The sequence below is a fragment of the Panthera leo genome, chromosome C1, assembly GCF_018350215.1.
Source record: "Panthera leo isolate Ple1 chromosome C1, P.leo_Ple1_pat1.1, whole genome shotgun sequence".
Taxonomy (NCBI): Eukaryota; Metazoa; Chordata; class Mammalia; order Carnivora; family Felidae; genus Panthera; species Panthera leo.
The window spans coordinates 18,288,082-18,423,913 of NC_056686.1; the positions used below are offsets into that span (position 1 = coordinate 18,288,082).

Sequence of the window (135,832 nt, forward strand, 5' to 3'; positions counted from 1 at the left end):
GGCCCAGAGACCGTCCAGGTGAGAGAAAGGAAGGTGTCAGCGGTGACTCGGAAGTTTCTGTCCTGGGCAACTGTCCTCGGTGACAGCTGGAGCTGAAATTGGGGGGAGGGAGAGGGTGGGTGAACAGGTTCGGAGGAAGGTGATAAGACCACTTGGGGACGAACGGCGTTGCCTTTGCAATGTGCCTTCCGTAAATACCAGAACCTGCTGACAGAGTAATAAAAAGAGAGAGAGAGAGAGAGAGAGGAGCTTCAGCTCACGTTCCCAAAGCAAAGCTTCGAGAAGTCTGAACCCCTGAGCTCATTCGTAAATACCCACAGTCGTTAATTCATGTATTTACTCTGTGAGTCAGCCATTCAGGCAGGTGTAGTTAGGCGTAAGATCACAGACCCTAGAGCCAGACCGCCCGGGGTTCAGAGCCCCACTCCCCCTCTTACAAGGGCCCGGCCGTAGGCAGGTGACTCAGTCTCTGTGCCTCAGTGTCTTCACCTCTAAATGGAAGATGGCAGCAACTGAACCCGTGTGGTCGTCAAGATTAAAGGAGTACATCCGTGGAAAATTCTTAGAACAGTGTTTAGAACATAAGTCCATACGACGTGTTAGCTGGTAATATTTGACAAATGATTTGGGGGCACCTGCTGTATGCTGGACGCAAAGCTGCACTGAGGATACAGCAGGGAACGAGGCGGATACAGGCCTTGGCCCATGAAGCTCACGTTCGAGTCCTTATTCAGCAGCTGGGCGCCCTATGTTTCTTCAGGCTTCCTTCCTTCCTTCCTTCCTTCCTTCCTTCCTTCCTTCCTTCCTTTCTTTTTCTTTCTTTCTTTCTTTCTTTCTTTCTTTCTTTCTTTCTATTTCTTTCTTTCTTATTTATTTTTTGAGAAAGAGCGAGTATACGAGTGGGGGAGGGGCAGAGAGAGAGAAGACAGAGAATCCCACGCAGGCTCCGTGCTGTCAGTGCAGAGCCCGATGCGGGGCTCGAACTCACAAACCACCGGATCATGACCGGAGCCAAAATCAAGAGTCAGGCACAGTAACCAACTGAGCCACCCAGGCACCACCCCCACCTCAGGTTTCCTTTCATACGTATTTTCCTATTTGACCCTCAGAGAGGCCCCAGGAGGTTGGTACAACAGTGACCTCATCCCCTTTTGACAGAGGTAGAAACTGAGGCCCAGAGAGAACTGATGCCCTCTTCGCACAGCGCCTCCGTCCACTGTCCCAAATCCGTGTGTCCCTTCAACAAAGGCTCTGTGACACGAGCGGCCCAGAGGCCCCCTGTCTCCTGTCGGCCGGCTTGTATTTCCTCTGCCTGGAAACTTCCAGTGGCTGAAATCTCAAAAGTGACCCGCCCCTTGCCCCTGAGCGAGAAGCCCTGGAGCCCCTTCATGGCAAAGTCCTGGAGGCAGGAGGTTGGGGCACCGTGCCTGTGCTACCCCTCTCCCCGCTCAGCCTCCCAGGGGACGAGAGGGTGTCTCCACTTGGTGTGACAAACAGAACCCCGCCCAATGCCATCTTCACGGATGCCTGAAATTCCACTGTTCCTCATTCATTCTTTCGGGTTGAGGAATCGCTCCCAGGAATATCTTTCCGCATCCCAAATTCCTCTGGGATGGGCTACTAAAGGCCTTAAAGATAATCACTTTCTTTCTATGGATGAGGAAAGTTCTGCTCCTGAAGGAAAAGTGACTTGCCCAAGGACGTATGACCAGTCGGGGGCAAAGTCAGAAATGACTGGATAAGAAGGGCAGGGATCCATGATGCTTCCGTATGTCTTATGCTACTCTGCCGCCTTCGAGGGGCTTCTCCCCAGCCAGAGTTCACTTGATTCAGGTTGTCCCTACCAACAGGCCGTCCTCCTCCCTGAGGTGGGCATGAGTTTTCTGGGGCTGCTACAACCATTCCCCTTCCGATAACGGAGCCTGGTTGATTACTTCCAGAACTAATCTAAAGGTACTCGTCCCTATCCCCACTGCTGGATCCCTGAGTGGCTAAGATTTCTGGCCTTTCCTAGGCCTGGTTTACCTCCTCCCTCCATTCTACAGGCAGCCTCAGATCCTTCCAGCACATTCCTTTGCCGCCGTCGCTGCTGAAGCAAGCCAAGGTTGGTTTCTTTCTTGTTTTTTGTTTTAAGTTTATTTATCTACTTTGAGAGCGAGCGAGCCCAAGGCGGAGAGGAGCAGAGAGAAGGGGAGACAGAATCCCAAGCGGGGCTCCAACTCACGGACCACGAGATCACAACCTGAGCCGAGATCAAGAGTCGGACACCCAACCCACTGTGCCACCCAAGTGCCGCCCCCCCCCCCCCGCCCAAGTTGGTTTCTGTTGCTTACTCTTAAAGAGCTCTAAAAAAAAAAAAAAAAAAAAAAAAAAGAGCTCTAATTGACATACCCACTTTACAGATGAGGAGAATGAGGTGTGGAGAGGAAACGTGGATAAGAGGTAGAGCTGGGAGTGTGACCCAGGTGTCCTGCCTCCCACCATACTTCAGACTGGGAGCAGTTGGGTCCTAAGGAAAGAGGAAGGTAGAGAGGAGTATAAGTGAACAGGCCTGGACACAGAGAGTGTTGTGGTTAATTAAGTGAGAGGTTTCGGAGTCAGACAGACCTTGAGTCTGAATCCTCTATCTGTGTTTTATTAGTTTTTTTCTTTAATTTTTTTAACATTTATTTATTTTTGAGAGATAGAGAGAGACAGAGTGTGAGTGAGGGAGGGGCAGAGAGAGAGGGAGACACAGAATCCGAAGCAGGCTCCAGGCTCCGAGCTGTCAGCACAGAGCCCGACGCGGGGCTCGAACTCACGAACCGTGAGATCATGACCGGAGCCGAAGTCGGATGCCCAACCGACTGAGCCACCCAGGCGCCCCTCTCTGTGTTTTATTAGTTATGGGACCCTCGGACAAGTCATTTCGTCTTCTCAGAGCCTGCCTTCCCTCAGCTGTAACGTAAGGGGAATGGGACCTTTGTACAGACACAGGTCTGCAGGGATACAGCTGGTGAATACAGCACTGGGTGCGTTTGGGCCTTCACCCGTCCCTTGCCTGGGTCCCCTGTGCAGTGAACAACCTGTACAATTGTACAAGAAAGCTCGACGGATAACATCGGCCTTATGTGGTTGTTAGGAGGACTAAATGAGATAATGCGCCCAACACTTAGTAAAGTACTCAAGAAATAGCAGTGAGCTGTTATGACACATCACCACAGCCCCAGTCTGGAAGGTCTCTGGCAGTCTGGGCTGACACCGTAAGAAACTCTTTCCTTTCTCACCGCCCACCCCCAAACCTCATAACCTTTCCTGGACGGCCTCGCTGCCCTGCCTTTCCCTCCACAGCTCTCCAAGTTTGGCCGGGCTGCTGGGGACCAGGCTTCTGGCCTGGTCTAGCACACCACGGCTTTCAGTTTGGCGAAGGCCCCAGATCTGCTGGGGGCCAGCTGGCAAGTCCTGCCTGTTCCAAGTTTCTGAAGGTTCCAGCAGCCAGCCTGCCCTCCAGGCTCCTCCCTCGGACTCAAGGCAGATGGAAACCAGAATGTTTAGCGTATACTTGGGGTCTAGCTAAGGCAGGCCCAGAAGCTCCCTGTGGTAGCCCAAGCCCCCTTAGGCCTCCTCCCTGCTCTCTGGAAAGGCCCAAGCGGTCAGAACAGGAATGGCTGCACCCAGGGCCTCTGGGAGAGCCACGTGAACCAGCCCAGCGCCTGCCAGCTCTCAGGCTGATCTCACAATGGCTCCTTTCACCACAAAGAGGAGCTGGCTTGCCTATAGCCCTCGAGGTGGTGTCCCAGGCCCCAGGGGCATGGAGTGGGAAGTCAGAAACTAAGGAAGGGGTTGCTAAGGCTGGGAGAAGTGAAGGTGCTGAGTCACCCCCTCACGGCCACCTGATGTCAAGGTGACCACCCCGCACTGGGGCCACAGGAGTTCAGATTCTCTGGGGCCCGGGGCTGGAGTAGGGGTGTGTGTGTGTGTGGGGGGGGGGTGGTTGAGTAAGTGTGGGAGCAGATGTAGGGAGAGAGTTAGTCATGGAGTTCTGGGGGGAAGGGAGGCTGGGCCCTCAGCCCATACTCTTGCTGGCATCTGCAGGCCCATAGCAAGAGGGTAACGTGGTCTTGGTCCTTGAAAAGCCCTTCCAGTGACAACTGGGGCATCCCAGCCAAGTGTCTTCTGCACTTCGCCCTCTTCTCCACGCCTTCTGCCCCAGGCTTCCAGGATCTCTTAAAGGGACTTACGTCTTCCCACAAGCATGTCTGCCCCCTTCGCTCCCCCTTCTTCACTCCCAAGGCACAAATCTAATTTAAGCCGCTCAGTGAATTAAAGCCCTCGCCGGCTGCCACTGCCCAAAGGACCATGGCCTCAGGGTCTTTGCCCTGCCTTCTTTGCCCACTCGGTACCTGTTCCTCTTCCTTCTGATTTCTAAATCCTGGGAAGCCACCTTTTCCCCACCCCCAGTTTCTGCCGCTTGGGTGGGGCTCACACCTAACCACAGGCCCCCTTCCGGCCAATGAGAATATTCTACCCCACCCCCACACAGTGCCGGTTCCGGGGTAGTCATGTGACCCAAACCGCTCCAGGGAGATCCAGTTTCAGAATCTGTGTTTGAACTTTGGGAGAAATGAATCTTTCCTTCCACTGGGCTTGGAACCGCGAGGGTGTCAGCCTGGGGCTGCCTCCATCTGGAAAGAACCTGCTCCAGAATGAAGCCAAGGCAGGGAGAAGCAGGAAGATGGGAGACCAGGTGCTGGCGGCATCATTTGAGCCCACTAAGTCCAGCTGTACCTGAAGCAGATAAGCTGCCTTTTTTTTGTTTGTTTCTTGAGGTCAATACGTTTCCTTTTCCTTTAAGCCTCTTGGAATTGGGCTTTCTGTCTCTGGCAACCCAGGACTTCTGACCAACACAGAGGCCCTGCCTACTGTGGCCTCAAACCACTTTTGAGCTCCCATCTGCCTTTTTGTTCTGGACTTGCCTTCCCCCCCCAGACACCCCATGTACTCTGTGACTTCTGCTGGGCTCTCTACTTGGGGCTGATTCGCTTTTCCCCTTTCATTGACTTGGTCAGCTGGACCTGAGCCGAAGTCGGATGCTCAACCGACTGAGCCACCCAGGTGTCCCTCTTTTTTTTTTTTTTTTTTTTTTTTTTTTAATTTATTCATTTCAAGAGAGACAGAGCGAGCGGGGGAGGGGCAGAGAGAAAGAAAGAGAGAGAGGGAATCCCAAGCAGGCCCCACACTGCCAGCGCTGAGCCCCACGCGGGGCTCAAACTCACGACACGCGGGATCATGAGCTGAGGCGAAACCAAGAGTCAGACGTTTAACCGACTGAGCCACCCAGGCGCAAATAAAAGAGAATTTGCTCTTTGTTCCTGTCCACTAAGGAACCATTATTTGGCTGCTTGATAGTGATTTGTGTGTTTGTATACTCCTCTCCTGCACTAGATTATTGGGTTTCTGGAGGACGAGACCTGTGTATGATATCTTTTTCTTTTCTCAGCGCCCAGTGCCTGGCGTGGCACACGGTAGGTGCCCAAGGAATTCTTCTGGACTGATCTGACTTGCCTTCAGGCGGGGTGGGCGCGGCTGAGCGTTGGCGCTGTGGGGACGGGGCCCTTTCTCTGGCTCTACTACGAGGCAGCTGTGCGGCCCATTCCCACGTCAACCTAACATGTCTGTCTCCCTTCAACCCCAAACCCTGCTCATCCATCGGGGGACTCTGCCCCCACTGTGTGACAAAGGGCTGCTTCGGGAGTCAAATGGATTTGAGTTCAAGTCCTGGCTCTTTTATGTGGCACCTGAGTGAGGTGAGCCGAGTCACGGGACTTCCTGGAGCCTCGGTTTCCTTAAAATAGCAAACACATAGTGCTTATTGGTGTGCTGGGCACTCTTCGAAGTGCTTCCCGTGTCCTCACGCTGTTTTCTTACCCACCCTGGGAGGCGTAGGTGCTCTCATCGTCCTCTTGTAGTGATGGGAAAACTGAGGCCCAGAGAGGGTAAGAGTTGCCTGAGGCCACGGCCAGGGGGTGGCAGGGCTGGGGTTGGAACTCAGGCTGTCTGGCTCCAGAGTCAATGCTCCTCACGCTCAACTGTCCTGCCCCGTGCAAGATGGCACTACTCCCAGAACCTTCTTCGTTAGGTCGTCGTGAAGCCCGGTCTTGGCACGATGTGTGTGGGAGATCCAGCCGAGCTGAGCACCGCTGTTACCAGTGGGTGTTCCGAGCCTGGCGGAGTCCAGTCGTCCCAGAGCATCTTTGATCTTGGGGTCCGGCTGCAGGGAGTGGGGCTGCGGCTGGTCCCGAACAGCAGCCGCTTGGCTCTGGCTACATTCTAAGGCTCTCTCTCCGCTTGGCAGACGGACCGTACTCATAATGCTCATTTGTCCAGACTGTGGTTCAGCGGCTTCTGCATTCTCTGCACGCGCTGCCCGGGGCCCGGGAGGGACGGAGGGCAACAGGACAGGCTCCAGCCAGACGGGGGGGGGGGGGGGGGAAGCTGCTGGAAATCAAGAGGGCCGGGGAGGCGGGAGAGCCTAGTTTTTAGAAACCCCAGCTCTGCCACGGCCTTGTTGTGAGAACTTGGGCAGACTGCATACTCTCCCCGGGCCTCAGTTCCTTCATCTGTGAAATGGGCACAGTAATGGTACCTACTTCGCCGGGTGGTACAAGGATGAGAGAAGATGACGTGTTTTGCAGTACCCCTGGGGGCTCTCCGTAGACGACAGTTAATTATTAGCTTTGTCCTGCTGTTTGCTCAGCCAGGCTGCCTGGGGGTCAGTCTTGCCTCTACCCCTTCCTAGCAATTTGACCTTGAGCATGTTACTCAACCTCTCTGTGCTCAGTTCCTCACTTCTACACTGGGGACAAGAACAGAACACCGATGAAACAACCCTCCGTCTGGGGCGTTGAAAGCGCTCCCTAAGCTTTAGTGCTTGCTGTTACTCTCCAGCTGTAACATCTTGGGCGACAGCCTGCCCCTCCCCGTGCCTCAGTTTTACCACTTGTTCAGCGAAGTTTATTTATTTATTTATTTATTTATTTATTTATTTATTTTAATGTTTTATTTGAGTTTTGAGACAGAGAGAGAGAGACAGAACATGAGCGGGAGAGGGGCAGAGAGAGAGAGAGAGAGAGAGAGGGAGACACAGAATCGGAAACAGGCTCCAGGCTCTGAGCCATCAGCACAGAGCCCGACGCGGGGCTCGAACCCACGGACCGCGAGATCGCGACCTGAGCCGGAGTCGGACGTTCAACCGACGGAGCCGCCCAGGCGCCCCGCAAAAATAAATCAACATTTTAAATGTTTGCTGAATTTATTTTTCTCATGAAACACGGGACCAAGCGCCTTTTTATGTGCCAGGCACTCTTCTGTGTGCTTGACACAGATTAAAGCGCTTACTCCTCACCGTCTTGGCGGGAGGGACTATTGTTACCCCCGTTTTGTTTTTGTTTTTTATAGATGAGGCAACTGAGGCAGAGAGTTGTGCCCGGGGAGTCAAACCCAGGTCATCTGGCTGCAGCTCCACCTTCTGACCTTCTCTGCCCCTGTCCCCTCTGTTCGGGAGTTGGGGTGCACAGTGGACCCCACTCATCCGTGGGCATCCATTACTCATCTCCTGGGACGGGGGTTCTCCCACCTTTGGGGTGACGGGTGGGGGCCGGCGGTGGGATGCGGGCAACTGAGCAAGGAGCCTTAGCCTCTGCGGACGGCCTGCCAACACCTGCCACTCGGTCAAGTCCAAAAAAGGCTCAGGCGCAGTTCACATCCTGTTGTTCTTCCGGAGCCTGGGAAGAGAACAGGAAAGGCCGAGAGGCCCGGCTTCGGGACTGCCTCTTGGGGAGGCGGGGCGAGCCGCCGAGTCGGGAAGGGCCAGGACTGCCTTAGCTGGGTCTTCCTTCCTCGGACACTCCCTGCAAGAAGACTGGGCCCCGGAGCCAGAGGCCTGAATGCCAACACGCTCACAGACTTGGCAGGGGGAGAAATGCTAGATTAAGACCTGGCCACGGCACTCCTCCGGGAAGATGAGGCTCTTTGCGTGGCCACATACACCGATGGCCACCTCGGGTGTGAGCGGCACTGCCCTCTCCCTGCCCACAGCCTCTCCCTGCCTGTGAGAAGAAGGTTTCTTGTGAGCAAAGGAGGGGAGACCTGTCACCGAAAATGGGAGCAGAGAAACGGGGCCTCAAGAAAAAGGCAGCCTGTGTCGAGTCCCAGGGTTCCCAGGGCGGAAATGTTTGCTGGGCTTTTAAGAAGAAGGCTATTTAACGATCAAATCTCAGCTGTTAAGTGGTGGCACCCTGCACTGTCACCGCTAACCCTCCAGACCGCCTGCCACACCCCAGCCTTCCCACCACTTTGTGGGCGGTGGTGTTCCACGACCGGAACTGGGGGTGTGGACAGCACCCCTGGGGCGCTAGACGTGTCTGGAGATGGCCAGTTCAGTGGATGCGGTCCTGGGAGGCCGATGAGACGGACTGTCTGTAACCTGCACGTCTCCTGGGTTTTTCTCCCCAGGCGGGCACTGAGGCTTTGAACCCTGAAGTTAAGACTGCAGACCGTAGAGATAGATGATGCGGGTTTGACACACTTACTGCAAGGGTAAACTTAAGTCCTGTCATAGACTCTCTGAGCCTTGGTTTCATCTGTAAAATGGGAACAATAACATAAAGACTAAGTTTTTCAGCATCTACTAGGTACTAGGCCCTGATAGAGGTGCTTTATGTGGATTGTCCTATTTTATTTTATTTAAAAATTTTTTTTTAACGTTTATTTATTTTTGAGACAGAGAGAGACAGAGCATGAACGGGGGAGGGTCAGAGAGAGAGGGAGACACAGAATCGGAAACAGGCTCCAGGCTCCGAGCTGTCAGCACAGAGGCGGACGCGGGGCTCGAACTCACGGAGCGCGAGATCATGACCTGAGCCGAAGTCGGACGCTCAACCGACTGAGCCACCCAGGCGCCCCTGGATTGTCCTCTTTTAAACCTTACTACAACCCTATGAGGTAGGTGCTATTTTCAGATGAGGAAACTGAGGACTAGGAAACGTAAGCAGCTGGTTAAGTTTATACAATCGGTAGCAGAGGTATGAAAACCCAGGAGGTCTCGGTCCAGAGACGGTGCCATTAGCTGTGACCTAGATCACATCTACTTATGAAGGTAGCTGTGAATGCTAAGTGAACTTCTGCATGCAGACCTCTCAGAACGGTGCCTGATGCGTCGTAAGTGCTCGAGAAGTTCAATCCGAGCTCTTGTGGTGTGAGAAGTGATGTGGACACCCGACTCAAGCTTAAACATTAAGGTAATTTATTATTTCACCAACGGGAAGTCCCGGAGCATTCCTGGCCTCAGGATGGATTGATTCAGTGGTTCGACGGTGGCCTAAGGACCCAGGAGATTTCTGTCTCTGACTCTACACATTGGATCCAGCCCAAGGTTAGCTACCTTCTTGATGACAAAATGGCTGCCCGCAGCCCCTAGACCAACATGCATCCTTACTCTTCCGGCAAGAGGAAGAGGCTGTGCCCCTAAACGGGACATCCGAGGGCTTCCCTTCAGTCTGACTGGGCAAGCTGTGTCATGTGGTCATCCCTGGACCAGTAATGGCACTGAAACAATGCCAGGAGCTGGTTAGCTTTGCCTTCTCTGCCTGCATGCTTGGAACTGGTATTGGGGCAAGCTTTCCCAGAATAAGGGGGCTGGCCAGAGGAGGGATCTGCTGGGAACTCATAAAGCGGTTGTGGACGCAACTTTAACTAGTGACCCCTGTCAACTGGAGGGTCTGGGGGGGATCCCTGGGTTACACAAATCATTTGAATACAATGTGTTCGTCCATTGTGCGGTGGTGCCGGATCCAGAGGAGGAAGAGGTTTATTTGGACTGAGGGTGGAGGTTTATTTGTGGGAAGATCCCTGGAGGCTTCGCCTCTGAATCCTGGAGCCTGAGGAAGATTTCCTCAGGCTGGAAAGCCTGAGAAGAGGGTCAGAGGGTACGGCATGAGCAAAGAGCTATACGCTTCTGGGAAGTTGGGGCTTAGGGGCAGAGTAGCCTGGGAGGGAGGGAGGGCGTGTGGAGACATGGCCCTCAGAAGACAGAACGGGCTCCTATCCACCTCACCTCCTGGCCGAGAGCACCGGAATGGTAAAAGTATTGAGTGCATGCCATGGGCAAGCTCTACTCGGGCATGAGAGAGAGGGAGATACAGAAAGCTTAAGTGATCTGCCTAAGGTCACACAGCTGGCCAAGGGCACTCTGACCCCAAAGCCGGGGCTCGTAACACTCCTTGTACCTCCCTCACCGGGTCCCCATCCCAGCAGCGGGAGGAGAGAAGGGCAGACCAAGGCGGGAAGCCAGGTTTTGTCTCTGGTGGGCAGGGAGGTGACCCCCCCCTCCTGAGGCCTGAGAGACAGGGAAAAGGTGGGGGCCCCGAAGTGTAAAGGGGGCCTAGAACCGGGAGATCTAGCGTCACAGGACTAGTTCTCCCAGTCCTCGTTTTCTCGTCTGAAGTAATAATAATCTGCATGATTCCAAATATCATGCCATTGGGAGGGGGCAGATGGGAGGGAATGCGGAGTTCTGTTTCCCATGCCTCAAAGGTTACTTGTTTTTCTTATTAGAGCAGAAATCCTGGGGTGATTGAAAACGTGAGCAGTGATTGCCTTTGCGGCTCAGCTTTTGTTCTGCTTTTCTCCTTTTTGTGTTTTTTCTCCCCCCATGTTCTTTACGACGAACATATTTTGCTTTTTAATGGACTCCCCGCCACCACCAAAGAAGAACATTAAAATTCATTATTAAAATTCCTCCCTGGGACGCATCTACATAAACCTATGCATATATGCATAGAATGTCTTTGGAAGGCAGTCCAGAAAAATGGTCAAGCGCAGGGCTGGGGGGAGGGGAAATGAGAGACCAAGGTGGAGGGAGGGGGGTGCCTCTGGGCTTAGGCTCCCTGGGACTGCTTGAATTATTATTTACTTATCTTACCATATGCTTGCATAACCTTTCCAAAAAAAGTGTTTTGTGGGTTTTTTTTTTTTTAGATTTTTTTTTTTTTTTTTTTAAGGTAATCTCTACACCCAACATGGGGCTCAAACTTAGAACCGAGATCAAGAGTCACATGCTTTACCAGCTGAGCCAGCCAGGGGCCCTCAGAAGGTTTTGCTTTGTTTCATTTTTAGTCAAGAATATCAACCAGACCCAAGCCCCAGATTTCCATTAGGTCCCACAGTTGCCATCTCAGGGACCCAGCTATGGGCTCCCCCTCTCATTCTCTATTCTGGTTCTTTTTTTTTTTTTTTTTTTTTAACGTTTATTTATTTATTTTTACAGAGAGAGAGCAGGGGAGGGGCAGAGAGAGAATCCCAAGCAGGCTCTGCACTGTCAGCACAGAGCCCGACGCAGGGCTCGAACCCACAAACCGTGGGGTCATGGCCTGAGCCAAAATCCAGAATCAGGCTCTTAACTGACTGAGCAACTGGCCCAGCTACCCCTGTTCTGGCTGTTTAGGTGACCCCCTTTTGGAGAGACCCCGGGTCCAACTAGGAGTCTCCCGGCCAGGTGGCTGTTTCTATCAAAGTGGGCACCTACCAGCTCAGGGAGCAGAACCGCGGGGGTGCCCCCCTGCCCACTCCACTCAACCTGGAGGACCCCCACCAGGACAGGCAGCCTCTTCACCGGCTCCTCACTGCACCTCCACACCAAAGAGAAAGGCCACATTTCTTCGGACGGTAGAAAGTCCTCCCTGACCGGCCCTGCCCTACTGTCCAGACTCATCCTCTCTGCTTCCTCATCTCAGACTAACAGCTGGGAAGCACAACAGCCTTCTCTCTCTCCCCTCGGGCCCACGCACAACCTGAACAGCCCTTCTCCCCAACTGCCCAGCTAATATCTACCCATGGTGCAAACCTGATCTTCGATGGGCCCTCCTCCAAGAAGCCTTCCCTGATCAGTCCTGTCAGGAGCCTCCTCGGGGCTCCCGTAACACACTGGGGTCCCCTAGTTCAGAATCCCAGCTCTGCCCCTTTTGCAATGCGTGTAGCTTTGGGCTAATTACCTAACCTCTCGGAACCTCAGTTTTCTCATGTGTGAAAGAGTGCTAAGCTCAGAGTTGTTGTAAAAGGTGATATGACTCAACACAGATAAAATGCTGAAAATAGTGCCTGGTACACGGTAAGCACTTGATAAGGCTTGGTTCTCATCATGTGATATTCGGAATTGCCTGTTTATCTGTCTCCCCCTCTAGACGGTTTTGAGCTTGAACGCCGCAGTTGGGCTATATCACCCTGATACCCACTCAGGGCCTAGTACACATTAAAAACTTCTCAAGAGATTCTTGTTAAAGAAACGAAATGATCCATTCAAACAAATACACACTTCTCGAGCATTTACAAAGCATGTAAAGTATTTAACACTCTGTGTTAAACACCCAGCACTTTCTGTTTTTTTTTTTGTTTTTTTTTTTTTTAATACTTATTTATTTTTGAGAGAGAGAGGTCATGAGCAGGAGAGGAACAGAGAAAGAAAGGGAGACACAGAATCCGAAGAGGACTCCAGGCCCTGAACTGTCAGCACACAGCCTGATGCGGGGCTCGAACTCACCGACCGTGAGATCATGACCTGAGCTGAAGTCAGATGCTTAACTGACTGAGCCACCCAGGAGCCCCTAAGCATTTTCTATACATGACTTCACTTAATCCTTGTGATGAGGGTGTGAGTGAGATACCTGTAGATACCCCATTTCACAGATGGGTAAACTTTCCATCCCCTTAACTTCTTTTACTTTTTCATCACAGCACGTGACCTCCTGACACGTTATGTATCTATTTGTCTCTTCCTAATAGAACCTGACTCCCCACTGGAATGGAAGTTCTGTGAGAGCTTGTGTTCTATTTTTATGGCATTCATGAGGCCTAGAGCAATGTCTGGCACATAGCAGGTGCTCAGTTTATATCTGTGTTAAACATCCTTGCATCTGGGGGTGCCTGGGTGGCTCAGTCGGTTAAACATCCGACTTCAGCTCAGGTCATGATCTCATAGTCCGTGAGTTCGAGCCCCGTGTCGGGCTCTGTGCTGGCAGCTCAGAGCCCGGAGCCTGCTTTGGATTCTGTGTCTCCCTCTCTCTCTGCCCCTCCCCTGCTCACGCTCTGTCTCTCTCTGTCTCAAAAAGAAGTAACTGCTCACGCTCTGTCTCTGTCTCAAAAAGAAGTAAAAAACATTAAAAAAAATTTTTTTTTTTAAAAGGTGGTTTCTCGTTCGGCTGATTCTCAGCCCCACTGGAGACAAAGGGAGGTGGGGTGTTAGGCTTCTGTCATCATGTGCAGCCTTTTCTTTCTCCTTACTTTCCACGTGGGTCCCAGAGGCTCAGAATCTCTGCCTTTTCACTTTGGAATGACAGGGGGGTGTGCCTGTGCTCCCCATGCTTCTCACCTGGCCCACTTGGGAAGCCCAGCCCTTATGGCCAGACTTGGTGGTCCCAGTGGTAATGATCTAAGAGGGCTAGGGGCATCTGGGTGACTCAGTTGGTTAAGCATCTGGTTCTTGGTTTCGGCTCAGGCTGTGATCTCATGGTTCGTGGGTTCAAGCTGTCAGGTTCTGAGCTGACCATGCGGAGCCTGCTTGGAATTCTTTCTCTCTCTCTCTCTCTCTCTCCTTCTGCCTCTCTCTATCTCTCTCAAAATAAGTAAATAAACTTAAAAAAAAAAAAAAGAAAGAAGTCTTTAAGAGGGCTAGAGCATTTTCCTGGTTCTTAGCAAAAGAGGAACCAACGAACCCACAAAAAGTCCTTCAAAGAGAGAAGTCATAGAATGTTCTGTTACTCACTCAAAGAGGAGGGGGAAGAACTCCCTGGATTTCAATTGGGGATCCAACTTTTCCCCCCTCTGGACTCCTATGATGTTTATTTTAATTTAAAATAATTTCAGGGGTGCCTGGGTGGCTCAGTCGGTTAAGCGTCCGACTTCAGCTCAGGTCATGATCTCACGGTCGTGAGTTCGAGCCCCGCGTTGGGTTCTGTGCTGACCGCTCAGAGCCTGGATCCTGTTTCGGATTCTGTGTCTCCCTCTTTCTCTCTGACCCTCCCCCGTTCATGCTCTGTCTCTCTCTGTCTCAAAAATAAATAAACGTTAAAAAAATAAAAATTAAAAAAAAATAAAATAATTTCAAACTAACAGAAAAGTTGCAAGAATAATACAAAGAGCTCTTAAATACCCTTTACCTAGATTCACCTTTCTTTTTTTTTTTTTTTTTTTACATTTTGCCATGTTTATTCTCTCTCCCTCTGTCTCTTTCTTTTGATGATAGGTAAATAGAGACAGATAGGTGGGTAGATATATAGACGTATAGATAGATACATATAATTATGGAATACACATTACGGTTTCTGAACCATTTGAGAGCAGATTGCAGACATTGATGCCCCTTTCCCCTTTAATGCTTCAGTATGCAATATTTTTTAGGTTTATTTATTTTGAGAGGGAGAGAGAGAGAGAGAGGGAACACGAATGGGGAAGGAGCAGAGAGAGAGAGAGAATTGCAAGCAGGCTTGGCACTGTCTGTGTGGAGCCTGACGTGGGGCTTGAACCCGCGAACCGCGAGATCAGGACCTGAGCCAAAACCAAGACCCAGAGAGTTAACCAACTGAGCCCCCCAGGTGCCCCACTATGTACTTCTAAAGAACAAAAATATCCTCTTACTCAACCACAGTACAGCTATGAAATCCAGAAAATGTAACATTGACATAATACTTTAATCTACCCTCCTGTATTCCGATGCTGTCAGTTGACTCAGGAATGTTCTTTACGGTCTTCTTTTCCCTCCAGTACAAGATCTGGCCAAGTTCACGCATTGCATTTAATTGCCTGACGTGTCTTTCTAATCTCCTTGAGTCAGGAACAGCAAGCCGCCTTTCCTTGCCTTTCACGACGCTGGTATTTGGAAGAATACAGACCAGTTATTTTATAGAATGTTGCTCGATTTGGGTATGTCTGATGTCTCCTCTTGACTCGATTCAGGTTGCGCATTCTCAGCTGGAATATTTGCAAAACTGATACCATATGCATCACTTCCCCTCCCCCCCCCACCCCTTCCGCCCATGTCTGTCTGCCTGGAGAGAGTGGTGCTCAATTTGAGCAACAGTTAAGAGGTGGTCTGGTTTTTCTCCACCGTAGAAGTTACAATTTTCCTCCTTGCAAGCAATAAGCAATCTGTAGGGACACTTTAAGGTCATGTAAATATCCTGTTCCTACTGATTCTTGTAGTGTTTATTTCTGATCAGCAGGAAGAGGTGCCCGGCCGGCCCCCTTTCACCTTCCTTGTTCTTGTCGCCCTCCCCTGTTGAGGGACTGGGATGGGGCCTATATCAGCATTCTGTGGGATTTGGACATGCCCACTCCTGTGGGAGCCCCGCTGGGTGAATCCAGGGGTTCTGGTCCTTGCCCTGGTGGGGTGTCTCCAGCAGCTGAAGAGAATGGCGGGGGAAGAAAGGATTCCTTCCAGAATCTCACCTGAAAACTAAGAGGTAAACCAAATGGGAGAAGAAAATAGTATTGGGCTCGTCCCTCAGGTCCCTGGCCATGTCTGTGATCCGCTCAGGCAAGGCTGTTGTCCTTCTGTTGGGGACCGTCCCAGGGTGTCCAGACGTGGACATTACATTAGCTCTGTGTGCCAGCAGGTATCACCAAGCCTCCAGCAAGTGAAGAAGGTGGCCCCCCAGGGTGTGGGATGCAGCTGCGAAAACATCAGCCTGCTGATTTTCCTTTTCCCCTTTTGCAGGGCTCCTCTGGCTGCTGGCACTGAGCACGAGCACGGCTCAGCACTGGGGAAGCGTGAAGGACACTTCTCAGCTTTGAAAAAAATACAGCTGACTGCTTGAATTTCAAATAGTTTAACGCCCCCTCTGCTACCTAGCTGTGATCTAAAGGACTGATTGTTCGGGCCTCAAAGTACCAAATAAATGAACTGTGAATGCCCAAGGATGGACAAGAGACGTCCTTATTCAAGTCCAAATGTATGGCTGGAGAGGACTGTCGACGTTTGCTCTTATGTAGCAAGGAAACAGCCGGGAAGTAGGCTACCCAGGCCTGGGATTCTCCCGGGGCAACCACTTGGCATCCTCTGCACCTTCAGACAGTAGGAAATGAGCTGCTCATCTGACTCAGGGCCACAAAGCTCTGGGTGGAGACCCTCTGTGGTCAGAGCTGTTTGTCTATGTTGAAGATCACAGCCATATTCTTGAGGCAAAGGGCAAAGGGCAGAGCAGGCGTTTAGGGGAAGACTGCTGAACACAGAGTACTGCCCGTAGGATGGCTGTGGGTGGTGGGAGAAGGATGGACGGTGCAGCAAAGCACCATCTAGAGTCAGAAGAACCTTGGGTTCAAATTGATTGAGTGGTTTGGGCAAGTGATTTAATCTCTCAAAGCCTCAGTTTGTCCTCAGCAAAATGGGGAGCACTAATAATACTCAAACTCAGGGGCACCGGGCTGGCTCAGTTGGCAGGGCACGTGACTCTTGGTCTCGGGGTGGTGAGTTCGAGCCCCACCGTGGGTGTAGAGATGACTTAAAAGTAACATCTTAAATAAAAAAGAATACTCCACTCGTGTCGTAGGTATGGCAGGTCTGAAATGAGGTTGTAGGTATTAAATGAGATTGTATTTGTAACCCACTCAATCAGGTGCATATTGAGTGTCCAGTAAACCCCTCCCCAAATAGTGTCCTATCTAATAATAATAGTGATGATGACGATGGTGATGATCACTATCATCATTTCTGAGCCTCCGGGCTGCTGTGTTAGGGTTGACTAGGAAATTGGAGCCAGGGTGAAGTAGGAGTGGGGTATGGGCTAAGAGAGTAGCCAGTGGCACTGAGTGGAGGCCAGAGGTATAGATAGAATGCCATCACCCTGGTGGCCAGACCCTGTCCGTGGATCTATTCTCAGCAGCCCTCAACATCATTTTAATGACTGTGTATTATTCCATTCTATGGATGAACTATGTCTTATTTAAACAAACAATCATTTTTTAAAGTTTATTTATTTTGAGAGAGAGAGAGTGTGTGAGCAGGAGAGGGACAGAGGGAGAGGGAGAGAGAGGATCCCAAGCAGGCTCCACGTTGCCAGCACGGAGCCTGACGTGGGGCTCGAACTCATGAACCACGAGATCGTGACCTTGAGCTGAAACCAAGCGTCCGGTGCTTAACTGACTGAGCCACCCAGCTGCCCTGAGCAAACGATCGTTTTAACAGCTGCAGAATAGTTCAATGATTAGATGGATCACATTTTAATGGGGAAGCCAAGTGGTATATTAGAATCAGAACAGGCTTTGAAGATAGAGATCATCAACCACATAATCAGCACTTTTGTCAGCATCGACTCCGGGCCAGGCCCTGTGCTTTGTGCCAGGGTAAAGAGGACAGACATGGATGGGCCCTCACAATGCTCACGGGCTACAGGGGAGACAGGCATATAACCTGACTCGCATTCAAACCCCTGGCTGTGTGGGCTTAAGCAAGTCACATGTCTTCTCTGAGTCACGGTTTCCTCCTATTGAAAGACCAATGTGCAGTGTTACAAGCATAGTACTCAGCTAAAAAATGCTACTTCTCTCTTCTAATGAGGAGTACTTTTACACACACACACACACACACACACACACACACACAAACCATCCATTTGGGTGGAATGTGTGTATATATACATATATATATATGTATATATATGTATGTATCGTGTGTGTGTGGGGGGGGTTATTTATCATCCTGGATGATTTCTGTTACCCAGCTAAAGAAATTTTTCTAAACCCTCGCCTAGTCTTTAGTGTTCACTAGGCAGAGGAGTGGGTAAAAGCCACTGAATTGGTCAGCAAACAAGTCACCAAACTGTCCAGACATGTGATTTCTTAGCTGCCTCTTTACCATTTCTCCAACACTCTGAGGAGACTCCTGCCTCAGTGCCTTTGTACTTGCTGTTCTGTCTGCCTAGAGCACTGTTTGCCCAGATATTGTCCTACCTCCTTCAGGTCTTTACTCAAACGCCATTTTATCAGAGAGGCTGTTCCTCCCTGCCCCCAGCACCCCTCCCCATCCCCTTACTCTGCTTTGTTCTTCATGGTAGCTCTTATTACCTCCTGACATAGGCAAATTGTCCTGGGTCTTGGCTTATTCTCTGTCTTCGCAAATAAAATGTAATCTTCGGGAAAGCCAAGATGCTGTCTGACCTGGGCCTGGGGCAGGTGCCTGACACATAGTAGGCCCTCAATAAAAATATATGGCATAACTGAATGAAGAGATCAAAGGAGACTCCTCCTAACACGGCGGTTGCTAGTGCCTGGAAACAGTAAAAAGCTGCTCGAATGGACAGGAGGATCGTAATAATTGGAAACTTAATACAGGACCTTATTTGGGTGGTAGGCCATTGAAGATCTTGGCTGGGGCGTGTGCAAGTGGGGACTGGGGTGAGGGAGGAAATATTTCCTCCCTGCCAAGCTGCAGCAAGAGGCTAATGGCCTCCACAGGGATCCAATCCAATTAAGGCCCTGGCTCCAAGTCAACTCGGGTTCCCTTCCTGGCTGCTGCGGCTTCCAAGTGACAAAATGAAACCTGTAACTTTCCCAAGACGAGACAGTCTCCAGGCCAGCAGGGCAGGAAGGGGCTGAGGGTAGGGTTTCTGTTCCCAGGGAAGCAGATGTGCATTGCACCCAAATGGTTTTAATACTGTGTGTGTGTGTGGAGAGAGAGAGAGAGAGAGAGAGAGAGAGAGAGAGAGAGAGAGTGCTGGGGCCAGGATCAGAGGCTGGATCACCACCCTCAAGATCAGTCCTTGCAGGGAGGGAGCTGGATGCAGACAGTGGAAAAGAGATGAGAAGCAAGGAGACGTGAGTTCTCCCACTGAACTGCGGCCGGGCTGGAAACCTAGACTGTGAAAGGGCACGCCCTGCTCGAGGTCCCTACTGCAGAAATGGAAAGGCAACGGTCCGCAAGTTTAGGCTTAATTGCACTCAGAATGCTCTTTCAACTATTTATTTCTTTCTAAAAGAAATTTTTGGGGCTCCTAGGTGGCTCTGTCGGTTGAGCTTCCGACTTCGGCTCAGGTCATGATCTCACGGTTTGTGGGTTTGTGGGTTCGGCCCCGCATCAGGCTCTGTGCTGACAGCTCAGAGCCTGGAGCCTGCTTCGGATACTGTGTCTCCCTCTCTCTCTGCCCCTCCCCCCACTTGTGCTCTTCTAGGCTGTTTTTCTCTAGAAGTAATGTTGAAGGCAGCCAACCCAGTAGATCCTGTGAGCATGTTAGTGAATTCTTTTCAATATGAATAATGGTCTCTCACATCTGTGTAAACTTTCCCTTCCTTCCCTGATTCAACATAAGCCTCTGACCCTTGGCAGAAGAAGAAACTGAGGCTCAATAAGGTGGAACTGTTTGCCTAAACTGGTAAGTGGCAGAGTTGGAATTTGAGCCAAGACCTGTTATGCAACATCTTTTGACCTCAGGACCATGAGGCAAAGGAGAAATTGAGTTGAGGAGGGGTTTGTGCAGAAGAAGCAGAAGATGATAGTTTTTGAATGTCTACACCATACTAAAAACTTTATGTACCGTCTTTTCTTCCCTTGGATTTGATTTACTTTTTTAAAGTGATCTCTACATCCAACACGGGGCTCAAACTCACAACCCCAAGATAAAGAGTCACATGCTCCACCGACCAAGCCAGCCAGGTGCCCCCTATGTACTATCTTTTTTAAACACCCTTAAGAACCTGAAGACCAACATTATGAGCAGATGGTTGGCCAGGGTATAGGCAACATGGATAGAGATCTGGGTCTGATTATTGGCTCTGCCACTCATTGACTGTGTGACCCTAGGCAAACTACTTAACTTCTCTGAACTTCAGGTTTCTCCACGGTACCCTGGTTTCAAATGGCACCTGGATGGTCCTTTTCCTAATGAAGGTCCATCTACTGGGGCTTGTGGCCAGGATGAACATGTCCGTCCTTGGACCCACACACTGGAACTCTATCCCTAGAGCCTGGAAAGGCCTGGAAAGGCTGTGTCCAGCTCCTGTGTTTGTGGAGTGACTTTGATGCCTCCAGGTGAACCCAGATCTATAGAGAGGCTGGACAGGTTGCTGCTCCTATGGACACAGCATTCAGGTTAAACTTTAGCCAGAATTATGGCTAAGTGGCAATTAGCAAGATTTTATAGGACCTAATTCACATTATGGGGACATAGCTGAAATTCAAAGCTGCCTTGGGATTTTCCATCGCTGGGTTGATTGACATCACCGAAGAATAACTGAACACCTATTATACGTGCAGTGAGAGAAAGAGCAATATGAACGTAGGAACATTTATGTGATTGATTCTTTCACTTAGTCTGATGATTATTATCCTACATCATATGCCAGGCGCTGAGGGAAGCAGAGCAGAGCATCCATAACCACTAGTGTTTACTGAGCACTTACTATTCGCCAGGCACTGTGTCAAGGGCTTTACATTTATTAACCTGTATAATCTCCGTAACAACCTTATGAGGTAGGTATTGTAATTATCCTCATTTTGCTTATTTATTTTTGAGAGAGAGAGAGACCGAGGAGAGAGAGAATCCCAAGGGACCTGGGGCTCGATCTCACGAACCAGAGATCATGAACTGAGCCGAAACCCAGAGTCGGATGTGGCTGAGCCGACTGAGCCACCCACGTACCCCAATCGCTAACATTTATTAAATGCTTCTTAACTAAATACTTTGCACCAATGTTGTCTCACCTAATCCTCACAGTGACTCTATGAGTTAGGTTCTCTTATATTGTCTGCTGTAGTGACGAGGGAACGTACTTGAGTAACTTACCCAAGTTGATTTTCAGGTCCATTTTACAGATGAGAAACTGAAGCGCAGAGAGATTAAATAAGTTATGCTGAGCTAGTCGACGACAGGGCAAGACTGGAAAGCGGACGGTCTGGCCCCAGAGTCCGCGTGCATAGCACCCCTGTCTACTGTCTAGAAAGTTATAGAAAGGGGGTTGAGCCCGTCAGTCAATAACGCCACATAATCAAGAGTGGGAGGAGGGAAGAGGAAGTCATTCAGGGAAGTTTTCTGGAGGCGCCATCTGGTCCTTTGGAAAACCTGACTCCTCGTCAAGTGGCAATCGTAACAAACACAGACCACCTGGCTTTTCAGGCTGGGCACACGCAGGACCCTGCAAAGGGCAAGCCAGGGGTACAGGAAACTGTAGATCAACAGGGCACACTCCCTCATTCCATAAGTTTTTATTGCGGACCATGAGCAGTTCTACGAGCCGGAAATATAGCCAGAAACAACATGGAACAAAAATCCCTGCTCTCATGGAGTTTACGGTCTAGTTGGGGGAGCCAGACAATATGCGAATAAGTGAGTAAAATATATGACCGAGGGTGGTAAGTGTTACGGAGAGAAATGGCAGGGGGTAGGGTGAGACAGAATGGAACGGCTTGCATTGGCAAACAGGATGGTACTTGGGGAGATCTCTGAGCCGGTGACAGGTGATCAAAGGCCTGAAGGAGGCAAGGGAGTGGGAGTCGCGGGAATCCTGGGGGAAGAATGTCCCACAGAGGTAGAATAACAAGTGCAAAGGACCTGAGGCAAGAGTGCGTTTGGCTTGTTCAAGGGATAGCAAGGAGGTGGGTGTGGCTGGGGTAGAGAGCAAAGGGGAGAGCAGTTAAGATGAGGTCAGAAGGGTGTGGGGGGAGGTGGGAAAGAGAGCACATCTCCACCCGTCTTTAAGGTTTGTGTGTGTGCTACCAAAACAAACGTGAGTACAGAATGCAAAATATGCATACATTTCACAGTTGGCAAACGAGACTTGAATACAATGTGCTCAGGGAGCCTCCCTGCAGAAACATCCCCACTCACCCCCTCTCTACCCATCTCTGTGAGCCTATGGGGTGGAAATGGGGCGGGGTGGGGGGCCGGGGTAGGAGTGACTATGACTGGGTTTCTAAGCACAGGCTCAGGGTCTGGGTCTTAGAGACTGTCGCTGCCTCAGCGTCCCAAGGAGGAGAATGGTTTCCTTTCAGGTAAGAGCTGAGTGTAGTCAAGGAAGTCTAAAGAGCCCTGGTCTTCTCCCCTGCTTCCCGGCCTTCCCCATCTCCTTGTATCCTGGTGCTAGGATGCCAGCACGTGACTTCCAACAGACACCGCAGGGAATGTTCGCTGATTCAAACTGAATTCGACAAACCCTCAGGCACGCCTTAGAAAATAGGATGTCTTGAACTGTTCCTTGGCCCCAGGGACAGTTTGGGGCCTTCTTTGAAGTGCCATTTGATCCTTTTAGACTTGGAACTGCTTTGAACTGGAGGTCCATTTTGGTTGCTGTTCCGGCAGGGTGGAGGGGGGCGGCGGGAAGGCAACTTTGGTTCAGTTCATAATTTTGTGAAAAACTAACACTGGGTTCAGTTCAGAGTCCACACAGGCACTCCAGTTTGTTTTAGGTTCAAGTCCCTATCTCGGGGGCAGCCTCCTAGCATTTAGTCCTTTCCAACAAACGAGCTGGTCACGGAGGGAGTTGGAGTTGAATATGACTCCATCCTTGCCCGCAGGGGGGAACAGGGACAGTATAAGGCCCAAGGCTCTGATAACAGCCACCGCTGACTGAGCAGCACACGTGGAAAGGCAAAGACTGGTAACAGGGCCCCACCGCGCCATAATGAAACTGAGGCTCTGACTCTAGAGCAGTGCTCCTAACCTCTGGGGTACACTGTCTCTTTAACAGAGTCCCTACAAGAACACTTGAGCAACTTGCTACGGGCTGGGGGAGGAAGAAGCTGCAGTTTCACTATATTTTCATGCATGCATTCAATTTGTTCCAACACCAATGTGTGTTGATACGCTAAGGGTGTAGAGAGACAAACCTCCCACGTCCGGCCTTCATCATTCAACTTAACCTGGTAAGTGAGGAGAAGTAGTTGTGAGTCAAGCATTACCTAAAGCCAGAAGAGGGAACAAGTAACTCTTTCCAGAGGGGGTGACATTTTCCCCAAGTGTTCAACAGAATGAAACCTGGACTGGGTGCATACCTTCTGCCTGGCTCAAAGTATCACTGGGGCGCCTGGGTGGCTCAGCTGGTTAAGCGTCTGACTTCAGCTCAGGTCGTGATCTCACGGTTTGTGATTTCGAGCCCTGTGTTGGGCTCTGTGCTGACAGCTCGGAGCCTGGAGTCTGTTTCGGATTCTGTGTCTCCCTCTCTCTCTACCCCTCCCCTGCTCGTGCTGTCTCGCTCTCCAAAAAAAAAAAAAAAAAAAAAAAAAAAAAAAGACGTTATCACAGTTTCTGTCTCCAGGGGCTTAAAACCCAGGACAGTGTTTCCAGTTTGAGGGCCACCTACATCAAAATTGTCCTGATGCTTGTTAAAATGTGAATTTCTCCCTTCCCCGGAGAAGGAGAATTGGATGGGTAAAGCAGGGCCAAGTGTAGCATCCAGGTGATTCTGATGCACTCCAGGCGAACGGGGGTGAGAAATCAGTCCAGGCAGGAGGAACACAGACAATGGCTTGGGAATCCTTACTAGCCTTCAGGCACTGGGGTTGCAGTTCCAGACTGTGGATTCTAGGAGAGGGATCCCGTCCGTACTGTTCACCACCCGGGGCCTGGAACACACGAGGGCCTCATAAATATTTGTCAATATGCTGGCTCCCGAGATAGAAGTGACAGGAGAGTCAAAGGAAAAAGGAAGAAGTCGGAGGAGGAAAAAAAAAAAAAGGTGTTTCTAAGGGGATGAAAACTTTCCGAAAAGTTGTCCCTCCGGAAGGCAGCTCCGCCTAACAGAAGGACTTGGGGAGGTGGCCGCTGCGGGAAAGGGGGAAAGGGCTGCGAGTCCAGTGGGCTGCAGCGCGGGACAGAGCGGGAGGCGCCTCCTCGCGTCCCCAGGCCAGCCGAAGGCATGAGGTCACCTGGCAGAGCGCCAGCGGCAGCTGCGAGGACGCGCCCGCGCTGCGGCGAGAGGCGGTGTCAGGCTCCGACCCCCGGGGGAATTTCCCCCCCCCCCGCCCCCTCGGGAGGCGGGGCTCGGAGTCCCGCCCACCTACCCGCCGAGCCTGAGCTGCTTTACCGCCCCAGCCCCAGGCCACGCCCCCCGGCTCCAGCCGCTCTTTTCCTCCCGAGTCCGGAGGCGCCGGGCCTTGGCCCCGCCCCCGGCCCCGCCCCGCGGCTTGAAGCGGCTCGGGCTGGGGCCGCCTCCGAGTCGCTCGCGGGGCGTGGGGCGGTGCTGGGCATCAGCGGCTGAGGCGAGCTCGACGCCGGGACTGTCCAGGGAGGCGCAGCGCAGCGCGGCGGGAGCCCTCAGTCGGAGTAACCCGGGAGCAGGAGCAGCCGCCGCCGCCGTCCGCTGAGCGCAGTCGAGCCGGCCATGGCGTTGTCGATGCCGCTGAACGGGCTGAAGGAGGAGGACAAAGAGCCCGTCATCGAGCTCTTCGTCAAGGTGAGCGCTCGCCCGCCGTCCCGCGGCGCCGAGCCCCCGGCGCCCGTCCGCCCGACCGCGGGGGGCGGCGTCCCTGCGCACCGGGCGCTCCCCGGCCGCGGAGCCCCCGCTGCGCCCCCGCGCGGCGCCCGCCTCCCGGGCCCACAGAGGCTGCTCCCGCGCCCCCAGCCCATTGTCTCGGGCCCACCCGCGCCTTCCCGCCGCCCAGGCCGGTCGGGGGAGCCGGGGCGGGACCGGGACCCTCGGCAGCCCGCACGCGGGGCGGCGGTCACCGCCTCCAGCTGCGCGGGCTCCGGCCGACGCCGGACCGTCGTCCCGCGTCCGGGTGGGAAGAGCGGCTGCGCTCCGGGCCCCGGGCGGGGGTGGGCCCCGTCGGCCCCCAGCCCCGCTCCCGCCCTGGCGCCGGCCCGACCCCACCCCACCCTCGCTTCCAGGTCCCCCCGACCCGGGCCGGGGCCGCAGCCTCTCAGTCGGGAGATGATGGACCCAACTTCTTGGAACGCTTTCTCAGAGCATTTCGCTTCCCGCTGGCTTGAAACTGTAACTTTAATTTTCGATGCGGTCTTAAAAAAAAAAAAAAAAAAAAGCAGACATTCCTGGGCTTCCGGGAAAGACCGAGATTCCCAACTTGGGTTTTCCTGTCTTAGGTGTTTTACCACCATCTGGGTTTCTTGTTGCTCAAACTCGGACTGGTTTGTATGATGCAACATTTTGGCTGCTCCGCTCGGTGCTGCTGCCTCGGGAAAGATTGTGCTCTTTTGTTTTGAAAGACAAACTGATGAGGGAGAGAGTTTATAACTTGCTTGGGCTTTAAAGGGTTGGTGTTCCCCTCTGGTCTTTTCAGTGTTTATATCCTACCACCACCTTACTTGCTTACAAATACTACCCCTGTCTCTTTCGTATTTTCTTTGACTATTTTTCATTTTAGCAAAGCAGAGAGAGTAGAAGTTAGGAACATCTGGCTCCAGCTGCCTCCCTCAAAACTTCAAAATCCTTGAGATTCTCTTAGTCACTTACTTAAGCAGACTTCTTCAGAGCCAGGCTGTGAATTGGAAAGTTAATAGGAATCTGGAAGAATCTTGTTCCTTTTTTTTTTTTTCCCCTCGAGTTTTTATTTTAAAGAAGGGGACACTTCGAAGGGTGGAGAGATAGGAAATGATCAGAACAGTGTGCGTTTTAGGATTTTCTTTCAGTGACAGGGTTAGAAGCATTTTGGTTTGGGGAACTGAAACAGCGGACCGGTATAGAACCCCCAGAATATCTTCAAAGATGCTGTTCGTTTGGGGGGCAGATCTAGAACTTTGAAGCACCGAGGATGTAGGAAGGAACCTGACATAAGGCAAAGTAAGAGGGTGGAAGACAGCATGGAGTGGGGAGAAGGGAGAAGGGTGGGTCGCAGATCAGTGTTCAAAAAGTTTTCCTGAGCTAGGAATAGGAAGGAATTCCCATCGACTCCAAAAACAGTGTATCTGTTAAGTTCTAAAAAACCCCATGATACTTAACCTTGAAACTTTAGAAGTAGCATTAAATTTAGAATCAGATAAGGATACTATCAGTGATGGTTTCTTTCTAGCTTTGTACTGTAGGTCCTAGCCAATACAACAAGACAAGAAAAAGAAATGAAGTGTATGAGTTAGAGTGGAAGAGATCAAGGCTTCGTGCTCTGCCTGCTATTAATTTAACCCTTCAGTTAGGAGAGGGGCATGTCACTTTGTTTCTGGAACTGGAGTTACTTCCTTACTGCTTCCCGGTTGTCCATGTCTGTGTTGGACGTGTATTCTTGTTCACTAAATAAAACTCGCAGTAACATCTGAAACGGTGGGTGAGGTGTGGTGATTATATTTCTTCTATGCATAACTATTAAAATAAAAAAGGGTTAGAGAGTCCACCACTCATTGTCAGCCTGTCTCCCAGGACTTGGTGGCAGAGACCCAGGGTGCAAGTCATGGTTCTGCACTCACTGGGCAGTTGTTTTCCCAACTGGAAGTTGTTTACTTCCTTCATTTGTGAAGCAAGAGGTGAGCTGTTTTCTGCTGCCCTGTGATTCCGCGTGGGTAAAGCGGTGTACTGATATCAACCAGGATAGTTGTTTCAAAGGGGAAAAAAAGGGCCAGGTAAATGGTGGTTAAGAGTCTTCTTTTTCTTCTTTTTTGGTAAACGGTTCTCTTGATTTCTTCTTGAAACCTATATATGGGAAATGCAAATGGGGGAAGATACCCTTGTAAGTATAGTTATTTTGAAAGCAGTGAGGGGGCAGAGGCCAGGGTTGTTCAGCACGGTATGTGAAACAGCGTTAATTATTCTGCCAAGAGGTATCCGAGGGTGTAGCCAAAAACTGTTATCTACACTTCAGGCACATGAGTGAAAAGGATATTGAGCTTACCCGTTTAGGTAGATTTAAATTTAAGAGAAATAGGCCAGGACCTTCCCAGCTAGTGTGACTGGACTCACAGCTACATTTTCTTTCTGTTTTTGGAGTTGTCTGCCCCTGAGCCTAGAGGCTCCTCATCACCTGTATAAAAGCAGTTCTCCCATTTGGGTTTGTTGACCCCAACACGCAGAGGATAGGACACCCTCCCAACTGTGGGAGGGCCTTCTTCCCCCACCAAGAGGGGCCTGGTGCATGTATATTTTCATGTACCGACACCAGTTGGGAACCACTAATCAACAGGAAGAAGTTCAGACCCTTTAGCAAAGGCATAAGGTCCCTTATAATTTGAATATAATGAAAATTTCTAATCCAATTTGTTCACTTACTAATTGTGTGTCTCAGGACACATTACTTAAAACTCTCTGTGCCTCATCTGTGCAGTTAGGATATTAATAGACCAAGCTCATAGGAATAAATTAGTTGATATATGGAGCATGTAATAAGCTTAGAACAGTATCTGATATGCAGAAAATAAATGCTAGTTGGGTGTCATTTTGTATGTGTGTATTTATATGCAGATCTCCCGTACTAGATAGAGCTTAAGTTTCTTTTTAAGATAAGGTCTGTATATTTATTTTTCTAAGTGCCTGGAACATAAGACGGTTTGAATGTTTGAAATGAGATTGTTTCCTTTTTTTCTTAGCACTTTGCTGTTTATATATGTGTTGACGTGCTTTGGAATTGGGAACTACTTACTTAGATCCTCATAGTCTGAGTCTCAAACCTTGGTCCTTTGCCTCCAAAACCCTATGTGGTTTTATTCACCTACTTTTCTCCCCCCTCCAGTTGGTAGTACTTCTAGTCTTTTCTTGTGTCTTCCGTGTTTTCCACCAGTATTTCTTCTTGGCCATGTTCAGAATTTGGGAACCAAGATTTCTGTATTAAGTAAAAATCTTAATTATTGAATCACGCAATGAGAGAAATTGAAAAGAGACTGGGTTTTTGTTTTTTTTCTTTGGCTTGTATAAGCCCAACTCCTATTGGCCCTCCTGCCTCCCCAGTCCCCACTGGTGGCTTTGGTTTGCTGTGATGGTAGTTCTGATCTCAGCGTAGAAGGAGTCCCTTTGTAGAGTTTAGTTTTGTGGGCTGGAATTTCAACTTGGTGTACGATTTTGAACTGGGACAGTCACTGTTGGCAATGGTCGCTAAACTGCTGGGATTGGGGTGGTGGTTGTAAAAAATTAATCTGGTGCAGGGTGGCATAACACACAGGAATAACTGTTTCTTTTGAGCTATTTGGCAGGGTCTCCAGTGTGTGTGGACCCTGGAGCCAGACTGCTTGGCTTGAATCTGGCTTCTCGTAATGTATCAGGCAAGTTTCTTAAGTTCTCAGTGCCTCAGTTTCCTGACCTCTAATATTAGGGTAATAATAACAACAATTTTATAGGGTTGCTGAGGGGATTAACTGCTAATCTCTGTGTATTAATTAGGGTAGTCTGAGCTGCCTTCCTAATAATGTTTACTTATTTATTTTGAGAGAGTACGAGTGGGAGAGAGGCAGACACAGAGGGAGAGAGAGAATCCCAAGCAGGCTCCGCACTGTCAGCGCGGTTGATCTCATGAGCCATGAGATCATGACCTGAGCCAAAATTAAGAGACACTTAATCGACTGAGCCGTGCCACCCAGGCACCCCAAGGATAGACTATTGAAACCTAATTTAGGTTTTTGCTCATAAAATTTCTCCAGCCTTGTTTATTTTTCCAACACTTCCCTATTTTTTGGATTGCTGTCTATTCACCAACTTCTCAGTGGCATTTGGGAGGGTGTAGTTGAGTATACAGACGGGCAGACTGTCAACTGTTTTGCCAATATAGAGTGAGCTCTTTATATTTTGTATCAAAGGCGGTCTTCAACCTCCTTTTTAAACGCACATCAAATGTGTTTTCTGTAAGAAGTGATGCGGAGAACTTTGTTCTGATAATTGAACAAAAACAAATTCAACATCAAGACGGTGTCACCTTGGATCTAACTGGTTTGCCATTCCTTTGAGGTTTCCAGAGGGGAAAATTCAGGAGATAGAAATGAATGAGAACTGTATTCTTTTTACATGTTGTGTGACCTGTTCCTGAAGACTGAACAGTGCTACTCTCGGCAAAGGCCAAGGTCACGATTCTGGTTAACTGTAAAATTCTGAGAGAATGGGGCCCCAAATGGGGAAGAGACAGGAGACTGCTGAGGCAGGGGACTGGACACGTGAGAAGCTGTACGTAGTATGAATCATGATGGGAAGGAGGCAGTGGGGAGGACCTGGGTGTCACTGAAAGTTGGTTGGTTTGAAAGGATGCTTACAGAGATGCCTGGAAGCCAGTAAAAGGATGGTGAGCAAGACTTTCCCACTTCCTGTTTCATTAGTGTTGTGGATCCTCATGTCAGGTGTCTCCTGGATAGGGAATTAGTGAGTCCATAAAAGGGAAATGTGCGAGGCAGGATGGGAAGTGTGATTAAAGCCTTAATTAAGATTTTGATCAAGTTAGGGGTAAGTTAAGATGAGTTTGCTCATTTTAGAGGCTCTGGTAGAGAATGGAAAGGGAGTTTCTCAAGGAAAATAACACCAAGGTCATGATTACAAACCATCCAAGTATGAATTAACAGGAATCTAAATTTAATTCAGGGCATCGGTTTGTGAATTCTCTTGGAACTTTTAATCCTCTTGTCTATTGAGACTTGGCTTTTATCCCTCAGTGCTCAGTACTGAGTATTGGTATAAGGAATATCAATTAGTAAAAGGCGAAAGATTTATGCGATCTGAAGAGAAACCAGAGTATAAGGAATATCAATTAGTCTTGTTTGGTTTGTGGTCCCTACCCACCCCCCCCACCTTTATTTAAAACCAGGAAACTGTATTCCTTTAAATTTATGAAAATAACAACTTAACATAGATAAGCAAGACAGTATTTGAAAGTTGTGCCAAAGGTGGACTAGGAGTATTTTAAACTTTAATGGTTAATGTTTTGAAGAAGTAACAATATTAGAACCACGGCCAGATACCGAACTGAGTTCATCGTGCATATATTTTGTCTCCTAGATTTTTTGTTTGTTTGTTTTTGCTTTTCTTGAAGTTGAAATACATTGTGGCCCTAAGTAAGGGGTATAACAAATTTCTCCCCCCCGCTTCTCTTTTTGTGATCAAATCATTCCAGCTTTACATGTGCAATAACTCATCCTTACGAAAAGGATTTAGCTCTCATGATAGAGTTATAAACATGTCAATCATCTGCAATAATTTGCACCATGCCACATAGCTATTTATTTGTATGTGTGAGAGAAGAAAGAGAATCTGAGCAAACGTTGGAGAATAGAACAGCAAGTAATTAGGTGAAAGCTGAAGTCATTAAGAACTTTTAAGGGTATGTGAGTTCTGCCACCTGTTTTCCTCTGCTAAGAACCGGTTCCTTTATTTTGGGGGTGGAGACCTGGTGGTAGGTGACAAGAGGGAAAGTTCTTTAAAAACTGAACACGAACTGAAGGAGGCTGTCGCGCTCCTAAGGAAGCCAGCAGCGTGGTGGGGTGTCCGTGACAGTGGACTAGCAGAGAAAAGGAAGGTGTTCAGACTTTAGGAATGAAATTTTAGCCTCAGACATACAGATGCCCAAGACAGAATTGAAAAGTGTTCAAAGACACAAGCTGAGGAAGAGTGTGCGGTTCTAATGCACAGCATGTTTTAGTTAACACGGGGATCCAGAATTTTGGCTTGAAAGTGTTGAGGGCTGTTGATCCTTCACTAAGTCGTGTAAAAACTGTGGCTAGCCATCAGTAACACAAGCTTTATTTACACTTTGTAGTTTTCGACAGTACCCTTGGTTGCAAATCCTGTTTTTTTAATCACTTAGCATAAGTAGTATCAAACTTTTGTCTGCTTCAGTTTAAATATTGACCCGAAATTTGGAAAGTAATGCCATTTCCTTTCTGCTTCCTAGTATATTCGTTTTATACGTAATGCGCTCTTTGAAAAATATGTGTTTTTTTGGGGGGCATCGAGGTGGCTTAGTCCATTTGAGCGCCCAACTCTTGATTTTGGTTCAGGTCATCATCCCTGGATCATGAGATCGAGCCCCATGTCGATCTTATGCTTAAGACTCTCTCTCCCTCTGTCCCTCTCCTGCTTGCAGCACTCTCTCAAATTAAAAAAAAAAAAAATGTGTTTTTTCCCCAGTTATTCAAACCATATGTGTTTACTGTAGACAACCTAGAAAACACAGGAAAGCACGCATAAAATAAAATTACTAAATAAATAAAATTACTAAAAAAATTACCAAATAAAACCTTCCTTCTGGAAATGGCTGCTGTTTCTATTTTGTTATATATCATAGTCTTTTCCATAAACTTGCAAGAATAATTGATGAGAGCATTTTAATGTTCTTCATGACAGCAGAATACTTGGATGAATGAAAAATGGTATGTAACATGTAGTGAGTTGTGAGTTGATTTAAAGGAAATATACTTTATTTAGTTTTTTTTTCCCAAAGAAACTCAGATTGTATCTGGATTTATCTTCCTAATGACCCTAAAAGAGCATTTACTCTGATTTCTGCTGCAAGTAAGCAAGCCCTTTTTGTTGTGAAATTTGCCAATACCTAGAATTGCTCATAGAAAAGATACTGATTAAATGGCTTGAAGGTAGCCTGCCCCTTTGTGCTCTTTAGGAGAAATCTGTTCTGAAAATCCAAATTATATTTTAGTATTAATTTTCCTCTTTAATCTTGTAGTAGGTACCCATTGTACAGCTAGAGGATGTAAGATAGAATCTTTGCCTGGAAATGGTCCAGCACAATATAGAGATATTAATAAAAGCAAACGTTAATTGAATACATTCTCTGTAGTCAGTGCTGGAGACATAAAGGCGTGAGAGCAGGTTTCTGGTCTTTAAGGAGCTCACAGTATCCCCTGATGGAGAGTTAGACGGTGAGTAAATGAGCCCTGGTTGATGATGGCATTTTCATATACAGTATAGCGACTTTTTGGCTTGTGCTTTTTAAAATGCAGTTGAATTAAGACCTTAAGAAATGATTTATTTGGTAACTAACTGACTTGGACACGAGTGACATATTTATGTTGTGTGCTGACAGATGAAAGGTACTTAGTACTCTGGAACCTACTACGTATGGTATATTATTAGCCGTTTAAAGAAACTTGAATCTTTTCCCTCAGTAACTTAGTTATGTGTTAATATTCTGTAATTTTTATCTATCTAAAATGAAACTGATACTTCTTGCCTCAAACGTTAAATGGAGCCTACTTGCTTTTGGTTGTTTATTGAATTAGATACAGCTCCTTGATCTGGCAGGCAGAGCCTTTCAGATCATGACCCAACTGGGTTTCCAGTCTTATCTCCCACAGCAGCTGTAAATTTACCTCAAATTCTAGCTAGACTCATCCTGAATATGCCCTGTACTTCTGTGTCTCCACGCAAGACTTTTGCTGGTACTTACTTCATTTGAAATATCTTTGACTTCTCCAGCCCCTTCCCCACCTCCAATTTCTGCCTGCCCAGAGGAATAAATTGTTACTTTTTCAGTCACTTTTTCATTCAGTCAACGTAACAGATAGTGAGGTGGTTGTTGTGGGGCCTTGGCTACATCAAGGAATTTCATGGCTTTCATATTCAGTTGGGGAGGCAGACCATAAATTATGTCCACTAGTGATAAGTGCTGGAAAGAAAACTCGAGTAGGGTACGGAGTATAGAATAGTAGGGGCTGCTGTTTTTGATTTAACAGGACCTTTGGCTAGCCTTGTGGAGAATAGCCTAGAAGGAGGCATGGTCAGAAGCAGAGAGTCCAATTAGCTATTTAGTAATTCAGGCAGGAGATTGGTGGCTTGGGCTAAGGTGAGAAGTAGTCTGATTAGAAGATTTTTGTTCTGAAGAAATTACAGGATGACGAAGTTGCCACTGATTGAGACGGGGAAGGCTGCGGAGAGCTAGTTCTGACTGGGCAAAGATCAGGAGTGTCGTTTTTGACACGATAAATTTTAAGACCTCCTGTAATCTTTTGTCTAGTGGGAGAAGCTTATGTTAAAGAAATACACAAACACAGACAGCATATAATTACATTAAAGACAAGAATAGGGCATTTCTTGAGAAGAAATGCCAGGAAATCTAATTTAGATGGAAGCTGAGTGGGGCCTTCTCTGAGAAATGACATGTAGGACGAATAGTAATTAAGAGAAGAAAGAGGGGAATAGGATTCCAGGCTGGAAGAATTGATGCATGTAAAGGCTGGAAATACTCAACAAATTGAGAGTGTGACTGGAATAGAGGGAACAGAATTGAGGTGCAGAGTGAGATGGAGATGGGCTACATCATGGAGGTCTTTGTAGGTCATGTGACTTTTATCCTTAGTAAAAAGAGTAGTTCTCAAAACATTTTAAGCAACGGAGTGCCGCGGTTTGATGTGCATTTTGATATGAGTAGTCTCCCCACTCTGGAAAATGAAATGCGGAGAGGCGAGAGTAGGAACAAGGCAACCTATTTGGAGGCCATTGTGGTCGAGACAGATGATGATGGCTTGGATTGGGGTGGTGATGGGGAGAAGAGAGTGGATTTGAGATACATTTTGGAGGTGGAGTCAATAGGAAGCTAGCAAAGGAGTTGTATGTGACTTTCTAATCAGATTCACTGGTTGAGAGCGGTGCTTTTTATTGGAGGAGGAGGAGCAGACAGTGTTCATGTTTTGCCTTCTGGAGTCTGGGATGACAGAGATGTCAAGTGGATATGTCTAGTAGAAAGTTGGATATACAGATCTCATGTTCTGTAAGAGGTCTAGGGGCGCCTGGGCAGCTCAGTTGGTTGAGCTTGTGACTTTGGCTCAGATCACGATCTCTTGGTTCGTGGGTTCGAGCCCCGTGTCAGGCTCTGTGCTGACAGCTCAGAGCCTGGAGCCTGCTTTGGACTCTGTGTCTCCCTCTGCCCCTCCTCCGCGCTCTCTCTCTCTCTCTCTCTCTCCCCCCCCCCCCCTTAAAAATAAATAAAATGTTAAAGCAAACAACCACAACCAGAAAGAGGTCTGGGGGTGGTAGTGCCTGGGTGGTTCAGTTGGTTCGGCATCCTACTGTTGATTTTGGCTCAGGTCATGATCTCACAGTTCATGGGTTCGAGCCCTGTGTTGGGTTCTGTGCTGACAGTGCAGAGCCTGCTTGAGATTCTCTTTCTCCCTCTCTCTGCCCCTCCCCTACTCAAGTGTGCCCTCTCTCTCAAACTTAAAAAAAAAAAAAAGGTCTAGGCAGGGTAGAGAAAGTTGGGACTTGTTACATATAGCTGCTTATATAGTATTTAAAGTGTGAGACCATTCACTGGGTGAATGAGGAGCAGTAGGGAAAAATGCCCAGGACCAAGTTCTAAGAAACTCTCAACACTTCGGGGTTGTGTAATAGAGAAGCTGAAAAAAGGAGAACAGGGAGGAGTTGCAATAAGGCAGTGTGGGGAGAGGAAAGCTGCAAGAGTGGGGTACCAAAGAAGCCAGGAGAGGCTTTTAAGAAGGAGGGAGTGACCATTTGTGTCAAGTAAGATGAATGTCTGTTTGATTTATTGCCTGGAAGTCGTTGGCAACACAGCAGCAGCCTTGGTGGAGTCCTGGTGGGAAAGCCATAGCAGAGTGGGTAGAAGAGAGAATAGAAAAGTGCCAGCAGAGCCCATGTGTAATGCCAGCTCTAACGCGAGACCTGGCTATGCGGAAGGAACAGGTTGGTAGTCAGAAGAGGAGACATTTTAAGGGGAGGCATTTCTAAAAATTATGAGCTGAAAGGGCTATAATGTTGGAAAGAACACTACATCATCATATTGGAGGGGAAAATAGTTCCCATGAGAGTCTCCTGATTCACTGACTGGGAGGCCTTTTTCAGTGAGGAAGGTCTGTTTTGTGTATATTTAGAATAGATGTGCTTATTACCACTGACTTATTTTTGGGTTGCATTTCCCAAATGCATGAGGTAGAATAAATATGTAGAAGATTATTTCATATTTAATTGAAATAATATAAACATGTATGGGTGCTTTCTATATGCCAGGCACTGGGCTAACTGCATTACTTGTGTTGACTCAATAAAATGTTTGCTGAAGGAGTATACAGAAGCTCCCCCCCCCCCCCCCCCAACCCCCGTGCTCAGGGTTGATTCCAGAGGAGGCTGGTGGGAAAAGAAGATATAAAATAGGTGATTGGGGAAAAGCAAATGCTTATGAAATTCACAGAAATTTTCAAACAAGAGAAATAGACTGTGATGCAAATCACTGGGCTCAGTGCATTATGGCTGTTTTGATTTAGTGCCTCAGAATGACTCTTATTTTAGGTTGAAGTGAGCAGATTTACTTTTTTCCCTCGTACAATAAAAAAGAGCGAGGGGAGAGTCCGTGACTGCGTCCTGGCCCTGAGTACGTGGCTTGACAGCCAGAGGGCTGAAGAGTCGCCATCGCTGTCTTGATGACTGAGCAGGGACCCCTGTGCTAGATTATAGTGCTGCCTTTGGTGTTGCTTGTAAATGTTCTTTCTATCCTTGGTAATATTTGAGATTGGAGAGCCCAGAGTCAGAGCCAGGGGATGATTATCGACTTGAAGTATCATTTGTATTTTCTATGTGGCACTAAATAGTCTATTTCAGAGTTGAAGATGGTTAGAATAAATATTGCAAGTAGGCAATTGAGTTGTCGATTGGAAGACTGGATCTTTATGTTGTCGTCGCAGAGTGGTGAAGAGCATCGTCTCTGGAACTCATGTGGACTGTGTCAATGTTGGTTCTGCCTTTCGCCAGCTGCCTTGGTGTCTCTACTAGGGTAATGGTATCTACTTCTTGGGCTTTTGTAAAGATTACAAGAATTAATACAAGGAAAACACTGAAGGTCTGGCATATCCTAAGCATTATTTGCTTATTATTATTACATGGGCCTTTGGCATGCTGAGTTAAGACTCTACTGGCTCATGGTTGGTTTATTTGTTCAACACATGTGGTTTCAATCTCCAGGATGTTGCTAAAAGAAGCATCTGCCAGGCTGCTACTACAAATAAATAGGTGGGGAACTTTCCATTCTTTATCAGAAGAGCAGATATAATTAGAAAAAAAATTCAAGATCAGTCTCAAATTTATTCCTGAATTAAGTGAACCATGATCCTGTTGACACTTTCTAGATAACTAAAGGACATTCAGATTGGACTCTGCCACAGCAGCTGTTTCTGGACTAGTAGCTAAAGTTTTAAGAGTTTATTATTAGTAGGAGTGTCTTCCTTCCTCCCTCCCTCCCTCCCTTCCTCCCTCCCTCCCTTCCTTACATTTTTTGTGAGAGCAGAAAAGAAGTGGAGGAATAATCTGTGGCTTATTGAATCTGTCTAGTGGTTCTGTGAATTATGGATTTGGTATAATAGTGCCTTGTGCTGCTACATTTTCACTTACAAAGTTGAACTGGTCATACATTAACTGACATTTATCTAATGCTTTCTTTCTTTTTTTTTTTTAATGTTTATTTATTTTTGAGAGAGAGAGGAAGAGAGAAAGAGCAAGCGTGAGGGAGGGAAGCGGAGGGAGAGTGAAGAATCTCAAGCAGGCTCTGCACTGTCAGCACAGAGCCTGACATGGGGCTCGATCCCACGAACCACGAGATCATGACCTGAGCCAAAGTCAGACGCTTAACTGACTGAGCCACCCAGGTGCCCCATTATCTAATGCTTTCTTTATGGGAGATACAGACATGTTTAGGAGAGATTAGGTTCTATTTAATTTGTAGCAGAAGAAATTGAGCTAGTGTAGATTGACAGGTTTTATGCTTAGTAATTTTTAAGGGGGTAAGAGTAGAGAGTTGAAGTCTCCTAATTCTTAGTTGATTTCTAGACCCTAAGATTGTTACTGTTGTTGTTTTTTAATTCCACTTTAGACCACAATGGGATGATGATAAAACTTTAGCATGGCTGTAATTAATAGGTGATGTAAGGATCGTAAACTGATTTTAAAACCCTTCATTTTATGATAGTGTTTTAAGCTCCTTGAAACCACTTAATTTATTCCTGTGTAAGAGTACACTGGTACATGAAAATGAGCAGTAAGTTTTTGTTTTTCTGTTAAAGTCAGAATAAGAGGCATAAGATATTAGAGAGCGTTGTATATTTACTCTGGTCCAGGCACGGTGTGCCACGCCCTTTTCATGTTAGCAAATTTAATCCTCCTATAAACTCTGAAATAGGTACTATCAATACTGTTTTACACACGAAGCTTAGAGAGGCCATTGCTTGTGTGTGGCTGCAGGGCTAGTAAGTATTTGTACGGAGGTCTTTGTTATCCAGAGCCTGACTCTTAACCACTAAGAGCTTTTGTGTTTATATTTTTTCTTTATTTGAAACTTGAATGTTTACCTAACGTAGTTTTGTTTTCACTCTTTGCTGTATTCAGTCACCCTGAAAAATAAAAAAATAAAAGAAAACATTCTGAGAATGTTTAAGGGTATTTCTAAAACATACTGACAACCAGCAAGTCTAGATGGTTCGTTAAATGAGTTTGGTTTCTTTCAGTTCTCTTGGTTAAATTTGAAAGGAAACTAAAATTTCCATTACCTCACCTCTGTGCATTTTGGGGGCCTGGTTAATTAGTATTGTAAAGTTCTGTAAAGGGTTTATTCATAAACTTGTTAAGGAACTTGACTGGAACATCACATATTTGATTTTAGGATTGCTTTACAATTTAGATGTGTCCAAGCAGTCTGAGTTTAACAGAAGTAACATACCAAGTTGTTAATATTTTTCTTTGTGTTCTTCTTTTTTTTTTAACCTCCTCTCCCTTTAGAGGAGCCTACAGTAATCTTTGCATTGTTAATAGAAAAAAAAGCAAGGAAGTTTCTTTTTGTGGAGAGAGGAAATGACTGTTAGTTCGGGACTTTATCCATATTAGGTATAAACTAAATATAGAAGTGTAATCCAGGAGTGAAGTCACATCTATAAAGTTTCTTAAGCAAAGCTAATGAGATCAGCCAGTGCTTTTGGATTTGGGGTTTTTTGTTTGTTTCATTTGGTTTCGTTTTTTCTTTTTTCTGGCTCACTTAAAAGGCTATGAAACTGATTAATCCTGTGGTCTGTCTTCTTTTGTCCCTTAAAGAAAAACCAGACCATTTATAAGGAATCTTTCTTTAAAACACACACACACACACACACACACACACACACACACACACACACACACACAAATTCTGCTTTCTGTAGAAAGAATAGTTGCTTATGTCTTTTTTGAGGGAGGTTGTAAATATGTTCGTTTCTTTAGTTTCTTGACCCTGTTGTCATTTTCCTATTCCCAATTCTCTTCTCTTCTCTTCTCTTCTCTTCTCTTCTCTTCTCTTCTCTTCTCTTCTCTCCTCTCCTCTCCTCTCCTCTCCTCTCCTCTCCTCTCCTCTCCTCTCCTCTCCTCTCCTCTTCTTTTCTCTCTTCGGTGATTTTAACCTTAAGTCTTTTTCACATGTATTTTTACTGTGAGGCTAGACTCTTTCGTCTTTTTGTAAGAAGTGTCTGTCTTACATAGTATTTTCTTGGGTATTCGGTTTTTAACCATGAAGTCAGACCCCTGTGTGGTCAAGTGGTATTAAGGCTCTTCTGATTGGTTGGTGGTAGATATTGTAGAGCAGAATGAAGGAATAAATCTGTTTCTGGCCAGAGCACATGTTGTTCACAAATAAAGACTCTTAAAAGCCCCCCAAAACATTCTTACTGACAATAACTGTTTTCAGCTTCTGTGCTCCTCCTCAGAGCTCTTGGCAAGCATGCGGACGCATTCAGGCCCTTAGGAATGTGCTGTGCTTCTGGAGAGAAGAACGATGCATGCACCTTTATGGTGTATTTCATTATAAATATTTTGGAGTACACCAAACTCTGTAAAAAGTGTAGCTTAACATATAATTTCAAGGGTTTTAGCTCCTGAAACCAAATGCCCTCCAAGGTTTAGCTCCTTCTCTGACCTTGTGCCTTCCTCAGCTGAGCTAATCCTTCCTCCTGTCTGTCTGGAGCATTTGGTGTTTGTATGTTTCTGACCCTCATCTCAGTCATTTCTCATCATATCTTTGTTGCGGGCCAGAATGTGAATTCTAGGAGGTCAAGGATCAGGGACTGTTTACTTCATCTTTCATATTTTCCACCCAACACAATCTTTATATAGGGGAAAACTCACTAATTCAGTAAATATCTATAAGAGTTTTTGGGCAGATTGGTTGTGTAGTCTGGGGATAGATGAATGCAAGAGAATTTTAAATCTGTTTTTGGTGTTGGGTTCTGTGTTACCTCATAGTAAAATGCCAGAGATAAAAATAGTATTCAATTATTGAGCTTGAGACCTGTAATTTGGGTTTTATGATTAGGGCTCACTAGATAGCCATTGATCTAAACTTAATAACAGATGGGTTTAAAGGCCTAGAGTCTTCAAATTACATAACTGGAAGACCAGGTTCAAATTGTTGTTCTCATCTGTAAAGTGGGTGTGTTTCTTACAACTGATGTCCAGTCTAGTCCAGATTTATTTTATATGCCAGAGTAGCCTTAGTCTTGGGTATTTAGGTCCAGACAGAAAGTTGAGACCTGAGATTTCAAAGTCTGATCCAGATAATTGAATTCTCATAATTAGATGCAGTTTATCAGAAAACAAATACAAATGGAGCTAATAAAAATTCTCTTTAAATAAAAAATTCTCAGTGATAATGAGGGCAGTTTGTCCAAGAAATGAAGAATATTTCATAAGTGAATTCTTTGACTAGAAGTATGTTCTATTTTCCAAATGAACTACCTGAAAATCAGCTACTTAAAAGATAAAGGGGGGGCGCCTGGGTGGCGCAGTCGGTTAAGCGTCCGACTTCAGCCAGGTCACGATCTCGCGGTCCGTGAGTTCGAGCCCCGCGTCAGGCTCTGGGCTGATGGCTCGGAGCCTGGAGCCTGTTTCCGATTCTGTGTCTCCCTCTCTCTCTGCCCCTCCCCCGTTCATGCTCTGTCTCTCTCTATCCCAAAAATAAATAAAAAACGTTGAAAAAAAATTTAAAAAAAAAAAAAGATAAAGGGAAGATTTTGTTTGTATGTCTAAAATAAGATACAGAACTCTTGTAAGTTAGGATTTGCCTTTATCATATTTAATGCACCTGTGTGTTGAAATAGCAAGTAAAAATTTCAGTAATAAACATGCTGTCTTGTACTATTCAGATATTTGATACTGATTTTAGGCTAGCCAGGAAGATAGACAAGAATCCCAAATGTTAACTTTTGCAGCTACGGTACATTGTTGAATGATAATTTTATTTTTTTATTTGTAATTTTTTAAAAAATGTTTTATTTATTTTGAGAGAAAGAGCCTGAGCAGGGGAGGGTCAGAGAGAGAGAGGGGGACATAGGATCCGCAATGGGTTCCATGCTGACAGCAGGGTGAGCCCGATGTGGAACTCAAACTCACACACCACAGGATCATGACCTGAGCCGGAGTCAGATTCTCAACTGACTGAGCCACCCAGGCACCCTGGGTATATATAATTTTAAAAATTTTATTTTGTAAGATATTTTAGTGAAAACTTTAAACACAGATAATCCCAAATAAAATACCAGAGAATGATTCATTCTTTCATATGTTTATTGACTGCTAATATTTTATGTTAAAATTCTGTAGCACTTTTATGAATGCACTTTTTCATTGTTTCATTGTTATCATTATTATTCCACTGTTCTTAGTCATTTACAGGTCCAAAATTTAGCTATTAAGCAGTACTGTGATGTATATCTTTATAGCCAATTTCCTGTGCATAACCGTATCATGTAAGTCTGTTGTTAAAGTCGCTCACATACCTTATTTATTCTCTGAATTCTTTATTTTTATTTTGTTTATCTAAAGTGTAATCTCTTAAAAAAAGAACTTCATGGAGAATTCATATTTTTTACAAAGGGAGAAGTTGGATTTTTGACCCTACTTCCGAACTCTTACTGGAATTTCTAGGTCTGGGAACTTGTTGATGAAGAGAAATACCTCTCATCCACTAAAATCAGGTAGCTGCCATACACAGATGGGGGAGGAAGTTTTCTTTTACTCTCAGGACTCTTTCTTTTTTTTTTTTTTTTTTTAACGTTTATTTTTGAGACAGAAAGAGACAGAGCATGAACGGGGGAGGGGCAGAGAGAGAGGGAGACACAGAATCGGAAACAGGCTCCAGGCTCTGAGCAGTCAGCACAGAGCCCGACGCGGGGCTCGAACTCACAAGCTGTGAGATCATGACCTGAGCCGAAGTCGGACGCTCAACTGACTGAGCCACCCAGGCGCCCCAGGACTCTTTCTGAATGTAGTTGATACTACAGCGTGTGTATTTTAAAGCCCTTAGTGAAAGTGGGCTGCTAGATTTTGACTAGCATAAGAATTTCACCCCTCCCTTCCCTGCTCCCCCCAACCCCAACATATTTGTCTTCAGCTGCTAGAGGAAGACTCTGGAAGTTAGTGAATGTATCTTTGTTGTTTTTTGTTTGTTTGTTTTAAGTAGGCTTCACGCCCAGCATGGAGCCCAGCGAGGGGCTTGAAGCCACAACCCTGAGATCAAGACCTGAGTTGAGATTAAAGAGTCGGACACCCAACTGACTGAGCCACCCAGGCGCCCCAGTGAATTTGTCTTTGTTTACAATATGTTAAAAGAATGAGTCTTACAATGAAAAAGGTGGAGATACCTTTTTTGTATGTGACCAGAGTACGAATGACTAATTGTAAAGGGCACGTGTTTCTTTTTATAGTAATATAATCATGACAATATTAAAAAGCACAAGTTAGTTTTCTATATTCCAGACATTCACTTATTGAAATGTCAAACGTGCAAAGTCTACATAGTTTTATCTGAAAATGCCTTGATTTTATTTCCATTCTTTAAATATATGTTTGGTGGATATAAGATTTTGGGGTGATTTTTGTTATTTTTATTTAAGCATTTAAAAAATGTTCCATATTTTCTGGCCTCTGTTATTTCTGATGAAAATTCCACTGTCATTCCAATCATTGTTTGTATGCAGTGTGTTTTTTTCCCCCAACTATTTTATTTTTTTTATTTTTTTATTTTTTTGCTTTTTAGCATTTTGTGATTAACCTCGCTGTCACTTTCTTTATATTAATCTTGATGTTCATGAAATTTCTTGCATCTGTAGATTTGTCATTATTTGGGAAAAGTTTGGCCATTTTTTCTTGAAAATTTTTATGCCTCATTCTTTTTCTTTCTCTCCTTCTGAGACTCTAATTAAAAATGTAGGCCTTTTGATATTTTCCCATGGGTCTTTGAGACTGTTGATATTTTCACCTTAAAAAAAATTCTTCTGATTAATTTCTTGGATCTGTCTTCCCATTCATAAACCTTTCTCTTTCTTTTCTCTGTTCTGCTGTTAAGCCCATGTAGTGGTTTAAAAATTTTTCAGATAGTATATTTGGTAGTTCTTGAATTTCCATTTTCTTTTCAGTCTTTACTGAAATTTTTTATCTTCCTTTATGATGAACATATATATTTTGTTAAGTTCTTGAGCATAGTGATAATAACCGCTTGAAAATCCTTGCCTGCAAATTATACCACTTGGGTCAACAAAGGGTGTGTCCGTGATTATGTGATTAGTTTTTTCTCTTGAGAATGGGTTGTGTTTTCCTGTTTTCTTCCTGGGAATAATTTTGGATTGCATTCTGGATATTGTGAATGACAAGTTGTAGAAGCTTTGGATTTGGTTATGTTCCTTTGAAGAGTATGGATTTTGCTTCTTCTTCTTTTTTTTAAAGCAGGAATGAACTGAACTCAAAGTACAAAACTCTTTCCCCCATGATGGATGGCAGCTTAAATTTCAGTTCAGTTCTGTTAGCTGCTCTGCTTGGATTCTGTACTGTGCCTGTGTGTGCTGGGCATTAGCTAGAGATTTAGGCAGAGTTTTATGCAGATTTTAGGGCTCTGGTTCTCCCGCTGTCTTTTGTATGGTGTTCTGCCTTATTTTCCAGTGGTGCTTTGAATGCTGTTCTTCAAGCCAGCAGAGGCTTTTGGAGTTTTAGCTGCCCTGCATGGCACAAGAATAAAAGATAAAAATTGGGGAAAATTGTGCAGCGTATTTCCTTTCTTCCAAGTGTCAGCTCCCCTCCGATGTCTGCTGCTTTTGTTTACTCTCCAGTGCCCACAAGTGGTTGCTTTTTTTTTTTATTTAAAAAAAAAATTTTTTTTTTTAACATTTACTTATTTTTTGAGAGACAGAGAGAGACAGAGCACAAGTGGGGGAGGGGCAGAGAGAGAAGGAGACACAGAATCCGAAGCAGCTCCAGGCTCCAAGCTGGTCAGCACAGAGCCTGACGTGGGGCTCAGACCCACGAACCGTGAGATCATGACCTGAACCGAGGTCGGCCGCTTAACCGACTGAGCCACCCAGGCGCCCCAACAAGTGGTTGCTTTTGTGTGGAAGTTATCATTGTTATCGGGGTAGAGGGTTGATTTGTGGGAACTATTTGACCATACCAGAAGCCTCAAACTGTTTTTTTTCTTTTTCTTCCCCCCCCCTTTTTTTTTAAAAGGTTTATTTATTTATTTTGAGAGAGAGAGGGAGAGAGAGAGAGAATCCCAAGCAGGGTCCATGCTGTCAGCGCAGAGCCCAATGTGAGATCAAGCACACACTGTGAGATCAAGACCCACAAACTGTGAGATCAAGACCTGAGCCAAAATCAAGAGTTGGACACTTAGCCAACTGAGCCACCCAGACACCCCTTCTTTTTATTTTTTAAAAGATTTTAAAGTAAACTCTATACCCAATGTGAGGCTTGAACTCATAGCCCCAAGATCAAGAGTCACATGCTCTACTGACTGAGCCAGCCAGGCACCCCTCAGAAATTTTTTTTATGTTTATTTATTTTTGAGAAAGAGAAGTGTGGGGGGGTGGTGAGAGATGGGGGAGGACAGAGGATCTGAAGCAGGCTCTGTGCTGAGAGCAGAGAGCCCAATGTTGGGATCGAACTCACGAACTGTGAGATCATGACTTGAGCCGAGGTTGGATACTTAACCAACTGAGCCACCCAGGCGCCCCTCAGATTGTTTTTTTCAAGGTAAGTTTATAATTTTAGGGTAGTTTTAGATTTATAGGAAAATCGCAAAGATGGTACAGAGAGTTTTCAAATTGATTTGTTTTTTTTAAAGTTTATTTATTTTGAGTGAATGAGAGAGAGAGAGAGAGAGAGAGAGAGAGAGAGAGAACGAATCCCAAGCAGGCTCTGCACAGGCAGCACAGAGCCCAGTTTGGGGCTCGAACTCATGAACTGTGAGACCGTGACCTGAGCCAAAGTTGGATGCTTAACCGACTGAGCCACTCAGGTGTCCCTTAAAATGCTGAATTTAACTGCCACTTAATGCCAGCATTCTGATGAATTCCATAATGCTGCCATGTCCTGGGGAACTGTTGAGGTATGGAAGACTGTTTTTGCCTTTTTGCTAAGTGTCCTCAACTGTTACGGTTTTTGAACCTAGATCTCCTTTTTATGTGTGCACGCCTGTGTGTATTTATGTTGTGTGTTTTCTGTTTCTTCCTTTGCCCGCTCAGCTGTGTTCATGCAGTCCATTCCCTTTACTTTTCTGTTGTCGTCTGTTGTAGTTTGGTAAGTCAGGTAGACAAACTTGTTAAAATTTGTTTGGAATAAGAATAAATCATTTCTGAGAGCTTGAGTGTTGATTTGATGAGTTCAGGTACATGACCTTTAGTATGTGGTCTTGGTGACCTTGGTGTTGGTTATTCAGAGGCTTTTTCTCTAGACGTCTGCTGACCAGTGTGAGAGCCACTAGCCATATGTGGCTTTTGAGTGCTTGAAATGTGTTTCGTTTGAATTGAGATGTACTATAAAATATATACCAGAATTCAAAGATTGAGTACAAAGAAAAGAATGTAGTATTTTTTGTGTCATTTACGTGTTGAAATAATGTTTTAGATACATAGAATTAAGTAAGATATTATTTAAAGTAGTTTCACGTGTTTCTTTTTTACTCTTTAAAACATGGCTCCTAGAAAATTTGAAATGAAATTTGTCGATTACATTGTATTGATTGTAGGTCAGGGGATTTATCTTGGTAGTAATGTGCATGTGAGTGAGGTGGTGGTTGTACCCCCAAATCATGAGGTTAAGCAGGCAGGAGTCCAGCGTCTCTTTCTAACCTTGGTGTAAGAAATTATGAGAATGGTTAATTGCATGGACCTCAGCCATCAAACTCGGTTCTGCTACTCCTCAGTTGTAGGACCTAAGACGGGTTGCTTAAGCTTCTCAAAATCTGTTTCCTTATCTGAAATATGAGGAAAATAATACCTAACTTCATATGGTTATTGTGAGAATTACTATATATAAAGCGTTTTCATAATAGTGCATCTCACGTGAGATAGAAGCTGCTAAATGAAACAGTAGCTGTTAGCTTGTTCGTAGGCCACTTGTGACGTTTCATTTGCTGTGTTTGATTCCTGTGGGGAGTAGAATCCAGTTTGATCCAGATGGGAAAAGGGGTTCTACTTTTGGTCGTCTTTTTTTTTTTTTTTTCTGACTTGGCATTTAGTATTTTTAATTACATGTGGCATATAATTTTCTCTGAAGAGATAATAGACTTTGTTCCTCCTATCTTAGGCTTTTGATGGGTGAATGTAAATGAAACATTGCAGCAGAACTTGTTTTTGTTATAGTTTTGCTGTGCTTCGATGTAAAGTCTGGTCACTGTATATCTGACACTTTGTTTTAGCAAACGATTCTAGCTGAGACATTTCAGATTTGATTTGAGTATAGATTAGAACTTTTGTTTTTGTTTTCAGCATATGTTTCCAATATGTAACAGAACAGATGTCCTCAATAGAATCTTTCTCAACTGTCATTAATTCCCGATTACTTTGCATTCAGCATTTTTTCAAGCAATATGAAGAATTCTAAAGAAGTTCTGTCATCTTTAAGCAGTTTAGTGTTTTGGCAGTGGTTAGGGACAGGAATAAAATGGGTAAACATTTTGAACATTTTCTTTTAGAATGTTCTTAAATCCAAAAAAAAAGGAGAAACCAAACAGTGCAGAGGTATATCAAGTCATAACCCTCCCCCCACCTCTCCTCAAGTGTGTCCTGAGGTCAACAGGGTCAGTTTTGGTTTGTAGCCTTTCACACTTGAGAAATATTTCCAAGCCATGGTGGTAGTTGTATGGTCATCTCTTGAGGGATTGCTCTGTCTTCCAGCAAAGTAAAGGCACACCCCCACCCCTATCTCGAGGCTTTCCTCTACCCAGTTCCTCAAACCAGAAATCTAGTTCTTTGATTTCTTTTTGAACTTCACTTCCCACATGCAAGTCATGCACAAGTCTTTAGGGTTGTATCCTCTTGGTTCAGTTTAATCCATGCATTTCTCTCCAGCTCCATTGCCTTGAATCCAGCCCACATTCTGATTTTTTTTTTTTAACGTTTATTCATTTTTTTGATAGAGCGTGAGTGGGGGAGGGGCAGAGAGAGAGGGAGACACAGAATCTGAAGCAGGCTCCAGGCTCCGAACCGACGGCACAGAGCCCGACGCGGGGCTCAAACCCACGGACCATGAGATCACGACCTGAGCTGAAGTTGGACGCTTAACCGACTGAGCCACTCAGGTGCCCCTAATCCAGGCCAAATTCTGAATCTCCCAGTGTACATTCTCCACCAGCTCCATGCCCCCAACCTGCTCTCCATATGGTAGCAAGTGTTACTTATTGTCTTAAAAAGGAAGTTGGATGTTGCCCTCATATGCCCCTACCTTCAGTGGTATCCCGTTACCCTGCTCTCTGGCATTTCCCCCAAGCTCAGTGAAGTCTGGAAATTGTTCTCTACTCAGCACATACTTTGTTACTGAGCACTAACCAGATGCTGGGCAGTGTTTTAAGAGACTGTCATATTAACTCATTTAATCTCCTAACTATGAGGTAGTATTATTCCCCATTTGACATATAAGGAAACTGAGTCCCAGAGAGGTTAAGTAGTGTACCAATATCACACAGCAGGTTAAGCAGAAGGACCCATATAGCAAACCAGACACTCTGCTTCCAGAGACCTTGCTGATTAACCATCGTGTGCAGTGGTTTCTTTCTGTGCGAGAGGCACTGGGCCAACATTTGTTACATGGGAGAATAAATTGTTCCCTTTGTAAACGTAAAATTCAGACTCCTTAATTTGGTCTAGAAACTCTCATGATCTGGCCCCTGCCAATACCACTTTCTGTCGTACTCATGCTGGCGCTTTGCATGGCGGACTCCTTGTCTTTCTTTAGCTCTAAGAGAGCTCTTACGACCATCTAAAGTAGGTGCTCTTTACCCTTACTCTTACTACTTTGCTTTCCTCTTGGCACTTACTGCAGTATACAGTTTTTCACTTGGTACATTAACTGTTTATTCCACACAAATCTGCATTTCTCAGTTCTGCTCTTTTTTGGGGTTGGTTGCAGCCTCTGGCTACCGTCAAGTTGGCCACAGCAGCCAGAGGTTTCACATTCAAGGTTTCCTCTTCTGGTGTCTTTGTTTTAAGAGCAGGAAACTTCTCACGAGACTCTTGTCCACCAGAACTGGGGCTAGTCACCAGGTCTGCCACTAATCACTGGCAAGAGGAATGGAGCTACCATGACTGGCTTAGGATTAGTCAGGATTTACTCCTAGTATTGGGGATTGGGTCATCCTCCCCTGTGTCCCTTGGGGGAAGGACAGAATGGATACCTGATCACAAATGGGAATTCTTTCTTTCTTTTTTTAATTTTTAATGTTTCTTTTATTTTTGAGAGAGATAGAGGGTGAGCAGGGGAGGGGCAGAGAGAGTGAGACACAGAATTTGAAGCAGGCTCCAGGCTCTGAATTGTGAGCACAGAGCCCAACGTGGGGCTTGAACTCAGAAACTTCGAGATCATGACCTGAGCTGAAGTCCAACACTTAACCAAATGAACGAACCACCCACGTGCCCCTCTTTTATTTTATTTGTATTTTATTTTATTTTTTAAATTAAAACTTTTTTAAAAAACGTTTATTCATTTTTGAGAGTCAGAGAGACAGAGCATGGGCAGGGGGAGGGGCAGAGAGAGAGAGAGGGGGACACAGAATCCGAAGCAGGCTCCAGGCTCTGAGTTGTCAGCACAGAACCCAACGCAGGGCTCGAACTCACAAACCGCAAGATCATGACCTGAGCTGAAGTCAGACGCTTAACCACCTGAGCCACCCAGGTGCCCCACTCCCGTTTTATAAATGGGACTTCTATCAGCAATAAGTAGGAGAATGGATACTGGGCAGGCAATTGTCAGAGTTTGCTATAGTGGCTTCTGTAATTTGCTAGCTGTGTTCCAAGTTCACTTAGAGAACTAATGTAAATTTTTGAGAAGCATTAATCAAGAAGATTTGACTTTAATAAATATATTTTTTTCTATGCTAATAACCTGGAGCACATTTTTTGTAACTCAGAGGCTTTCATTGTTAGCAATCAACGGAAAGCTAATAAATAGTAAAGCATCTGTAGCAGATGAGGTCCTATGGTAAGATGAAAAAAATGTATGCCATCTCAGTTGAAGTTACAGGCTAGCTCAGGAGATAACTGTGCAGGGATATGAATAGGAAACTGGTAATACATAGTAACAGTTTAAGAGATCACAAGGCAACTCAGTATTCATTGTTAAGTAAGTGGCACAGGCTTGCTATGCCCTTGGAGTTTGTAAGAGATGGAGAATCTTGAGCCCTACCCCAGATCTCCTGGAGCCAAAGCTGCATTTTGACATGATCTTCTGATGATTTGTGTTGACATCAGAGTCTGAGAAGCCAGAGTAGAAGGTGAGAGGACAGGTAACTGGTTTGGACTAGAGTGATCCAGAAAGATTTCTTAAAGGTGAGGCTTGAGCTTCACCTGAAGGACAGGTGTGGCAGTGGGCATTTTTGTGGAAGATGATGTGATTTGAGTCACCAAAGTGTCTGATTCACATGGCCTTGTTGTACAGGATGAACGGGAGGGGATAACGGAATCGTGGTGTAGGGTCCTCAGGGACACGGGTTGGTAAATCATCTTGAAGAAGTGAGAACTGTGGCAAAGACCTCATTTTTAAAGACAATTGTACATGTTTACAGGCTTTTTTTTTATCTTAAGTTAAACTATCAGCTACATTGGATAATTGAATCATAATGTGGTGATTTACTAAAGGAAATAAATAGCCTTAGAAACTACTGGAAAACGAATTGTTTGCCTTTCAACAGGTTTAACTCTCCATCGTTGTGGGTAGAAGAAGCAGCTTAAAAAAGGAAGATTTATCATTAAACCCTGACGTGTAGCTAAAACAGTGGGCTGAATTGTGTATTTCAGTGATTTCCCCCAACTGCCTTCAAGTAACTTTGTTGTTTTTTTTTTGTTTTTGTTTTTTTCAACGTTTTTTATTTATTTTTGGGACAGAGAGAGACATAGCATGAACGGGGGAGGGGCAGAGAGAGAGGGAGACACAGAATCGGAAACAGGCTCCAGGCTCCGAGCCATCAGCCCAGAGCCTGACGCGGGGCTCGAACTCACGGACCGCGAGATCGTGACCTGGCTGAAGTCGGACGCTTAACCGACTGCGCCACCCAGGCGCCCCATGTAACTTTGAATCTCGATGACTTTAGTCATAACTGTAAATTTTAGAAGGTTGTTTTAGATGGTAAAGTATGATAAACTTTGTTCTTTTACCTGCTCCCTCCTTTTTTTGTATTTGAGAATAAAGTGAAAAGACATGTTTTTGTGCAGTTTTGAATGCTTTCTCAGTTCAGTGATTTAGACTAAAGCAAAAGAACATCAAGTCTCCTGTTAAAAGCTGAATCACCAACGCAGAGGAGCAGCCGTGGCAAAAGCCCATAAAACTGAAACTCCCAGAACCGTGATTTATTGGGGGATGTTTATGACACTTTTGAGAAAATGTTGAAGTGCTATTTCAGTTGTGATAAGGTTGGGGAATGTATTTTGAGTTTCACTGTATCCTGTTTTGATTTTCATTTTTTAGTGTGTTCTAACATTCTTAAATTATTCAGATTCAGCTTTGTAGACCATAGGTATTACAAATGTAGGGACAGTCTTTTCTTATCCAGCACCGGATCTCCAGGATTTAGCGTCGGTCCTCGTACGGTTGATGAATGATTAAAAAGCAAAAAAATTTAATTTAAAAAGATTGATTTTTATCTACCCTTGGAGATAATATATAAATGGTACATCAAAAATGAGTTATAGTTAGAAACTATTAGGACAGAAGTGGAAACTAAATGAATGACTTAAAAACCACGAATTTGGAAATAATTTCAAACTTTCAAGTTGCAGGAATGAGAACAGTACAAAGACCATCCTTTACCTGGTTTACCTATTAATATGTTACCCCATTTGCTTTATTATTTGCTCCTTTTCTTGAAGTTCCATCCATTGTGCTCTAAGGGTGGGAATATATTCTTGTATCACAGCATTGTAGTTTCCAGCTTCTGTAACTCAGTCTCCACCCCCAAACCCCTATGCTGGGACTGCCCGTTACAAGAGAAGACTAAAGGCAAAGCCGCTAAGTGACTCGCCTAGTGTAAAGTTACATGGCTTCTAAGTGGAAAACCCAACCTGTTCTTCTTTTCTTTTAGTGTTTTTTGTTTATTTTTGAGAGAGCGAGAGCGCACGCGCGTGTGCGAGCACATGAGTGGGGGAGGGGCGGAGAGAGAGGGAGACACAGAATCCAAAGGAGGCTCCAGGCTCTGAGCTGTCAGCACAGAGCCCGACGCGGGGCTCGAACTCATGGGCTGTGAGAACATGACCTGAGCCGAGGTCGGACGCTTAGCTGACTGAGCCACCCAGGCGCACCCCCCCCCCCCCCCCCGCCCCCGCCCCAATTCTGTTTTTCAATTCAGGTATTGGTCCTTGTCTCTAACATTATAGTAGAATCTTTTTTTTTTTTTCCTCCCAAGAAGTCAAATCATTTAGTAATGTAATATAGTAATTACAATTATAGTTCTTTTAAACCAGATCTAACCATCCACAGCATAAAGGACTTGATCTATAGAGGACTCCTGACACCATTATTTCCTCGACATTGTTTTGCTGTAAGACAAACCCTTAGAAACATTGTTGTTACCTTGTTTTGCTTCTGCTTCTTAGTTTGTGTAAATAAGAATGTTTTTGGGGCACCTGGGTGGCTCAGTAGGTTAAGCATCTGACTCTTGGTTTTGCCTCAGGTCATGATCTCATGGTTTCATGAGTCTGAGCCCTGCATCAGCTCTGTGCTAGGGATTCTCTGTCTCCCTCTCTCTTTGTCCCTCTCTGTCTCTGTCTCTGTCTCTCTCAAAATAAATAAATAAACTTTTTTTTTTTTTTTAAGAATATTCTTGAATGTGAGTGTTTAGGTTTCTAAAGGGCTTTAGGTTGGCTTCGTTTAAGTCTTGGTATGCCCTGGTTTGAGGCCAGATAGCGTAGTATTCCTTTAAAATATGGGAGGCGGCTGTTATGTACCCAAACTGCCTCTAACAAACAGTGACCAGGTTGCTGGCCTACAAAGAGCAGAGTCCAAAAGGCATCACGAGGAATTCAAATTCAAAGTCTAACTGTGGAGTAAACTTCCTTCCAGTCTTTATTTCTTGGCACATTTTTCTTCTGGGTCAGTGTTTACCAAAATGTGGTCTGCCCACCAAATGCATCAGAATTTGAATTGCTTGACGCACTTGTTAAAAATTGCAGATTCCTGGACCTCACCAGAGACCTACTGAATCTGAATGTCTGGAGGTGAGGCCTGGAAATCTGCATTTTAAACGCACTTCTTGTGGACTTTTCTGTAGCCTGAGGTGTGAGAATGCTGCTCCTGTACATTCTGTCATACCTCTGTCATTCAGCTTCAGAACTTTTCCACGTTCATTCTGTAGCTTTTGTTTTACTTCATTTTCATATGTTTGGGGTGGAAGGCTTTTGTTTGCTTGCCTTTTTTTTTTTTAAACTTTCTTTATTAATTTTGAGAGCGTGAGTGGGGGATGCACAGAAAGGGAGAGAGAAAGACTCCTAAGCAGGCTCCGTGCTGCCAGCACAGAGCCCAGTGTGGGGATTGAACTCAGGAAACTGCGAGATCGTGATCTGAGCCGAAACCAAGAGTTGGATACTTAACCTACTGAGCCACCCTGGCACCCCCACCCTGGCACCCCGCCTTGCTTCTTTTTTTTTCTTTTTAAGACGAAAGACTCATGTGCATAGTACAAATACCAAAAAATGTGAGAGTGTAAAAGGTATGCAGTGAATAACTCCCTCCCAGTGTCTTGGCTTTAGAGCAGTTGTGCTGTTCTGAGCCCTTTGGTGTGTTATCTCATTCAGTTCCCCTCAACAATCCAATGGTAGGTCCTGTTATTGTTTCCATTTTATGCCCGAGGAAGACTGGCCCAGAGAGGTTGAGTCACTTTTTCAAAGTCACACAGGAAGTGGTGGCTTTGTGTGAGTCTGGCTCTTAATTAACCACCGTCCTCTGCTGAATTAGAGAATGCAAGGATCAACTAGGTTTAATACATGTAAAGAGCTTGTTCTGGGAGAGTAGAGAGTTCATTTTCAGTAGGGTAAATGTTTTATGTGAACTCAAACAGCCTAGCCTGGAGTTTCATCTAACCCTGGTAGTTGGGTATCCTCATGTAATTTCACACGAATCAGTTCTTCTCTAAATTGCACAGTGGACTTCAGGAGTTGGTGACACTGAACAAGAAAATGGTAGCAACTGAGGTCTTTCCCAGGCCCTGCCATTGGCTGCTTTATTTACATCGCCAGAGCTTGGGATACAGGAATTGTTCCACTCCGTATCCTTTGGCTTTATTTGTAGACTTAGTTCTGTGATTCTTTTCCCTCTCTCGTTTTCTGGAAGAATAAAGTGACTGGAGATTCTAATGACTAAGTGCTCCAACTTAAAAACCTGTTGTTAGGGCTTGAGTTCTGTGCATGAAGTGTCTTTAAAGTCAAGTAGCATTTACTAAACTCTCACCATGTGCCAAGAACTGTGTGTACCCTAACAGACTTGACCCCCTAATAACATGGCATGGGAAGTCCAGTTTCACAGATGTTAAGTAACTTACTAAAGATCACACATCTAATAAGTAGTGAAGTCAGGATTCAACATCCAGATGTCTGATTCTTTCTTTTAATTTATTTTATTAAAAAAAAATTTTAATGTTTATTTTTGCAGAGAGAGACACAGAGTGTGAGTGGGAGAGGGGCAGAGAGAGAGGGAGACACAGAATGGGAAGCAGGCTCCAGCCTCCCAGCTGTCAGCACAAAGCCAGACGTGGGGCTCGGACCTGTGAACCACGAGATCGTGACCTGAGCCTCAGTCAGACGCTTAACCTACTGAGCCTCCCAGGCGCCCCAGATGTCTGATTCTGAACCCTGTTTCTGACATGCTCTGCAGACCCTGTAGACGAGTGAAGGCTTGTTAAACCTCAGGACTCTAAACCTTGGTTCTAGCATGTGTTTAGGAAAGTCTCTGAAGAAATGAATAATAGAAACCAGGTGACTTTGCCCATTTATCATGTTGTTTTGAGACTTTTAAGTTAATCTAAATCAAAGCAAGCCATTTAGTGTATTCAGATAGCAAATTTAGGTAGAATCCACAGTAAAGGTACATGAAGCCTTAAGGTTTTTAAGTTTACTCTTTTAGCAGCATATTGTTATATACATTCCTTAGAAAGTATGTCAAGGAAAATAATTTAATGGTCAGGAGCACAGGTTTACCTTAGGTTCCTAGTTTGTCTTTCTTACCCTAATCACCCCCTGCGCCACCCCCCCCCCCCCCCCCCCCCAGTCCCTTAGTCACAAAGGAGGAATGGAGTTCAAACTTGCCTTCTTGGGTGTTTTAAAATGACTATTCTAACAACTGATTAAACTAGGTTTTCTAAGTGAGCCATTCCTTAACCTGGAATTAGTAAAACATTAAAATATTTATGGCATCTACCACTGACCCCTATTTAGCAATGTAGGAGTTAATATGGAAGTTTCTGATTAAATACTGGTATTAGGCAATTCAGGAATTACAACAGAGGCCTGGAGGGAGAAGGGTGAGCAATAGTGAGTGTGTAAGAGGAGCCCCAGATAGCAAGTTAAGCAGAACTGCTCCTTTTGTAAGAACATTTAAAATGAATGTTTAGACCCAGCCTTTACCTGGAAATTGGTGGTCATTTCTGGGTCAGTGGGATTATTGAAGTTTTTACCATATTTGGGTTTTCTAATTTTTGAGAAAACATGGACATGTTTGTTTTTTAATAAGAGATCATAATATTAGAACTATATATTCCAAGGTAACATTTATCTGGTATGTATATATTTATATTTGTAATTTGTGCCTGTGTATTTTTTTTTTTTAACGTTTATTTTTGAGAGAGCATGAGCGAGGGAGGGACAGAGAGGGGGCGGGGACGGGATCGGAAGCAGGCAGAGCCTGATGTAGGGTTTGAACTCATGAACTGTGAGATCATGACCTGAGCCAAAGTCTGACACTTAACTGAGCTGCCCAGGTGCCCTTTGTGCCTGTATATTTAAAACCGCTTTTTTGAGATATGATTCATATAGCATATAGTGCATCCATCTAAAGTATACAATTCAGTGATTTTTAGTATATTCGCAGAGTTGTGCAGCCATCACCCCAGTCTAATTTTAGAATATTTTCATCACTCCAGAAAAACATCCCTTTTTATCCAACCTTTCCTTCCTTCCTGCTCCACAGAAGCCCTAGGTAGGTAACCACTAATCTACTTCCTGTCTCTCTACATTTGCCTGTTTTTTACATTTCATATACATGGAATTATACGCTACCTGGTTTTTGGTGACTGGCTCCTTTCAGTTAGCATAATTTTTCAAAGTTCATCCAATTTAGAGTGTATGTCAGTACCTTATTGCTTCTTCCTGTTGAATAATATTCCATTGTATGGATATACCACATTTTCTACATTTTTAATTTTGCTTTCTAATTTTAATACTTCTGAGAGACTTCTGCTTCTGGAAAGATAGAGTAGATAAATTGCTTTTTGTCTGTTTGTTTTTTGTTTTCTATTTTTTGTTTTCCGTCTCGATATATCCCAGACCCGGAGCTGTAGGAGCCGGCAGCCTAGAAACACCAACAGGTGCAGACAAAAACCTTTCTAACAGAAGCCTGCTCTCCCTGGCCAAAGAACCAGGAACGGGCAGCCTAAGCTTAAGACGGAAAGTTTTTAGGGGCGCCTGGGTGGCTCAGTCCATTAAGCATCTGACTTCGGCTCCGGTCTTGATCTCATGATCTGTGAGTTCGAGCCCCGCGTTGGGCTTTGCGCTGACAGCTCGGAGCCTGGAGCCTGCTTCGGATTCTGTGTCTCCCTCTCTCTCTGCCCCTCCCCTGCTCATGCTCTGTGTCTCTCTGTCTCAAAAATAAATAAAAACATTTATAAAAAAGATTTTTTTTTTTGAAATAAAGTGTCTGTGTGTAGGTAAGAATCATAAAGTGAGACCATCCCATATGGGCCTTAAGAGAAGGAACTGTGTGGTGGGGCGGGGGGTTGGAGCTTGGGGGGCTCAGTCAGTTGAGCAGCTGACTTCGGCTCAGGTCATAATCTGGCAGTTCATGAGTTCGAGCCCCGCGTCGGGCTCTGTGCTGACAGCTCAGAGCCTGGAGCCTGCTTCGGATTCTGTGTCTCCCTCTCTCTGCCCTTCCCCGCTCGCAGTCTCTCTCTCTCTCTCTCTCTCTCTCTCTCTCTCTCTCTCTCTCTCTCAAAAAAAAAAAAAAAAAGCTGTGACCTTGCCCCTACCCATAGCAGCAAAGGCCAAGCGGTTAGCCCAGACATGCCCTCTGGTGGTGGCCTATAACTTAACAAGTCCTTTATCGATCTGCATTGGGTGGTCTCCGGTGGGTGGCTGTTACAAACGGTGCTTCATTGCTCCTCTGTCTCTGGGCATCTGTATACATGTTTCTACAGAATAAATTTATAGAAATGAAATGGTTGGATTAATAGCATAAATGAAGCCTTCAAACGTAACTGTTTGATGGATGGCATCAAAATATGGAAACATATAGGAAGTAGCACATTTTCAGTCTACGTTTTTCTCTGTTCAGAGGGAGTGATTTCTATCCAGCCTTTCTGTCCAGTGATTCTGTCCTCTGTGCCTTCCATTTGGCAGTTTAAGCTCATCCTTTGAGCTCTTTTCTTTTCTTTTCTTTTCTTTTTTGGTTGTGAAATTTCCATCTAGTTCTTCTTTGCACCTTCTACTTCTTGGCTGAGTCTATGTTTTCACTTGTTTCAGGCTGGTCTTCATTGCTCCTTGAAGCACTTTTATTACGGCTGCTTTAAAATCTTTGTCAGCAAATGTTAACATCTCCGTCATCCTGATGTCCGCATTGTTGTTGCCTTTTTCATTCAGTTCGATACAGTTCTTTGTATGACAAGCGATTCTTGATTGAAACCGGTACCTTTTCATATTACGTTAGGAGACTCTGGCTCTTGTTTAAACTTTGTTTAAACTCCGAACACTCAAATAAGACTTCTGTGACACTGCTGTGGAGGGGGCTGGGAGGGGAGAAGGGCAACAACACTGCCTGGTTACTGTCAGAGACGGAATGTCTACAGTGGCCTCCGCTGATACCCCAGTGGGGTGGCCTCATTACCTCTGGTTGATGGTGAATGTCTGACTGCTCTGTACTGGGCCTCCTCTGATGTGCACCCGAGCAGGGGGGAGTAGGGCTTCCTCTTCCTGGCAGGGTTGGAAGCCCTGGCGCCCCCCTTGACCCTCTTGGCCACCATCCTGGCGAGGGCATGACAGCCTTCACAGGGTTGATTACATTACATTGGGAATAAAAATGCAGATTATAAAAAAGTTATGTAGGGTGCGATCACATATTTTTAAAAAAATTTTTAACATTTATTTATTTTTGAGAGAGAGAGAGAGAGAGAGACAGCACAAGCGGGGGGGAGGCAGAGACAGAGAGAGACACAGAATCCGAAGCAGGCTCCAGGCTCCGAGCCATCAGCAGAGCCCGGCACGGGGCTCAAACTCCTAGACCGTGAGATCATGACCTGAGCCAAAGTCAGATACTTAACCGACTGAGTCACCCAGGCGCCCCAGCGATCACATATTGGAAAAAGAAAAGTAGTATGTACATAGAAAATAAAAATTCAGGAGAATAAGGAACAAACTAGTGAATGTTTCAAAGGTAGAGGAACTCTGACTTTCTGTAGTGTTTCAATTTTTATTTATCTTTAACATCATGAATGTACTGTTAGAAGCAGTAAAAAGCCAAGTTTTTTTTTTTTAAACATACTTTCTTAGATGCTATTGTTAGATATACCTATGTGTTAATTTTTATTATAATAAAGAACTGGGTATGGAATAAAGGTATCTTGATTTCCAGCATATAATGCATTCCACTATACCACAATGTCCTCCTCAGTCCATTGTACCGATAGGTTATGTTCAACGTAGTTCATATTGAAGAGTGTAATTTTGATCCTTTAACTTGAATGAATTTTATTGAAATGTTTAAATGGAATTTTATTACAACACGGATCAAAGGAGGAAGTCTTTGATCTGTGACTTCTAGAAATCCAAGTTTTTCCAGTTTCACTGTATGTGTACTTGATGAAAACATCCTTCTGGTAGCTCCCAATCTTATGCTGTTGAAAGTTCAGAAAAACTTGTAGTTGGCAATATTTCTCATTTGAAATGTCCTGAGTTTTGGCCTTAGTTAATGAAAAGCAGTTTTTCAGATCTGCTTTAAAGAGCACACATACTTTTATTTGTGTTTGTATAAAAGAACCGTACAAGGAGTGCGGGATGTGTAACGAGCGTCAGACATGCCTGAGAGGGAAGTAAGTGCACGAAAGCAGAGGCGGCATTCGTGTCCTGACTGGGTCTTCACGCAGCGTCCCTGTCCCAGGGTGCTTCTGTCTCTACTGTCGCATATGCTCTGCAGACTGTCATAGGGGTTATGGCGCGGTGTTTCTGATCTGTAGCCAATCGCTGTTTATGTCCGGCTGGCCTTTGGTTGAATGTCTTTCCAAGTGGCTCTGTGTAACATCTTTATTGCAACTTCTCTACCAATTTAATTATTTTACACTCCTATGATGGACTTTTTGGGAAATTATAGTTCATTTCATAGATTAAACAAATGGAATAGGACAAAGTGAGTCAGACTTGTTCTTTGGCTACCAAACTATACTGCTTTTTTAGGAAGTCTGGAGTTTGGTGTACTTTTTCTTGTAGTTATATATTGAAGTTTATTTATTTTGAGAGAGCGAGCGAGCAAGGGAGTGGCAGAGAGAGAGAGAGAGAGAGGGAGAGAGAGAATTCCAGGCAGGCTCTGCACTGTCAGCACAGAGCCCGATGCAGAGCTCAAACTCGCAAGCTGCAAGTTCATAAAATTTGAGTATCTAAAGTCACAGCCTCGTGTAAAAATATTAATCCTCAACATATACAGAAAGAGAATACCTTAACTTTTTATTATCTGCGATAAACTCACTTTTATGTTATCAGTGTTCTCTGTGTGTGGGGATAGCCGGCATCCTCAAAAAAGCAGCTTTGTGTACCATTTTGTTACATTGTATCATTGGATGACTTAGTTTTATGAACTGACTGGTGCTTTGTCCAAGGAACATCAATCACCCTGACCCTTCCCACACCAGTGTTTCTCAGTGTGACTAGCAGGTGCTTTGCTGTGCGATCTCCTTGGGTGCCTGTAACAAAATGAGGATTCCTGGGCTCCACCCAAGCATTCTTCTGAATCACAGCCCACAATCTCTGGGTATAAGGCCCAGAAATCTTCTACCCAAACTGTCTTATTTAGGTCATTATTATTGTTTTAAATTTCATTTTAGGGGCGCCTGAGTGGCTCGGTCAGTTAAGCGTCCGACTTCGGCTCAGGTCACGATCTCGCGGTCCGTGAGTTCGAGCCCCGCGTCGGGCTCTGTGCTGACAGCTCGGAGCCTGGAGCCTGTTTCGGATTCTGTGTCTCCTTCTCTCTCTGCCCCTCCCCTGTTCATGCTCTGTCTCTCTCTGTCTCAAAAATAAATAAACGTTAAAAAAAATTAAAAAATTCATTTTAGAGAGAGTGTGAGAGCAGGGGAGAGAGGCAGAGGAGAAAGAGAAAAAAAAATTTTTTTAAATTTATTTTGTGAGCGAGAGAAGGTACAAGTGGGGGAGGGGCAGAGAGAGAGGAAGAGAGAGAATGCCAAGCAGGCTCTGCACCATCAGGAGAGAGCCTGATGCCGGGCTCCAGCTCACAAACCGTGACATGATAACCTGAGCCCAAGTCGGACATGTAACCATCTGAGCTACCCAGGAGCCCCAAGAGAGAATCTTAAGTAGGCTGTGTGGAGCCTGACGCAGGGGTGCAATCCCACGACCCTGGGATCGTGACCTGATCTGAAATCAAGAGTTGGATGCTTAACTGAGCCACCGAGGTGCCCCTTATTTAGGTTATTCTTAATTACCTTAAAGTTTAAGAACTAGACCTTCTTCAGGAAGTCAAGATTTGTGCAAGTTGCAGTACTAGAAATTAACATGAGTCAGTCTGGTGACAATTCTGTGTATGTTTTGTTTCTGATAAAGAATGATTTTTAAAAAAATTTTTTTTTAACGTTTATTTATTTTGGAGACAGAGAGAGACAGAGCATGAACGGGGGAGGGTCAGAGAGAGGGGGAGACACAGAATCCGAAACAGGCTCCAGGCTCGGAGCTGTCAGCACAGAGCCCGATGCGGGGCTCGAACTCACGGACCGCGAGATCATGACCTGAGCCGAAGTCAGCCGCTTAACCGACTGAGCCACCTAGGCGCCCCAAGAATGATTTTTATTATTTTTTTTAACCAAGCTTAGTTGTAACTCTCCCATGCTGATGAGGGAAGGGTTCTGGGATCCTCCTTTTATACCCGTGTGTTTTGTTAGTTGTGTTGTGTTTAATCGGTTAACGACTTTATTATATTTTTTTACTCCACCCTATTTCCCCATTAGTTTAGGAATACTTTACTAATGCAGCGTTTTACTGAAATGGCTTCTGAATATTTTGAGAGTTACTTTAGGATAATAAATAGTACTTGAATCATTCATCTTTGAATGAGTTGTCGAAAGTTATTTCTGGCTTTTTCCACCCTTTGTGGTGAAGAGGACTGTTTCTCCCTAGCAAGTGTTGGAATGTTCTCTTCCAGTATGCTCTCTTTCCCCCCTCCTGTTTCCTGCTTCCCCTGTCCCTGCTTTGTAAACTTGGGGGCACATGTGATGGAATTAAAGATTTGTCCCACTGATTTTTAGGAAAATTCTACCTCATCATTGAGCTTGGGGAAGTCATAGTCATCAGCTGCTCCATTCACATTAAGTAGGATTACAAATAGCTTATTATAAAGATATCTTGTTATTCTCTTGCTCCTGAATGTGTAAAACAGGATATGGGATTTTTATAATGAGTGTTTTGTAAATGGGGAGGGGTTGGTGATGATTTAACTTTTTGGAGATAGACACACCTGTAAATTTCCCTCTTTATGTTGCCTTGTAAAGAATACTGTCTCATAGAACAAGAAATGACTTAAGTTTCATACAGTTAATTAAAAGCAAATAAAAAGCCTCAAACTAGCTACATTTTAAGCAGTCGTTTTAGCCATATGTCACAAACGACTGCTATGTCGAACAGTGGTGATGCAGATCATTTCTACCCTTGCAGAAAATTTTCTAGGGTGGTGCTATAGTAGACTGGCCATCTTTAAGAAGAGAGGAGGCAAATGAAAGAGCAAAATAACAGAAACCTGAGTTTCCACTGCTTCTTCTGTAATGCAACTTTTGCTCTCTTCTTGGACCCCTGATTATAAGTCAGAAGAAAGTCTTTTGTTTTGAATGTCACCCCTCTGACCCTGGTTTTCGATGTTGATTTCTGTTTCCTAGGCTGGGAGTGATGGTGAGAGCATAGGAAACTGCCCCTTTTCCCAGAGGCTCTTCATGATTCTGTGGCTCAAAGGAGTTGTATTTAGTGTCACAACCGTGGACCTGAAAAGGTAAGATTTTGTTGTGGTTGGAAATTAACCTGAGTGTATAGTGTTTTCAGTTTGAGCCTCTCTCCTCCCTATGTATGTATATGCTCTTTAAAGGAAATACATTTATTAAAGTTCAGCTGATTTGTGGACAACTTTAACTTGTGTAAGTATTATGGATAACTCACAGTATCAGTAAATTGCATTTACTGGCCACTCGGTCTTTTTAGGAACTTACTGTATGCTTACTCTTAACTTCAAGACCAGCACCAGGATCTTTGACTTTCCAGCGTAAACGTGGAACTATGAAGAACTTTCTAAGCAGACAGCTTCTTCATTTAAAAGGTGCTAAACTCATGGTGTATATTATCTGGATCCTTCAAGACAAGAGTGGGATTTTAGGAGGACGGATACGACTGTGGGCTATTTTATTTATTCTCCTTTACAGGGAACTGTCTGTAATATGATTTGAACCATATTTGGTTAAATATAATTGTGAAATAAGAGCCATTATCCATGGCACTGTGATTATTCTTGCTCGGTGAAGAGTTGTTTCTCACTCTGCCTCCACAGGCCCAAGTGGAGAGGACTGGGAAGGGCCCTGATAGGTAATAGGCTCCTTGTGTTCAGGAGCCCCTCTGTTCTTCCTCGGCAAATAGGCTCGACGTGAAGAACATTCATACTTAGGGGAAAAGAAGAGATTGGTTTATTTATTAAAAAGAATTTTTTTTTTTTAATGTTTACTTCTGAGAGAGAGAGCACAAGTGGGGGAGGGGCACAGAGAGAGGGAGATGCAGAATCCGAAGCAGGCTCCAGGCTCTGAGGTGTCAGCACAGAGCCCGATGCGGGACTCGAACCCACAGACTGCGAGATCATGACCTGAGCTGAAGTCGACGCTTAACTGACTGAGCCCCCCAGGCGTCCCGAAAAGACGAGATTTAAATCAAGGGGTAAGAGCAGTGATAACAAAAGGAAATCTAGGATTGGGCAGTGGAAATGTATGCCTCTTGCACACATGCAACAACATGGCTTGTTGCTCATTTTTTTAAGCATTATCAGTCACGAACAGCGTCCAGGAAAAAACATGGGTGGCAGAAGTCATGCATGTTATCCCTCTGGGCGTCACAAAGCGAGAGTTTTATCATCCCATTTCCAGTTCCAGGCTAGCATTCCCTGCATTTCTGTCGGTAGCTTAAACTTTATTCTTTACTTACTGCTAGTGCCCTTATTTGAGATTTTGGAGTCTTAAAATTTATTTACTGAAAATAATCCAGGAAGTCGTCCAGGAACCCGTTAATTATGTGTATGAAGGCAGAGGTAAGGTAAGCCTTTGGGGACAGTAAGAGTTAAAACTATAGTCTGTTTCAAAGGTGTGCCCACCTCACATTGGACAGAGCTGTTGGAAGAATGAAATAATTCAAGTAGTTCCCCTTCTGTGACTGTTCCCCCCCCCCCCCCCCCACCCATGCATTCAAAAAGCAAGTTTCCCAGTGTAACTTCTAAAAATAGACCATGCTACCAGGCACACACCCTTACTGTGTCTTAAAATACACGGATTTCTCCTATTCCATTTTTGGCTTGGAGCAAGTGAGTTGGCGGCCGTGCTTCGAAAAAGCCTTCTTTGAGCAGCTCAACACAGTGCGTGATTGTGGCACAGACCAGCAACAGTGCCATAAACGAAGGGAGTCCGGTTCAGGAAAGGAAGTGAGCTCATAATGGCTCTTTCACTCTTCCTGTACAAACCCTTGGCGGCATTATTTCTGCGCGTGGATTGATATTTGAGGATGTGTATGTGTCTCAGAGTAATACACCCTGCGTGTGAAAAGTGACACGTGGCAGGTAGGATTGAGGGATTCAAGGCTCCCTCCTCAGTGAGGATCACCCCCCAGAGAAGCTGTCTGTTTCTGTCCTGCTTTGCGTGAAACCAACAGCACTTGACACTGGAGCCTGTATTTCGTAGTTTCCTTCAGAAATCTTGGGTCTACAGTACATCCAAAACCTTCTCAAGGGCAGTTATACACGTATAAGGAGCACCTGGTAACGAATCCGTGCCACCTCCAGCCCCTGGTCGGCAGCTTCCGCTTCGCAGATACCGTCGCATCTAGGTTTGGTCTTTATCCTTCCAGACCTTTTCAGTGAGTTAAGACACTTAAAGTCTTGAGTCAGATTTAAAGAGAGTGAACGCTGGCTCAAAACATCGTGTGAAATGAAGTTGTCACAGAGGAATCGAGCATCCTGTAGTAAAAAAAAAAAAAAAAAAAAAAAAAAGTACCTCTCACAGTATGTTCTTAACTTTAAAAACTTTAGACAGGACCGTTTCTAAAAAGCTGCGGGGGAGAAAATGCCTACGGTGCTGATTTTCCTGCTTTTCCCGGTAATTGTCTAATTCCTCGGTGAGGACTGCCGACCGCCCCACAGACCGGTGGAGAGCAGTTGGACTCAACTGAGAGCTATTTCGGGGCCCACTCTGTGCTCTGAAAAAAGTATTGTTCCGTGACATTTCATCCATAAGAACAAGCCAGTTTCTCGTTCTGGCAGTGTATGACACGTTCTCTTTGAATCTCAATTGATGTTAATGACCGTGCTGGTGGTATTCATGAGCCCCTGTGAGGCTTAGAACAATCCCCCTCGGCTTGCCTGCCAGTGCTGCCTTAATGCTTTAGTGGGAGTCATTCCTAAACCTCATTTTCTGTTCATGCTGCAATTGTATTGCAGAATTGGAGATTAAAAAAAAAAAAAGTGCTCAGGCTTCAGAAGGAATTTGGGCTTTACATCAGCCACCATTTAAGCATGATCTTCAGATGAATAGAAACGAAAATATTAAAATTGGGAGTATATTTAAAGGTGTTACCACATGTCATCAAATGGGGAGCAATGGATTAGGGATAGAGACCTGGTTCCGTGTAGAGAGAGCCCTGTCACTTATTTCCGTGGGACCTCGGGCAAGATGCCTGTCTTCTCTGGAGGTCAGTTACCTTGTTTCTAAATTCAGGAAAAAGGAAGGAAAAAATAAGATTTCCCCAGTGTCTACTGTGTACTCAACGCTGTTCAGGGTACTTTTTACTACTCATCAAACCATTTTCAGACACTTCTGTTGAATAGAATTCATTGTCTCATATCATACTGGCTGGACGGGTTTGTGGCAGTGATGAAAATCTTTGAAGACTTCTGCTACCTTCATTATACTTAATTATAAAAATTTTAAATCAACGATTAGTATCTTTGGAGCACAGATAAGCCTGAGAGGCAGGCAAGGGGAGGAGAAAGAAGGAAGAATGACAACAGTAGACTCCCCATCCCCTGTCTCTCTGTCTCTGTGTCTCTCTCTCTCTCTGTCTCTCTCTCTCTCTCTCTCTCTCTCTCACACACACACACGCGCGCGCGCGCGCGCGCACCTGTTCACATGCTGAGACCCTGACTTGGATATATCTAAGTGTGGCCATATTTTGTCACATGTTTGTTAGGTAAGCTTTTCTAGTTTTGGGGAATGAGAGGAGAAATGAAAACGTTAAGAAATGAACCTTTTTTTTAGGTTTACTTATTTATTTTGAGAGAAGATGCATGTGCGGGAGGAGCACACAGGGAAGTGGGTGGGGGAGAGAATCCCAAGCAGCGGAGTCGGACGTGGGGCTCAAACTCATGAACCGTGAGATCATGACCTGAGCCCAAATCAGGAGTTAGACGCTTAACCAACTGAGCCACCCAGGCGCCCTAGAAATCAGCTTTTTGTTGTCAAAGTGGTGGTATATTACCAGTGAATAAAATCCCTCCTCTGTGATGTTCTCTGAGAAAATAAATAAATTGGAGAAGACTGCTTTTAAAAATTATGGGAGATATGGGGCGCCTGGGTGGTTCAGTCGGTTAAGCATCCATCTGACTTTGGCTCAGGTCATGATCTCACGGTTTGTGAGCTCTGTGAGCCCACATCGGGCTCTGTGCTGACAGCTCAGGGCCTGGAGCCTGCTTCACATTCTGTCTCTGTCTCTCTCTGCCCCTCCGCTGCTCATGCTCTGTCTCTGTCTCTCAAAAATAAATAAACATTTAAAAAAATTTATTAAAAAAAAGTCTGGGAAATACACGTTTCCATTTTCCCATTTCCACCGTAACCTCTGAAACTTGCCTATCATTTGCATTGTCATAAATGATTTCCTTCTGCTTCACATGCTGATACACCATTCGTAAGGGACTGTGTAAGACTCACTTGTAAGTTGCCATAATAATAGCATAAAGTTTTGGATGATTATTAGGACAGTTTAAACTTTAACAATTTTGTAATCATTTAACAAGTTACCACGGAGCTATAAAACTGATAGTTCTGCGTGTTCTTGAGAGGCATTTATAGACTCAGAACAAAATCTGATTTCTAGATTCTTCAGGTAGTTTGCTTTTGTTATCATGTCTCTGTGATTCTACCCTTCTGAAAACTGTCTTCAGCAAGTTGAGAGATCAGTTTGGTTTCCAGGTGGTGACAACAGTGTGAATGACACATGCAGAGAGACTAAATGGAATGGAACAGGCCAGCCTTTTAGAGAAATCATCCATTGCCTGCTACTGGCCAGTCAGGAAGGTACAGACTCCATTCTTTCCCTTTGTAAAGTTGACTTGAGCGACACGAAGCCCTTGTTACCACGACAAATCAAGATGTGTGTCTCATGAACGCATTATGAATCATATGTACACCCCGTGTGTAGTGTTTTGAGCGGGGGGAAGGGTCAGAAACACGGAGAGAGAGAGACAGACAGACAGCCACGGACAGTCATAGAGAGAGAGAGCTTCACTGCCACGTCTTTATGTTCTTTTTCAAAATGACTTCAAAGATGGTAAATCCTGTTGAGGTGGTTAAGAGCTGAATTAGAAAAATGGATTAATGGTGGAGGTACTCCTAAACTTAGTGTAAACTCTATAAACTGTGTTGAAGAACTCTCTTAAGAATTATTGAAGTTGTGTTTGAAACCAGGTCGTGGGTGCTGTTTTGTTTTAACATGATTGATCCACAGATTGACACTAAAGTAGACGAAGGTTTGGCAGAAGAAAATCCTTTAACTGGTTGAACTGGGTCACATAGGCAAATGCTTAGTAACTGGGACCTTGGCGCGTATGTTTTGGTGAATCCATGACTCATTCATTCAGTTGGTGACTTTAGTATTAGACTATAGCAAACCTAGAGAAGAATAATTAAAAGGAGCACAGTGTTCTGAAACCAAGGATTTTTGGTGTTAACTTTTTTCCCCCATACTTGCCATACAGTGTTCAATCTTCTCTTGATTTGTATGGATGAATTTTATGTCTTGAAAAGCAGTACCTTCAAAAGGAACTCAATGAAGAATATAAGGTCTACGTACTTAGTATTTTTGTTTTCTCCATTTAGTGGAGTCAGCTAGTTACAGATAGGTCATCTTTAAGAACCGGCTCCAGTGTCCTGGGACTATACTGTGCTCATCTTCTAAGAAGCAGCTGGACCTGAGTCACCTGCCCGGTGTTCTCCAATTGTTGCAAGTGTACTGAATTAACTTTCAATTGAAGTTAAGCCACTTAAGTTGCTTAAAGTATTAGGTCCTATGAGGTTCCTCCTCTGTCTCTTGTATTCGTTTGTTTCTCTTTATTTTTCCTTTTCTTCATCTAGAAGCAAAACGGGAGAGAATAGAATATGTTTGTCCATCTACTATGACAAAGAAAAAGACTACTCAGATAAGTAACATTAAGAAAAAAAGAAAAGACACCTCAAACATTGAAGAGTATTTGTGCTCTTATCTCAAAGCACGAATTATATGCACTTTGCTTTTTCTAGATGTCACTTAAGGAAAACATCTGAATGGGCTTGAATGAATCATTGAGTATTTATTAAAGGGCTTTTATGAAATAAGCCAAGGATGGCCTGACATGTTTAGCCGTTGCCTGTGTTTCAGTTTCATGTCTGTCACGCTGCACTTCTGAAATGTTAAGTTTCTATGAAGCATCTGTAAAGTGAACCTTGTGGGTCAAACAACACCTGAGGCCTTGGAGTGCCAGGGGAGATTCTGCCTGGTTGATGACCTGATAAAGCTTCTAAGTCACCTCAGTGTTTGCAACTTGAACATTTATTTGAAGTCCACTATTCCGTTGAGAGGCATTCAAGTTTCTTCTCAAATTTGCTTTCACTTGGGGTAAGGACCTAACATGGTTCTCCTTCACGTCAACACTTAATCCTGGAAAATAGTTTCGTCACCTTTGGTTTTTCAAAATCTAGATAGGCTTTTGGCAGAAACAAAACGGACTATCCACTAGTCCCTAATATGAACAGAACATTGGTAATCGCGTGCCTGGTTTCACTTCACTTATAAGCCTCTATTAATCAGATTTCTTATTACCAGTCAGCTAATGCTAGATAGCCGGTTCTGAACCATCAGACTCAAGTAGAGTTTAAAAACCGCCTGTCTCATCTCCTGCAGCATGCTGTGTTAGCGTGCTACTGAAAGCCGTCGTGGATTTCCTTTGCGTACTTTGGTTTAGTTCGGTTTCATAGGCCTTATTTGATTTGATCTTCACAGGCAGAGCAGGGCTTATGTCCACAGTGCAGAGGAGGAAATCCAGAGGCCGTGATTTCCTTAGTCACACAGCTGGTGGATGGATGGCAGAACTATTCAATTTGAGACTTGAACCACATCCTTTTGATTCAGTCTTTGGCTCTTTCTTCTCTGCCATGCCAACTTTATCCCTCCTCTAATAAATTTGTTCGGAGAGCTAAAAGCTGTTACAATTTATTATAGAAGTAATAGCTGTTACTTATTTTGCTGCCCTCCCTCCATGTTGTTTTAAAGCATCAGTCCCTTTCTTCCCCTTTGTCTAACTCTACCCTGTTCATGAAAAAATTATTTGTGAAACACACAGACGTATGTTGTTATTACCTTACATTTAGGCATTAATCGACTGCTAGTCATAAAAATGCGGATGGATAGGTTTTATAACGTGGGAACAAAACGAGTCTTTTTTTTTAACTTTAAAATGTTGAGATTTGAAAATAAATTGTTTAAACCCTGAACTGTTAGGGTTTCTGGACCGTTGGTAACGTACAGGGTCTTCCCGAGTTGAGCAGGAAATGGAGGGTAGCTGGGAACAGTCGTGAGCTGTGAGCTGGAACGTGAGGGGGCTTGAAGACCAAAGGTGACACGGCCGTGGACCTGCCGGGCCCGTTGGTGATCACAGATGAACAGATGGTCAGGGTGAGGCGTGAAAAGGAATAACTGAACAAACCAAAGAAATGACGCCTGGAAAAGGACCTGCTCCGACCTGGATTCTTACATGAGTTCGGGAGTCTCACAGGCTACACCACTGCTTAAGTATGTGTGCAGCCGGAAGACTGTTCAGCTCTCGTGATTCCAGTCATTTTGTGCTCAGCTTTACCTTTTCAGACCAAAGTATGCTCAGGAAAGGAATCAGAATTGCACATCAAATCAGATTTTGACTTTTAAAAGCCCTCTTTTAGAGCTTAGGTTCTTACACAAGTCATAGAAAATGCGTCTTCTTTTTCTTTGGCTTGAAAGGGAGATGGGCTCTAGAGCTTGGGTTGAGGGGGCTTGGAGTTAGAAAATTTGGACTAAGCAGACATTAATAAGTCTCTTTGTTTTTGGAATGTAGTCATAAGGAGATGAAGTGCTTTCTAAACCTAAATGGGGGTGTAGGGAGAAAAAAAAGGAGAGGGACAGAGAAGGAATATGAATAAGACCAAGGGAAATTGATAAGCTGGGATGAGACGTTGGGGCACACACTGTTTTAAACATTATTTTCAGTGACAAAGTATTTCACCTTCATGATGCATTAAAAGACATCCTTTAAGGGGCACCTGGGTGGCTCAGTTGGTTGAGTGTTCTACTCTTGATTTTGGCTCAGGTCATGATCTCACAGTTCATGGGTTTGGGCCCATGTCTCTCTGTCTCTCAAATAAACATAAAAAAAAAAAAGGGTGAGCTTTAAAAACAAAAGATATCCTTTTAAATTCTGTGCATTTGTGATAGGGAAGGGCTATAATAGTATGTGGGGGAAAAGTTGCTTGAAGCAATATATTGCTTTTTTAACATTTAAGTTTCTTAAGGTTTATCTTTTTAATTTTGAAACTTTTCAAACATACACAAGAATAGAATAAACTTCCCCACAACTTCAACTCAGTTATCAAGATTTTACCCATTTGCTGTGTCCCTATTTTTTCTAATAAGTTTCAAAGCAAATCCCACTGTCATTCCAACCCTGCACCCTTCACTGTATGTCTCCAAATAGTAGGGACATTTTCTTACCCAACCACACTGCCATTATCACGTCTAGTCCCCAGCATATGATCCGATCTCCCTGGTTGTCTCCATAGTATCTTTTTTCTTTGACTGCTTTCTTCAAATCAGGATCTAAACAAATTCTACTCATTACATTTGGTTGTTATGTCTCTTAAATTTTTCTTAATCTGCAACAGTCCTTTCCAACCCCCATTTGTGACTTTTTTCCCTCATGCCATTGACTGGTGGAAATCCATTCCGTTGAACTGCAGAACGTCCCAAATTCTGTATTTGGCTGATGGCTTCTTTGTGGTATCATTTAACTTTGTTCAGCAACTCCTCATGTTTCCTGCAAATGAACTTTTTGGTCTCAGAAGTCCTTTATACACTTAAATTATTTGAGGACCTCAAAGAGCTTTCAATTGTGTGGGTTGTATCTGTCAACTTTACTGTATTAGAAATTAAAGCTGAGAAATTAAAAAAACATTTACTAGGTAGAACAACCATGAACCTATTATTATCACAAAAAATATGTCTTAAAAAATGTATTTTCCAAAACAATGGCATTGCTTTCCATTTTTGTACATCTCTCATGTCTGCCTTCATAGAAGACAGATTCTCATATCTGTTTCCGTATACGTTACCTTGGGACATCACACACCAGGTAGTCTATGGATAACTCTGTAGGCATGAAAGAATGAGGGTGAAGAAAGTAAGTGACGTGTTAGTATTATGAGAATGGTTTTGACTTTATGGACCACCTGGTGAAAGGGTCGCCTAGACCACATTTTAAGAGACAGCTGCCTTAAGAGACTTGATTCTAGATTCAGGGGCCACTTTTTTGTAAGAATACCTCCCAGATGGTGATGTACGCTCCGTATTTTATCATTAGGATCACACTGTATTGGGTCATATTATTGATTCTAGGATTCACTGATGGGTTCAGGTGAGCCACTGTGATTTTTAATAGGGTGGTACCAGTGTTCTGTGGTATTAGTAGCTGTAAGTATCCAATTTTGCCGTCTTTATCAGTGTTCTATGTATTTTCAGTTTTCCCTAATTAATAGGAAGGAACTGTCGTCATAGTTTCCTCTTGAATTTCTTTGGTAATTGGTTTTTTGTTTTGTTCTTACATTTTTCCACGTGTCCACTTACTTTATCTATCGTGTATTAATTTCTTTTGACTCCTACCTGTTTGACTTGTTGATGGCTTTTTAACGAATTTAGACAAAATTCTCATCTAATACATATTTTAAGCCTTTCCTGTTCGCTATCCTGTTTTGCCCTTTCTGTGTTGCATCTTACTTTTGGTTATGCTATCTCTTACGTACTGAAGTCATTTTGACTGGTGATCTCTTTCCTCGCTGAGAGTGGACTTCTAGGAAAGTGGAAAATTGGTAGCACTGAATTAGAATCTTGTAGTTGGAAAAGGCTGTATGAATCAGCTGCTCTTGTTCCGTGTTTTACAAAAAGAAAAGGAAGACCCAGAAAAGTTATGGTTTATGCCATGTCTACACAATGAGTGGGTGCCACAGTTGAGACTAGAGACCGTTTTCTCTCATTCTACCACCGTTTCTTTCTTTTTTTGAAATTTTTTTGAAATGTTATTTATTTTTGAAGGAGAGAGAGAGAGAGAGAGAGCGCACGAGTGGGGGAGGAGCAGGGAGAGAGGGAGACACAGAATCCAAAGCAGGCTCTAGGCTCTAGGCTGTCAGAACAGAGCCAGACTTGGGCCTCGAACTCACAGACTGTGAGATCATGACCTGAGCCAAAGTCGGACGCTTCACCGACTGAGCCACCCAGGCGCCCCTCTTCCACTGTTTCTAATAAGCACTTCCGTTAAATTTGGAATGAGAATGGGGGACTTGTCTTTTGGTTAAAAATCAAAGATTTCTGATTTTCTTACCATGAATTTTGTGCTTTGTGAAGGTTCGCGTCTTATTAGAAGAGCAGTGCAGCTGTTGTACTTAGTGGAAAAAGTACTATTTCTTATTCATTTTTACATACTTTAACATTTAGAACCACTCTGAGTATTTAAAGTATTGTTGCCTTCCCAGAGTAGAAAATGATCCAGTTTTGACCACTGTTTTGCCCAACAGGAAGCCTGCTGACCTGCAGAACTTGGCTCCTGGGACCCACCCACCATTTATAACTTTCAACAATGAAGTCAAAACGGATGTAAATAAGATTGAAGAATTTCTCGAAGAAGTCTTATGCCCTCCCAAGTGAGTATCAAAAAAATGCGTACGGAAGTATTGCCATCTCTTTAAAGTTTGGTCTTTTCTGGCCCTTGGGGCCCTTTCTCCGGATGGTCCTGGGGTCAAAGTCTTACAGCAAGCATTAAGGTGCAGTGGCTGGGCTTCCCTTCATTCATTATAATTCATGCTCCACAGATGTCAGAACTGGCTTCTGTCAGAACTGGCTTCTGGCTCGGCCAATAAGCCTAGATAAGAGTACACACTGAAGGCGGGTTTGAGACGTGGGAGCTACGTTAGGTTAGCTCTGGTTATTTGAGGGGTAGTGGTCCCAAACTGAGAAGTTTGGGAAGGAGAAGAGATGGAGAGAGAGGTTCAGATGGAACCTAGCCAGAACGGCTGAGCAGGAGTGTGGAATACGTTGTTGGGGGATTCCTCATCAGGGCATTTTTTTTTTTTTTTTAACTTTTTTTTTTCAACGTTTTTTATTTATTTTTGGGACAGAGAGAGACAGAGCATGAACGGGGGAGGGGCAGAGAGAGAGGGAGACACAGAATCGGAAACAGGTTCCAGGCTCCGAGCCATCAGCCCAGAGCCTGACGCGGGGCTCGAACTCACGGACCGCGAGATCGTGACCTGGCCGAAGTCGGACGCTCAACCGACTGCGCCACCCAGGCGCCCCCCTCATCAGGGCATTTTAAAGGTAGCTGTCTAAAGCTGTCACCCAAGGGAATTGACTTCAGACTGTGTCCCTGGGATTCAGTTTTTATTTATGTATTTCTTTGAGCTGTTATAGATTCCCAGGCCCTGCACATTAGCCCACGTGGTTAATGATTTTGAAGTACTCAACTATATTTCCTACAATGTGAGGTACCCTTGAGGGACAGATGGACTGTGGTGACAGTTACCCGCATTGCACATGTGCAGTGTTGCATCCTGCTATAATCCTGGCATAGGTTCAATGCATTATGGATTTCTTTTAGACTTTTCTGGTGCCATCATCCTGAAAACAGAATTGTTTTTCTTCTGGCCTGGGGCTTTCTTGCTAGTTGATCTGACTTTTACTCTCCATATCCAGATAAATTTCCCAGGAATGGGATTATTGGGTCAGAGGGTTCTAAAACAATTGGTTCCTCAGAACTCACTCGCTCATTTATGCTACAACCAAAGCCCTCTGAATACAGTAGTGAGTAAGACACAGTTCCTACCCTCAGGAAGCGCGGTCCATTATGGATGGAGAGGGGGTGGTGGCATGGTGAAGGGAAGTGAGTGGAGGCAGGAAAGGCTTTAGAAAAGAGACAATACCTGGCTTAAGCTTTAATGAACAAAAAGTGGCATCCTGCAGGTGAACGAAGGAGAGAGATGGGCAGTCTAGGCTTTCCACAACTGTAGCGACGATTTTCATTATTCCTTCTTGTTGTTTTTCTCAGAGGGAACAGACATTAAGATAATAGATGATAGTAGAACTAATATCAAAAATACTCAAGTTTCTTAGCATTCAGTGCTCTGTGAGACATCACAGCTTCTTGAATCGGACCTGGAAAATACACATTTTCACTTTGCTTTTTATATACAGAAATTTCAGCTCCATTTTGTTTGGGCATGTTCACAGAGATACTCTAACCAGAGATGGTCTTTTTTTCACTTTAAATAATTTAAAACTTGGAAAACTTTCTAAAAAAAAATCAGTAAAGAAAAAAAAAAAGTATCTGGAGATCTTTCTGTCCTAAAAGGTTCACAATGTGCTGAATTCTCTCTAAGGGTATTTTTTAAAAATCATTTTATTTTTTTTTCATCATGCTGAATGTACTCTTTTTTTTTTTTGAAATGTTTATTTTGGGAAAGAGAGAGCGCGCATGTGCACAAGTGAGCGGAGGAGAGAAAGGGAGAGAGAGACGGAGAGAGAGGATCTCAAGTTGGCTCCACACGGCACGGAGCCCAACACAGTTGGTGTCGTTGTCACAAGTGTGAGATGTCACAAGTGTGAGATCATGACCTGAGCTGAAATCAAGCGTTGGACACTTAACCACCTGAGCCACCCAGGGGCCCCCTAAGTGTACTCTTTAATCCCCATGCCTTATTCCCATTATATTCCTTGTTTTTATGCTGTAGTTTATATTCTGAAGAGTTTCTTTTTTTAAATTTTTTAATTTTTTTCAATGTTTATTTAATTTTTGAGAGACAGAGAGAGGCAGAGTGCGAGCAGGGGAGGGGCAGAGAGAGGGGGAGACACAGGATCCAAAGCAGGCTCCAGGCTCTGAGCTGTCAGCATGGAGCCCGATGCGGGGCTCAAACTCACCAACCCTTGAGATCATAACCTGAGCCGAAGTCAGCACTGAACCGACCTAGCCACCCAGGTGCCCCTCTTCTGAAGGGTTTCTTTAAATTTCACTCTGTAGAAGGGAGTATTTTTTGATGTTGCTGATGGCTCTGCTGTTTAAATTAACCAACGTTCAAGTGCCAATTATGTGCCGTGCGCTGTGCATTATGGATTATGTTTGTGGACGATCTCTGTCCTCTCAAAGACTTTATGGAGAAACTGAGGGCGAGTAACCTACGTAGCCTGTCCATGGTCTTAACAGTCACTGGTGGCAGAGCTGGCTCCAAAGCCAGGCCTATATGACTTCCAAAACCTGTGTTTCCTCTATTTTCTTCCTTCTAGTTTTCTCCTCTTTATGTTGTTGAGCTTGACTTTTATAAAAGAGGTGAAATGTAAGTCTTTAGTTGGATTGTGCTTTAGCGAGTATAAAATTGTAGGCTAGTTCAAGTTGGGAGGAAGGGCAGGAAAAAAATCAAAGCTTCCTGTGATGAGCCCGTGGGACCGAAGGTGTTTGTCAAACTTAATTCGATGAATCCTGTTTAAGAAATAGGTGAGGCTTAACTTGTGATGAGTTTTTATGTATATGCATTGGAAAAGCACGTTTGGATGGGCAGGGGCTTCCCCTTACTGGGCCCTGCGGCCCCTACTGTGAGGTGCTGATGAACAGCAGAGTCTCTGTTGGGCACAATTGTTTCTGGAAGATGAGCAGGAGGAGGAAGGAAGTTCTTTCCCGGACCACCACGGGCATCCCTTTCCCTTCCTGTGGTGTTCTAGGGCGTTCAGGGACTGCCCTGGCTCATTGCCTTTCCTCTCAAGGACAAGAAGGTCTTTAGTCCTTAACTACTGCTGACGCTCCTCACTCCCTGATTGAGAGCCTTCGTGTTTCTAGACTGGATGAAGAGAAAAGGCAGAGGAGTTGCCCAAGCTGGCAGACCAGAAGCTAGCATTTCTAATAACATGTTTTTGGCATTTGATGGTACTGAGAACAGAGTGTTTTTATGTGAGCACTTCTGATTCGATCATGACAAATATAAATACAGGCAACTGTTTGTTCTAGAGTTGTTTAGAATTTAGTGAAAAGCTTAAATCCAGGAATTTTTTTTTTTTTTTTTTTTTTTTTTGCTGGTCTGTTAACCAGCATACATAGAAGAAACTTTCTCTTTCTTTTCCTCTGGGGAAAGTATTTATAAATATATAACTAATTCCCCTTGCTTGAATTAAGGAACTACTTTGCCAAAAAAGCTTTCAAAAAAGCTTTGAAACTTGGGAGTTTTAACTGAAGCAGACCGGTATACTTGGCTAACTTACTGATAAAAAAAAAAAAAGAAGGATAGAGGAAGTTAGATAATTTTGGAGATGAGCTCTGTAAAGGGTTATTCTTTTTTTTTTTTTTTTTTTTTTAATGTTTGTATATTTTTGAGAGAGAGCGAGAGAGAGCAGGGGAGGGACAGAGAGAGAGGGAGACATAGAATCCGAAGCAGGCTCCAGGCTCTGAGCTCTCAGCACAGAGACCGACCTGGGGCTCGAACTCACAACAGTCGAGGTCATGGCCTGAGCTGAGGTTGGCCGATCAACCAACTGAGCTGTCCGGGCTCTAATCTTAAACCCCTAATCCTGTTTTTGTTGTTTTTTTTTTAAAGTGAGAAATACAATGAAAGTTGAATTTACAGGGATAATTTAATGTGTTGTATACTCAGACTTTATTCTTATATTCACATGAGAAAGAAAATGCCTGAGATCTTTCCTAAAAGGATGGGAGTATTCATAGCTAGTCTTACCATTCACAGTCTGTGATGTAATACAGAATAAAGGACTGATCTGAAAGTCTTTGTACCCTGGATGCTCATCCCCGTGGTGTTGCTGACAGGTAGCCTTTTGTTAATTACTTGCCTTCCTTTTTGTTAAATGTTGAAATGAAAGTTCTCAGTCGAAGTTTTGCTTTATCAAGCTGTTTGGGAAAGTGAATAATGATGAATTGTTAAAATCCAGTATTTGAGGAAATGCAAAATGAACTGGCAACTGATTTTGGACCTCTTGGTTTAGAATTTGCTTTATCTTTCAGAGACCCCAATCTGTCCTAAAACAAAAGCAAAAACAATACTTGGAGACAGGAAACCTGGGTTTTAGTTTGCCAATACTTTTAACTAGTCTAGGGATTTGGGGACCAAGAATGTGAGCTTTCTGGAATAGAATTTCCTTTTAGGCAAAATGAGAATTTGAGGTGGTCTCTTGTAAGTATTCTATCGATTAAATAGTACAAATTTAATGGTTTGTCTTGGAGAAGAGTAGGGTATGCCTAACCTGCTTTAGAGGACAGTTTTTATTTTTTAAGAATCATAATAGCATCTGTTTTCATATGGTTAAGGATATGCTGATTGCAAATCCTTCTTCATTCTTCCCTGTTAATTAAAATAGGTCTTTAGTAAATTTGCCTCTGTGTGCTCATCATTATATCCCCTACACCTACAACAATGCCTGACAGTGCAGGCCCATAATAATTAGAATAAATGAATATATGTGAGTAATGAATATATAAATGATCTACAATTTAAGCCTACCTTCACGCCTCTTATTTTGAGAATTAGGAAGTGAACTTTATTAGAAAAAGTAGGTACAGCTAAATATTGGGTGGGGAAAAGAAGAATAATTATGGAAACTTGGCTAGAGGAAAACATAGATGTATTGAAGAGGCACGTAGGTTCCTTGCGCTATTTTTTGTTTGGAATGAATCAATGAAGTTACTGTATTACAGGCAGTAAAAACATTTAAACTGGAGGCTGTTGTTTTTATACTCGAGGGGACTTCAGGGAGGTGAACCTGGAATTAACTCTTTCAGCCCAAAGCCGGGGGCAAAAAAAGAGAGAGAGAAAGAGAGGGTAAGGTTTTCTATAGTTAAGAGGGAAAAAAAAATTATTATATATTATTAATGTAGTATACATTATACTGTATGAAATTCATCGTTCATTGAAGAATTTGTTCTGTAAATATTTCTGTTTATAAGAGAAATCTTTAAGCTTAACAGTTGAGAGTTACTAAAATGAAAGACAAATGGAGCCTATGAGTATTCAGTAGATACTTTATAATCTCCTTACCCATGTAGTCCTCTGTCCAGATTTTTAGATGTACCTGTCCTTGATTTCAGAATCGCAGATGTAAAAAAATATGAATATAAAAGCTAACCAGAAACTATAGCTTGCAAGTAAATTAAATTTCTACCTAAAAATACCTCACCTTCATTTTTAATTTTAAAGAAGTGGAAAGACCGCATCCTAAAATATCTGAGGAAATCAAAGTTCGTAGTTTCATGTCAGATTTTTCCCAAAGTCTTACTCCCCCAGGCCCACTTTCCAGGGAAATTTGGCAGGGCCTTTGAGGAGATGAATCTGTCTTCCTACTGGGGTGCTGCTGATGGTCTGAATTCCTGTGGCCGCCAACTCCCTGAGTGCGTGCGACTCCGCCCAAGGGAAGAGGGAGGAGCTGAGCCTTTTCACATGTATTTTCCAATTTGAGCAAGAAATAGACACTGAGTATGTGTGTTTGGGATTTAAATATGCAAAATACACATCTGTGTGTGTGTGTGTGTGTGTGTGTGTGTGTGTGTAAAGTTATGTCTCATGTCAAAGTAGACCAACTTTGTAACAACACAACAGAACACTTGTTAGCAAAATTACCGGGCAACTTCTCTTCCTGTTGCCCAGTGCCACCCTTACAATGTCTAATACAGGGAAGGTTTTGGAAAATCCCGAGCGTGGGATTGAAGTGAGTGGTCCGCTTCCTGCTGTTTTTGTCTTGACCAAAATGCCTGATCTTTCCCGCTGTCGGGATTCTCTGGCACTGCTGCATGGGGTGGTTCAGGGCAGGGCACACACCAAGAATCTGGTTGGCATCTCTGTTTCAAGAAAGCTCCGTAGTTAAAATGTGGCTGGTGCAAGCGGAGGAGGGGACTTTTTAACTTGACGTAACACTGGTTGATCGAAATTCCTGTCCAGATAGCCAGCCACACATCACTAGTGGCTACCCTACTGGGAAGTTCAGATATAGAATATTTCCTTCATTACAGAAAGTTCTTTTGGACAGTGCTGCTCTGGAGCTCTCTTTCTAAGACCCGCATTGGCTTGGCACCCACCTCCGAGCAAGCAGACTGTTTCCCCAGCGTTCTAATTTCTAAAATGGAAGTGAGCGCGGATGCCCTTTGCTTGCCAAGAATATTAATATGCGAACAAAAACACTGTGCAGAGCTTTGTTTCCTAAGGAAAAAACACATCTTAAAAATACCATAGAAAACAGATGATGGCATTTCTTAGAGTCATAACTGTTAGAAGATGTCTAGTAACTGCTAGCACGATGGTTTGTGGATTGAGAGAACTCAGCGCTAACAGATCTCTGGAGGATCTTTCTAATCCTTTATCACCTTTTCCCGCCAGGTACTTGAAGCTTTCACCAAAACACCCAGAATCAAATACTGCTGGAATGGACATCTTTGCCAAATTCTCTGCATATATCAAAAATTCAAGGCCAGAGGCTAATGAAGGTAAAAAAACAAAACAAAAAAACCCCCACAGACTACTGGATTACCACTGCAGATAAACAAACCAAAAACCCCCTCGAATAAATCCAAAAAATCCCGTTATACGGTGATTATAAATGGTTACTTTGGAGTCCAGATAGTCCCATTAAGTATTAAAAACTGGCTTTCCAAGTTGATTAGAGGTTGTCGTTTTCCTGTCTGTGGCTGCTGGTACAGTGCCTACCATATAGTGGATGTGTGATAAAATGTTTATTGAACAAATTGTTTCCACAGTCTTCTGAGAAGTTACCATGAAGGGGAACTACGCAAAGACTTAACGGTGCATCAGAAACCATGGATTCTGTGGTTGTGGTGGTTTGGAATAGACTGATTTAACTTCATTTAAATTATTACTAAATCTTTTGTTTATTCTTGGGTGCTGGCAGCCTAAAGTCAGCCTGGATGGATCTTTGTGATACTTGTCCTTTTTAAATTTTTTTTTTTATTTTTACTTTAAAAAATTTTTTTAAGTAGGCTCCATACCCAGCATGGGGCTTGAACTCATGACCCTGAGATCAAGAGTTATGTGTTCTTGCCACTGAGCCAGCCAGGCGCCTCTATGATAATTATCCTTAAAGAGCAATTTTGGGAGGGACTCTTTTTTTTTTTTTTTTTTTTTTAAATGTTTTCAACGTTTTTTATTTTTATTTTTGGGACAGAGAGAGACAGAGCATGAACGGGGGAGGGGCAGAGAGAGAGGGAGACACAGAATCCAAAGCAGGCTCCAGGCTCCGAGCCATCAGCCCAGAGCCTGACGCGGGGCTCGAACTCACGGACCGCGAGATCGTGACCTGGCTGAAGTCGGACGCTTAACCGACTGCGCCACCCAGGCGCCCCCGGGAGGGACTCTTAAGAGGGCATTTATACTGGGGAGTATAATTCCTAATTTCTTGCATCCTGAAATAGGATTTTAGTTTTAAGTCATATTTTCATGGTGAGTATTGTTTAGGGTAGTACAGATATAAATTCCTTCTTTTGTTATTTTTTATTTTTATTTTTATTTTTTTAACGTTTATTTATTTTTGAGACAGAGACAGAGCATGAACGGGGGAGGGTCAGAGAGAGAGGGAGACACAGAATCTGAAACAGGCTCCAGGCTCTGAGCTGTCAGCATAGAGCCCGACTCGGGGCTCAAACTCAACGGACCGTGAGATCATGACCTGAGCCAAAGTCAGACGCTTAACTGACTGAGTCACCCAGGTGCCCCCAAATTCCTTCTTTTATTTATTAAAGGACACTATCTTATTTCATTTACCGAAACTATATATGGTGAAGGGAGGTCTTTTTGAAAGAGGATCCATTTAACGAACCTTGTCTTAACTATACCATTCAGTAATTTTTCTTTTTCTTCTCTTTGAGAAGCATCAAAGCATCCAGCATCGTTCTCTCTGGATAAAACTCTGTGGAGAGAACGTTAGTGTTTATTAATTAAAAGTAATCACAATACCCAAAACGCCAGCTCCTAAAGACACTTGAATCCATCGTAGTTTTAGACAGTTTGGTAGCCTGGGTGAGGTTCTTTTGGGTAGAAGTTTATGGCTACAAATGAACAAGGACACCAAAGGGGGGAAATAACAGTGCTGGTTAAGCAAGAATAAACATCTTTTAAAAAGTTGAAACACTTGCTAATTTTCTGATGTTATTTCAGTAGGCAGAGTTCCAAGCTATTCAGGCTTTTTAAAAAATTATTATTATTAAATTTTAAAATTGCAGCAGTTTATAATTTAGTATTGAATTTCAATGGTTTCTGGGATAATATTCACTGCATGCGATGTTTTCCTACAAAGGGAGGGAGGGAACAGTCTTAGTGTCCAGCCCTGGCTTGTAGCTATTAAATGTGTTCCAGTAATTGCCTTGGGTTTGGGAGCACTTTTCCTAAGTAATTGGCTTTTTTCCTGGTGGATGTTTCAGTCTAAGCCTTTTAGATACTAAGTAAACAGTTACATTGGAGCCCCTCCTGTCCACACACAGTATCTTCTGTTGTCCCCTTCCTTTATCCAGGTGACTCTTCTTTCCGTGAAACTGCCCTTTGATATCCAGATGCTCTTGCCCGCATTTCTTTGAACTCTCAGAGTTAAATTCATAATGTTTTTATTTCTCCACGTAGCCTTTGGAAACTGGAGGGTGGTTGAATTTCTTTTGACACTTGGTGGGGAGGAAAGGGGAAAAAATATATTTGCTTAAACACACGCACGCACACGCACACGCACGTGCATGCCAAACAATTGCTTTGGGGGATGGGATGGAGGGGAGAGAACAGGGGAGAAAGTGACTCACTTAAGTATAACTTTGTATTCTATTTTTTCCTATCAATTTGTTACTGTCTTAAGTAGCCACCTACACTTACTGTCCTTAGAATTGTAACCACTAAGAACAAACAACATAATGGATCAGACAGTGCATAACTTAGAAGGCTTTATATTAAATTACCTATTGGTAAATAAGAATTCCAGTTGCCAAGCAACCTTCCCCCATAGGGCCTGTCACTGCCCTGGGACTTTAGAAAACAGTATTCCAAATTACTGTGGAGCTTACTGAGTATATGTATATATGTGTGTGTGTGTGTGTGTGTGTGTATATATATACATGTTTCAGATGTCTTATCTGTCTGTTTAGTGCAATAAAATGCCTTAAATAAGCCTAAGAAATTAGTGCTTCTCCTTCTTCCCCCAAACTATAAACTGCTTATGTGGAGATGAATTTGTCATTTTTACACAGTAGATCGGGTAGGCAAGGTTTTGATTAGTTTTACCAGCCTATTAAGTATTTTACAAAACTCAGTATGTTTGAACAGTTTTAAGACCTTTTAAGACCTAATTCTAAGTGAGGGATTAGATGTCTAGATACTGCAGTATTGGGCCAGTGAACGAGAAGGGTCAGCACTTAGATTGGGTAGAAAATAAACAAATAGGGTTTAAAGAATACAATAAAGGGAAATATGGTAGGTCTGGAGAGAGGGAGGAAGGGAGCAAGGAAGAAGGAAGGAAGGAAGGGAGAGAAAGGTTCATTCTTTTGGTAACATGTCCAAGTTGATTGGGAGAAGATTTGTGTAATCTTTTGAAGCATTAAAAGAAGTTAATAGTCATTCCTCTCATGGGAATGAATTAGGTAGGACTTGTCCAGATCTACTTTTTTTTCCTTCAGTTCTGGGATTTCATTAATTTGTATAAATTATTAAGTTCCCAAATGTAACTGTTTAATAGGTAATTTATTAGGGTGTTGGTACTTTAGATAATGGTCTTTTTTAAAAAAATGTTTGTTTATTTTGAGAGAGGGAGAGAGAGAATCCCAAGCAGGCTTGGAACTGTCAGCGCAGAGCCTGACGCAGGGCTTGATCTCACTAACTGTGAGATCGTGACCCGAGTCGAAATCAAGAGCCGCTTAACTGACTGAGCCACCCAGGCACCCTGATATTTATAATATTCTTAAGAGCTCAATGAATTGGCAGTGATGAAACCCGCCATTATATGTTCTGAGGCATATTTCATAGTGTCCAAATTCCTATTTTTAAATGGAGGCAAGGGATCTCTGTAAGTTCTAATTAGTTCCTTTTTATTCAAAATTCATCTTTCCTCCCCTCTTCCTTGGCTGTCGAACCCCCCCCCCCCCCCCCCCCGGAAGTGTTTGGAATCAGAGGGTGGTTGTTCACCATTGTAACTATGTAACCGAATTGTAGATTTAATCATCTTCAAATACTCATTACCACTCCCTATTTTCTACTTGGCCTTTAAAAATTGTTTGTGTAAGATTACCCTTTATTGAAATTAGCATGATCGTGTTACATTTCATGCTTCCTGCCTTGCATTTACTCATTCAAATTATACAGTGATTGAGTAATGTATGCTTACTAAAAAAGTTACAATAGTTTAGAAATAAATTTAATGGGGGGCGCCTGGGTGGCACAGTCGGTTAAGCGTCCGACTTCAGCCAGGTCACGATCTCGCGGTCCGTGGGTTCGAGCCCCGCGTCAGGCTCTGGGCTGATGGCTCGGAGCCTGGAGCCTGTTTCCGATTCTGTGTCTCCCTCTCTCTCTGCCCCTCCCCCGTTCATGCTCTGTCTCTCTCTGTCCCAAAAATAAATAAAAAACGTTGAAAAAAAAAAAAAAAAAAAAAAAAAAAGAAATAAATTTAATGGAATTTCAGTGTCCTTCTTAATATTACCTTATATAAATTCTTCCCCAACAGTTAGTATTCATCCTTTTTTCTATGTAATTTTGCGAACATTGTATATGAGTGTGTATTTATGTGTGTTTTACATTCTGCTATTGTCTTTTTCACATATTATGTTGTAGAAGTCTTCCCATATCAAAAAACATAACAAGCGTTATGTTTCAAATGTTGTAAATTTAGGATATTTTATTTTTCTGTTGGATACATTTGAAAACCAGTTCAAGAAAAGGATGAATCTAGAGTAGCTTGGAGATCATAGATCTACCTCAGTTTTTAGAAATGTTGCTTAATGTGTTCCACAATAAGGATTTTTATTTAATTATTTCCCTGTTGATAGTCATATAGATTGTCTCAAGTTTTTTGTTTTGTTTTTTATTATCACAAACAGTGATGCCAGTCACCGTGTCCTTGTGCTACATTCTAAATAGGTCAGAAGGTTTTGTTCTTCAAAAGTCCACACCAGTTTATATTCTCACTAATGTGAGAGTATTCATTTCCCCACACTTCTGACCCTGGCATGTGTGTGCGTGTGCGTGCGTGTGTGTGTGTGTGTGTGTGAAAATTTTTGCTATATTTTCATAGGCAAGAAAGGGTGTTTTGATTTTCAGAATTAATTTAAAACTAATTGTATGGCCTCTATTGTAATTAAGTACTAATTTTTTTTGGAGAGCTTTTGAAGTACCTTCATAGAGATATCAGCATTACCACAGGAGGGGTATTAGAGTAACAGTGCTAAGACAAGAGCTACTTTCTCATGGCTTGCTATTGCCTTCTAGTGGTTAATGTTGACGTTTTCTTTCTCTTAGCTTTAGATTCCTTCGTGGTTTGTCTTCAAAATTTCATTATATTTATTGAATGATGCTCTGTTAGTACCTCTCGGCACCTCTGTTTTTCTTTGTTTTGTTGGGCTTCCTTGTGTTGTTTCATAAAAAATGGAATCAAAGTAATTCAGCGTTCTTTGTTTTCATTACTATACCCTTTTTTCTGAGATTCTTAATGAATAATCACGTTCTAATGAGGTCCAGCAGTTCAGCTTCATTGTGGATGCTTTACTAAGTCCAAAAGGATGGAAAGAATAGTAATTGTAATGTTTGGCTAGGTTCTTAAGTTTAGTCTGTGCCTTATTATATCTGGGACGATAAGCATTATGTTTCAAATATTGTAGATTTAGGATATTTTATTTTTCTGTTGGATACATTTGAAAACCAGTTCAGGAAAAGGATGAATTTAGAGTAGCTTGGAGATCATAGACTTGCCCAGACTTGTCATTCCCCTCAAGTGCCATTGGAGACATTGTTTCAGTGTTTGAATTCAGGCAGTATTCTCCTCCATAGAGGCTGTGACTCTGTTCACTATAAACCCATCAAAGAACAAGTCATTGTATCTAATGTGTATTTATTCTGTGTTCATTGATTTTGATAGGAAGCATATTGAATCTTTGTTTTTTATTTATTTATTTTTTTTTACCATCCTGAGATTCTGCTGGCCCGTCCCCAGCCCTTTTAAGTATAACCGTGAAAACTTTTCCATCAAGCCCTGGACTCCTCACTAACCCGCCTATTTCTCACATTTCATTCTCTTGTTAATTTATAAATTTGACATTTCAGATGACTGTGTGCATGGTGATAACTTGGATGTAATCAAAAAGTTATATTAATTGCCTTTGTATTTTTGATCTATTTTTAAATGGCTAAATTCCTTGTCACTTCCATGGTTGCAATTGAGTTCTGCTAACTCCTCAACTTTATTTTACTGGGTTCTAGCGCCCTCCTGCTTAACTGTTTGCTCTAAGAAATAAACTAACTTGATTCCGGCTATGGCTGGAGTGACCTTTTATTAATAAAATAGGTAGTTCTTTGTTCTGGAGCTTGTCCCCTATCATTTGACATACATACATTCCAGTTTGATATTTACCTAAGTAAAAAATTTTTACCGTTTCTTCTTTACATTTTAAAATGGCTTTAATGTTCCTAGCAATACGCAGTTCCTGCCTCTGTTTTCAGCTTCCCGCAAAGATGTAATAGATACAAATATCTCCCCTTGTCTGACTTTAAAAGTATCTATTCTACATTTTCACATGATTTCCTTTTGAACCCTCTCCAGACATTTAAGAAACTCTAAACTTTTATGCTTCGTTGTTAGCCTTTCTCAGTCTGGCACAGATGTTGAACAGGCATTTAATTTGTGCTTGACTAGAGTGCCATAAATTTTAGACGATATACAGAAGCATAAGACACGGACTTCACCTTCAAAGAAAAAATTGGTCGGGGAAACAAGAATAATGTATTAATTGAATAACAAGAATTAGAAGGAAGGAGTTCAGGATTTAGTAGACTATTAGTTTAATATAAACCAGCCCTGAATTAAAAAATTTAACAGTTCTAAAGAAACCTAACAATGCTCATATTAAAATACTGAGCATAACTAATACATATTTTTAAAAAGCATATTAAAAAATGGGTGATGGGCACTGAAGAAGGCACTTGTTGGGATGAACACTGAGTGTGTATGTAAGTGATGAATCCTGGGAATCTACTCCCGAAGCCAAGAGCATACTGTATCTATACCCTGTATGTTAGCTAACTTGGTGATAAATTATATATTAAAAAAGAAAACGTTTCAGGTAGAGTGGAAAAAAAAACCATATTAAAAACTACAAGGTATGCAGTTGTCAGATACTGACTTTAAAGTAACTTTGGGGCACCTGGGTGGCTCAGTCAATTGAGCGTCCAACTTCGGCTCAGGTCATGATCTCGTGGTCCGTGAGTTCGAGCCCCGCGTCGGGCTCTGTGCTGACAGCTCAGAGCCTGGAGCCTGTTTCAGATTCTGTGTCTCCCTTTCTCTGACCCTCCCCTGTCCATGCTCTGTCTCTCCCTGTCTCAAAAATAAATAAAACGTTAAAAAATAAAATAAAATAAAGTAACTTTAAAAAAATGTTTATTTATTTATTAAAAGTTTTTTTAAGTGTTGGGCGCCTGGGTGGCTCAGTTGGTTAAGTGTCCGATTTTGGCTCAGCTCATGATGTCACGGTCCGTGAGTTCAGCTCAGGGCATGATGTCATGGTCCCTGAGTTTGAGCCCCGCATCTGGCTGACAGAACATGAAGCAGGCTCCAGGCTCCGAACTCTCTGCACAGAGCCCGACATGGGGTCCGAACCCACTGACTGCGAAATCATGACCTGAGCCGAAGTTGGATGCTTAACCGACTGAGCCTCTCAGGCACCCGTCTGTCCTTTCTCGATGTACAGTTTTGTTTCCAAGCTCTGTTGGTTTTTATCTCCTAAGTACCTCTAAAATCCATTTATTCCTTTTTATGTCTACAGCCCCTTTTATCCAGCTAAGACTGCCATCTTTTATCTGGACTGCTAGGAAGGGACCAAGGGATGAGTGGGTGGGACTAATGTGGAAGAAGACGTTTTGGGTTAGGACATATTTATGTTGCTGGTGAAATACCTAATATGTAGCATATGAAAACTTTGTCTTTTTCTCTAATGGAACCAAGTTTATTCAAACTTATACAACCGTATTGATTGTCACCTCAGGGTATTTAACTTTCTTTTATGGCCAAGCACTGTAGTCATCAGTGTGAGCTCGTCCATTCAGGGTGTGGGGGGGGCGGGGGGGTGAAGGTAGATTGGGAAGGCTGAGGATAAGAAGGGATAATAGGAGACCTGTCTGTGTTATTCCACAGTCCTCTCCAATGACATTCCCACCCCCTCTGCTGAAGGTCCTTAACCTTGATCAGGTATACAGGGGTGGCTCTGTCTCACTTAATTTCTGAATTATAACAATCATAGCATCTTAATCTACTTGGCTGAAGAGCCCCCTGATTCAGTATTATAAATTGAACTCACTAATCTGACCTCTGTGTTTTCCATGTTATTATAAAATGTGCTATTCTTGGCTTCTTGTATGTTACATGACAGTGCAGAAACTTCGGGTTTTCTGCTTGGATTGTCTGTATTGGAGTTTCTTAACACGTTTCTTGGTGATAAATCCAAATATTCCTGGGGAAGCAGGCGTTAAAATTCAGGGCAAGAATCTCCGTCGTAGCAAGATTTTATTCCCTAGATTTGAATTAATAGGTTTTGCCTTTTCTCACTCACTTTTCTGGTTTAAACCTCAACTGTGTTGGGCCACAGTGTGTTTGTAAGTGGGGCGCTTAGTTATTAAGTTTTACGGATTCCGGTTTCTGAAACTGTCCCGCTTGTTTCTGTATTTATCTGAACAAATGTATTTGTTTGTCTCATACTGGCCCCATGTAAATAAGCTCCAGGAGAGCAGGAACCTTGTCTGTCTAGTTCGACAGTGCTTCGTGTCGGCGTAAGCATTTGATAAAGTAGTTACGGGCTGGAAGAGGAACGCTTCTATTTTGGGGCTCGGGTGGTTTTCCTTCTTACAGTATCCCCATCTTTCTTTCAGCATTGGAGAGGGGTCTCTTGAAAACCCTGCAGAAACTGGATGAATATCTGAATTCTCCCCTCCCTGATGAAATTGATGAGAACAGTATGGAGGACATTAAGTTTTCTACACGTAAATTTCTGGATGGCAATGAAATGACATTAGCTGACTGCAACCTGCTTCCCAAACTGCACATTGTCAAGGTAGGTCTATGGGATGTGGTGTCACTTTGCAATTAGGGGGCTCCTTCTCTGTTTATTGAGATAGCGCTTTCTTTGTGTGTGAAATTTCCTCGATCTTCTGTATATGACCAGGAACCCCCGAACAGTAGAAATTAATGCTATTTAGGCAACGGCTGAAATGCCTTTAGAGTTAATTAAATGGAAAATTATGTCTTAAAATTGAGGCATATGAGAAAGAAGAATAGTTTTTCCTATGACTACATAAAAATTTAAAAAGGTAGCAGGTAACTTGGAATTGGAGTTTGCTACACAAACTTACATTGTCAAATTCTGTTCTGTGATCATCTGGTACGAGGCAAAAAATATTTACTGAGCGTTTCTTGTGTAAGACATTGTGCTACCTAGAATAGGAGTAGGCACTACTTGTGCAGTAAAGGTCAAGACCAAGGAGAACAGACGTCTCAAACAGCATGTGCGCTTTAAGGTATCTATCGAGCAATGGCACTTGGCTGTCTCCTCCCTGGATCCCCAGAGCAGGTGTTTACGGTCACGGTGACACTACTGAAGTTCTGATGTCGTGTGCAGTCCTGTCATTATTTAAAACTCCAGTTAGGACGAAGGTGACTTCTCCAATAGAAGCAGTTCTCAGAGATGGTTGGAATTCGTTTGTCCCCAAACTGGAGATATGTCTGGTGTACAAGTCATGGAAAATAAATGTTCACTTTCGATCTCTTTGTGTTTTCAGGTGGTGGCCAAAAAATATCGCAACTTTGACATTCCGAAAGGGATGGCTGGCATCTGGAGATACCTAACTAACGCTTATAGCAGGGATGAGTTTACCAACACCTGTCCCAGTGACAAGGAGGTTGAAATAGCATATAGCGACGTAGCCAAAAGACTCACCAAGTAAACTATCACTTATGAGAGAGATGACTTCACGTCTTCCCCTAAGAACATGCTTTTCCTAACAGACTGCTCCTGTTCCTATAAAGTAGAAATCTTATTTTGCATGAACATGCAGTTATTCAGGATTAGGATCAAGGATAGACCAGGTATAGTAGCTGTCTTTAAGTACACACTCCTAAGCAGTATTATGTTAAAATTCTGCACCCTGCCTCCCCTTCTGCCCCTGCCCCTTCCCCTGCCCCCCATCTGGGGACACTCCATCACGCTCTTTTCACTTTAGAGGTCGTTTGCCATCCTTCCGGAACCCTCACTGTTGTGTCTGTTCACTTTGTGTAGACGGCGGAACTTTGAGTGTTGATGTGTGAACATAGTAACCGTGACCTCCTGAGTCAGCCCCCAGCTGGTGCACAATGCGTGGTACAAGGAATATTTATGTATGTTTGGAATTTTAGAGTGTTTCGTATATGAAGGGATCGCCACCATATCAGAATACCGCCGTATCCGTCAGTTTCGGGATGATCTGTCCTGGGTGTGCTCCCACCAGTGAAGAGAGCCTTCCACAGAAAGTCACTACAAACTTTGCCGTTCCACTTTTGTACGTGGGTTTTTACTTTTGCCCGAAAGCATTTATCCCTCAAACCAGTTGTAACATCTGACACTATGTAGAAGCTAAAAGTTTAGAGAGAGAGAGATGATAATTCTCAAGGTCTTCCTCAAGTCCATATGAGAAAAACCAGTGGGCACCTGCTCTTCTGTCTAAATGTGTGGTGGATTTTTTTTGTGTGGTTTTTTTTTTTTTGTTGTTTTGGGTTTTTTGTTTGTTTTTTTTTTTTTTTTTGGTATGTATTTTGCCCAGTGCCATTCATTTAGAACCATATTGCTTTCCTCCTTTATTTAAAAAGCTCCTTTTTAGGTAAGCATAGACCTTGCTGTCTGTAGATCTTTTGAGCAACACTACATAAACTGATCTTTAGTTGATTTTGCTGTCGCAGTACAACGATTTGTAAAGATTAACCCTCACAGATATTAACCGAAGGAATGTCGGGTGGGTTTGTCAAAATGGCAAGTAGAATTTTGTTTCTAAAACATATTTAATTAATGTGGATCATCTAAACAATGCACTTTCCACTCTATATTAAAAACAAGATAAAACACACGTTACGAGCTTTCCCATTCCACTCCCGTTTACTGTTAAACTTTGGGTTAGAGGATGGTTCGCTCCTTTGGGACTAAATTGTAGTTGTGATGGTGAGAACGCATTTACCGAGTTTTGCCTAATCTCAGTCATTGTACGTCTTTCAATTAAATTTTTCTAAAGCCGCACTGAGGGATAGCACTCTGCATGCTTGTTTTTTAGATTGAAGTCCTAAACCAGGGATGGTCCATGCTGTGACAGGGGAGGATGAACTTGGCAAAAATAAAACAAAAAGTCTGCTATGTATTTATTCATTTTTTAAAAACGTACTTTATAAATACTGCTCCAAAGACCATGGCTGTGACTCGAATACACTTTTGGTAATTTTTTATACATAACTTGTTTAAGAAGTGCTATTTCTCAGAGGCTGTTTTTGGAAATTCAAGTATATTATTGCTTTAAAGTGGCGGTGTTTCCCCCCACTTTGATGTGGTAACATTCAGTAAGCACTGGTGTTATGGAAGCAGCCTGATTTCTATAAATGTACTGCATTTTTATCCGTAATTGCTTGGTGTAGAAGGATGAGCTCCGTATTGTCTCCGTTCGGCTCAGGGAAGTTTCTTTGCCTTACCTTTCTTAGAACTCCTTATTGGTGATCGAAAGTTTGGGCACCCACCTTTTTATAATTAAATATCGGATGACGACTTACCTGGTTCCAAGAAGAGCACTCAGGTTATCATTGAGAGGTTCTATAGCCTCAGTGGGTGAAAATGTCACATCTGCACCGGGACGCACATTGCCACTTCTCACCTACTTTCTAAGTGGTAAGTTGGCATTCAGGTGATACTGAGCCGGGCCTCGTAGCCTGAAGTATGAAAAAGATTCAAGAGAAGGGGGTCTGTTCTTCCAAGTGAATGGTGGCCTCGGTGCAGAGGAGAGGGTAATGAGGACAGCGGCACATTCCTCAAAGTAGAGCGATGGAAAACACATTCTGAAATTCAGTTGTGAAGTATTTCCACTTTCGATATTTATTCTCTTCAGTGTCTCTTAAAAATTTATCCCATGATTATACTTGGCTATCCCTCTGGATACCTAAGGAAGGCAGGTTTCTCTCTTCTGATTTTGATGTAGAAAGACCTTACTACTTTATCAGGGAAGATAGATAAAATTGAGATTGGCAAATGGACAAAAAGCTAGTAAAGAGAATAATCCTAGAACATTGTTTTTAATCCCATTTTGTACTTGTGGAAAGGTCATAGCTTAAGATATTGGGAGCTATTAGGACATAAAAGTTTTCATGGCAATTAGTGTATGATTTGACATAATGTGGATCATCTGATATTTATTTCTACAACTACTGAATCATTTCCCCCTTCATTTAAACCCCTTACCTTCCCCTTCAACAACATTAGATTCTGAATGGAAACTCTCACTGTTTTCCAAGGAATTCTGAGACATTTTTGTGTTTAACAGTTGGAAAGCTCTTTATTTCAGCAGATATAACTTCCTTTTTTTTTTTTTTTTTTTAATGTAGATGCAGATATTCTCTAGCCTTCTTTTATTAGGATTGTTGGCTTTTGTGATGAAAATCATATAAGATTTGATTTCTTGGTAACTCAGCTTACACAATTTATGTTTAAATTCTTGAGCAATCTGTATGCAATTAAGAGACTTCTGACATTCTTACACTAAGTTGATCAACTCTAGAGTTTAGGCATTTTAACTTCTGTTGAGTTTTGAATCTCTCCAGAGTTACGTAGATAGCTTTTATTTCTGTACATTTAAAATCTCCATTTAGAAAATATCTGCAAGGTAAAAAAAATGGGAAGAAATAGCAATGTATTTTTTCATGAACATTTTGATACACATTTCATCAAGTTTATTGATTAACCATTTTCTTATACTGGTTATAGTCAGTATTTGATTCTGAGAGGGAAGTATTCATTATTGATACACTGTATGGGCTTTTTAAATTCCATCCTTTACAAATGATCAAGATTGGAACCGTCAAAATTATATTTTTATCATGGAAAAAATTTCAACTCCCCAAGTCATAATGTTGAACAGAATTGGAATATTTTCTTTAGAATTACTTGAAAAGGCAAATGAAAGCTTATTATAGAATGCTTGTATTTTCTTTTCTCTCTAGAACCAGTATATTGCTGGCAGCTATTGTATTAAAAAAATAAAGTATATTTTCACTATCATAAAAGGTTCTTTTTTCCCCCCCTCATGAAAATAAATAGTAACCTGGGGTAAAAGTGTTTTACTTGAGACTACTTTTTTCCATGAGTGGGTGATTCGGCACATTTAATAGATTAAAGGGGGAAAAATATAGTCATCTCAGTAGGTGGATAAAATAATTTGATAAGAACTTTCATAATTCTCATTCTTAGCAAAATAGGACCAGCGGCAAAAAAAAAAAAAAAAAACGTTTAACCTGGTGAAGCCATCTAAGAACCTATAGCAAATTTCATACATAGGTTGCCTTTTATCATGGCTATTATCCAGCTACTTTCTACAGCTATTTTATTAGAAACATTCTAGCCAGTGCAGTAAAATCAGTAGAAAGAACAGGGGATGGAAAAGAAGTGACCAAATGGCTACTCTTTGCAGATGATACATACACATAAAGGAAATCCATAATAACCTGTTAGAAATAAGAAAATTAAGCCAGCTTACTAGATACAATAATGAAGAAATATAATTACTATATACTAATATTAACCATATTAAAATTAATAAACTAGTGACACTGAGTGACAATTCTGGAAAAACCTGGGTGACAGGAAAATTGGTAGGAGATTGTCAGTGTATACTTTTTTGAGCTTTGAGAAATTTGTAGCAAATATATTACCTATTCCAAAAAATAAAACTGTTTTAAAAGATAAACTATAAGCTATTTAGGGTCAAAATGTGCAATTCTTTATGAAGAAAAGTGCAAAATATTATCAAAGGACCTAATAGAAACCTGCTCAATGGATAGGTATACCATGTTCATGGATAGGGAGCTTAAGAGTCTTTGAGTTTCAATTCAGTCTCAAGTAATTTATAAATTCAGTATATTTTCCCCCCAAATCCCAAGTGTGTGTGTGTGTGTGTGTGTGTGTGTGTGTAAACTAGATAAATGGATTTTAAAAAATTCATGTGGAAGAATTAATGCCCCTCAAATAGCCAATATATGGAAAAGGGAAGGTAGGCTAGCAGACTTGCCTGATAAGACATAAAGACTTAAAAGCTTACAGTAATTGATGGGTAGGTTATAGAAGGTCACGACAACACAACATTCATACTACAACTAGTAAAAACACCAAAATAATATTTTTAAACATCAGAAAACTGTGGAAGCAAGAAGAACTAAATGAATTGGAATTTCAGAGGAGGAAGCCCTTCTGAGGTGAACTGATGGTCTGGTAATTTTCTTCCCTGGGGGCATTTGCTGATTCTGGGCCTGGGACTGAGGACTGGGTTTGGCCCATGCAGAGGGGTTCTTCTGGGGAAATGAAAATCACAGGGCTCTTGTTTACAGGGCACACTGGAAACCTGAGGTACCCCAAATACATGACTGGATTTCTCACAGGACACTTGCTGAACTCCAGAGCTGTCCAGGGCATGCTAGAAGCTAGGCCCAGGGCTTCCAAAAGGCAGAATGAGATCTCCCACAATCTCACCGTATTTAGGAGACAAAATTTCATTAGCTGGAGGGGTTTACTCAAAACCCAGGAACGTAATGGTTGCCTGGCACTGGGGGTGGGAATGGGAATTGCAAACAAACATAAGGGATCTTTAAGATGATGCAACTATTCCAAATATGGATTATAGGTAAGGGTCTAATGGCCACAATATATAAAGAATTCTTATAATAATAAAAGAGCAAGGATTTGAATAGACATCTCTTTAAAGAAGATACAAAGATGGCCAATAAACACATAAAAGAAGCTTAATATTAGTCATTATGGAAGTGTAAATTAGAACCACAAAAAATACCCCCTAGTGTGGCTATAATCAAGAAGACAATTATTAAGTGTTGGCGATGAGGTGGAGGAATTACAACTCTCATACATTGCTGGTGGGAACATAAAATGGTGTAGCTGCATTGGAAAACAGCCTGGTGGTTCTTCAAAGAGTTAAACATAGAGCAACCATACGACCCAGCAATTTCACTCCTAGGTTTCCTAGCCAGGAAAATTAAAACTGTCACCACATCTTGTACATGGATGCTCGTGTCAGTTACAATAGCCCCCAAATGGAAACAACCCAGATATCATCAGATGAATGGTTAAAAAACAACAAACCCAAACCTGTAGCTATCTATATATATGTATGTGTTCATGTACTGGAATACTATGCAGCCATCAAAAAATACAGATACAAGGCACAACATGAATGAAGCTTGAAAACATTATGCTCAGTGAAAGAGCCCAATCACAAAAGGCCTCGTATTTATGCAAAATGTCCAGAAGAGGGAAATCTTTTTTTTTTTTAAAGTTTATTTTTATTTTTGACAGAGACAGAGCATGAGCGGGGGAGGGGCAGAGAGAGAGGGAGACACAGAATCGGAAGCAGGCTCCAGGCTCCGAGCTGTCAGCACAGAGCCCGATGTGGGGTTCGAACTCACAAGCTGTGAGATCATGAGCCGAGCTGAAGTCGGACGCCCAACCGACGGAGCCACCCAGGCACCCCCAGAAGAGGGAAATCTTACCGAGACCGACAAGTTACTGGGTTGCCGGGAGTTGGGGGAGGAGACGATGGGGAGGGACTGCTGGTAGTTCTGGTGTTCCTTTCTTGAGTGATAAAAGTGTTCCAAAACTAAATGATGGCGATGGTTGTTCAGCTTTGTGAATACTAAAATATAAAAAAAACCACACCGAATTGTGTACTTTAAAAGGGTGGACTTTGTGGGATGTAAGTTATATCTCAATTTTTTAAAAGTGCGTGGAGGCAGCTCTGCCATGCTGAAGTTTTGGATAATCAGCGTTTTGGCAGCTTAGTTGCCAGAGTTAGTCACTTGGCTTTCTTTTGTGTTTGAATTAAAGTTAACAATTTAAGGGGCGCCTGGGTGGCTCAGTCTGTTAAGCCGCGGACTTCGGCTCAGGTCATGATCTCGTGGTCCGTGAGTTCGAGCCCCGCGTCGGGCTCTGTGCTGACAGCTCAGAGCCTGGAGCCTGCTTCAGATTCTGTGCTTCCCTCTCTCTGACCCTCCCCTGTTCATGCTCTGTCTCTCCCTGTCTCAAAAATAAATAAAACGTTAAAAAAATTAAAAAAGTACAATTTAAATGTCATCCAAAATGTATTCTTAAAAGGGAAAAAGGAAAAAAAATGAAAATCAGTTTTGTTTGTTTATTGTGAGAGGGAAAGAGAGAGTGAGCAGGGAGGGGCAGAGAGAGGGAGAGTGAGAATCCCAAGCAGGCCCTGTGGTGCCAGCGCAGAGCCCGATGATGGGCTTGAACCCATCCATGAAACAAGGAGATCATGAGCTGAAATCGAGAGTTGGACACTTAACCGACTGAGCCACCCGGGCGCCCTGAAAAAAAGAATTTTTGTATAAACCATTTAGTTTTGTTCACCTAAAATGGGTGAATTCTTATAAATTATGCTTCAATAACATGTTTTTTTTTTTAAGCTAAAAAACACAAATCTGAAATTAAGAATTTATTTTATGGGTTTAAACAATAGGATAAACACAGCAGAAGACACGATTAGTGCTCAAAGGTAGGTCAACAGAAAAAAAAAAAAAACTGAAGCAAGGCAGTAAAAAGAATGCAAAAACAAATCTACAAGGAAAGAACATGAGAGAACATCATCTAAAGATAGGTGTAATTGAAGTCACAGGGAATGGGGTAGAAGCAATATTGGGTGAAATAATGGCTGAGAACTCTCCAGACTTGTTGACATCAACCCACAGATTCATTAGCCTCAGCAAACCCCATAAGGAATCAAAACAAAGAGACCACAACATAGAATATCCTAGTCAAACTGCTGAAAACCAAAGGCAGAAAAGCCTGAAGACAGCCAGAGAGAAATGACCCATAACCTTTGAAGGAGTCACCATGAGACTAATAGCTGACTTCTCAGCAGAGATGTTGGAAGCCAGAAGAAAGGGGAATCTTCAAACTGCTGAAAAGGAAAGGAAAGGAAACCCTACCAACGGAGAATTCCATACTTTCATGAAAGTATTCTCAAAAGCTAAGTCAAAAGGCATTTTCACAGAGACAGAGAATTTGGCAATAGCGGACCAATGCTACCAAAGACACTGAAAGAAGTACTTCAGCCCAAAGGCAAATGACCCCCAGACTGAGGCACAGAACCAGAAGGAGGAATAAGCAATGGAAATGGTAAAATCTGTAGGCAAATGTAAAAGAATATTGACTACTTAAACAACGACGACGTCTTGCAGATATGCACTGTCGTATATTTTACTTCTGTGGAAGGAGACATTTACATATCTATATTCTGCAGAAGTATATTTTATGGAACATATAACTGGCTTACAGAAGTAAAATGTAATGAAGTAAAATAGATAACGTGCAGTATATAGCTGGTTATATATTATAAATATATAACATTGATGGAGGTGTAGTAGGAAAGTAAGTGGAGTTAAGTACTTGTAGGATCCTTACATTAAATACTGATTTAAGAAAACTACAAAACCATAGATAAGTTTTGTAATGCCTAGGGTAGCTATTACGATAATTATAAGAATAAACATCTAAGATTCAAGGGGAAAGGAATTTTTTAAAAAGCCAATGAATCCCAACAAAAGGACAAGAGGATTAAAGGAATAAAGGATCGGACAAATTGAAAAAATAGAAAAAGGTTAGCTATAAACCATATACCATGAGTAATTATATTAAATATAAGTGCACTAAACAATCATTAAAAATCAGAAAGTGGGAAGTGTTCCTCTGTCTCCATCTCTCTCTGCCTCTCCCCTGCTAATGCTCTCTCTCTCTCAAAATTAAACATTAAAAAAAAAGTCAGAGAGTGTTGAATGATTAAAAACAAAGTCAAAACCGAATATTTGACACATACAAGAAACCCACTATAAGGATACAGAAAGGTTGAAAATAAAGGGTGGAACAGTCAATCTGTCGACACATTAATCAAAAGAAAGCAGACATAACCATTTATCATACAAAGCAGGCTTTGAGGCAGAAAGTATTACTAGAGCCGAAGAAGGACATTTTATAATACAGGACATTTAGGGTATCCTTTTATAATGAAAGGCTTATTTACTCGGAAGATACAAAGTCCTAAACTTGTATGCATCTAACAACACAGTCTTAAATACATACAGCAAAAGTTAACTAAGCTAAAAGGAAGAAATAGACAAATGCACCATCACAATGAAAGATTTTCATCATAGCTCTCTCATAACTGATAGAAGAACAGAACCTCCCACCCCACTCAGTGAGGAATTTGAATAACTCAGTTAACCAACTTGACTTGACTGACATTGGAACCCTATATCCAACAACTGCAGAACGCGCATTCTTTTCAAGTACTTGCTTTTCGAGTACTTTGCTTTCAGCAAAGTAGACCATATGCTGGCCTATAAAGCAAGTCTCAACGAATTTCAAAGAAATCCTCCAAAGTATGTGCTCTGACCACAGCAGAATTAAAATAGACATGACTGAAAGACAGCAGGAGAATCCCAGTGATAGCAAGTGCAAAGTAAGACCAAAACCTGCACTGAAATGTAAAAAAAATTAACAAACATATGTGCCTATTATGTGCCAGGAACTATTCTAACCACTTTACATACACTCACTTAGTCTCCCTAACAATCCTATGACATGGAGACTATGATTCCCATTTTGTGGATGAAGAAATTGATGCACAGGGAAGTTAAGAGAGTTGCTCAAGGTCACGCAACTATTAAGTCACAGAGCCAGAATTAGAGCCCAAGGAACGTAGCAATAGGCGGATTGTGAGCTGCAATCTGTGCAAGTGTTCCTGCTTTTACTAGCGTAGACTTGGCTCCGCGAGTCCCGCCAGCCAAGGTCATTGGGTTGCCAGGTCAGCAGAGCTCCAGCAGGAGCAAATCTATTCTTGTCTGTTCTCTGGGGCAGGTCTCCGGCGAGGAGCAGAGGGTCGAGGGCCCCGGCCCGACAGGCCCTGCCTCTCCCGGGAAGGCTTACTGCCTCGTGCTGGAGGCAACCTTAGCCTTGCCCTTGCTGGCTTTCGGGGCGCCCGTTGGGTGCTGATCTAGAAGGACCAGCAGGGGGCGCAGGCCCCCCTTGCCGTCGCTCCCCGGGCTGCAAACCGCCCGGCAGCTGCAGACCCGCGTCAGTTTGGGGAGCTGGCAGCTCGGCTCCGCCGCGTCGCTGGCTTCCTTCCTCTTTATCAGATCTGTCCCGGCTGCTGCGCGCCGTGAAGGCACCTCCGGCCTCCGCCCCTCCTTCCTGTGCCGAACGGCCGCTCTAACCTGCAGCGCCGCCCCCCCACCCCCCGCCCCGCTCGCACCCCGGGGAGGGGGACACCCCGCTTGCAAGTCAGGCGGCCCGAGGGCTTCCGCTCCCCGCGGGGGCAGAGCCTGCGAGCGCGCGATCTCCGCGCACCCCCAGCCCTTCGCGCGCCCTCGGCGGTCGGCCGGCAGGCGGGAGGCTGCAGGGAGCGCCTCGGCCGCGATCGCAGCAGGTGCGGGTGCAGGCGGGTGCGGCGAGGGGACCCAGCGATGCTGCCACGGCCGGTCCTGGGGGGCCCCCTCCCCCCTCCCCGCCGCGCCGGGACGCGGCTCCGCGAGCCGCCAGGTGGCGGCGCAGGGGACCGTGCGGCCGCCGGGCAGGCTCCCCGGAGGAGGGGCCGCGCTGAGAGCCCCAGGGCGTCGTCGTCCCCGGGACGGGGTGCAAGGTTCCAGGCCCGCCCGGAGAAATTCCGTCCCCGGCCGGAGGAGTGGCCTCCAGTGAGGAGAGCCGCGGGGGTCGTCCTTCGGGAAAACGAGGGACAGCCGGCGACGTTTCTGATTCTGTGTCTTATACAGGAAGAATGGGCGTGCTTCGGTTTTTTCAAGTGATTCTTCTTCCTCGGACGTCCTCAAATGAGAGTAAATAATTTTCCTTCAACACTAGGTGCCCGTTGCTGTGTTAAAGCTTATCCCGAATGTACGTATAAATATATATATTTATTCATAAATAAACGTTTCAAATCTTTGAATCTTGTCAACAATCTATTGAGGTAGGGGTGATTAATAACCCTCCCCCCACTTTTTTTTTTTTTTTTGTAAGATAACTTCAGCATAGAAAGGTTCAATTATTTGCTCAAGGCCACATGTCCAGGAATGTGATAGAGGCCATCTGGTTCCGAGATTTATCTACAGCGCTCAGTTCGATGCTGTCACTTCCCCTGCGTTGGGAGGGGCTCAGGTGGGGCCTCGGGAAGGCTGATTTCTTGGCCCGGCGATGGAGCCGCCCAGAGTTCCCCTAGGTGGACTTCTCCAGTGGGATCCAGAAGGTTCGCGGCTGTACCACGCCCGGCTCCGGCCCCCGGAGGACAGTCGGGTGGGCGCCGTGCACGCGGAGCTGAGAGGTTCCAACTCTTAAGTGCCAAGTGCACTGGCGCTTTGTTGTCTGTGAAAAAGACAGAGGGTGAGACCGGACTCTGGGGGCCTCCCCGGAGAGCAAAAGGGGCCTGGCCTCTCCACCTCCTCGGCTCAGAAATAGGCGTGCAACTGCCCGCTGCCTGCAGAGGTCACTGTAAGCCAGCAAAATCGTCCTGCTGAGGAAGAACGGGAGTTTCCCCATCAAGGGAGCGGCAGGAGGCGAAAAGCCTGGGTACCTCCGCCTTCCCTTCCCTGGAAACACCGTCAGGTCTACGAGGTCATGTCACTCTCTTAAACAGTTGACCGCAGAGAAGTCGGTCCTCGTCTCTACAGATGCTCCAAGACCCTATGGTCCTTAGCAGACTCCTAAGGTTGCCTATGGTAACTATTTTCCAAATTGGACCGAAAGATAAAAATGTAAATAAACTGGAGGGAAGCCCCACTCACTGATTATCAAAAGAGCCTTTTGAAAAAAAGTTTATTTATTTGGGGGCGGGGAGGGGCAGAGAGAGGGAGAGAGAGAACCCCAAGCAGGCTTTGTGCTGACAGTGCTCAAAGATTTTGAGCCAAAGTCAAGGATTGGATGCTCAACCCCTGAGCTCCCCCCCCACCCCCAGCACCCTGATTAAAAAAAAAAAAAAAAACCTCTTGCCGTGTTCTAAAGATACCTTTCAACTTGATATTCTGACTCAACTTTCATTATCAGATGCTTTTCAGAAGATGATGGTGAGGGCAACCTGGACATACTCCAGCACCCTTGGCTCATCAATGAAGGAACCAAGGATGAGGGTTGTGCCCCGCCCCTTAGTTAATTAGTTGCAGGGTGGGGACCTCTAGGACAGTGTTCTCAGGTCTAGACAAGGTGGTGACTACCAAGCAGACACAGAGTTGCCTCTAGAAACACATCTTGTTTTTTGGTAAGTTTTCTAAAACATTTTTTCTTAACGTTTATTCATTTTTTTTTTTTTTGAGAGACACAGAGAGAGCGTGGATGGGGGCAGGGCAGAGACAGAGGGAGACACAGAATCGGAAGCAGGTTCCAGGCTCTGAGCTGTCAGCACAGGGCCTAACGCGGGGCTCGAACTCACAAACGGTGAGACCATGACCTGAGCCGAAGTCAGACGCTTAGCCGACTAAGCCACCCAGGCGCCCCTGGAAACACATCTTGATCCCCTCTGCTTGGTTCTCAGGGAGTTCCCTGACTTCACAAGAAATGGGTTTTAACAAATAAATTATCTGGATCCAGAATCTTTATCTTCTGTTAAAACACGCTTAAGTGTATGAGATGCCCCATTCATTAAAAAAAATAACTGAAGTGCCTCCTGGGCACAAGGCACTGGCTGATGGTGAATAAATGGAGACACGTGATTTCTGCCTTCCAGGAGCTTCCAGGACCACAGGGGAGAAAAGACATAAACACAAATAACCAGGCAATAAAAGCAGAAGGTGAGAAGCTATTCACAAGAGACTTAAAAGCACTATTCATTCATTCACTCCTGCGTATTTATTGAGCTTACCTTGTTGATTTGTAAAGGGAAAATTGATTTTCACTAGGAAAATCAATAGTATAGCAAATACGTTTATAAAAGGTTTTTAACTGTTCAAATGATTATCAAAGTAATTCTGCTCGCTGTAGAAATTTTGGAAAGTACAGAGAAAAGTAGAGAAGCACAATACACAAATTTCCCCCAAATTCACCACCAGAGGCAACCCATTCATGGTGTGTTTTCCCACCAATTGGTCAGGATTTTTTTTTTTCTTTAAGAATTTTACAGCTTACTTTCCATCACAAATCTATCATATCAGAAGCATTTCCCGCATCATCTGGAACTCTCGATCATTATAAGGCTATTTGCCCAATGCTTTCCGTCACACGGATGCATCATAATTGACTCACTTACTCCCCGACTGGTAGGGTGTCGAGGTTGTTTCCAGCTTTCCGTTATTACACATTTACATCGCCGTGGGTATCTCTGTACGTACATCTCTGACTGTATTTCAGCTTCTACGTTTTGGGGGAAATAATCAGAGATGTGAACCAAAAGTATGACCATCTCCAGAGGATCGATGCATATGAGCAAGTTATTTGCTGGGAAGTTTCTGAGGACGTGGTTTAAAAACATACATATGGACAAAGAGGAGGACCATTTTTTCAGGCTTTTTAAAAAAATTCCTTTTTAACATTTATTTATTATTGAGAGACAGAGAGACACAGAGCGTGAGCAGGGGAGGGGCAGAGAGAGGGGGAGACACAGAATCCGAAGCAGGCTCCAGGCTCTGAGCTATCAGCACAGAGCCCGACGCGGGGCTCGAACCCACAAACTGTGAGATCATGACCTGAGCCGAAGTCGGTCGCTCAACTGACTGAGCCACCCAGGCGCCTCTCAGGCTTTTGATAAATATCACCCAGTGGCTTGCAGGGAATATCTCAGTGGTTTACACCCCCCGACCCCCAACACCGGGGCTAATGCCATCTCTGTGCTCCAGCTAGGAGGGGACAGTGTCTTTGCTAACTTAATGGTATCTTACTGCTAATTGCATTTCTTCGGCCTTTAGATAGATTGAGCATCCTTTTATCCCCCCTCCCAGTGCTTATGGGCCACTTACATTTGCTTCTTATTATGTCCTTTGCCTTTTTATCCATGAGTGTCTTTGTGTTTGTTTTTATTGATTTATGTGGGTTCTTCATAAATTAAGGGTTCTAACCATCTGTCTGTGGTATTCGCTGCAAATATTCCCTCCAGTCGCTTGTCTTTTAATTGTGCTTGTATTTTTTAATCACACCAGAATTTGTTGTTGTTGTTGTTGTTGTTGTTGTTGTTGTGTTTTGTAGCACGGATCTGTCAGACATTTCCTCTGTGGTTTCTTCCACAGCTTTGAAGCTCAGAAAGCCCTTCCCATGTACAGGGCAGTTGGGGAAGGGAGTTCCCAGGTGAGGGATACAAGGGGGCTTGGCCTGGAGGCCAGAGGTGACCCATTTGTGGGTGCCTGGACCGGACTTGTGGTTTGGGGCCGGACCAAGGACCCGTGTTAGGGCTGTGCTGTAGGGTCACAGGCAGGGGAGCCACTGACAGTTCTGAGCTGGGAGATGACCCGTCCTGGAAAGCTATTACGCCAAGCCCGGAGTTCACAGCTCAGTGAAACTTGAGGACTCTCGCCTCTTTCTTGTGAGTCTGCAGCCATTTTGGGATTTGAGGGTGATGTTTCTGTTCTGATTCTGCTGCTATCAGCCCTGGGGAGGATCCCCCGGGGCCCCCGGGGGCAGTTATTTCCTTACTTCACGGCAAAGTGATACTTCCTGTTCTGTTTGCCCAGCGTGTCGTCGACTCCTTCCCGCTCCTTCTCTCTCCTTCTCTCTCCTCTTGGCGAGACTCCCCGCCAATCCCCGCTGGGCCATGAACCTTGCGAGTAGGCCTCCGCTTTTCTGCCTTTCATTAAAACGGTAGTTGTAATAACCGATTCTGCTTAGAGAGACCGCGCTCGAACGATTTGTAAAATCTCTGGGAAGGAGCTCTTCTGGGTGGCCGGATTTTTGGTGACTGGAAAGCTTACTCCTTAGAGGATTGTATTTTAGTGTCTGCTTAGACACCCTGCGGAAACGTTTTACCACTTGGCCTTGTAGTTCATTCCTTTGACACCACAGTATAATGCATTCTTAAATGAAATAGTTGAACATTTAACGATGGCCCAGGGTCCCTGCTTCCCAACACAAACGTTTCCTTTCCTTTCCACCCTGCCTTCCGAGGCATGTGCGTGCTGCGGGATGAAGATAACTGGCTCTCCTAGGGTTCTGCCCTTTTCTCAGATTATAAGTGTGGTTAGTTTGCAAAATTTCATCAGGCTGTCCATTCGTGATTTGTGTGCTAGTCTGTATGTACCCTATATTTCAATACAAAAATTTTTTTTAATTTTTTTTAATGTTTATTTTTGAGAGAGAGACAGAGTGCGAGTCCGGGAGGGGCAGAGAGAGAGGGAAACCCAGAATCTGAAGCAGGCTCCAGGCTCTGAGCTGTCAGCACAGAGCCTGACACGGGGCTCGAACCCACGAACCGTGAATAGAGCCTGCTCATAGGTGTCTAGATTTTATACAGTGCATTTCAGGTTTATGTATTTATTTTGAGAGAGACAGAAACTGAGCGAGTGGGGGAGGGGCAGAGAGAGAGAGGGAGAGAGAAAGGGAACCCCAAGCAAGCTCCATGCTGCCAGCACATTGTCCGACGCGGGGCTCGAACTCACGAACTGTGAGATCATAACCTGAGCTGAAGTAGGACGCTCAGCGGACTGAGCCACCCAGGTGGCCCTCTCCATTGCATGTAAAATGATCATTTTATTTTATTTTTTACTTTTTAATTTTTACATTTATTTATTTTTGAGAGACACAGAGAGAGCACAAGTGGAGGAGGGGCAGAGAGAGAGGGAGACACAGAATCGAAAGCAGGTTCCAGGCCCTGAGCTGTCAGCACAGAGCCCGACGCAAGGCTTGAACTCATGGACTGCGAGATCATGACCTGAGCCGAAGTCGGATGCTCAACCGACTGAGCCACCCAGCACCCCTAAAATGATCACTTTAAAACATTTTTGTATTGAGGCACCTGGGTGGCTCAATAAGTTAAGTGGTGTTTTCTTTTGTTTTTTTAAATTTTTTTTAATGTTTCTTTATTTTTGAGAGAGAGAGAGAGAGTGAGCGAGCATGAGCAGGGGAGGGGCAGAGAGACAGGGAGACCCAGAATCGGAAGCAGGCTCCAGGCTCCGAGCTGTCAGCACACAGCCTGACGTGGGGCTCGAACCCACGAACTGTGAGATCATGACCTGAGCCGAAGTCGGTCGCTCAACCAACTGAGCCACCCAGGCGCCCCAATAAGTTAAGTGTTTGACTTCAGCTCAGGTCATGGCCTCACGGTTCATGGGTTCGAGCCCCGTGTCAGGCTCTGTGCTGACAGCTCAGAGCCTGGAGCCTGCTTCAGATTCTGGGTTTCCCTCTCTCTCTGCCCCTCCCGGACTCGCACTCTGTCTCTCTCTCAAAAATAAACATTAAAAAAAATTTAAAAAAAATTTTTTGTATTGAAATATAGGGTACATACAGACTAGTACACAAATCACAAATGGACAGCCTGATGAAATTTTGCAAACTAACCACACTTACAATCTGAACTAAAAAGCCACCCCAGATGGAGAAGTAGACTGCTTTCAGCACCTGGGGACCCCCTCCTGACTGGCCCCAGTCACTAACCTCCCTCCCTCTCTCAAAGAGAACCACTACTCTGATAGCATAGATTAATTTTGACTGGTTTTTTTTTTTAAGTTTTATTTATTTATTTTTAAGTAATCTCTATACCCGACTTGGGGAATCAAACTCACGACCCCGAGATCGAGTCGCATACTCCACTGACTGAGCCAGCCAGGTGCCCCGTTTTTGAATGTTTTTGACCTTCGTATCAATGAAATCACAAAGAATGTCCTCTGCTATCTGGCTTCTTTTGCTCAACATTGTGAAATTCACCCATATTGTTGTTTGCAGCCGACTGGTTCACGTTCATTGCTGCCTGGTATTCCACTGCATGGGGCATTGTTGCTTTAAAAAATTTTTTAAATGTTTATTTATTTTTGAGAGAGAGAGAGAGAGCACAAGCTGGGGAGGGGCAGAGAGAGAGGGAGACAGAGGATCCAAAGTGGCCTCCACGCTGTCAGCGCAGAGCCCAATGCGGACTCAAACTCATGAACCGTGAGATCATGACCTGAGCCGAAGTCGGACGCTTAACCGACCAAGCCCCTCTGGCTCCCTGCATGGGGTATTGTTTTTTCACTGTTGTGGGACAAGTTATCTCAAAACCTAGTGACGTCAAGTGACAACCTATACTTACTAATTTTTATTTTTATTTTTATTTTTATTTTTATTTTTATTTTTCCGTGATCAAACCATTCCATGGAAGGGTTTTGGGGAAAGGTCAAGGGCTGAGAAGACAATGAGATCTGATATCCTTTGCCTGGCCAGGATCTCTCGAGCTTCACGGACACCCAGCAGCAACACTTCCTCTCTCGTCGTTTCTGCGGGCTAAGAATTTTGGGACCGCTTAGCTGGGCGGTCCTGAGGTATCTGGCGGGCAGCTGTGTCGTCTGAGGGCTCGACCGGGGCTTGGGTTTCTTCATGACGCGATGCCCGGCTTCCCCCCAGAGTGAGTGATCGATCACGAGACTGAGGTTGAAACTGCAACGTGTTTCACGGCCTCTCCCTGAAAGCCACCTGTGGTCACTCCCACAATATCCTGTCCATTACCACGTCAGCCCTGCTCGGTGGGAGAGGGGACTTCGCAAGTGATGACGAGGAGGCACTTGTGGGGCCTTTTGGGGGGTTTGCTGCCACCTCTATTTGGCCCCTGCAGAAGGTCAGGTCCTATGGCGTCTTCTGTCACATCGTTGTGCTGTAAGTGGTTTGCTTATTGCCATTAATATGGACACAAAGCTCTTTATGCGCCCAGGTTCCTCTTCCTGCTGAAGCCCTTTTAGAAACCCGTCCCTGGGAAAGGAACTCCCGAGTCAGAGGACCTTAACGTGCTTAGAGCTCTTTACCCATCGTCATCTATTGCTTCCGAAAGGGTGGCTCCAGTTTTCAGGGCTGCTGGCAGCCAAAGGGGAGCCTGAGTCCGCTGTAGCTTTATCTACATTAGGTGTGCGTGCCGCCAGACAAAACAGCGCATGTGGAACACAAAATGTTCTTCCGTCATCAAGGGAATGGCAAATGCTAGCCATCGGTCACCGTTGTGCGTTACGGTACAACGATGCCCGGAGAGGCACCTGGGTTGTGAAATGCGTCGTGGACCATCATGGGCCTCGGTATATCCACCTGTCAAATGGGGGTCCTGAAAGCCGACTCCCAGGGTGGTTGTGGACATTAAAGGGACGTAGCAGTCCCGGCACCCTGCAGAATGGGCCATCCCAGAAATGCTGGTTTTCTAGCAAGGGTCACACATGGAAGTACGTGCTGTGATTTGTCCTTGGTTTCTCCTGGAGAGAGAGAGAGAGAGAGAGAGAGAGAGAGAGGAAATACAGCATTCTTTTTCGAATGATAACAGTGATACACGGTCACCAAATAAAAATTTGGAAACCGTGGGAAAGTACAAAGAAGGAAATAAACATTACCCGCAATTTCACGCCCCAGATCTGCCCCTGCTAACATCTGGGCGTGTCTCCTCCGGGGTGTTGGGTCACTTCTTATTCTCAGAATTCTAAGGTGTGGCTCTGGGGCACTGTGACACCTCTGTCCAGGCCCCGACGACTCTGAGGATGGGGGGGCGGGGGGCGGGAGCCATCGGGTTCCACCTGCCTTCCTGGAGGCGGCTCACCTTTTGCCGCCCAGGTGAGGCCCACGGGACTCAAGACTCGGTCCTCACCATCCACGGAGAGCAAGACCAGGAGCCCCTGGAGGACGGGATTGGTCTTTATTCTCCCCCCTTCCCCTAAAAGGCCCTGGCCAAAACTCATCCCGACTTTGGGCTCTTCCTGGCTCTGAGCCTCAGTTTCCTCATCTGTCAAAGGAGCAGCAGGGCCTTGGTTTTCAAGACGAATATTGTGTGGCACCAGAGACGGCTTCGGAGATCGCAGGGTTTTACACCGAGTGCATCCTCTTTACTCCTCTGGTGCCCTCACTGCCTCCCTCTTAGAAGAGGACGAACCTCCGACCACCCTCAGATGGTGTTAGTGCCGGGGCCCTCGTGGGTCAGCCTCCTCGGCTACTCTTGGACTACCGGAGTCGGGCAAGGAGGACCCCTGAGAGCTTTGCGAGGGTTACAAACAAGGCATGAAGATATGCTTCCGAGGGGGATATAGACAGCTTGTGGCACCGCTCGTAGAAAGCGACTGCTCAGGTTCAAGTCCCAGCTCCCCCACTTACTGGCTGTGTGACCTTGGGCAGGTTGCTTAACTGCTCTGTGCCTCCCTAGTCTCTAAATTGGAAAGATGGTAAGAATAATGTGTGCGGGTTAAGTGGGTTAATAGGCATGAAGCCCTTAGAACAGTGCATGAGGCGTAGTAGGTGCCCGTGAGTGCTGGACATTGTTGTTATGCTTCTCGAAATGCTCTAAGTGCCCCAAGACGTGCTCTTTAGAATTGTGAACAGATCCCAAAAATGCAGATGTGTTTGACCCGAAAGTGAAAGTTTCTCTTCCTTTACCTACTCTCACTCTCCAGAAGTAACCACCGCGAACAGTTCAGTGGACCACCCTCCAGATCATTCTCTAGACGTACACAGTGATCATATATATCTAGAGTTTTTTTTTTTAATTTTTTTTTTAACGTTTATTTATTTTTTGAGACAGAGAGAGACAGAGCATGAACAGGGGAGGGTCAGAGAGAGGGAGACACAGAATCTGAAACAGGCTCCAGGCTCTGAGCTGTCAGCACAGAGCCCGACGTGGGGCTTGAACTCACGGACCGCGAGATCATGACCTGAGCCGAAGTTGGACGCTCAACCGACTGAGCCACCCAGGCGCCCCTAGAGTTTTCTTTTAAAAGCAACAGATCATACGTGTTGCTCGTCAACTTGCTTTTTCACCCGAATGTCATAGACGTACGATCGTGTCCGTGACCCCAGGTACGCAGCTGTTCAGTTTATATGCCTCTGATCCGCTACTCGTGGACGGTTACGCGATTTCCTTTTTTTTTTTTTTGACTATGCAAAATGCAGCAGGGAACATCCTTCTCTAGAGTCTCTTACTCCAAGAGGAGGATCCTGAGGGTGCGGGGGTGCGGGTGTCCCGAGCTGCGCATCTGAGCTCCTCTGGGGGTCAGAGACGGTGATGGTCCGCCCTTCTCGGCACTGGCTTCTGAGTGGCTCCAACGCGTCGCCCTGGGAGGGTGCCTCCCACACGCCCAAAGGAGGCAAGGGCCTGTCCAGGAGGTTCTCTCCCGGAAAGGAAGACCACCGTGTGGGTGGGGGCGGGGGACGCCAGACAGAAGTCGGCTGACCCTGGGGCCCCTTTCTCACCATTTCCTTTACAGGAGTTATTAGTGAAATGTGTTTATTATGAGAACTGTCAAAGGTACAGAGAACGTACAAGGACGGTCCCACAGACATCTCTATACCCCCCATCGGGATGTAATCGCTGTTGACATTGGCCATACTTGGTTTGCTGATCTGTATCATTTCTCCATATCTATATTTCTCTATAGTTATAGGCACATCTGGATCTATGTTTTGGGGCCCAGGCGTTTCTTTCTTCTTCTTTTTTTTTTTTTTTCCTAATTTTTTTTAAAGTTTATTTCTTTTTCAGAGAGAGACAGAAAGAGTGAGCAGGGGAGGGGCAGAGAGAGAGAGAGGGAAAGAGAGAATCCCAAGCAGGCTCCTCGCTATCAGCACAGAACCCGACGGAGGGCTCGAACTCACAGACTGGGAGATCATGACCTGAGCTGAAACCAAGAGTCGGACGCTTAACTGACTGAGCCACCCGGGCGCCCCTGGACTGAGTTGTCAACGTCATGGCACATCGCCCCTAAATAATCCAGCCCTCATCTCCTAAGAATACGGACGTTCTCCTACACAGCGCGATGCCTAAAATTAACTACCATGTTCTAATCTCATATAATAATAAATTGATTTTCAAATTTCCCAAGTTGTCCTCCAAATATATATACATCTGTACATACACTTTTACAAAACAGTGGATCACTGTTCTCCTCCTGCTTGGGCCTGTCAGCTAGAGACATCAAAGTTCCTGCAGCCCGCAGGGTGGGGCTGGGGACAGGCAGACAGACATCGGCCACCACCCTCTCCCGGTGGCTGAGGTGGGGCTGGAGTGGCAGTACTTGGTAGACACTGATCAGGGTCCGGTGCCCAGCAGTGGCTGGGGCAAGCTAAGTCAGGGGTCTACAACACCTGCTGCTGCCTGTGTGGGGCTTTTGGGCAGATCGGAAAATGCGTCCCTTGTGGCCACAGCTCATATGCCGCTGCGCCTGGCTTAGCAGCAGAGTCAGGTTGGATTTCAGCCCCGGTTCCGGCGACAGCACTTTGTGCAGTGCACAACCTATGCAACCGCATGTGGCAACCCTGACCGGCAGAGGTATAATTTGGCTAGTGAGGCAGGGCAGAGAGATACTGTAGCCTGAGAGCAGGCAGGGCGGTGGTTAATAGCGGGCCACACGTCAGAGCGGTAAGGATAGCTGGCGTTTATGGGGCATTTACTCTGTGCCGAGCCCTGCACCGAGTGTTGTACAGAATTCTCTCATCGTTTCTTCATGTCCCCTGTGGAGGAGGTGCCAGTTTTATCCTCATTCTAGGGATGAGAAGACAGGCTCAGAGAGGTGCGGTTATTCGCTCAAGTTTATAAAGCTCGTAAGTGGCAGAGTCAGGGGTCCGCCGAGGGTCTTCTGGCTCTTGGGATGGACCCTTAAGAATTGTGCCCCACGCTGCAGTTGTTAGGGGCCCAAGAGCCTAATTCTGGGGCTGCCAGGGCAGTGGGGATTCCGTGTAGCAGGTCTGAGGTGGGAGACGGGCAGTCAGATTTGCAATGAACAGGTCCCTCCACCCTAGCCTGGGGTGACCCTGCTGTGCCCCCAGCCTGCCCCGTTGAGACCCCCTGGATGGCGGGAGTACGTGGAAATCCAGGACCCCGGTCCTCTTTCAGCCACTGTCACTGTCGGGGGCTGCTTGCCAGCCTAAGTCCCCGAGCAGAAGTCGAGTCAGCTAGAGGCTAATTGGCGGGGGGGGGGGGTCAGGAAGGCATCAGGAATCTGTGACTCGGGCCACACAGGCCTTGTCAATCCCTGGCCCTGCAGCATCAGATGCAGGTGCGGCTGGGCTCCCAGCCAGCGGAGTGGCCCTACCCCGGCCGTGACCGTCAGCTCAGGCCTGGAGGGGCTGCAGGGCGGGATCCTGAAGCCTGTGGCTCCAGTTCCCTAAAGAAGTAAGGGGAGCGAGGTCCGGTCCGGGAGCAGATTCTGAGCACCCCCCGCTCCCCGAGGCCGTCCTTCAGACCACGGGCAGTTTACCACACCCCTGCGCGGACGTTGGCTCACGTTCTGCGTTCCGCGGGCTCAGCCCGGCCCTCCCTTCTGGCAGAGCCGACGGTTAGCTTTGACGAAGTCACCAAGAGGCTCCGCAGCTTGGACAGGTGCTCAGAAGGGCTGGGGGACTTGCCAGACTACCTTCGTCCGGGGCAAACGTCTCGCCGCGGCCCAGGTCAGAACTCAGGGCCGTCTCTCAGTTGCTAGAGAGGGTCATGTTTTGCATAACCGGGCCTGAAAGAAATCAGGCAGGGCTTCAGGGACATCAGGCAGCGGACCGAAAAGACACTTAGGCTGTGACTCCTTCTGGTTTGTTTGTTTGTTTGGAGGGAGAGGCACTTGGCAGACATTCTTGACTGTTGGCCCCGGCTGTGGGGGCTCCGAGGTGAGGAGGGGGTGGCCGTGGGCGAAGGGAGCGCCCGCTGCTGGAGGGCACAGTGGGTGGCGTCAGATCGAGCCGTGGGTCCGTGGGGAGATGGGGCCCCAGACTCCCAGGGAGGACGCTGAGGCTTGGAGTAGTCAGGGGTGGGTCACAGTCACACAGTCGGAGGCGAGGCACAACCGAGGACACCTGGCGTCTTTCCAGGCCACCCTCCGTCCCTCTTCTTGGTGCCAGAACCCGTATCTTCCCTCCCCCGTGCTCGGCAGCAGACTCCTTGCCCCCGTGCACCTCCAGGCTCCTTTTCTGACGGCCAGTGACCTCAGGCCTCACACCGGCTCCCTCAACTGCGTGAGGCCTCACCGGCTAGCAGACCCTCACCCTCGGCTGCCTCCTGACCACTGCTGCCCCGGCTCGCTCATTCCCTTCCCCCTCCCACCCCTTGTCCCCGGGCCCTCCCAAGGTCACTGTTAATGATAAAAAGAAAAATAATGCCTCCCACGTACCGGGACTGTATCAGACAGAGCGCCAAGTGCTTACAAGCATCACTGGGCCCTCCCACAGCTCTACGTGGGGGAAAAACGGTCTCGTTCTGCAGCCTGGGGGTGGGGGGGGGGGAGCTGGCAGGTTTGGAGAACACAGAGGGCCTTCTGATGGTGTAGCTGGTTGGTCAAGAAGCTCCCTCCACCCACCCAGAGAAAAAGAAATTAAAGTCGTGTGTGTGTGTGTAATGGGTGTGAGTGGGTGCAGGTGTGTGTGAGAGAGACGGAGAGAGGCTATGTCTTGTACCAGGCCCAGCCCCCATGCCTGTGGAGGGAGCAGGGGGCGGGGGGACAGGAAGAGAGACCCGGGCCCCCCTGCAGGGGACCATGACTCTGGGTGGTCTGCGGGACCCCAGCCGAGCATCCACCAGGCAATGGCAGGCTCTCCTTCGCTGCCCGGGCAAGGCCGTGGAAGGTTCTGAGTGAAGGGACTCTTCTTGGGATGGTTCCAGAGCTCTACCTTGTCGGGTTTGCTTTCTTCCCTCGAGACCTTCGTCCCCCAGTGCAGCTCTCTTTCTGTGTGCGTGCCGGGCGCCCGTGCAGTTCCACCCACCTTTCTCCGACTGCCTGCCTCTCCCCTGACTCGGTCCCCTAGACTTTCCGGAGTCGCCCTCGTTAGCGGCCCGTGTGATTCATCGTGTGAGGGGACTTAGTGCCTCTCGTAAAACTCCACTTCGCGTTGTTTTCTTTTCTCCCCTCTCTCTCCCGGCCCCTTTGCTACGCAGCCTGGGTTTCTCCCCTGCGTTTGGCCAGATATGGAAAATAAATACATCCACTGTGCGGGAGGAAATGACCTTGGGGTTTGGGGGCCGTTTTAATGGGGCCTGAGCGCTGCTGACAGCTCCACGCTCGCCCTGGTTTCCCCTTTCCCGACGTGAGAGCCTGGGAGCCGGTGCTGGGAGTCTCGCAAAGCCCCCCGATTCCTCATCTGGCTTCGTCCTGCCTTTCCTCTGCCTGTGGGCTCCCTCCGGCGGTGGGATTTTTCTTTACGGTCGCAAAGGAAATGTGCGCTCGCCTCTAACTAGAACTATCGACAGTATAGACGTGAAGACTTTCTCCTCTTCGTCCGAATCTCCCTCAGGGCAGGAACCAGGCGACCGGCACCGTCCTAAAGCGCTGCACGGCTCTCGTCCCCCCCTTTCTGGCATATAAATGGCTGGAGGCCACTGTTGGAAGGTCTGTTCATCCTTGGCAAAGCTTGAATGAATGCATGAGGCAATGAATGAATGAAGAAGCTGTGTGTAGCAGTCTGTTCCCAAGGGGGCAGTTGGTCTCAGAAGACGTGGCTTCAGCCACCCCAAAGTTGGCAGACCCCGCTTTGGGAGGCGGTCCCTCTCCTTCCTCCTGCATGAGCTTGGGAGGCTGTCTCTACTCTTTGGGGCTTCGGTTTATCCCTCTGCAAAATGGGGACATCGCCTGCCGGGCTCGAGTCACCCACCTGTGAAGGTCGAGCGGCAGGTGGGAGGGAACACGGTCCGTGGACGAGAAAGCATGGGACCTCTCTGGGACAGGGCGCTAAGTGGCCCTCACGTGAGGACCGAGGGACACAGGGTGACGATGCTAATCAGTTTAGCCCTGATTAGCTCCTTTATTTCCCCCACTCCTTTATTTCTCCAGAGGAGGAGAAAGAACAGGGAGGTTCCCCAACCAACAGTGGTTCCAGGAGCTTCTTCAGCTTCATCTGCAGTGTTTCAAATTTTTGGTAACAGAAGTGTTCCGAGGATCTGCTTTTGTATCGAAAGTACACGTGTCTAAGTAAAATAACATTAACAATAGTCTCCATGTATCGAACGCTGGCTCCATAGCAGGCCGTGAGGATTATTATGGTGCCCATTTCGCAGATGAGGAAGCCAGAGTCTGAGAAGTGAATGGCCCAGGAGGGGCTAAGCCCTATTTGCTCCTCTTTGAAAAAGTCAAGAAACTACCTACCGTACAGGTTTGGGTGGATTGAGCATGTTGTGGACACAAAAACACCGGGTAAACTGTAAAGTGCTGCTTATTCGTTCCTGAAATGAGCATTTTATAACGTACATACCCTTCTCTGGGGTCTGGGGAAATAGCAGCACGCAGACAAGGTCCTGGTCCCTGGAGGTGACCTTCTAGGGGTCACAGCCGGACGATCAACCAGGAAACCAGGGGGACGGTTTGGAGGGCGAGGCAGTGGGGGACCCATGAGGGCCAGCGCCACGGCGCCACCTCGGAGGAGTCCTTTCTGGAAAGGTGACATCCGGACAGAGGCTGAGAGGTTGGTTGCTGAAGCTCTTTAGGGGAGGTGTCGTAGAGGGACAGCCCCGAGGAGGGGAAGAGCTGGCACGAAGAGGTGAGGCACGAAGGGAGGCCGGCCGGGGTGGCTGGAGCGGAGCAGGGGTGGGAGGCAGGTCTGGGGTCCGCAGGGCACGAGGTATGGAGACATGGGGAAGATGGCGGGTGGCTTTCCCAGGGCTGCTGCTGTGACTCCTGGTCCCCACCCTGGTGAAGCGTCCATGGGGTGGTGGCCGCATACAGGATCTCAGGAGGTGGGCATGTGCTGGAGGACGTGTGTCCTTTTATTGAGACAGAGAGAGGTTTCCCAGCCTGGATGGGGGCGGGGGCAAGAAAGCAGGAGGGGTCCTGAGGCAGGGCCACTGGGGCGGGGTGGGGGGGGAAGACACACCTTCCAGACCCCCTGGTGCCTCTGGCCCTGGCCGGAAGTTGAGGGGGCAGGGGCAGGGCGTGGGCAGAAAGCAGGGGGCAGCAAGGGGCGAGAGGAGCCCCGAGGTCCACAGGTGCAGGGAAGTGTGGGCGGGCTAAGCAGGTGCCTGGAGCTGGCCCCCCAGGAGGCTCAGGGGCATATTTCCAGAATGGCCCCAGCATTCCTACAGGCAGGGCTTGGCCTGGTCAGCCCAGAGTCCCCCACACGCTCCAAACCCCCAAATGCCCAGTGTCCATGCATTCACTGATCATGAGCCTTAGCAAGATGGGTCTTTCCAGGAATGTCATTTTCTCCCCACTGCAATTGGTTTGATTGAAGGTGTTTTCACTTTTAATCTCCCCTGGCGGTCGGCTTTGTCCTTATGGTTCCTGGCTGGAGTGAGTATCAGCCTTTCCATCTCTCTGGCTGTGTAGCATTGGGCAAGTCGCACAACCTCTCTGTGCCTCTGTTTTGCAGAGGAGCTAAAGGCAGGGCTGGCCGAGGTCTGTGACTGTGGTGACAACTCATGTTCAGCTCCGGGCATATGCGTTCACAGACCGGAGGCCTCTCTCTGAGAGGCTTCTGGGGCTTGCCCAGAGGGCGGGACAGCCTTCAGTTGTGAGCATGGCTGGGGGGCAGAGAGATTCGTGTTGGCCACAGGCAGTGCAGCTTCAGCTGCCCGCCTAGGTCACAGTGTGGGGAGGAAGGGGACTCTAGGGGGGGGAGGGGTGGGCGAGGGAGGCAGCCGCGCCTGGGCCTTCGTGGCGACCCAGACAAAGGACAGTCATCGTGGAGCTCAGAGTGGCCGTGCCCTGTGATGGTGAAATCCACAAACTCCAAGACGCGGCGGTTGTGCCCCCGGGTCCAGCCCTCACCTCTCACCCTCCACAAAAGTGCACCCCACTTCTCGCTCAGGGGCTTCACTGCTCCACGTGTGGACTTGTAACGCCAGCAACTCCCGGGAGGGGGTCAGGAATGCAGATTTCCCGGCATCCTGCTGAATCGGAGGACTCTGTCATCTCCCAAGAGCGCCGGGTAGTTTGGGAGCAAAGTGTGAGCAGCGCTGGGCTAGGGGACAGGGAGGAAGGACGGTGTCCAGCCCTGTCTGTGGGAGGCGTCCGCACTGGGGAGCGGGGAGGGGAGCGTGTGCCCGCAGGGACACGCAGGGATCCCACGTCGTGGGCTGAGTGGAAGAAGCGGGAATGGGGACAAGAACGCACATACTGGAAACGTGCACGTAGAAAAATGACAGAAAGGACAGCGCTGGGCCGGCTGGTGAAGGAATGTGGTCTATATGTCAGGGAACGGTGTGAACTCTCCTGGATGTGATCATTGTCCCGGGTTGTGTAAGACAACGTCCTTCTTCTCCGGAGGCACCCGGGACATTTAGGGATGACGCGTCCTGATGTGCACAGCATACTTTGCTGTGGGTCAGCACAAAGAAAGTATATAGATATGTGGAGAGAGAACGCACGTAGCCAGATGTTAATAATGGCTGAATCTAGGTGAAAGCGACCCCTTTAGTGTGTTTTTCTTGTCATTTTTTTGAAGGCTTAACTTTTTTCAAATTTATTGTTTTAAAATGTTTATTCATTTTTGAGAGAGAGAGAGAGAGACAGAGCACAAGCAGAAGAGGGGCAGGGAAAGAGGGAGACACAGAATCCGAAGCAGGCTCCAGGCTCCGAGCTGTCAGCACAGAGCCTGACTCGGGGCCCGAACTCATGAACCGTGAGATCGTGACCTGAGCTGAAGTCGGACGCTTAACCGACTGAGTCACCCTGGGCTCCCCCGCCCCTTTTTTTTTTCAAATTTAAAGTAAAAGAGAATACTAAAAAATTCAGCACAATACATTTGTGCCAATTTAAGGCAATAACACCCTTTATGAGGACACAGAACCAGACCAACTGGTGAAGGGGACCTCTTGGGGAGGGGAAGTGAGAGCCGGGCTTTGCTGACTGGGGCCTCTGTGGCTCAGGAGGGCAGTGGGTGCCACGCCTTCCCTGCAGGCATGGACTCTTGGGGGGGGCCTGGCCCTCCCCTGCCCCCCCAGCCCTTTCCTTGTCTGTAGAACAGGGGAGCGGTAGTGCCCCTCCCTCAGCTTTGCCGTGAGGTTTAAGGCTCTAGAGTTGATAGGACCCTTCACACAGCACTGGGCCCAGAATCAGGACTCGGCGAACGGGGCTGTTCTAGGACTGGCTCCTTCAGTGACTCTCGGGGTGGAAGGGACTCTGAACATCAAAGAATCAACCTACTGTCCTGCAATTGAGTCACCTCTACAGTGTCCTGTGGGCCAGTGCCCAGCACCAGCTTGATCTCCCCCAGTGACAGGATGCTCACTCCCAAGGCCGTTTATTCCATCTTAGGTTGGTCTGTTGGCAGGTCTTTCTTTTTTAACCTTTTTTTTTTTTTTTTTTTTAAATGGGGCATAATTGACATACCACAGTATGTGAGTTTCAGGTGTGCAACGTAATGATTTGCTATCTGTATCGACCGCACAATGAGCACCACAGTAGGTCTGCTTAGCACCTGTCACCACACACAGTGACGTCGCTTTTCTTGTGATGAGAGCTTTTGCAATCTAGCCTCTTAGCGACTTTCAAATAGGCAATACAGAACTATGAACTGCAGCCATCAGACTGTACATCACATCCCTATTTTATTATAAACCTGCAAGTTTGTGACTTGTGAGCCCCCTTCACCCCTTTCACCCACCTCCCCACCCCCAACCTCTGGCACCGCCAGTCTGTTCTCTGTGTGTAGGAGCCTGGTTGTTTTTGTTTTTGTTGTTGGTTTCAGACTCCAGGCATAAGAGAGATCATACAATGTTTGTCTTTTCCTGTCTGGTTTATTTCACTTAACCTAACGCCCTCAAGGTGCATCCTTGTTGTAGCAAACGACAAGAGTTCCTTCTTTTTATGGTTGAAAAATATTCCCTTGTAGATATTACCCCATCTTCTTCTTCTTTTTTTTTTTTATGTTTATTTCCGAGACAGAGACAGAGCACGAGTAGGGGAGGGGCAGAGAGAGAGGGAGACACAGAATCCCAAGCAGGCTCCAGGCTCCGAGCTGTCAGCACAGAGCCCGACGCGGGGCTTGAACCCACAAACCGCGAGATCATGACCTGAGCCGAAGTTGGTCGCTCAACCGACGGAGCCACCCAGGCGCCCCCCCCCTTCTTTATTCATTCGTCCATCGATGGATGCTCAGCTTAGTTTCCATATCTTGGCGATTGTATATAGTGCGGCAATGAACATGGGGAGTAACAGATCTTTTTAAACTAGTGTTTTCATTTTCTCCAGATAAATAGCCGGAAGTGGAATGACTAGATCACGTGGTAGGTGTCTTTTTAATTTTTTGAGGACCCTCCATCCTGTTTTCCACAGTGGCTGCACCAGTTTACATTCCCAGCGATAGTGCACGAGGGTTCCTTTTTCTCCACATCCTCACTGACGCTTGTTATTTCTGGTCTTTTTCATACTAGCCATTCTGACAGGGTAAAGCGACATCTCACTGTGGTCTTGATTTGCATTTCCCTGACTATAAGCGATGTCAAGCACCCTTTCATGTGTCTGTTGGCCATCTGGATGCCTTCTTTGGGAAAATGTCTCTTCGGGTCCGCTGCTCATTTATAAAATCAGATTGTTTGTTTCGCTGTTGAGCTGTAGGAGTTCCTTATATATTTTGGCCATTAATCTCTTATCAGATGTAAGATTTGCAAATATTTTCTCCCATTCAGTAGGTTGTCTTTTCATTTCATTGGTGGTTTCTTTTGCTCTACAGAAGCTTTTTAGTTTGATGTGGTCTCACTTGTTTATTATTGCCTTTGTTTCTTTTGAGTAGGGCATCAAATCCAAAATATTATCACCAAGACTAATGTCCAGGAGCTTACCTTCTATGTTTTTTTTCTAGGAGTTTTATGGTTTTAGGTCTTTTTTTTTTTTTTTTTTTGAGACAGAGAGAGAGAGGGTGCAAGTGAGTGAGGGGCAAAGAGAGAGAATCCCACAAAGGGAAGAGAGGGAGAGAGAAAGAAGTGGGGCTCATCTAGGGCTTATGTTTTAACCCGAAGCAGGGCTCAAGCTCACCTGATATGGGACTCGAACGCACGAGCTGTGAAATCATGATCTGAACTGAAGTCAGATGCTTAACGACTGAGCCACCCAGGTGCCCCTTAAGTGAAATATTAAAAACTTTATTAACTGTTCTTAGAACAATGGTGCGGCCGTGGCGGCCACGTAAGTATCATAAGGGGTTTACAGTGAAAAGTGAGTTATTTCTGGGTCCAGACCCCAGCTCCGCCCCAATACTGACCCCTGCTCAGAGTTCTCTCTGCGCTCCTTAACGTGGGCTCCGTCGTGAAAACACAGCAGGTGGTTAGACCACACCGCGTGTGGTCTAACGGTCACCCAGGAGCGCAAGGTGTGGACACGCCGCACTTGGGACCGATCCCCTGCTGATGACACTCAGGTCATCCTTAGCCTTTCACTTTTAGACAAGGCTACAGTCATCCCACCGCACGTCCTTAGGCCTGTGCCGGAAACATTCCTAAATGGCGGTGCCCCGGAAGCGGGCGGGCTGGGCCACGGCGGCACCCGACTGCAATCAAGCTGATGCACAGTGTCGCCGGTGGACCTGAGAGTCCCTGTCTCCCGGGAGGCGGGTCAGGGACAGGATAACTCGGGAGGGGAAAGAGCACGGGCCAGGAGCCGGGACCTCCGGGTTCCAGCCCCCGCTCTGCTGCTTTCTGGTTGGGAATTCTAAAAAAGTCCCCTTCCCTCTCTGAGCCTCAGTTTCCTCACCCTCCAACAGGATGCTGGCCCAGTTTCCCGGCTTGCAAGTGGGCCCCACTCTAAAGCTGTGGAGAGAGGACACCTCCCTAGCTCCCTGTGCATTTCTTCCCTGTGGTCTGGAACCGGGCCGTCTCTGCTCTGGGTAACCATGGAAGGGCTATTGGACTTTCCTGGTGGTTGGGGTTGGGGTTTGGGGGTATAGTTTCTGTTCCAGGACTTGTCCGGGTGGGGCTGGCCTGCCTGTGGCCCGTGGATGCCTGGGGGAGAGTCTCAGAGGACCTTCTGGACCAGCCTCCTATCTGTCACTTGCAGTCCTGTCACAGGACTGCAGGAGGGTCTTGTCACTCGGGCTCCAACCAAGAAACAGAAGCAGTCTGGGTATTTCAGACGGAGAGACTTAATATAGGGAGTTAGTTACCCAGGTTATGGAAGAGCTTAGAGCCAAAGAGGGGATGGTGAGTCAACCCAGAGATTAGCCAGTGTGGAAAACTGCCCCCGCCCTGGGGACGGAGGGGCCAGGGCAGGTGGTGGGGTGAGTGGAGCCCAGAGCCCCGGGCTGCCTGGTGCCAGCTGGGACCCGGTTGGGTGGGAGCTGGAACACGGAAGAGCTGCTGCTGGTGACCTCACTTGAGGAGAACGATTCCAGCTTCTCTCTTTAGCCCCCTCTCCCATCCCCCCAGACTGTGCCTCGCCGGGCCAGAACCCAGCTGGAAACCCACTGGCCAGGGGACCGGGGACACACGCAGCCCACAGACATCAGCCCCCCCTGCAACACAGGGAGGAACGCGTTTGAACTTAGAGGCCCGGGACTGGCCCAGTGACACCTTGTACTTACATGCTTCAGGTGCTGGGGAGCTCACTCTCTAACTCTGGAGGTGGCAGCGACAGCCCATTTCATTGCCAGCCGAGTAGGAGCGTTGGCTCAGAATGAGGAAGGAATGTTGGTGTCCCTGTGGCTCCCCGCCTAAACCAAGGGATCTGTCTCTGGAGCATGAGGCCTTTGTGTGGGACGCTTGGCCGCCTCGTGCCTCCTGGCTGTGCTCACGCTATCATATCTGCCGGGAATGCCCTTCCCGCCCTCTACTGCTTGGCTAACTTTACCCATCTGGTGAGGTTCAGCTCTCCTGGGAAGCTGCAGGCACACCCTGCACCCTTCTATGGCGCCTCATACTTTCTTCTCTGTTCGGCGCTAACCACATCACGGTGAACGTGGATGTCCGTGTTTGTCCCACCTGATCCATCGAGGGCACGGGGACCGATGGGCTTGTGTGGCGCCATGCTGCAGAGGCCTTCTCTGAGGCTCCTCCAGCGTGCCAGGCCCGCCAGGTGCTCTGCATACGTGTTCTACCTTAATCCTCCCAATAACCCCGAAAGTAGCTATGCTCCATCCCCGTTTCCCAGCTGGAGAATCCGCACAGAGCAGGGATTTGAGCCCAGCTTCTTCCGGCTGGGAAGGCCATGTTCCTTATCCACGGACCACACGGTCTGGTGACAGCACAGCTGGGCAGCAGGGCGGGCCCGCCTCACTGGGAACGTTTTCGGTTCAGTTTTCTGGCGCCCGGTCCCCCACCCTGTGTCCAAACCCCTACGTCAGCCCCTCACAGACGAGGATGCCGTTCCCATGGCCACTTCTCCATTCTGAGGTGACCGAGCGGCCAGGCTGGGACGGCGGGTCTGACCGCAGATTGACAGATGTTTCCATGTGTGGAAGTGAGCCGTGAGCCTTCATGCAGTCTTTTCGTGGTTCCCTTTTTGGCTCTTTCCCTTGGGCAATGTGTCCCATCATGGTTTTGCTACCCTGATGTGCTCAGAACCTTTAGACCGTTCTTAACAATCTTGTTTTTTTAATTTTTTTTTTATTTCTCTTTGAGAGAGAGCGCAAGCCGGGGAGGGGCAAAGAGAGAGAGGGAGACACACAAACCGAAGCAGGCTCCAGGCTCCGAGCCATCAGCACAGAGCCTGATGCGGGGCTCGAACTCACGGACCGCGAGATCGTGACCTGAGCCGAAGTCGGACGCTCACCCGACCGAGTCACCCAGGCGCCCCTCTTAACAATCTTGTCTTGTGGGCAGAGCACGGTCCAGTTTTCAGGGGCTGCGTACCTGTGTTAGCTCACTGGATCTTCCCAGCAAACCTAGGACTGAGCTCATTTGACAGATCGGGGTTCAGAAGAGTCTAAGTAATGACTTCAGGTAGCCCTAGACTCAGCTCTTACTTAGCCTGCCTCCCTAAGGCACCTGCTAAACCTCGCTCCACAGCTGTAGGAGGTAGGTAGCATTATTATCCCTATTTTAGAATCAGGGAACAGAGCTCAGAGAGGATAACTGACTTCCCCGTGGTCACACAGCAGCAAATCCAGACTTAGAACCCCATCTCTTAATTCCTGGCCCGGTGTTCTTGAGAACAGGTACAAAACTGAAAAAAAAAATGCGTCTCTACATTTCAACAAATCTACAACATTCCTGGATACAGACATACCACTCTTCTCTATGCCACAGGAAATCAAAGTGCTGTCAGTTAGACTAAGACAATACCTTCTTACCACTCAGAATCTTTTTATTTCACACTTAACAAAAGAGCTCCTTTAGACTTGGATGCGTGACTTACGTACATCATTCTCGTACATATGTAGAAGGAGCATTCAGATGAAAATAAACTTATTCGAAATGAAATTCAATTCACATGAAAAGAAACTTGTTCACATTCGAAATCAGGCTCTGGGTCAGAGTGACCGACTCTGGTGTTTTTTCAAACGGTATTGTCCTCTGTGTCAGCATGTGTTGGTGACCTCTCTCTCTCTCTCTCTCTCTTTTTCTGACTTTAAACACATTTGATTCAGCAAAAGCTTGCATGTCATGAAGCGCACACGTCGTAAGGATATCTGATGAGTTTTCATCCGTGGAAGTCTGCGTCTGTGACCAGTGGTGGCTGATGGGTAAATATTTAGGAATTTGGCAGAGCAGCTTTTAAACTGTTTGTTGTTCAAAACCAGCCATCGTGAGAATATTTACACCACGGAAACTGGCAAATGATGCAATTCAGGCCTTGTCCTCCCTCCTCAGGAGCTGGTTTACCAGCACAGTACTGAGCGTAGCTACCTCTGGGTTTTCGGAGAGATTTCCAGCACCCCTACTAACTTTGTGCTCTCCCTAACCCCCTCTCCAACTAGGGAAGCATCCAGAAGCGGCGTTTCTCAACAGAATCCATAGGTGGACTGAGAGCCACTGGTGCTGGTCCTACACCAGCTTTGCATTGCTCAGTGCTCCTCCCTTTGGACTCCCACGCGAGGAATGCTGCTAAACGCGTCCGCTTTCCCACCTCCCCTGCCCTGCGCCCACAACCATCTGGTTCCTGGAGGCTGAAAGAATACTCCTGTATTGTCTCCAGGATTTCCTTCCAAGCCGCAGAAACCCATACCAGAGTACCGCTTGGCTTGCATAGGCAATGAGAACTCCATCCAGAGGGCCCCTGGCCAACAGCTATTGTAAGACACATCCCAATTTTCAGAAATATTAAAATGGGAAAAATGGTACCCGTTTACACATCCTCCCTTACTGAAGTACTTTCCTTTGAGAAGCAGCTTGTCTTGAGGACGGAGCCCTATAAAGATGTGCCCGTGTTTCCTCGCGGCCCCCGATCTCGCTGGGCATCCTGCCTCCCGATGGGTGGCGTCTGTCCACTTCTCTGGGGTCCACTGGCCGTGACCACCTCTGGCCCCGAGCGGGCAAGAGAGGACTGGGACGCTGCGGGAACTCTGGGCTTTGACACCAGGCTGCTTCTGGACGTCTCTGGGGATTGCTCAAAGTGTTCTCTATGGGATGGCGCCTCGGACACACCCCTGTGATGACTGTTGCAAGGTCAGCGTCGTCTTAAGCTGGCCGTGACCTTTTGCAACCGGGCTTTTAATAACCCCTGTGTTCCCTCAAAGCCCAGCACGCCCCTGCCCTGGAGCAAGTGCCCAGGAAATATTTGGATGAAGGAGCAGATGACAGACCAGCAATGGAGAGACTTCATTCTGAAGCCTGCCCAGCTCACGGCTCTCGAGGAAGCCACTTCTCTGTAGAAGCCACAGGAGCAACTGAGGGAGGGGATGATGCACAACGGCCTTGCACAGGCTCCCAGGGGTTGAGAACATGACTTATGTGGCCGTCGGGACTGCCTGGGCCGCCCTGCCTCGGCCCTGCCTGCTGGAGCCGAGGCCTGGGCCGGGGCAGGGCAGGGGTGGCAGAAAGGAAGAGGCTCTGGGAGTCGGGGGAGGGGGTGGCGGGAGCTGTATCCACCAGGCAGTGGATTCAGAGCAGCGGGTTTAGGGAAAATCTCCGGATGGGCAGGGAGATTGCAATGAGTGAGAAGGCCGGAGCGTTGGGTGTCTGGACTTGACCTAGAATGCTTCAGAGGCTGGGGGAGGGCAGGGGGGACGGCAGATTCTGAAGGAAATGTGCCTGCTCCCGGCGGGCCGGTGAAGAGCCTTCAGCCCAGACCAGAATCCCCAGGCTCAAGTCTCAGCCTTGCGCCGTCCTGTCCTCACGACCCCCGGCAGTTACTGACGTCTCTGGGCCTCTGATTCCCCAACCGGAAAGCCAAGATAATAACCCCGGTCCTGCAAGCCTCCCAGTGGTAGTTGCGGGAAGAACTAAAATGTGCTCACGTGGTGTTTGCGTCCTGGATCTGGTGCTGGACGCAGAGCACTTGGCACGAACGAGTGCTGTGCTTCTCAAAGCGTGGTCCGCAGGCCGTCAGCATCAGCATCACTGCGGAACGTGCTCGAAATGCAAATTCTCAGGCTCCTGCTGCATCTGAAACCCTGAGGACGTGGCCGGCAGCTCGTATTTTGGACACGTTTTCCAGAAGGTTCCGCCGAACCCTAACACCTGCGACTCATAGCGTTAGCTCACGAGTCTGCCCACCGATCCCGTGGCACCGATCGCGTACTGTTATCATGAGGAGCAAAAGCCTCAGTCGTGCCAGGTGGCCCCCAGTCTGTCCAGACTTGAAGGCGATTTTTTTTTTAAGGTATGATTCACACACCGTACAATTAACCCTTTTATAAAATGTACAATTCAGTGGTTTTTAGTATAGTCATGAGGTCACGCAACTATTACCACTAACTCCACTCCGGGATATATTCATCGTCCCCAAAGAAATTTTGTACCTTTTAGGCATCGCTACGCTCCTCCCCTCCCCCAGCCCCTGGCAACATCTCAGCTACTCTCCGTCTCAATGGATTCGCCTGTTCCGGATATTTCGGAATCGTGTAATATGTGGTCTTTTGTTTCACTCGCATAATGTTTTCGAGGTTCATCCGTGTTACAGCATGCCTCAGGATTCTATTCCTTTTAGTGGCTGAGTAATATTCCGTTGTACGGATGGACCACGTTTTGTTCACCCGTTCATCCGTCGATGGACATCTGGGTTGTTGCCACCTTGTGGCTACTGTGAATATTTGTGTATGAGCACTTGTTTAAACACCTGTTTTCAATTCTTTTGGGTATGTATCCAGGATCAGAATTGCTGGGTCGTACGGCAGCTCTGTGTTACAACATTTTGAGGACCTGGCAGACCGTTCCCCAAAGCGGCCGGACGATTTTATAGTCCCACCAGCGATGGGCGAAGTCTGTAATTCCTTCACATCCTTGCCAACACTTGCCGTTTCCTTGTGTTTTTTCCCCCCTTTAATTCTAGGCATTCCAGTGGGTGTGAGGTGATATCTCATTGCACTTGGGATTTGCGTTTCCCTCACGATTAGCGACGTTGAGCATCTTCGTGTGCTTGCTGGCCACTCGGGTATCATCTTTGGAGAAATGTCTGTTTAAGCCCTTTGCTTACTTGAATTTTATTTTTGTTGTTGAGCTTTAGGAGCTTGCTCTATATTCTGGATATTAATCCGTTATCGGCTATATGATTTGCAAGTGTTTTCTCCCATTCTGCGGATCGCCTTTTGACTCTGTCAACAGTGTCTTTTGTTTGGACGATTTTTTTTTTTTTTTTGATGAAGTCCAATGTATCTGTTTTTTTCTTTTGTGGCTTGTGCTTTCGTGTCATATCTAAGAATTCATTGCCAAAATCAGGGACATGAAGATTTAACCTCTATGTTTTCTCCTAAGAGCTTTATTGCTTCAGCATCTACATTTAGGTCTCTGATCCCTTTTGAGTTGATGTTTGTATATGGCGTGAGGTAGGGGTCAAGCCTCATTTTATCCAGTTGTCCCAGCACCATATGTTGAAGAGACTGGAAAGAGGCAACCTTTTAAAGAAAGATGTCAAGTGAAATACCAGTGTGGCTGACATGTGCCAGAGATGGCAAAAAGTGGGAAGGTGGTACTTGAGTGAGTGAGTTTGGGAGATGCTGTTTCTAGTGAATTCTTGCTCCTTAAGGATGTCCTCTGTCTTGGGGAGACACGCCGTTCGCTGAAAGATGTCAGGACTGAGGTGAAGTGGCCACTGGTCTCTCACCCAACTTGGCAAGACCCCAGCTCTGTTTTCCCTCCTCTGCTTTTCCTATGAAAAAGAGCCTGCACCTATGAACAAGGGGTCTCTGGGAGCAAAGGGGAGTGATCTCTCTCCCTTGCTCACCTAGTGCCCAGCTTCCCCCTCCTCTTCCCCTAACTGGACCTTGGTCCAGTCACCAGGCCCGACACCTCTCCCTTCTGGCCAGACGCAGTTCCAAAAACAACCTCAAGAGCACTTGGATTTATTTTCCAGCCCGGACTAATGACACTTCTGTCCACAGCTCGGACCCAAGCGCCTGTCGGGTGGGGTGGCTGTCCTCACCTCCGGAAAGCTGGTGGAAGTGTGTGATTTTTCCTTTTCTCCTTTTGCTTTTGGAACATAAGCATCTTTCCAAGTCTCTCCGGCCAAAAGATGACGGTGTGGGCCTTGCGGCCTCCCCGTCAAAGCCAAGTGGCTCCACGTGCAGCCTGTCTTCCCATCACCCACACGGTCCCAGGTGTATTCATTTCCGAGGACTATCATAACAAAGTGCCACACACCGGGTGGCAGAAAATAACAGAACTGTGTTTCTCTCACAGTCTGAAGTCTGGAAGTCCAAGGTTAGAGTGTCCACGGAGTTGGTTCCTTCTGGAGGCTCCGAGGGAAAGTGTGTTCTATGCCTCTCTCCTGGCTTCTGGTGGCAGCTAGCAATCCTTGGTGTCCCTTGACTTGCAGACACATCATTCCAGTCTCTGCCTTCTTTTTCACGTGCCCTCCTCCCTGTGTCCTTGTCTCTGTGTCTCTTCTCCTCTTATAAGGACACCAGTCACATTGGATTAAAAGCCCACCTCACTTCATCAAGATGACTGAATCTGAACTGATTACTAGCAGTCCAAACATTTCTCAGAATTTTGCAAAAGGAGAGTAGTTTTCTGCCGCTGAACGCCCTAGGAGCCTGAACCAGCACAACGCTACTGGGGTTTGCCAATGACAAATTGGGATTTGCCAATGACAAATTGGGACCAACTGGGACTGGGGGATCTGCCCAATACCCCCATCTAGCTCTGTGGCGTCTTCTGATAAATAGAGCTGCCATATAATCCAGCAGTTTCCCTTCCGGGTAGGTACCGCAAAGAACGAAACGTGGGGTTTGAAGAGATATTGGTACACTCATGCCCTTGGCAGAGTTATTGACAGTAGCTAAAACGCGGAAGCAACCCAAGTGTCCATGAACAGAAGAATGAATAAGCAAAATGTGATGTATCCACACGGCGGGATAGTATTCACCACTCAAAAAGAAGGGAAACCTGTCATATGCTACAACATGGATGAACCCTGAGGACATTACGCTACGTGAAATCAGCCAGTCACAAAAGAACACATACTGTCTGATTCCTCTTGGATGAGATAACGTCGAGTAGTCAAGATCACAGACATAGAAAGTAGAGCGATGGTGGCCAGGAGTTGAGGGGGTTATCGCTTCACGGGGATGGAGTTTCATTTTTTTTAATGTTTATTCATTCTCGAGAAAGAGAGAGACAGAGAGACAGAGCGTGCGTGGGGGAGGGGCAGGGAGAGACCCACACCGAATCCAAACAGGCTCCAGGCTCGAGCCGTCAGCAACAGAGCCCGATGCGGGGCTCAAACTCACAAACGGTGAGATGGTGACCTGAGCCGAAGTCGGACGCTTAACCGACAGAGCCGCCCAGGCGCCCCTAGAGTTTCACGTTGGCAGGATGTAGGGGTCTGGAGATGAACGGTGGCAATGGTTACACGACAACGTGAACATATTTAATGCCACTTAAGGTGGTAAATGCACACTTCCAATGATTCCTGAGGTCAGAAGCCTGAAATCAAGGCGTTGGCAGGACTATGCTTCCTCTGAAGCCGCCAGGGGAGAATCCATTCTTCGCTTTCTCTGGCCCTGGTGGCTCCAGATGTTTCTCGGCCTGTGGTTTCATTAGTCCAATCTCTGCCTCTGCGGTCACATCGCTTCCTCCTCTTCTCTGTGTGTCTCTTATAAGACCATTTGCCATTGGATTTAGGACCTGCTCAGATAACCCAACGTTACGTCCTCGTCTTGAGATTCGTAATTGTATCAGTAAAGACCCATTTTCCAAATAAGGTAACGTCCACAAGTTTCAGGGACTAGGTCAGGGACATACGTTTTGGTGACGCCCCGGCACGCCTCGGCCCCCTGGCTCGTTTATACCTTCATCAACACGGTGAACTTCTGAATCCTCACGGGGTTTATCTTCCACCCTCTGACACGTGCATTCTTGCCACACTCCCGGCTCCCAAGATTCACAGCAGCAGGTGGGGGGCGCCGGCCCACGAAGGGGATGTGGGTAACTTTCCAGAAGCTTCCACAGCAACGTCCGCGATCATCTTGACATTCCACAGACATCATCCGGGCCCATCGTGTTGACATCACATGAGTGTCGGCTGCTAACAGAGCACATCTGCCCCTTGCTCCGGAGAACTGCTCTCCACCCCGTAGTAGGGATCTTACCAGGGCGGTTACGGGTCTCCCGGGGGTCGGCCACGGTCTGGCTGACTCACAGGGGCGGACGAAAGGCTGGCTCTCGGTGCAGATGGGGCACCTCCGTGGTGCAGTTCGTGCTCCAGAGGCCCCTGTGAGACCAGAGCGAGGCCGGTCTCCAGCCCAAAGGCATCACGGATTAGCTCTCTTTCCCTGCTCTGTCCCCCTTCCACTCCTGCACACGAATCCCTACCTCTGGACCTGCTTCTAGGAACCTGACCTGAGACAGTCCCTGACAGTGGTACGTTGGGGAACAGAGCATCAACGTAGCCTTTGGGCCGGGCCAGGAATCTGCTCTGCGTCCCTGCCACGTAAGGGAAACTGCTCTGGCTCCTCTCCGCGGCCGGACGTCCTGAAGAGAGCCCTTGCTAAACCGGTAGCTGCCCACGGAATACCAGACGCCGTGCTGGTCAGCCACACTGCAGATCCCGCCTCCAGCACAGCAGCTGGGGTCGGGCCGTACCTGGCTGAGCTCCCGGTCCTGTGCGGTCACCTCCCGACCCTCCCTGACCGAATGTCGCCTCCCAGCTCCCCATCTTCCTCCCGCTCGTTCTCCTATTTTATTTCTTTTTTTTTTTTTTTTTTTTTTTTTTTTTTTATTTATTTTTGGGACAGAGAGAGACAGAGCATGAACGGGGGAGGGGCAGAGAGAGAGGGAGACACAGAATCGGAAACAGGCTCCAGGCTCAGAGCCATCAGCCCAGAGCCTGACGCGGGGCTCGAACTCACGGACCGCGAGATCGTGACCTGGCTGAAGTCGGACGCTTAACCGACTGCGCCACCCAGGCGCCCCATCTCCTATTTTATTTCTTATAGCCCTTATTACTCTCTGAAATCACGCAAAAAAAATTTTTTTTAATGTGTATTTCTTTTTGAGAGAGAGAGATCGACAGAGTGTGAGCAGAGGAGGGGCAGAGAGAGAGGGAGATGCAGAATCCGCAGCAACCTCCAGGCTCTGAGCTGTCAGCACAGAGCCCGACGCGGGGCTCGAACCCGTGAACCGCTAGATCGTGACCCGAGGCAAAGTCGGACGTTCAACTGACTAGGCCACCCAGGCGCCCCTGAAATCATGTAATGTATTTGTTCGTGGCCTTTCTCTCCGACTTAGGGCATCAGCTGCAGGGGGCTGGGACTCTGACTTATTCGCAGCTGTCTCACAAGCATCCAACACTCTAATAGGTGCGTCAACACCCACCGAATGAACAGAAGAGCAGGCCAATGTCCTTGCACTTGAAGTAGACAGAAGGGAAGAATCTGGGTTTTCTGTGCAGATCCTAAAGGGAAGGCCATATCTGGGGGTCACCGGGGCGGGAGAAAGCAGGTCAAGGTAGGTTGTCTTCCAGGTGCCGAAAATCCCCTTGGCCCGTGCCAGCCCCTCACCGGCCTGTCTTCTTGTTGGGTCTGGCGCGGACCTCAAGGAAACATAACATTTTTAATAAAACCTCAGAGTCAATAAAGCCGAATGGTCTCGGGTGCCGCTCTTGCGGGCCCCAGCTGTTGACTTTAGAAGTCAAGGGGTTGGGGTGTTTCCCAATTCCCGCGTAGTCCAGGGAGATATAAGCTAGGAGGGCCTGGCCCATTTTCTACGAAAAAAAAAACAAAACAAAACAAAACTCACCGGGCCCTGGAAAGATTCCACCGCCAGCCAGAATCAAAGGTCCATTCAGAGCGACAGAACTCCTCACATTCGCTGCTAATGAAAACCAAATTTCTCGTCCCTCTGAGCATTTCCAGGGGCTACGACTGGAAGGGGCCGCCGTGGAGCTCTTGGCCACCCCTCCTGCCACCAAGAGGGCCCCACCGTGTTAAAATAGTTTTATGATAATATGGGCCTCGTATTTTTATAATTTCAGGCGTCGGTGATTTAGGACTGAGTTGTTTTCATGGAAAAAGAAACAGCACTTGTTTGAGGCAAGGCGAGACTGCCATCTCGGCCGATACTTGCCCTGTGTGCAAATCCAGGGCGAGCGAGCCCCGCCATGAGGCGGTCTGGGGCCCACCTCCAGGGAGGCCTCATTCATGGGGCGTCCTCTCGAATGGGGAAGAACGGGCTGGGGGGGGGGGGTCACCAGAGGGCACACAGACAGGGATTTCTGTCTTTCGATTTCGTGCTTTGTGGATGTCAGAACCACAACTCAGAAAGGCAGACAGGTCACCCTCAGAGGCAAAGGGCCATAAAGCCTTGTGTCTTTTCTGCTTCTGCTTTTTTTTAACAAAAGACGAAAAATTAGAAGATGATTTCTTTTTCCCTTTGACGATCAGCCTTTTCTTTTCTTTCTTTCTTCTTTCTTTCTTTCTTTCTTTCTTTCCTTCCTTCTTTCTTTTTCTTTCTTTCTTTCTTTCTTTCTTTCTTTCTTTTCCTTTAAAGTTTATTTATTTATTTTGAGAGAGAGAGAGTGCGTGTGTGTTGGGGTGGGGGGGGAGGCTAAGATGGGCAGAGGGAGAGAGAGAATCCCAAGCAAGCTTTGCTCCCGGTGCAGAGCCCGATGCGGGGCTCGATCTCACGAACTGAACCGTGAGATCATGACCTGAGCTGAGAACAAGAGTCAGAAGTTTAACTGACTGAGCCATCACGGCGCCCCGATGATCAGTCTTTATGCAAGTAGGAGTCGTGGGGCACAAACTCAGGTGTGCAGGAAATAGCACCTTTTTCCTAAAGTCAGTTCTTACTTTGACTCTGCAGTATCTTCAATGGATGGAAAACAACCTTTTCAGGTATTGCTGTGCCCTCATTAGGATTAGGAGGGAATTCTGTTCCTGTTCCTCAATTTTCTCATCCATAAAATGGGGATAGTGATAGTACACACCTCAACAAGCTGAGTTAAAAATGGCAAAATATTTACGATATTGCCTGGCAGGGAGTATTGGCTGTTATTGTTGTTATCATTATTATTTTAAAGATAGAGGCACAGGGAAGGGACCAAACCCAGCACGGGGCTATCAAGGAAGGCTCCCTGGAAGGGGTGATGCCTCAGCTGATGTCAAATGAGTTGGTCCAAACTCAATCTTGAACTCCTTTGCTTGGATATTTATCAAGGTCTAGAAGTTTAATATATGATACCCCTAACAAACGTGCTCATTTTAGAGAACTTGGAAAACACTGAGAAACGTAAAAAATGTAAAATAGCTGTAATCCTATCCTTCCAGTGATTTCATTCTAGATTACTTCTTTTTTTATTTTTTTATTTTATTTTTATTTATTTTATTTTTATTCTTTTGTTTTTAAATGTTTATTTATTTTTGAGAGAGAAAGAGACAGAGCATGAGAGGGGGAGGGGCAGAGAGAGAGGGAGCAGAATCTGAAGCAGGCTCCAGGCCCTGAGCTCTCAGCACAGAGCCTGATGCAGGGCTTGAACCCACGAACTGTGAGATCATGACTTGAGCTGAAGTCGGATGCTTAACCGACTGAGCTACCCAGGTGCCCCCTAGATTTACTTTTTAAAATTTATTTATTTGAGAGAGAGAGTGAGTGTGAGTTGGGACGGGGCAGAGAGAGAGGGTGAGAGAGAGAATTCCAAGCAGGCTCTGCCCTGTTAGCACAGAGCCCAATTTGGGGCTCGAACTCATGAACCGTGAGATCATGACCTGAGCTGAAACCAAGAGCCAGAGATGCTTAACTGAGCCACTCAGGTGCCCCTTTTCTAGATTACTTTTATTTCTATCTTTAAAATGCATTAATTGATACACTGTATATACAGTATATACCTGGCTAGAAAAGTGTTTATTCCTAGAAAAGTATTTATGTATTTATAGAAAATAAAGTTCTGGATGGGGAACAAAACACCCTGAAATGATTAACAATGGTTATCTTTGCAGGGATAGGATTATGGGTGATTTTTCGTGTGTGTGTATCTGTGTGTAATCTGTAATATCTCCTTTTCTCCCATGACTATGTATTATTGAGTATAATTTAAAAAATTTTTAAACTGTTTGTTTATTTTTGAGAGAGGGAGATAGAGAGTGTGAGCCACAGAGGGGCAGAGAGAGAAGACCAGAATCTGAAGCCCACTCCAGGCTCTGTGCTGACAGCAGAGAGCCTGACATGGGGCTCGAACTAATGAACCGTGACATGATTACCTGAGCTGAAGTCGGACGCTTAACCGACTGAGCCACCCAGGCGCCCCGTGATTTTAAAGTTTAATATACAAAACTTGGGAACCTCCAACTCAGGGTCTTATAACTATTATACCTTCGGGCCATGGAGGAGAGTGGGGTGGCTGGGCCAGACTTTGAACCCTGAACCTTTTAGTCTGAAAGGCTACGTGGTGTGGTGGTGAGGGGGTTGTCATGAGGCAGGAGGACATAAGGCTTCACTGAAAACCTGTGGGGGGAGGGTCAAGTTGAGGGCTGGGCTGTTGTTAATGAATAGCTGGCAATACCAAGAATGATGATTGTGGACTATTATTGCAACCTTGCCTTTGGTGATTCCATCAGATGCGACGAACCCTGGGAAAGTGAGAAAAAGCTGAGGTTGGGGGCACAGGGTGCCCCCTGTGACTTTAGTGCTAAAGGTGCCTTAGGAATGTGGAGCTCCTCCCCCGCCAAGGCCTTTTCCCTCCTTTGCCTGGACTGTTGCAGTAGGCTGTGAACACGTCTCTGCCCCTGTAGGCAGCCCACATTCCATGCCACCAGGGCAACGTCCCCTGGAATGTGCTGCCACGCCTCGGCTTGGCTCCCCAGGGCTGCAGAACCAAATCCGAGCCCCTTGGATTGGCCTCCGGCCCCTGTAACCTGGGCCCTCTTGTCTCGCTATCCCGTCGCCGTTGCTAGACCTTCCCTGCCGCCACGGCCCTGTCCTTCAGGCCTGTGCACGTGTGGTGCCCTCTGCTTAGAAGGCCCACCTGCTGCTCCCTGCCAGGTGAATTTCCTGATCCCTCCATCTTGTCTCATCCCCACCATGTAGCCCATGGGCCACCGCACCTGTTTTCCTGTCTGTCAGCCCTAGGCCTCAAGAGCACGGCCGGGACTTATCTGCCTTTTCTTGCTGTCTGGCAGCCGATGGTGTGTCGGGCTGTGGGTCTGCGCTTGGCGAATGAGCGAATGAACTCTGGCCAAGGCCTTGCAGACATCAGGCCGAGAGAACAGAGTCGGGGGTGTGTGTGGCCCAAACAGCTGCCACCCATCAGGACACCCAACGAGGCCGCAACTGCTTCCAGCGGTCGGCATGGGCACAAAGGAAGGGTGATTCCAGAGAGCTGGCTCTAGGGCTGATCCACTCCCCTGCGCCTGAAGTCTTCCTCCAGGCCGGGCTCAGGACAGGCTTTCTCTGCCGGTGAATATAAATATAGGAAACGGCACGAGTTTAGCGGCAAAACTAAAAATAGGAAGCCTGGAATCCGGCCCCCCAGGCTCCTGTAGCCGCCGGACCACACAGGTGTGCATGCGGATGTTGGGGGGTGCGGCCCCTCCCCCTGCCAGCTCCCCAGCCCTCGTGGGGAGGAATGGGGGGCACTCTGGGTTTCCACGAGGAACAGTTCATTCTTTCACGCTGGCCGCCCCCACCCCCGTTTGTCTGACAGCTCATTTCATTTACGGCCCCCAGATGAACCAACCCACTGAGGTCCCATTCCTTGCTCACGTGGCAAAGCGGGCGGGTGTCCGGTGTGGCTGGCAGCCGGCCCCTGGGCCACGCTGGGGGCACAGGGGCGCCTGTGTTTATGGGGTCTGCGTCCAGCCCCGCCCGTCCCCAGAATACCCGTGATGGCCCCACAGCTGTCTCCTCAGACCTCGGGCACACGTCACCATCTCCGGCCCCGTAAAACCCTGCCAGGACGTCCACCTCTCAGAAGAAAGGCCAAAGCCATCCCCATGGCCAGAATCCCAGCAGTTGCAGGACTGTTCGGAGGTGGGCGGTCGGTGCTCTGTCTGGGGACGTCAGCCCTCGGGAGGTGCCAAGCACAGCCCCGTGCCCACGAGGTCACCTCCGAGGCCTGCTCTCAGCCCATCGCCAGGCCCGCGGCAGGCTGTGGGGTGGCCGTGGGGCTGGTGAGACTGTAGGCACCGCGCAGCCCCGAACGACTCCTGGAGCCTCTAAAAGGGAATCCTGGAGGCCAAGGGTGTCCCAGACTCTGGGACAAAATGGCCTCCTCCAGTTGGACAGGCCGCTTCACGTTCTAAGCTCCTGATGGTGCCTCAGGGGAGGTGGGGGCGCCTGACCGGAGCTCCAGGACGCTGGGGTTGCCGAACTAGGTTTGTCAACCTTTCCTTCAAGCTGTGTAAACCCCTGTCCCAAAGCAGGGCCTTTGGGGATCACGGGACCTGTGATTCCACTGTGCACTCGACACAGTGTGTGCTCAGGTACTCTTTGAATTAAAAAAAGGAAGCTCAGAGGGGGGACAGGGACCTCCCACTGCCACATAGCTGAAGGGGGTTGGTAAGCAAATCCTTCTTCCCACGAAGACATTTCCCAGGCCCTTCTGAAGATGAACCTTCCACGGGTAGGAAGCTCCTTGGAACAACTACCCTGAGGGGACCGTCGGTGCGACCCATCTGCTGCCACCTGCAGGCCACTGTGGTTACTGCAGCGCTTCCCACACAGCCCTCAAACCCTGGGACCCCTGGCGGGGGGGGGGGGGGGGGGGGGGGGTGCAGGAGGGTTAAGTCCAGGACTTCTTCCTGCCTCAGTTTCCCGCCTGGGTGCACTGGTCTGTGCCTGCTGGGTGAAGGTGTGGAGCTTTGCATCAGGGGCTCTGGAAGCCACAGCTCCTCTCCCATCAGCTGTGGCCCCAGTGTGGCTGGTGGGGAGGGGCTTGAACTGTGGTCCCCTCATAATCTCCATCCTTCCCTACAAAGTGACCCAAACAAGCGCATCTATGGAAGCAGAGCCTTGGCCTGTAGACGCTGCTTCAGGCCCAGCCCCGCTCATCCCGGGCAGACGCGGCTGGGAGCACGCTCACAGAGAAATTCTGCAGCGGTGGCTGGGGCTGCTGGGAGACGACCTGCCACCCCCTGGAGCCCAGGGGGTGCTGCAGGGCAGGGGGCTGGGATCAAGGCTTTTGGCCGGGGAAATGGAAACTTCCTGTCGGGTGTTGGGTTTCAGGCAGACCGACCTAACGGAACGGGGGGCAAAGCCTTGGGATTAGTTTTGAAGTATTTCCATTAGAAAATCGGGTCGGTTTGATGAAAATTCCCCTCCACAAGTCCCACCTGGACGGGCACAGGGGGCCAGGCCCTTTTGCCGGCAGGGACCAAGTCAGGTCCACGTGCAGTCACGCCCACAGCCCCCGTCGTCAGCCACAAACAACTCTGGGGAGACGTGGAGCCAGTGACACCCCCTCTTTGCACCTTAGTTGTGCCATCTGCAAACCGGGGGAGCTGATGCAGCTGCCTGCTCTGTAGTTGTGATTGTGGCTAAACTGCCCCCGTTCTAGCAAACACAGGTCCCAGCGCGGGCTCTCACTGAGGCTGTTTCACCTCCTCCCCCCACCCCGCCCCGCCGCCGCCCCTGCCCCACTCTGGGGAGCGAGAGCCACATGGGGTACACTGCTACTACTTGTGAAAAGTCACAGGCCACTTGTGAAGGGGGGAGAGGTGGTGGCATTGTAAGGGCCTGATGTCCCTCTGGGGTGCCAGCCACGCCAGGAAGGGGCCTCACCAGCTGCACTTGCCCAGGGTGGTCTCTGTGGTCATTACTGATGGAGCTGGATGCAGGGAGGCCAAGGCGCTGGGTGCAGGGGCGGGGGCGGGGGGGGGGGTCTCCAAGGCAGGGGGTTTAGCCCTATTCCTGTCCCCAGGCCCCGCCCTGTTCCTCCTTGGCCATGGTGGGAGGTCCCCCCACCCCCGGCCCCCGTACACGCAGCCCTAGAAGTCTGGCATTGGGATCCTTCAACACGTCTCCGAGTTATATTATGGTAACAAATCAGTCAAAATTCCATTTTACAGTTAAATAGGACAGAAGACAGACAGTTTACTGTACAAGCAAGTTGTGCATTGAAAACAAACACATCAAGCAAATTATAGTGCAAAGCAGTTTCCACCCCTCCCCACCCTCTTCCCGGCTCCGGGACGGATTTACTGAAGATAGGTGTGTGGCAGAGGTATTAACACCTCGACGTGACAATATGTCACAAAGGATCTGTACCCGCCACCAACAGGCTTACAGTAACGTGGTATCACAACCCCTCGGTTTCCTTGTGCTTTCTCAATCAGTGTGTTTGCCTAATACAACTTTAAAGCAGCCTCGTAAATAAGGACCCATTTTTAGCAGCCCCTGCTCTCTGTACCCACTATGGGCCTTAGAGTCGGACTCGGCATGGCTATCATCGCTTTTAGTCAGGGGGCGGGAGGGGGGATCAATTTATTTCCTGTCTCTGCCCCTACCAGGGCTTGGCTATCAGGAAGGGCTAGTAATCCAGAGTGGGGCTACAAAGTGCTGGGCGCTGGGAACCCAAGGGTGCCTCCCCCCGCGGGCCTGGGGGCCGGTCTGTAACCACAGAGGACAGGAGCGAGCAAGGTCCAAGGGGGATGGGTCTGTAGCTGCTTCCTGAGAAGGGGTGGAGAGCCCCCCTGGGTGTAGGGAGTCAGCAGGACACCCCCCGCAGCCATCGTCAAGAGATGGGAGACTGCTTTTTCCAGTGAGGACAGGACGAAAGAAACTGCAGCAGGGGAGGTCTGAGTAAGGTTACCAGAAGGACTTCCTAACTTGCCGGAGTGTGTATCCGGTGTGCATCATCTGGCTGCTGTTACAGGTCGGGGGCGGTACGGCAGGCCGAGAGCAATTACAGAGACGACAGCTAAGGAGGGGAGATTGTCACATCCACAGAGGATGTGGCTGAAACTGACGAGAAACCACACGCTGTCTAGCCCTTAAGGGTTTTCTTGTCCTTTTCCATTTACGCCTTTTTAGAATTAAACTCAGACATGAGACTCTATGCAGCCTGAACCCCGAGGCTTCCCCATTTGCAAGCTAAAGGGGCGATACTTCACCTCTGAGCCCAGGGGGTGCTGAGCTGAGGCTGCTGGGCCCTTTATGGCTCTTCTGTTTCGCCATCACGCGGCCACGGCTCTCCACCCCTACAAATGTCTACGAGCCACGGATGTGAATTCCAGCATCACCTGGGTTTCCCTCTGGTCCCCACCAACGTGGGCC

General features: G+C 46.2%; 1 protein-coding gene and 2 long non-coding RNA genes across 7 annotated transcripts; all 3 read left to right on the forward strand.

Annotated features, from left to right (window-relative positions):
- Window positions 1-10,009: 10,009 nt before the first annotated feature.
- LOC122227940 lies at window positions 10,010-16,024 on the forward strand. Its single transcript, XR_006206282.1, has 3 exons — window positions 10,010-10,117; window positions 14,794-14,952; window positions 15,746-16,024. It is a non-coding gene; the product is annotated as an uncharacterized LOC122227940 (long non-coding RNA).
- An 8,129-nt stretch (window positions 16,025-24,153) lies between these two features.
- CLIC4 (chloride intracellular channel 4) lies at window positions 24,154-89,557 on the forward strand. 4 transcript variants are annotated; one of them, XM_042950516.1, is made up of 6 exons: window positions 24,154-24,408; window positions 60,659-60,768; window positions 71,084-71,209; window positions 77,924-78,030; window positions 86,657-86,838; window positions 87,563-89,557. In XM_042950516.1, exons 1-6 carry the CDS (start codon window positions 24,337-24,339, stop codon window positions 87,725-87,727), a joined length of 762 nt encoding a protein of 253 aa, XP_042806450.1. In that variant the 5' UTR covers window positions 24,154-24,336; the 3' UTR covers window positions 87,728-89,557. The 4 variants fall into 4 exon arrangements, with proteins under 4 accessions (XP_042806450.1, XP_042806451.1, XP_042806452.1 ...); XM_042950517.1 differs by lacking the exon at window positions 24,154-24,408 and adding an exon at window positions 41,345-41,467; XM_042950518.1 differs by lacking the exon at window positions 24,154-24,408 and adding an exon at window positions 44,177-44,212.
- On the forward strand, window positions 40,498-41,337 carry LOC122226782. 2 transcript variants are annotated; one of them, XR_006205766.1, is made up of 3 exons: window positions 40,498-40,583; window positions 40,711-40,811; window positions 41,297-41,337. It is a non-coding gene; the product is annotated as an uncharacterized LOC122226782 (long non-coding RNA). The 2 variants fall into 2 exon arrangements; XR_006205767.1 differs by having other exon boundaries at window positions 41,294-41,333.
- Window positions 89,558-135,832: the final 46,275 nt, after the last annotated feature.

Excerpts from the sequence above, each read along its gene's own strand:
- CLIC4 (XM_042950516.1), top strand. The coding sequence starts at position 24,337 with ATGGCGTTGTCGATGCCGCTGAACGGGCTGAAGGAGGAGGACAAAGAG. Across the intron at positions 24,409-60,658 it reads TCATCGAGCTCTTCGTCAAG|GCTGGGAGTGATGGTGAGAG; the intron begins GTGAGCGCTCGC and ends TCTGTTTCCTAG. Across the intron at positions 71,210-77,923 it reads GAAGTCTTATGCCCTCCCAA|GTACTTGAAGCTTTCACCAA; the intron begins GTGAGTATCAAA and ends TTTTCCCGCCAG.